This window comes from Cryptomeria japonica, chromosome 2 (assembly GCF_030272615.1).
Source record: "Cryptomeria japonica chromosome 2, Sugi_1.0, whole genome shotgun sequence".
In the NCBI taxonomy this organism is placed as follows: domain Eukaryota; kingdom Viridiplantae; phylum Streptophyta; class Pinopsida; order Cupressales; family Cupressaceae; genus Cryptomeria; species Cryptomeria japonica.
This window is the reverse complement of record NC_081406.1, coordinates 556,411,414-556,555,592: the sequence shown is the minus strand read 5'-3', so window position 1 is coordinate 556,555,592 and position 144,179 is coordinate 556,411,414. Positions and strand designations below refer to the sequence as shown.

Genomic DNA, 144,179 nt, shown 5'->3' with positions numbered 1-144,179 from the left:
GGTCAATGAGGTCCTAAACCACGTGTTTGAGCTTCATGCACTTGTTCATATCTTGATCATTAATGCGATGATAGGCACAATGTTTGTTATCCTTATACCAAACATGTTTAGGTTTGTACTTGTCAAATGGCTGAATTTGAGGATATACAACCATGTTATGCTTCTCCATGCATTTGAAAATTACATCTAATGGTTTTGTCATGGGCGTAAATTGGCACCCTGGGCCATTTTGACTGGTTTGGCAAGGAGCAACTTGAGATAGAGTAATTGCATTCGTCCTATTAACTTGCACATTTTGTGTTTGCACTTGTGGATGTTGATAAGCTAGAGGTGGTGAGTTGACATGGATGGTTGTGTTGTAATCAATGAACACTAAGAGGGGGGGGTGTGAATCGATGTTCTGTAATTAACAACTTTCTTGAATAGATTATTTAACCACCAAATACAAATGAATAAAAGTAAAGTGCAGAAAATGAATGCAAATAAGTGTTTTTCCTTACAACTGGAATGACAACTAGGTAATAAAACACAATTCGGAGATTGAATATCCTTGAATAGCTAACTTTTCCTTTGGAAAAGGCTCATATTGCACCATTCTATATTACTACAGGAAAGGAAATTCTTCTTAAATTAAACACACGGAATCTCAAATGAACTAACACTTAATCCTACAACTGGAAATTACTTCAAACAATTATTGTTAAATGATAAAGTTCTGGCAGGCAGCAGGAACAGACACATGAACTGTTTCCTATGGTTGTAGGAATAGACAACTGTAGAAACAACTACTACAAAAGTATAAAACTAACTGGAACATACGAAGGATTACTCACCAAGTGGGCCCCCTTGAGTGATTATTTCTAGAACTTCAGATTACGATTATCTAATCATTCAAAATCGCATTGATCTCTTTATTTCATCTTTACTGGAAAATACGTAAACAATACCAGAAGACTCTGTATTACAAAATACTATTGTCATTCTCTGCTATCCTCAAGAGGAGAGAGATTCCTTTATTTATAGGAAAACTTATAACAAACTTCTAACTGATCGACCACATCCCTACAGAATAGGTGACCAAGATTTATTAACAAGAGAAGAAGAAGTCAGCGCAAGACAACAAAACAACATTTGTCCTGCAGCTAAGAAAATATAGCATGACTCACTTCCTAGATCTAACCTCCACTAAGAACAACTATAAATGTTTCATAAATCAATCTGTTGAAGAACCGATCAAGTGGTTTTGATCATTACTGCATTTCTCTGACTGGGTCTGCATTGTGGTTATATACTTCATGCTTCTTTAAACTGCCATTTGTCTTTACTTCACCTTTGTTGACCCTGCATCATGATATTAATGTGCACAAAAAACATGTGTATATACTAATGCTAACATAATATAATGTAAACCATATTTATAATTGATTTTAGATATTTGCATAGATAGATCATTTAAAATCATTATATGACATTCTTAAGTATAAGTTAAACCAGTTTCAGAGACACTTAAAAGGTATCAACTTAGGAGAATATTATAATCCAAATGTCATCTAATCATAAGACCTAGGAAGGAGTATTATATCAAAAATCTATCAAAATAGAGCCATTATTTAGGCTCATCAATAAGCACAAAACCATAACACAAGAATTTTTACATGGAAACCTGGAAAGGGAAAAACCACAATGGGATTGGAACCCACAATATTATAATACTATGATCAAGAGTATGATAATATTACAAGAGGGGAATGCACATGCATTTAGACACACTACCTAGAACTCACTGCTCAATTACAAAAGAGGGCTACAACCCGGAGGAAGGCTCACTACCTTGCAAAGATTACAAATGATAACAAGAATGACTTACCTAAATAGTAACATCTATAAATGCCAAAAAGCAGTTCCGGCTAAGTGCAAGTAGTCTTCTTCCATTGTTCCTATCTCTCTACTATGTTTTGCTACTCTATCATATACCAGAGCATAAAAACCTTCAATCACACACACAAAACTTTGCACAATTGCACATACAACCTTCCCACTCTCACATCTCATCACACCACACACCAAAATTCTCAAATGAATCGGTCTTATATATCTGCATTAACAAATTAAATTAATTTCCATGTCACCTCAAAAGAAATCGCATAACGCACAACATGAAACATGTAACCATAAGTTGGCCTAATTGAATTACCAATCCATATGCGAACCCAAACAAATTGATAATAAGCTTCACACATGTCGGCTCAATCACCTCAAACTCGAAACCAATCACAAAAAATCATCCCAAAGATTTCGCACAACATGTTGCAATAGAATAACTCTGCTCTTCCTAAATTACTGGATACTGGATCTTCTATCATGCACAAGAATAAATACCAGAGGCTAGGATTGTGAAATAAGTTGCCTCTAACATCTAATCAACTAACTCTTTCACCAAAACCAAAACTATGCAACCGAAATGGAGATCTTCACAATGTACTCACACTCTTCTGCATATTGTATTCCACCTTCCAGACAAGAAAAATGAATAACAAGCTTCCCAAACTTTTGGTAGATTACTTTTGCATATACCAAATATAATTTTTGAGCTAAGTTACCATCAATGACAACCTCAAAACAATCTTCAGGCACAAATCTCTACCAATATAGTGTCTCTTTCCAACAGGTTGGAGAAGGATTGGCATACAATTGATATGGGGGATTAACATATGTCTGCAAGGGCGGTGGCTTCACAACTGTTCACCCCAATAATAAGAATAATAACTCTAATTGAAGTCTCAAAGTTTGGACATTCATTTGGTAAACTCACTATTTCCATAGCTAGTGTTCATTTGATTGTCAGCCCAGGGACGTAGTACTTGAAATGGGTCTGCACTATATATGCACTAAGTTCCTACAACAACTATTTTGCATTATTGCAGCAACTAACATTATGTGGAAAAAGGGGGGGTAAACAGAAATGAAAACTATGGAAAGGCTACATGAAGACTTCTGCATAAACTCATAAAAGTAATGTTGGATAAATTCAGTATGCATAAACAGAAATTACTTTGTTCTGGCTTGGCTGCAGAAACAGTCAGTGGATCTATTTCTAGTGGCTACAGGAACAGCCAACACAAGAACTTCTACTGCAGCTAAGGAAAGAACTAATTTTAACGAACACACAGGATCACTCACCAAGTGGGCCCCTTTGGATGAGTGATATCAGGCATCTCGAAAAATAACTCTTAACAGATCAGAATAACATAACTTTATTCATTGCTTTCTGAAAGTGATTACATAGTTTTTAATATGAAAAAGAAACTCAAGAATGATTATAAAAAATCCTCTACTCTATTCTTCTCCCCTCTGTCTAACTAACATTGAGAAGAAGAAGAGCTCTTATTAAAAAGAAATAAACTACAATAGACCACACAAATCACGCCCAGAAGAAGAGGCAGATGATTGACTAATAAAGAAGATAACTGGAGCTATGCTACAGGAAACATGGATCTAAACCGAACCACAATCTTTGCATGTTGTGGTGGTATTTGCAAATTCAATGCCCATTGAAGTTAGACATTGGTAGTGTTGCTTGAATAGTTTTCTTATGTCGTACCTTGCGCTTTTCTCAGGTCCTCTATAGTTTGATCTTCAGTTATCTCTTACGTATCTTTCCTCTCATCAGGCGCGATAGGAGAATATCCACCACGACATCATTTATTACCTGCACTACAACAAAGATAACATACGAGGACATACATATGTATTTTATTTAATTAACACATCTATTTAATATTCACGTATGATATTACCCTAAATAATCCGCATGGCAACAAGAATAAATCACATGGCTGTAGGAATAAATGGCATGGCTGCAGGAATACACTGGCAATGATAAAACATGGTTTAATAAGTTCAAGCTTAACATATGGAATACATATAGTCGACTTCCAATACATCACTACTACTATGCAAACCAAAAGATAACAAAAATTGAAGAGTTCTGAGGATAAAAATATGACAAAGTCTCAACTCATCATGCCCCCCAACTTTAAGAGCTTGTTGATCCTACAACAAAAGGAAAATTTCTAACTCTTCCACTAACTCTCAAATCACCAATGGTGCATTGACTTGTCCCTCCTGAAGCCAAATTCCAATAAAATCCCTTCATTTTTTTCCAACCTGGACCATTTGGATGATGCTTATGTGACTACATCATAGGGCTAATCCATAGACTGACATCCCAATAGTGGCCACATGAGAATAGGAGGCTGAAAAATCAGTGGTAGCCATTTGTTGGTTTTCTCTCTGCCTAGTTGTATATATCTGGGGGCTCTTTGCATAGCTGCTTGAAAATTTTGCAATGAATAAGGTTCCCCCTGCTTTAATTGATCTGGTAAGTTATTTCAGCATTGAGTTAACCCATCTATTGCAGCTGCACTGTCAATCTGAACTAGATGCTCATATGCCTGATAGATTTCTTCTCTCATTGGAAGCACTAGTTTTCTCACGTCATCCCTTACCAGTAATTTCTGCCCTTCATAATAAAGAACTCTTGGTTCTTTTGATTCTTTCCATAATGGTAATGGGCAGTCAAACTCTAAATCTTTATATGCTCTAGCTTGTGCCCCCATGCTGATCTCATTTTGAATCCATGACATTAAAGCTTTGATATGGATATCCCCAATATATAATAAAGGGTTCCACTCACTGTCTAGTTATGTAAATAGAATTCACATAGCAAATTCTTCACAGTTGATGGAGAGGTTTGGTAAGCATAAAAGAATTCTTCAGGAGTTTCTAAAGAGGGGCTAAGGTCCCTAACAATGCGGTTCAATTTTAAATTTAAATACCGCTCCTTCAAATGCACGGAATAAACCCTTGGAGGTGCCCTACATTGCATCAATTCGGGGACCATACTAGCAATTGTTTCAACCTTAGCCTCTAATTCCTCAATTTTGTTATCCCTCTTTTCAATTTCTTTTTGTTGTTTATCAATAATCCCTTGCAACCTAGCCCTCTCTATTTCACATTGTCTATAAAATGTTAAAGCAATGGATAAACTGCTTAGGGATGAAGGAGATCTAATAGGTGCTACCTTAGGCCATGGGATTTCTTCAATAAATTCCTCAATCTGTGCTAACATCTCTCCAACATTTTCCTCAAACTGATGTTAAGTGTCCTCAATTATTTCTTTAGGCTGCTATGAAATATCTCCAACAGTTTCCTCAAATTGATGTGAAGTGTCCCCAATTATTTCTTCAGGCTGTTGTGAAATATCTCCAACAGTTTCCTCAAGATGCTGTGGAATTTCTTCATTAACCTCCTCAAGTTGTTGTGCCACAAAAGCAAGATTTGATAATCTATCTTCATCAACTTCTACCTAGATTTCAGCATCCGCAAGGCTTCCTTCTTCTTGTATTTCAATATCTGTAGGGCTTCCTTCTTCTGATGTTTTCACTGCAATAACCTCTTTTGGATCACCTGTTGGATGAGTCTTTTGTGTCCTACTTCATGTTCTTCTCACATAAAATTTTGGAGTGGCTACAAGAATGGTTTCAGTTGCTGCAGGAGTTTTTCTTTTTGTCCTACGTCTCTTGGCTGCAGGAGAAATTTGAGTTGCCTGCGATTGGGCCATGGGTTCTTCATCTATTTCATTCCTTTCCAACTCCTTCCCTTTTCTCCTAGAAATTGGTGACTCTCTTTGAAGAGAAGTAGAGCGTTGTTCCACATTTGGTCCAGCCATCTCTTCCTTCACAATAATCGCAACTCCTTCAGCAACAAGCAAATCATCCTCTGCAGCAACTACGGGGGAGGAGGGTTCTGCAACATTTTCTTCTTCAACCGGTGGATTATTTGCAACAGGAGCATCTTCAACCCTAAACTGCAGTATATCCTCAAATACTCCCTGTATATGGTGAAAATGGATAACAATAATAACAATATTGAAAGGCTAAATGAATTCAACCACAAAACCCTAGCCTAACAATCAACAAAGATCCACCATAACATATGAAGATTACCTAAGACAATGCAAATCAAATGAAATCACAAAGATTATACCATCACATGTCCAATAGGGTTTTGATCTCCATTCTTCCTATCTCCATTGATCTTGCTTGATATATTTGCTCTCAGATTTTATATGCACAAGAGCTCAACAAAGAACGGAATGTGGTTGCAAGTAGGATCGTAGTGTAGTCAAGTCCTTAAGATGATTCATTAGGGTTTGATAATGAAGGAAGCATCTTCTTAAATAGAAGACACAATATGAAATGGAGGGATAAAATTGAGAGGTGTAAAAAAGAGGTCGGCTAGGATTAGAGGGTAGGTAGAAGAAATAATAAAATAATGAGAGGGGTAGGTAGTGTATGAATTAAGAGATGAATGACATGTGTCATGTGTAGAAAAAGCTAATGAATTAATTAAATAAATAAAGATTTATTTAATTAATAGAAGAAATGGGATCAATTAAATAAATAAGATATTTATTTAATTTAGGAAAAGGATAATTTAAATAAATAAATGTATTTATTTAAATGAGAAATAAGGCTAGAAGAGGATAAATGAATTAATTAAATAAATAAAGATTTATTTAATTAATAGAAGAATTAAGCTTAGATAATTAAATAAATAAAATATTTATTTAATTAGACTGGACAATTTTGGGTGTCTACATTTTGCCCCTCTTTGAGACAATGCGGCTTGTCGCGTTGTTTCAAAGAAGATAATATGAACTGATACAGAGTTGCCCCAAGATGGAAATGATATGCCCCCTCGAGAGATTGGATGAAAATGTCTGAAAAGATTGCAGACAATCTCTCGATAAGAAAGAAAGGCTAGAATGGACTGACTGAATAAAGTGACAGAGTCACGGGATGAGGAAGACTGACTCGGGAAATGAAGGCGAGGGCTAGGGTAGGCTATAAGATAGACCACGGGCAAAAGACATCCTCGTTATCATCTACACCATCACGAGATCAAAGTGCAGAGCGAGAAAAGAGCAGGAGTAGTCATCAGCGATGGCTTCCATGCATAGATTCGACCGTGTTCGCCGATTCCAGAGGCCAGCAGAGGCAGGAGAGCCGGTAAGTACCATCAAACCTCCTCGTACTTTGATGCATGTATTTTTGTCATTAATGCATGCTAGTTGGAGCAATAAATGTGCTTAGGAATAGGGTACCAAAAAAAGTCTGAAAACGTGTAACCGCGTCTGCGTCGGTGCCAGGCGCGTCTGTGTCCGACAGGCGCGTCTGTGTCGGTGCCAAGCACGTCTGTGTCTGGAACCGCGTTTGCGTTGATTGCGGGCGCGTCTGCGATGTGCAGGGGCTTTTGCGATGTATAGTCACGTTTATGAACCGCCTAGGCACGTCTATGTCCTACAGGCGCATCTGTGTTTTTCAGGCACGCTTGTGCAGTCTGTAGGCGCGTTTGTGTCAGTCAAGCGCGTTTGTGTTAAAAAAAATGTAAGTTTGGTCTTCTAGGTCAAATCGGCAGTTCTGTGATGAACATACGCTGTCGATTGGATAAGCTGCTGAGAGGATACACTCAAGCAGGTCCTCTAGGAAGACTAGGATAGATCAAGGCACTTTGTGATGAACAGTGAGTACCAAGATAGAGTACTTTGTGATGAACAGGGAGTACCCCAAAGTATGAGCAACACTTTGTGATGAACAGGGAGTGCAAATGTGAGTAACACTTTGTGATGAACAGGGAGTGTCACACACGTAGTACTTTGTGATGAACAGGGAGTACTACTAGAATAGAAGTAACACTTTGTGATGAACAGTGAGTGTCACTAGGATAGATAACCATATGCATTTAGATAAAAAGTAGCATTTTGTGATGAACAGTGAATGCCACCATGACTGACATGATTGAGTTGTTTGACTGCAGGAGTACTTGCCTATGCTGGAGTCACGGGAGAAATTCCTGTCGACGCAGAGATTGCGACCTGAGCTGACCTTCGAGGACAGAGCTGCTATTGAGGCTATGGGTCTGAGACATATTCTGTATGTGCCTGAGTTTCGGGCAAACATGGGTTTGCTGACTGCGCTTGCTGAGAGATGGCACTCGGAGACGTGCACTTTCCATTTGCTGATGGGTGAGATGACAGTCACCCTTGAGGATGTCTACAGGATTCTGCATATACCGATTGATGGAGACTTGATTCCATATGATCGAGATGGTGACAGAGAGGCATTGAGACGGGTGTTTCAGGATCCCAGCCTAGAGATGAGGGCTGGTCATGTGGCATGGGACACCATGACAGCCACAGGGTTAGCATTGCCAGTTGTGATTGGAGGAGTGATTAGTGGGTTCTTGTGTCCGGATAGGGCAACACGAGGATTGGCAGTGGGCTGGGGCAAAGCATTGGAGACACTGGTGACGCAGCACACCAGATATGCTTGGGGACCATGTGTGTTGGCCCGCTTATATTATGAGCTTCACCAGTTTGTATACTATGGGTCAGTTGGATTGGGTTGCGAGGTGACACTACTGCAGGTTTGGGCCTATGAGAATCTGCCAGTGACGAGGCCGATACACTTCCGAGGCAGGGGACATGGACGCAGCTTTGTTCATTTGTACGACATGATCACCTCACAGCCGTGGATTGGCAGGTTAGAGCATTGGCGGCGAGTGCTGGATGATATTGATGTAGTCATCTAGAGACCGTATCTAGGATGCGAGGAGTGGGAGGATGACGCATTGGAGTTGCCATACACCTTCCGGAGTAGGTATCTGATTAGGCGGACACCCTATGTGTTAGAGAGGCAGCTTGTGGACAGGGTTGGCCGACAGTTTGGCCGGATTCAGAGGATGCCACGAGGCTCGGGTATGTATGCCCGTACAGTTAGGGATCAGGCGCAATTTGGGCCTCTATTGTCATATGATCAGGCGCTGACACAGCTAGCAAAGATGATACCTCTACCCTGGGACATGTGGCCAGAGGTCGACGATGCTGGGATGGATGCTGAGTATTCAGCATATTGGGCGGAGCATCCATTCCCACGACTGACAGATCCAGGGGAGCTATTGGATGGAGATGGAGGAGGAGATGATGATGATGATGGCAGAGGTGATGGGGGTAGAGGCCGACGGAGGCGGAGGGGAGTAGTGGGAGAGAGGCAAGTTGCACCTCGGAGAGAGGGTGGAGAGGAGCGGCAGGCTCGGGTGGTGAGGGGTCGCGGTGGATTACCCCTACAGGTACCAGCAGCACAGGATCCCAGGCAGAGACAGGGACAGGGATAGGTGCAGGGACAGATGCAGGGACAGAGGCATGCACAGAGACAGGTACCCGTACAGGCACCAGTACAGGTACCGATACAGGGGCAGGCACCTGCAGAGGGAGAGCCACAGGCCGAGGCAGAGGGTGGGGATCCAGAGGAGGATGAGCTGATTGAGCTCAGGGAGATCTGCCAAGGTCAGGCAGATGAGATACAGGAGTTGGAGAGGGAGAGAGACCGACTCAGGACAAGGCTCAGGGATACTGAGCGGGAGAGAGATCAGGCGATTCAGCGCTACACAGAGGCTGAGACAGCGCTGAGGGCAGGGAGGCAGGCGGCGGAGGACACAGGGGCGGGCTATGCATATGTCCTGCGGGCAGGAGAGGAGATTGGATACTGGAGGGACCTCTACTACGGTGCAGTACCAGCAGATCAGCGGGCGAGGAGCTTCCATAGACCGTCGCGCATAGCGATAGCTACGGGAGGGAGTCGGAGGAGGCAGGCATCTAGCGGTGGGGTTATGGGTCCTCCACCACCACCAGATAGAGGGGGCAGGCGGGATGATCTTGGGGTGGGTCCTTTAGGGGCTCAGATTCCATCAAGGCCAGGCGGCTCCAAGGAAGGGAGTTCATCATAGCCTTAGAGGGCTCCCATTGTATCAAAGTTGTACCATTCTTTTGTATTGTAGACACCTGCGGGTGATTGTAGCCATATGATTTTGACATCATTGTATCATGACACTTTATATATATATATGAGATGATTCATCTTTGCGGTAGCTATATGCATGTGTACCTATGTGATGAGATGTTCTTATGTGATGCTTATGATATGGATGCAAATATGTATGTAATGCAATATTTTTGTTCTTTTATGTTTTTAAATGTTATGCCAATGCAAATGTAAATGTATGTAATGCATATGAATATGATAATGCAAATGTAAATTGTGCTAATAGGTATTGTGTGCAGGATGTGATGCAGTTGTGATATCTATATGTATGTATGAAATGCTTATATGTGGTAATGGAGGTGCAGCGACATGAAATGCAAATGTTTTTTGGTGTGTCATTATACTCAGTCATGTGATAGCAGGCTACGCGGACTCGAGAAGGACGATGGAAGTCAATCAAGAAAGGGGGATGAAAGACAGAATATATGAAAGTGAAAGAGCTTCTTGTGCGTTATCATCATTGAGCTTTATTATGGCAAAATAGGTTATGACAATCGAGGCATATGTTCGACCCAGAAAGTCATTGTGCCTGTTTGCATGGAGATAAGACAGTCACAAACAAGGAATGCCCCAGTTCATACTAGACTCACAGTGTCCTCATATCCTTGGACAAGTCATAGCATTACTAAGAGACAATCCACAGACAGCAAAAGAAAATGGGTGACGATACCCCATCCTCGCCTTTCTAGTCAAAGACATCCTGGAGATAGAATCTCTAGTCAAAGACATCCTGGAAAAGCTAAAAGACATGTCACCAGAAAGATAAAATCAAAAGAAAACTAAGACTCGACACCAACATCCACTGTAGTCCTCAAGTTTAGTGTCTCTTGTCACTTGTATAAGTCTTATTTGATTGTGGTCACAATGTTCACTTTCACAGAAATGATAGATAGCACTGAACCATATGTTGTTTGAGTCTGTTGAAAGATTTGATTTTGTTGAAGCCCAATGTTGCTGCTGTGTCTCATCTGAAACTGACTGAATCCATGAAACTGATACTTTATTGCGGAGAAGATGAAGCTTTATTGCGGATCTGTGATGCAAATGTTGCTTTATTGTGGATTGTGCGCGAATAGACTGAAAGAAGCTGGAAGAAACTGTACTCCTCGAAACATGTGATGTTCTCAGTTCCACACCCATCACTAGACGTAGGATTTGCCTTAGCCACAGATAGGATCTGATTTATTATGGATGGAAAGGGAGGTTTATTATGAATGGCTAACCAATCTTAGGTAGATCAATAACAAGCCATGATGGGACTGGGTAAGTTTATTATGAATGAACAGGTTGTGAGTGTGTGCAAAGTGAAATGATGAAAGAGAATCCTGAAGGAGGGAGGAGCAATGTCTCTACACATGGCGCCGGTGACCCAGTTTTCACCATGGTACTTGTCCAGGGCACCACCGAAGTGGTTTTCACCATTGGACGAAATTATTTCTCTTTACTTTTTTTGATTTTTCAATGTTTTTTATGTCACAAGGCGCCTGTTTGCCAGGTTTTCACCAAGTAACGATTTTTTTGTTTTATAATTTTTTTGTATTTTTGAATTTTTTGATTTTTTTGTATTTTTGAATTTAGGATATTCCGAAGAGCTATGTGTAGAACCTGTGAAGGTGCATGCTGTTGATAGGATCCTCCAAAGGTTCACCTTCTGTAGTTGAGAGCTGATATGCCCCAGAGCCATATACTGTTGTGATGATGTAAGGACCAAGCCAATTTGGTTCAAACTTGCCCTTCTTCTCTCTGTCTTGCTGATTCTTGGGGTTTTCTCTGAGAACCAAGTCACCTACCTCAAATGTGCGAGGCTTGACCTTGTGATTGTAGCTGTGACTCATTCGTTGTTGGTAAGCCTTGAGATGATTAAAAGCAGTTTGTCTCCGTTCATCCAGCAATTCTAGTTCTTGTAAGCGAGAGACCCTGTAATCTTCATCAGTAATGATGTTTTGCAAAGAGACTCGTAAAGAGGGTAACTCGACCTCAATAGGCAAGATGGCTTCAGAACCATAGACTAGTGAATAGGGTGTAGCTCCTGTAGGTGTACGGACGCTTGTGCGGTAGGCCCAAAGTGCAGGATTAAGTCGGATATGCCAATTACGACTAGCATCGTCGACTATCTTCTTGAGGATTTTAAGGATTGTTTTATTAGATGCCTCAGCTTGGCCATTACCTTGGGGGTAATATGGTGTGGAGAAACGATGAGAAATATGGAAGCGGTCACAGAGTTCACGAACATCTTGATTTTTGAAAGGACGCCCGTTATCAGTAATAATGGAAACCGGAATACCATATCGGCATATGATATAGTTAAGGATGAATGTAGCAATTTGCTTTCCCGTAACTTGTGTGAGAGGCACGGCTTCAATCCATTTTGTAAAATACTCTGTGGCAGTAATAATGAATTTATGACCATTAGAGAAAGGAGGGTGAATCTTGCCTATGAGATCGAGTCCCCACTGACAAAAGGGCCAAGGAGACGCAAGTGGTTGTAGTTCTTGTGCTGGCGCATGTATGAGGTCTCCATGAATTTGACATTGCTTACATTTCTTAACAAACTGATATGAGTCTTTTTCCATATTGGGCCAGTAATATCCAGTCCTAATGAGTTTCTTGGCCAAGGTAGGACCACTAGCATGTGGACCACATATCCCTTCATGTACTTCCCGTAACGCAATCTGAGCTTTGTCGCTTTCTAGACATCTAAGAAGAGTGCCATCTAGACCTCGCCGGTATAGGATATCAGCTAAAATGACATATCGAGAGGATTGGCGAATGAAAGTACGACATTGGTTATTTGATAGATCAGGGGGTAAAGTATTGTCTCGTAGGTATGTAAAAATGGAACCATATAACTGGGATTCGGGACCGACAACACATATCATCTCAGTAGGCATTATCTCATATGAAGGGACCAAAAGGTTATCCACCAAGAACTCATAGCGGGTCTCGTTTGGAGGTAAATCAATCAATGAAGCAATTGTAGCCATGGCATCTACGGCGCGATTCTGCTCTCTTGGTATCTGCTCAAAATCTATCTTTGTGAAGTGTTGTTTCAAATCATCCACCATTTGCTTGTAAGGCAGTAATTTTTCATCTTTTGTTTGGTAATCATCAGTTGCTTGATGGATGACAAGTTGGGAATCTCCAAAAACATGAAGTTCCTGGATCTTCCACTGAACTGCGATTCGTAATCCAGTTGTTAATGCCTCATATTCCGCTATATTGTTAGTGCAAGGAAATGATAAGCGGTATGATTTTGGTATAGAATCCCCTTGAGGAGTTATAAAGAGGATGCTAGCTCCTGCCCCATGCTGTGTGTATGAGCCATCGAAGTACAGTTGTCATGGCTTTACATGTGACACTGTTAAAATGGATTCATCTGGAAATTCTGAATTTAAAGGAACATCATCTATCATGGGAGCATCTGCTAATTGATCTATGATGGCTTGTCCTTTTATTGCTTTTCTGTCCACATACTCGATGTCGAATTCACTCAGTATCATTACCCATTTGGCCAGTCGCCCAGTAAGTGTTGCCTTATTGAGAAGGTATTTTAATGGATCAATTCTTGCAACCAACTTAGTCTTATGAGTGAGCATGTAATGTCATAATTTCTGTGAAGCAAAGACCACGGCGAGACATGCGCGCTCAATTGGTGTGTAGTTTAGCTCGTATCCCATCAATGTGCGACTGATATAGTATACTGCTTTTTCCTTGCCCCCAGCAATTTGTTGTGCTAAGAGTGCCCCCAGTGCTGTTGGAGTAGCTGAAATGTATAATAACAGTGGTTGATCTGGAACTGGTGGATTTAGGAGATAGTCTTTGAGCATCTGGAAAGCCTGTTGACAGTTGTCATCCCATTTGAATTTGATGTTTTTATGTAGCAGGTGCTGAAAAGGATTACACTTATCTACAAGTTGTGCTATGAATCTTCATATGGACTGGAGTCTGGCTTGTAAGGATCGAAGTTGACTGATATTTCTTGGTGGTTGCATTTCCAAGATAGCTTTGACTTTTGTTGGATCCGCTTCAATTCCTCTTTTGGACACGATGAATCCTAGGAGCTTCCCTGAGGTTACTCCAAAGACACATTTCTTGGGGTTTAATCTTACTTTGTATTTTTCCAACCGATCAAAAGCAACTGAAAGTATGTCCAAGTGTGTATTTCTGTCTATTAATTTGACCAAGAGGTCGTCCACATAATCTTCCACAGTTACATGCATGAGATCATGAAAGATAGTAGTCATAGCTCTTTGATATGTAGCACCTGTATTTTTTAGCCCAAAGGGCATGACATTCCAACAGAAAGTTCCCCAAGGACAAGTAAATGTTGTTTTGTGTTGATCCTCGGGTGCAATTCTTATCTGATTATAGCCAGAGAATCCATCCATTAATGATAGCATTTCATGACCTGCTGTGAGATCAACGATCAAGTCAATGTTTGGTAATGGGAAGTCATCCTTTGGACAAGCTTTGTTGATGTCTCTGAAATCTGTGCAAATTTTGATGCTGCGATCTGGTTTACTGACAGGTACCAAGTTAGAGATCCATTCCGGATAATCAATTGGGCGTATGAATCCGACATCCAATAACTTCTCCAGCTCTGCTTTGACTAGTAATGCCACTTGTGGATGCATTTTTCTTAATTTCTGTTTTACTGGTTTTGCCCCCGGTTTGACCGTCAGATGATGCATTACCAAATCCGGATCCAATCCAAGCATATCAGCGTATGACCATGCAAAGTTGATTTGTCGCTCTTTGAAGAAACTTATGAATTTTGACCTTTCGGACTCTGTCAATGATTGAGCTAGGAATATGTTGTGCGGAACCTCTTCTGTACCGATGTTTGTTTTGATAGTTTCTTCTACCAACATGGATGATTTTTCCTCATATGATGATGGGAGAATGTCGAGCCTTCCATCTTCGGGCGCCTCAGAGAGGTTTTCACCCTCAGATACGTCCTTTCTTTTTACTTTTTTGGGGTCAGATAGCGCCACAGTGTGGTTTTCGCCATAAGACCCTTGATTTGTTCTTATTTTCACATTTTTGCGACTGGAAGGTCCGACACCCTCACCAAAATATGCCACACTATTGAGTTCTATGGTGTATCCTGCTTTATGGTCTCCAGGGGGAAGATCGTTTCGTATGCCTAGATAATCAATAAAAGCTTCATCGTTTTGGAATGTATCCAACTGTGGAGGTCCTTCATTATCCCAGTCAATGAGTTGGTGATGAACAAGGGGAAGGTCGTTAATGTCTTCGAAGTTAGCGGGGCTAAGAGTGAAGATGTGGTTATATTCAGGTATGTCAAGGTAATTATCGAGGTCATCGATGGCACTCTCCTCATCAGTCTCGATCACGAGCGAGTCCAAATTATCATTACTAGTAGCGCATTCTGGAACAGGTGTTCTCATCCTATGTGATTTCAACTTAGAACCTTGAGACAAGGACTGTGTAGACTCCTCATGGGTTGTTTCTTGACCAACTCTAAATTTGTTATAAAATTCCTCCTCTTCTGTGGGTTCATCTGGCTCTCTGAATATCTCAGTGAGCTCATAGTCACTGGAGGATTTGTCTAAACCCCATTCCCATTCATTAGAGTCTGTGGAATAGCAATCCTCTTGTTGAATTTTGGCAATTTTGATTCGTGATGCCTCTTCTGTCCTTTTAGTGTGGATCTTGGAAGTCAGAAAACCAAGCCCCTTCGAGCGTTCCCTTTTTACAGTCAATTCAGGTTGTAAGGGCTCCATAACGCCTTCTTTTCGTAACCCAAGAGGGCTTTTTCCATCATACCCGAATTTTTGTAGAATCTTGAAGCCTTTGCCATATTTCTCACAGGGTATATTGATCTGATCTTGTGTGTCATCTTCAATGTCTTTGTAGAGCATTTTATATAAACCTTCCTCTTCCAATTCGCCCCATCTTTGAAAGGTAGTAGGGTCCCATTTGAGCGTCATGATGAATGTTTGCTTGTTAGGATGTGGCCTTCCATATTCTTTTGGAGAGTTCATGACTTGTCGTAAATACATGGTCTGATTTAAAGTGTATTCTCCCATGCCTTTTTCCTGAAATTTGCCTTTAAGTTCACCCTGTTTTGATGTCGAAGGTTTTAATGACTCAGGGTCAATGTATGTCGAAGAAGGAATAGCTTCACGATTACTGGGAATGATGGTTTCTGTATGTGATCTCAAGTTGTTGCAATATATGAACGGATTAGGATCGCCGTTAACTGTTACCTTGACTCCATTATGAGGAAACTTAATGCATTGGTGATATGTCGATGGAACTGCCCTCATTTCATGGATCCAAGGACGTCCTAGCAATATATTAGAAGTGAGATCTAAATCCAGGACTTGACAAACCACATCCTTTGTAACTGGCCCAATTCTTAGAGGTAAGGTGACCGTGCCCTTGGATGAGCGTTCTTCATCATCGTATGCCTTGATGGTGATTTGATTTTTTGAATTCACAGCTTTATCGGAATATCCCAATTGTTTAATGGTGCTCAATGTACAAATGTTTAGACCAGCTCCTCCATCTATCAGGACTCGCTTTATTCGATGCTTGTGTATGAAGGCTTCAATATGTAATGGTGCATTATGTGGCTGACTTACAGAGGCATCATCGGCTTCTGTGAATGTAAGGGAATGTGGAATGGAAAGGTATCCCACCATGGCTTGAAACTGGTCCACGTTCAGATCAGTAGGAATGGCGGTGTCTCTCAAGATTTTGTCAAGAATAGCTTTATGAGTGGGGGATATGCGTAAGAGCTCAAGGATGGAGATGAGCGCAGGTGTCTTCCCTAACTGTTCTACAAGGTCATACTCAGGTTTAGTAGATGAAGAAGCGGTGTTTTTAGTTGAAGCACCTGGCAAAGTAATTTTACCTCGATGAGTTATAACATGACACTCAGAAGTAGGCTCGGAAGAAGATCCAACACCTCTTAGGACAATCTTGGGTCGCTGAGGAGGATTCTCAGGGTTTTTGTTCTTGATGGTAATAGTAGAGATATGATTGTCCATCGAGATATGATTGATAGTTGAATCATAGTTGTAAGGTTCTCTAGTATAGTTGGCTTGATCATTTGTGACTTTAGCTTTTCCATTGTCGTGCTTTGGGAATGGTTCCTTAAACATCTCATGTTCTTGATTGGATGAGTGTCCCTCAATCTCAATGTCACCTCTATCAATGAGATCTTGCACAATGTTCTTCAGTCGATGACAATTACCTGTTTTATGACCCTTGCTTTTATGAAATTCACAATACTCATCATCATTCCACCAATTTGGTTTGACCTTTGGTTCATATGGCGGGAAATCTGGAATTGTGATCACCTTGTTTGCCACAAGCTTCTTGAAAACTGACTCAAGTGGTTCTCCCAACGGGGTATACTTCCTTCATGATCTAGAAGTTGTTTGAGTATTCACTTGATTGCTTGTAGAACTTGATCCTGAAAAGATGAATTTGGGTCGCACCATGTTGGCATCAACAACACCATCATTGACCGTGTTCTTGTTTTTATTCCAAAATCTTGGCTTGTCTTTTCCTTTAAAGTCATCTTTGTTTTCCTTCAATATTTTAATGACTCCTTGTTCAATTAGGACCTTTTCTATTGCTAAGCCTTTTTCGATAACGTCCTTGAAGGTAGACAAACAAGCTTTCCTTAGATCATAGCCAATGTCTTTGTTAACATTCTGGGTGAACATTTCTACCATTTGTTTTTGTGGGATTTCGCAAGAGCATCTGCTGGCTAGATTTCTCCATCTTTGTAAAAATGATGCAAAAGATTCTCCCTCTTTTTGCTTGGTGTTGCACAAAGTAGTGACTGATATGTCTGTCTCTATGTTGTAGGAGAAATGTTGAATAAATGTCTCTGCTAAGTCACCCCATGACTTAATTCTAGGTGGAAGTTGGGAGAACCATTCCATAGCTTGATCACCTAAGCTTTGTGGGAATAATCTCATCAAATATGTCTCTTCTGCTGCTACCTCAATGCAAACTGTGAAAAATTGTCTTATGTGTGCCTTAGGATCCCCTTTTCCTCTATACTTATCAAATTTAGGCATCACAAAGTGTGTAGGAAAAGGAGGCATTGGAATGCTCTTGTCAAATGGATAAGGACATATGTCTCTCATTGTGTATGTTGGCTTTGGTGCATTTATGTCCTCCATTTTCTTTTGTAAGTCCCTGATTTGTTGTTCCAAACTGCTCTTAGGTGGAGATCGACTTCTTGGACCATATCCTATGTTTGAGGTACCCATCGAAGCAGGTACATGTTGCATATATGGATGATATTGATCATACACATGTTCATATGGAGGAGGTCTATAATGATGCTACATATGTGAAGCACTTGGTATAGATTCATGTTGAGGAACACCATATCTATTTTGTGCATGTATACCATACTCTACAGGCATGTCATGTTCTATTGTGTTGCCCCCAAATTTGACATGAGGTTTCCTTGTGTCCAAATTTTGAGCATGCCTTGGAATATCCCATTGCTTTGGTGGTTGATCCTTAGCATTGATATGTGATTGAGCATATTTTTCTCCATAAGACTTCCATAATGGTATGCGAAGGTGAGTATCATATGTTTGACCATGCGTATGTGGGACCTCTGGTTTTTGAAGCAAAGCTGATGGTGATTCAGGTACCATGTGTGGTCCTCTATTTCCTCCACTATTAGGTCTCCTTTGATCCATATTGGAGTGAGGTTGTTGCAAAGGTCTATGTTCCATTATTTGAGACATGTCAAAATCATGAGGTATCTTGGCTCCACTTTGTGCCATCATTTGTAAGAAGTATTGTCTATCCCTCCTCATTATTTCCTCAACCAATCGATTGAAATGAGGATTCATAATGGATTCTTCCACATCTGCTGAATGTACTGAAAAGTTGTCCACATTGTCATTGTGTGTAGCATTCTTGTTTATAGTGTCCATGTTTTTAGCATTTGGAGTGTTTCTATAGACATCCATGTCAGGTAATGTAGTGTGATCAGTATTGAAAAATAAATCATTGTCATACTCATAAGAACTCATGTTTGCGGACTCTTGAGCTTCTTTAGTTTCTCTCCTAGATTTTTGAAGACGGGTTTCAACCATGAACTAGGTATTAACCAAGATGTGTGAGACTAGATGAAAATGGAAAAAGTATGGAAGACCAAGAGTTGGATGAAATGTAAATGAATCTGAAGTGTACTTGCAATGTCCAAAGTGTAAGACCAAGTATGTAGGTAGTAGAGGAGGTGTGACTTCCAAAGAGAGGATAGTTTCTCTTGATGAGGTAAGCTGACCTTGACCCTAAGTAAGACCAAATGAGACCCAAAGGTAAGAAACCTTGATGAGGGACCACTTAGCAAAGTGTTGTTGTATGTAGTGTATTGACAAAGTATGATGAGGACAAGCAAGTGACCTTTTGACTCAAGTTTAGACAAGTATGAATGTAAAATGAGATGTGAAGCAATGATGGACTATGTGAGACCCAAAGACAGGATGAATGCTAGATGAAACCTGAAGAAACAACCTAGGAAGCTCAAGTATTCCGAAACTGATTTCTTTTGTTTGTTGGACTCTGAAATTTTTTTGCAATTTTGAACACAGACGCGACTGTATACTTCACAAACACGGTTTCTAGACACAGACGCTACTCTGTTTAACCCAGACGCGCTTCTGCGATTTTCTTGTTTATGTTTGCTGGACTGTAAAGATTTTTGCAATTCTGGACACAAACGCGATTGTATACTGTACAGACGCTGTTATCCGACTCAGACGGGTTTATATTCAACACAGATGCTGTTATAAACACAGATGCTATTCTGCCCTTCACAGACGCACTTATATGACTCAGACGCGGTTAAAACAGACACAGACGCGTTTCTGTAAGTTTTGTGCAATTTTTCCAATCTGTGAAGTTGTTTTGTTGTGACCAAATCTGACTGTTTGACTATTTTTTTCGTGACAAGAGGACACAATGTTGATGAGGACCCAATGTTTGCAAGTGTTTAGACTCAAAATGACTCCAAGAAAAGTGTGTTGTTTGATGTAAAAATGTTTTGCATACACTTGAAGACACAAAAGACACAATGTTTTGCTGTTTGGTCTTGAATGTTTTGAATGTTTAACATAAGTCAAGCACAATTCTTATGGCTGGCCAAGACAATAGTTGTTGATCCCACATGGGGTTTTACCCCCGAGGCTACGCTGTTCAGAGCAGATACTTAGATGCTTGACCTCACTGGCTCCACCCTCGGCACTCACTTCTCGGGTCAGCCAAGCATCAGTCCCCATGAAAACTCCCCATGGCAAACTTTGTATCTCTACTAAGAACCGTATGTGTGTGGGCCGCTACCAGAGGTCTGACCTCCTGCCCCAACAACTAGAAGGATTTGGGCCTCTAAAACAAAATGGTGCTAGTAAGGGCATCCGCTCGTGTGGCCATACATGCGACACTTTCAGCTCTGTAAATACAGAAGACTCCCAGCCGGTAGGGGTTACGCCCTACAACTGATCAAATAAATTTGATCAAACGGGTTTATGGGGAGACATAGTGTCGGTATGAACTAATCAGCACACGTTATTCATAGTTTTCACCATGAATACATTTGATTATAGTGGTTCGGATGAGGTGGGTTTTCCTCGCTACCACTTGGGTCGTCCTCTTCTCACTAGTAGTCCTAATGACCACACGGGAAGACAGGCCCTCTAAAGATTAAACAAAAAGAGTCTATTGCTCAAGACACAAAAGACAATGATTCAATTTTAGTGCACCAATGGAAGTGTTTGCTAGTCTATGAAAACAAGGCACACAATAAAAATCCAAAAAAAACCTTGCCAAGGACCTGCACCAAAGATTTGTTAGTAGTTTGGGTTGTTTTCAAATGATCACCCCTCCTTGCAAGCACACAAGTTAGGTAAAATTTTAAAACCCAAAAGACTTTGTGAAAATAGGGGCCTTCAACCAAACGATTTAGCTTCCAAGGCAAACTGCACCAATTTTGTTAGCTAGATCTGAAAATGTTAGCTCAAAATAAACTGGATTTGAAACATTAAATGCAAAACAAAATGGCAAAAAATGAAAACCTAAATTTTATTTTATTTTATTTTATTTTATTTTATTTTATTTTTTTTACATAGACATGATTTTACCTTACATAAACGCGATTCTGCCCTACACAGACGCGATTCCACAACACAGACGCGATTTAACACCTCACAGACACGTTTCTGCAAAAAAAATGTAAAACAGAAAATCCTGCAAAGTACAGACGTGATTAAAATGATCACAGATGCGACTTCGTGACACAGACGCGGTTCTGTGATGCACAGACGCGCTTCCCAGACACAGACGCGGATAAAAATGACATAGATGCGTTTCTGTAACACAGACGCAGATCAAGTTGTCACAAACGCGCCTGAAAACCAAAAACGCGATCCGAAAGTGCGCAGACGCGAAAATACCGAAAATGCTGCCAAAAATGTCCGATCTGCAACTTCAAAAACACAAGACCTGCAACAAGGGGGTCAAATACAAAGGGACAAGAGTCCCACCGGGCGTGCCAAAATATATATGGTGAAAATGGATAACAATAATAACAATATTGAAAGGCTAAATGAATTCAACCACAAAACCCTAGCCTAACAATCAACAAAGATCCACCATAACATATGAAGATTACCTAAGACAATGCAAATCAAATGAAATCACAAAGATTATACCATCACATGTCCAATAGGGTTTTGATCTCCATTCTTCCTATCTCCATTGATCTTGCTTGATATATTTGCTCTCAGATTTTATATGCACAAGAGCTCAACAAAGAACGAAATGTGGTTGCAAGTAGAATCGTAGTGTAGTCAAATCCTTAAGATGATTCATTAGGGTTTGATAATGAAGGAAACATCTTCTTAAATAAAAGACACAATATGAAATGGAGGGATAAGATTGAGAGGTGTAAAAAGGAGGTCGGCTAGGATTAGAGGGTAGGTAGAAGAAATAATAAAATAATGAGAGGGGTAGGTAGTGTATGAATTAAGAGATGAATGACATGTGTCATGTGTAGAAAAAGCTAATGAATTAATTAAATAAATAAAGATTTATTTAATTAATAGAAGAAGTGGGATCAATTAAATAAATAAGATATTTATTTAATTTAGGAAAAGGATAATTTAAATAAATAAATGTATTTATTTAAATGAGAAATAAGGCTAGAAGAGGATAAATGAATTAATTAAATAAATAAAAATTTATTTAATTAATAGAAGAATTAAGCTTAGATAATTAAATAAATAAAATATTTATTTAATTAGACTGGACAATTTGGGGTGTCTACACTCCCCATTCCATCTGTGAAACGTCTTTAAGGGAACATTCTACAAGCAGTTTAACCAATCCATGATGGCTAACGGAATGATTTCCATTTTTCCATGTCTCCTTAGTGCTTGTAGAAATGAGGTGGTATAGAAAATTAGGAACATTCACCCTCCGGTCATGCCATAAATGACTAAGTAATTTAAAATAAGGTGAATGTAGATTTGAATATCTCCCTTCACAAGTAATGTATTTCATGACATACAAAGCTACCTGAGGCCACTCTGCTGGCAGAGAAACCCTTCTAGTTCCTTGCTTGTCCACCATTAGAGGTCCATCTGTGGGAATTGTGAACTCTGCTCTGGCACTCCTTGCGTCCTTTGAATCTGGAAATAGTTCCCCTTCCTGCAGCAACCCTATTACTTCTGCTATTCAATGCTCCGTAGCCATAATCGTTAAACCTTTCACCATAGCTTCTCCTTCATTGAAGGAATGCATAAATTCTGCAGCTATTTCTTCATTAAAGTCTCTGATTTTCAAGAAGTAATTGAGCTAGCCATGGTGTCTAAAATAATGCTCACAAAGAGCCTCTTGCAGCAACACCTCATGAACTATTGGCTCATGGCGGATTAGATCACCACCCATCTCTTACTCTGCTAGTATTGAACACTCTGCAACTGAGAAACAAAGGACCAAAACATCCGACAGACTTGCTAAATTGAAAATTCCATAAATATCTCAATTTTGGCGGCAGAATTTATTATTCCCTTGCATGAAATAATAACTTGTTAAACAATGATGACAAGAAATCAATTCTAAGTTCCAAAAATGATGGATAATCAATAACTTTGGAAACCGAACCATAAAGCACCCCCCCCTCAACTTAACCTAGCACGTGTCCACACAAGCTGACGAGATTTCGGGGAGTGTAGCGGATTTAAAAAGGCATAATCATAATGAAATAATAAATGCGTAATTAAGAGAAAACACAATATGTACATACTTGCAGTCGTACAAAAAATGACAGTGAAATGAGGTGAAATGACAGATAAGAAAGTAGGATGGAATGACGTGGATGGAATTTTATTTACAGAGAAGAATATTCCCATTAGATATGGAAATATTTATTATGAAAAGATGCGAGAAGAATTATGAAACGGTAAACATGTTCACTGCAGTGGCTGCAAGAACTTTACCTTTATTACTTTGCTCAATTGTAGCAGGAAGTTGATCAGTTGCTATAGGATCTTTATCAGTTGCTGCAGGAACCTCGGTAGTTGCTTTTGGAACCTTTGTTTCATCCTTTTGGTCGAATTGCTGCAGGAACTCCTCTTTAGTGGTCGGCTTATGATATAGACGTAGTTGGTGACTATTCACCAAAAGCTTAAACCGAACAGGATCAATTATGGTCAAACAAATAGCTCCATTATTAAAAACTTCTTCTATCTCATATGTTCTTTTTGTGTTGCAGATAATGTCATATTTAATTACAAAGTTGTCCTCAGAGTTTTATGCTCAAATTCAATAGGCATCATTATTTTTTTTCCATAAACCATCTCAAAAGGTGTAAAACCAATTGGTGTTTTCCAAGTTGTTCTGTATGCCCAAATTGCTTTTGAAAGCCTATGAGACCACTCTTTCTTATGAACAGATATTGTTTTGGTAAGAATAGCCTCAAGTTCCCTATTTGTAACTTCTACATGTCCATTAGCTTGTGGATGATATGGAGTATATTTCGTGTGCCTTATATTATATTCATTGACCAAAGTTGCTATCAATGTTGAAGTAAATTGAGGTCCCTGGTCTGAGACAATCTCCCTTGGTACTCCATATCTTGTAAATATCTCTTCATAAAGAAACTCAACCACCTACATACCAAAATGTAGGATTTTCCATTAGAAGGTGGATCGATTGGGCCAACAAAATCTAAACCCCATTTATCAAATGGTGCTACTGATATTTGTGGATATAATGGAATTTCATCAGATTTTGTAGGTCTTCCCATACGTTGGCATCTGTCATATTTCCTTGTATATTGTGTTGCATCCTTGTGTAATGTGGGCCAATAGTATCCTGTATTTAGTACTTTCAGTGTTGTTCTTTTGGCAGCAAAATGTCCTCCACAAGGCTCATCATGACATGCATGCAAGATATCATATGTTTCATCTTCTCTCACACATCTTCTCATGACTTGGTCAGGCCCAGTATAAAACAAACAATCAGCAATCCATGAGAAGTTAAAAATTTTTTCAACTAACAATCTTCTTTCTTTAGGAGAGAAATGAATTGGTATTTTAGCAATAGCTAAATAATTGGCAATATCAGCATACCAGGGAGTATGAGCTTGGATAAGAAATAAATTTTCATTTGGAAAATCATCATCTATCACTATAGAATCTTCTTGTAACTGAAGTCTTGAAACATAGTCTGCAACCACATTAGACTTCCCTGATTTATCAACAACTGTGATATCAAATTCTTGCATCAACAATAACCAGTGAGCCAATCTACCAATTATTGAAGGCTTATTCATGAGATATCTAATTGCAATATGATCTGTATGCACAATAGCTAACATTTCCTTTTCAGTGACTGTGTAATTTAACTCAGGTCCTTGTAAGTTCTTGCTAATACAATATATTGCATTTTCCAATTTGTCAATCTTCTGTCCTAACACTGCTTGCATAATCAGATGCATCTGTATGAATTTAAAATGGTAGAGACCAATTTGGACCTTTAAGAACTAGTGCTTGAGTCAAGGCATGCTTAAGCTTTATGAAAGCTTCATTGCATGCAGAGGTCCATTTAAATTATATGTCCTTGGTAAGCAATGAATATAATGGACTTGCAATTTTGCTGAAATCTTTGATAAACCGTCTATAGTATCCAGCATGACCAAGGAAATTTCTTACATCTTTTTGCTTCACAGGGGCATTGATATTTTAAATGACTTCAATCTTTGTTGGATCCACCTGTATTCCTTTTACAGAGATATGATGACCAAGGACTATTCCTTCCTGCATCATGATGAAGTATTTCTCACTATTTAATGACAAACTATAGTCTTCATATCACTGGAAAACTTTTTTTCAGGTTCCCCAATGCTTGGTTAAATTTAGAACCATAAGTTGTAAAGTCAGCCATATAAATTTCCATAATGTCTTGAGAAATATCAGAAAAAATACTGATCACTTCTCTTTGAAAAGTTGTTGGAGCATTACATAAACCAAAAGGAAGAACAAAATATGCATATGTGCCCCAAGGACAAGTGAATGTTGTCTTATCTTGATCCTCTGGGGCTATCTAAATCTGATTGTAGCCACTGAATCCATCAAGGAATAAAAAGCATTTTTTACCAGCCAAGGAATCCAATACCTGATCCACAAATGGTAATGGAAAATAATATTTTCTTGTTGCCAAATTCAGGGCTCTATAATCAACACATACCCTCCATTTTCCTCCTTTCTTAGGGACTATGACCAAAGGTGATATCCATTGGCTATCAGAGATAGGATAGATAAACCCGGCCTTTAACAACTTATGTAATTCTTCTTTAACTATCTCTTTTAAGGCAAGATTGATTCTTCTTTGAGATTGTTTGAGTGGGCAACACTCTTCTTTTATATAAATACAGTGGGTGCAAACTGTTGGATCTATCCCATGCATATCCTTGTAATCCCATGCAAAAGCATTTTTATGATAGTTCAACAAGTCCACAAGGGCCTCTTTTTGAGTATCTGAAAGATCTCTATTGATATTCAAACATTTATTCAAATCAACTTCTATCTTGATAGTAAGATCAATCTAAGTTCATATCAAAAAAAAAAAAAGAAGATACCTCATGCGGCAACAAAGTATGCAATATATCAGTGGCTGTAGGAAAGTCCAAACCTGCAATATTTGGAACTAACTCCGGCAATTGTTGTTCTTGTATCAATTCATTTATCATAATTTTATAAATAATTGAGTCTTCATCATGTAATTGCATGAATGGCCCTCGATTAATCATCATAAGATGATTAATAGAGTCAACTCCTTCAGATTCTTCCCCCAAAATAGGCCAAACGGCTTGATGTTGATCAAGTTGGGGTTGTGCAGGAGAATACAAGACTAATGTTTTTGTAGAATTCCCATCTGAAATAGTCATATCCCCTGACCTACATCCAATATATGCATCAGCTATGGCAAGCCAAGGTCTTCCCAAAATCACCGGATATCCTCCCAATGTTGCTTTTGGAGATAGAATCATAAAGTCTACAGGGTATTCCCATGAATCCAAAATAACCACTACATCTTCAATCATACCATCTGGTCTCACTGTAGATCTATTAGTAAGCTGTAGAATTGTGGGTGTAGGCCTTAGACCATTGATTTCAAGTTGTTTCATTACTTCTCTTGTCATCATGGCTGCCCCTAAATCAATTAAAAAATTTCTTATCTGGTTGCCATTAATGACTATACTTACAACAGGACTACCTGGATCAAAATATTTTGGAATTGCAACCTTGCCTAACATAATATCTGTCAGTTGACGCATAATAACATGCACTGTTTGTGGATCCTTCTTCTTCCTGCCAGGTTTTTTTAGACACGCTTCTCTCAGTGCCTTACCATATATGGGAACATCTTTTATTGCTTGCAACAATGGAATTTTAACACAAATATGCTTCAGTTGATCTCTAATATCAAAGCCTTGCTCTTGGTCTGTGTGAACTTCCTTTTCATGCAATCTCTGGGGAAATTTTGGTAATATCTGCTTCTAAGGTATTGCATTTGTTGGATCAGAGATTTCTTGTTCTTCTTGTACCTCAGTGATAACTGGAGGAGATGGATTAGGCAGAGTTATCCCAGATCGGAGGTGAATGTCAGTCAGAGATAAAGAATGGGCTAGGTATTGATTAAGATCTGTTGAATACGCTTGTTATTGGTGTTGAGGCTTAATATTAGGATTTGGCAGTGGTTGAGTAGGCAACTGTGTTGGCTTAGGTGGAACTACAGTGGCTGCAGGAGGAGGCATTATTGGAGGAGGTCGTGGCTGCTGAATAGGTTGTTGATAACCAGAAGATTGGGCATTCTATGGCTAACTCCCCCTCCATTGAGAAGTAGGTTACCAATTCCCTTGAAACTGACTTCCTTGGCTTTGAGTTGGATACCAATTCCCTTGTGGTTGCTGCCATTGTGGCATTTGATTACCAAAATGCTGCCCTTGGGCTTGAGAACCATACCAGTTTTGATAATTACCAATATTTTGAGCATAAGGTGGTTGCCATGGATTATTTGGCACATAAGAATTTCCACTATAACCAGAAAAAGAAAGTGGATCTAGAGGCATACCTTGTCTTTGGAAATTTGGTCTTCTTTGAGCAACGTAGAAGACTTTCTCATCCTCACCTTGTATTGGCTTGAAGTCAGGAACTTCCACATTTGCAACCATTTTGCATCGACAATCCTTCTTTCATTGTCGACAACGAGGGCAGAATTCTGCAAGAAATGCATCAGATTATTCATGCTTCTTCTTAGCTGCAAGTGTATCCAACTGGGTAGCCATATTATTTATAATGTCCTCCTTAAAGTCCTTCAATAAATGGCTAAGTTCCAATCTAGAAACTCCAGTACCAAATGCTGATGATGGTGCTCCTGGCTTGAAATGCATGTTCTTCTTAGAAGTAGATCTAGAATACTTCTTACAAATTTGTCCTATTTCAGCCCAAGTGGACTTTGTAATGTCACCTCCTCCCATAAGATCCAAAGAATCAGTGCATTCATCACTGATTCCCCTCAAAAATATCAACTTGAGGGAATCTTCATTGAGAGTACTATGTTTGGAATTTTTGACACTAAATAGGAACCTCTCCAGATAATCTTCAAGACTCTCATCTTCTTTATGTGTCATTCTAAACATATCATCCCCATGATGATCGGTGCCTCTACAATAATCTTTGTATTTTGCAAGAAACAATTGTTTCATCTCATCCCATGTATTGATTGTGCTACTACCCAAGCTCATAAACCATCTCAAGGATGACTCCTTCAAGGTGGCAGGAAAAAATTTGAGTCTATGGGCATCTGTAGTATAGTCAAAGCTCCTACAAAGAACATCAAACTCAAATAGAAATGTGTTTGGATCCTCTGTCACCAATCCATAGAATTTAGGGAGGGAAGAAGTTGGAATGTTCTTGAGATTGACATTATCATGCTGATCAAATATGGGGAACTCAAACGTTGGGTCTGGTTGTGGTGGTGGATTATTTCAACCGGGAGGTGGATTTCCTTGCATTGGACTTGTGAGGATTGTTACTATATGAAGTTCTTCTTCTTGAGGTCCAAAGAGAAAATTAAGACTACCTTTTGGGAATTCAGATTTAGGGTTATTCAAATTCTCTAGGGTTTGATAAAGTTCAGCAAAAGAATTTATATCTGAGGAATTATTTTCTGCATGATTAGGATGACTGGGTAGAAATCTACCTAGAACATCTCTTCTCTGTCTATGCATATAGATTCATGAATTTTTTTCAAACAGTCAAGTATGCCAAAAAAAACAATTAACTGAAAACTGAAAAGATAATAACCATAAAAGGTTCTTAGTTTGACACCATCCCCGACAACGACGCAAAAAATATTCACCCCAACAATAAGAATAATAACTCTAATTGATGTCTCAATCCAAAGTTTGGACATTCATTTGGTAAAGTCGTTATTTCCATAGCTAGTGTTCATTTATTGTCAACCCAGGGACGTAGTACTTGAAATGGATCTGCACTATATATGCACTAAGTTCTTGCAACAACTATTTTGCATTATTGCAGCAACTAACATTATGCATAAAAAGGGGGGTAAACAGGAATGAAAACTATGGAAAGGATACATGAAGACTTATGCATAAATTCATAAAAGCAATGCTGCATAAATTCAGTATAGATAAACAGAAATTACTTTGTTCTGGCTTGGCTGCAGGAACAGTCAGTGGATCTGTTTCCAGTGGTTGCAGGAACAGTCAACATAAGAACTTCTACTGCAGCTAAGGAAAGAAGTAATTTTAATGAACACATGAAATCACTCACCAAGTGGGCCCCCTTAAATGAGTGATACCAGGCTTCCCGAAAAACAACTCTTTACAAATCAGAATAACATAACTTTATTCATTTCTTTCTGAAAGTGATTACATAGTTTTTAATATGAAAAAGAAACTCAAGAATGATTATCAAAAATCCTCTACTCTATTCTTTTCCCCTCTATCTAACTAACATTGAGAAGAAGAAGAGCTCTTATTAAAAAGAAATCAAATACAATAGACCACATAAATCACGCCCAGAAGAAGAGGCAGATGATTGACCAATAAAGAAGATAACTGGAGCTATGCTGCAGGAAACATGAATCTAAACCGAACCACAATCTTTGCATGTTGTGGCGGTATTTGGAAATTCAATGCCCATTGAAGTTAGACATTGGTAGTGTCGCTTGACTGCTTTGCTTATGTCGTACCTTGCACTTTTCTCAGGTCCTCTATAGTTTGATCTTCAGTTATCTCTTACGTATCTTTCCTCTCACCAGGCGTGATAGGAGAATATCCACTGCGGCATCATTTATTACCTACACTACAACAAAGATAACATACAAGGACATACATACGCATTTTATTTAATTAACACATCTATTAATTCACATATGATATTATCCTAAATAATCCGCATGGCAACAGGAATAAATGGCATGGCTGTAGGATCAAATGGCATGGCTGCAGGAATAGACTGGCAACGATAAAACATGATTTAATAAGTTCAAGCTTAATATATGGAATATATATAGTCGACTTCCAATATGTCACTACTACTATGCAAACCAAAAGATAACAAAAACCGAAGAGTTCTGAGGATAAAAATATGACAAAGTCTCAACTCATCAACAACCATGGTCGTTTGCACTATCTTAGAATCAATGACCCCATTGCCTATAACATTCTTGTTCTTGTTCCAATACCTTTGTTTGTCATGACTAGGCTTATTGGAATATGTTAGAGATTGTTCGATATTACTGAGAAGTTTGTTGGAATGATGTGTTGTCATTGATGTCAACATATTCTTCTGTGTATTTCAGTGTTGCAGTCAGATCGAATGAGTTTTTTTAGCATGTGTGTTGCAAATGAGCTGATGTGGATTAATGGGTTTTGAGATACTTATCTCTAGTTGACTCAATATAAGTTTCAGTGACCTGCATGATGATTTGATCGAGTTATGAGGTCCGGTATTGTGATTGATATTCAGTTGTTCATGTTATTCAGTATTCTGGTTTGTGCTTTGCATTACTTCGATATTGAAATATGTTTGATTGTGGATGTGTGGGATGTATTCTATATGTTGATTTGTGTCCTTAGTTTGATTGGTTCATGATTTAAAAATCCACAAGTGAATCTTTCATATTGACAGTCAGTTATGTATTGGTATTTTGGTATGGTTTTGTCATTGATGTCAACACCTACTAAAACTCTAGCACTTTGGAGATCCAGCAACATTCACCGGCAAGCAAGTGACTTTTGCACAGTCACTGGTATATGGTACACCAGTAGGATACAATGATCACCGGCACTTGGAATGGCATGGAAAACACTTGGTAATGTTGAAGACATTGTTTGGACATCTTAACTTGGAGAATTGTTTATTGGCATATTCGTGTTTGCATATTTGCCATTGCCGGCAAATAGGTCTAGGTTATGAACTGGCAGGTTTATCTTTTCCAGATCAGCACGACACGCTATGGAGATGATTAATTGTTGTTGTAAATGCATTAAGCCGACATGTTGAATCGGTTATTGCATCGGATAATGTATTGTTTGTAAAATGATTTTTATTGTAATATCTTGTAGAGCCGACCTACTAAAATTGGTCTTAGGTTATGGTATAAATGTAAGATCTTATTTGTAAGATCATGTGTGGAATGCGAAAAAGATTTGTAAGAAGGTATATGCGAGATTAAGCAGAGCTATACACGTAGACATCATCTGAAGGTGAAGCTAGGTTTTTGTGAAAGTATATCAGAACTACACCGGTACTAAATCCAACATGTGAAGATGCTATTTTGTGCAGTACATTCTTATTGGATTTAACCATCCAATTGTAGTTAGTGTGACTCCCATTTGTGATTGAGCAGTGAGCTCTAAGCGCTTGGCCTTTCTGCATGTGCAGACCCCATTTATGTACACTTACTATCTACAGTAGTATCATCTAATTGTGGCTAAGGTTTCCCACCATGGTTTTTCCCCTTACAGGGTTTCCACGTACAAATATTGGTGTTATGTGTTGTGGATGAATTTTTCTTTTTGTTTCATGCATTAATCTTTACCGATATTGCAATTATCAATTAAATCTGTCCACCGGTATAACAGACTCGTTCACCGACATTAAGTGATTAATTGTTTAAGTTGTTTTAGTTTAAATATTATTAGACAACTGATTCACCCCTCCCCCTCTCAGTTTCCTCCAAGACCTAACAATTGGTATCAGAGCCTAGTCCTCTTTTGCAGAAAGTTTAACAGCTTGAGGAGATCCAATGGCTACTAACTATTTCAAGAAGGACAGTCCTAAACTTGATGGAACCAACTATGGCATATGGAAAATCAGAATGGAGACACATTTAAATTGCATTAGAAAGGACATCTGGGAAGTTACAAAGAATGGTTATACTGCTGCTACTCCCGGTTAGCCTAATCCACCTACCTTAGGAAGAGATGAAGACAATGATTGCAAAGCAAGAGAAGCACTTTTGAGCACATTAACAAATCAGAAAATTATGGGACTATCAGATAGATCAACTGCTAAAGCTAGTTGGGAACATTTGGAAACACTAAATGAAGGAGATTCTACAGTCAAAATTGCTAAACTTGAAAGCTTCTAGGTCAGGTATGAAAATCTGAAAATGGAAGAAGATGAAAGAATTTCTGCTTTTATGGAAAGAGTTAATGAAGTTGTCTTAGGTATTAAATGTTGTGGAGGAACCTTAAGTGAAGATGAAATTGTTTTAAAAATTTTAAGAGGATTGCCACTGGTATATAAAATGAAGATTACTGCTATAAATGAGTTAAGAACAATGCCTAATACATCAGTAACTAGGGATACATTGATTGGAAAACTTTCCGCCTTTGAAATTGAGGAATTTGGTCTTGTTGCTACTATAAAGACTGATTTAGCCTTTAAAGCATCAACATCATCTGCATCATCATTTGACAAAGCTGATTGGAAATCCTTTTATGCAAGAGAACTTGAGGAAAGTAGGAAAGAAAATGAAGAACTTGAAGAGCTTGAAGCACTATTTGCAAGAAAAATGCCTAAAGGTCCAGTTGGAAGTAAGTATGAAGGTAAAGCGCCTTTTAAATGTTTCAACTATAATAGGATTGGTCATATGGCTTCAAGATGCCCTGATAGACATGCTAGACTAAGAGAAGAAGCTAGAAGGACGTATAAGCCGAATCCTGAATATCAGAGATACAGATTTAAGAAGAACAAAGAAAAATCTTGTTATGTTGCTGATGAAGGAGTGACTGATGATTTTGATGAAGATTCGATAGACAATGGATGGGTTTTTGTTGCTATAACAGAAGATCAATCGGCACCTACCGTCCAACCGGTAGAGCAGGCCTTGGCAGCTAAATTTGAAGTAAAGGATGAATGGATCATTGATTCTAGATGCTCACATCACATGACAGGAGATAAAGGTAAATTCTTGAACTTTCAAGAATATAATGGAGGCTTAGTGAGATTTGGAGATGATAAAGCTTGCCTAATCAAAGGTAAGGGTTCAATATCTCTTGATGGTAAGCATAATACTGACAATGTCTACTATGTTGAAGGTTTAAAGCATAATCTTTTGAGTGTTGGTCAATTAGTTGAAAAAGGATTTCAGCTACAATTCAAAAATGGAAAATGCAAAATTATGAATAGAACTGGTTTAGAAATTACAACCGGTAATCAGACTAGAGGTAATATCTTTCATTTAAATAACAATGAAAAGACATGTTTGATTGCACATATTGATGAAAGTTGGCTATGGCATAAGAGACTCTGTCATGTAAACTTTGATTGCATGGTAAAAATCAGTACTACTAAGGCAGTTAGAGATTTACCTAAAATTGTCAAAGCTCACAATACAATATGTAAGGAATGTCAATTTGGAAAACAAGCTAGAGCTAGTTTCAAAAGTATTCCAGAAAAATCCAATAATGCTCTTGATTTAATTCATACTGATTTATGTGGTCCATCTAGAACTAAAAGCTTACAAGGTGATAGATATTTCATGCTAATCATTGATGACTATTCTAGAATGTGTTGAGTTACTTTTCTCAAAGAAAAATCAGGAGCACTTGGAAAGTTTAAATTATTCAAAGCAATGGTTGAAAATAAAACCGGTAAGAAAATCAAATGTCTAAGATCAGATCAAGGAGGTGAATTTACATCTAAGGAATTTAATGCATTCTGTGAAGTGAATGGAATCAGAAGACAACTATCAGCACCTCGAACACCACAACAGAATGGAGTTGTTGAAAGGAAAAATAGAACTATCTTGGATGCAGCTAGAAGTATGTTATCAGAAGAAAATCTACCACATGTATATTGGAGAGAGGCAGTAAGTACAACGGTCTATACATTCAACAAAGTTCACATCAAAGGTGAAACCGGTAAGACCCCTCATGAACTATGGTTTGGTATTACTCCTACACTGAAATATTTCAGAATATTTGGAAGTAAATGTTATATTAGAAGAGATGAGTATATTGGGAAATTTGATCCTAGAAGTGATGAAGGAATATTTTTAGGTTATTCATCTAAGAGTAAAGCATATAGATGTTTTAACAAAAGATTGCAGAAAATTGTTGAGAGTACAAATGTGAAGATTGATGAACAATTCAGAGGAACTTCAAGGTGCATAGATTTTGAACCGGCAACAAAAATTCTGACTAATGAATCTACACTAAATCCACCAGTATAGAATGAAGATCCAGATACACCGGTATCATCTGAAAATTCCACTATGACTGAGGATCAACAACAAACAAAGACACCCCGGTATGTAAGATTGAATCATTCTGAAGATCAAATAATTGGAAACAAATACAAAGGAGTTGTGACAAGAGGAAGATTAGAAAATGAAGAGGTATGTCTTATTTCTCAAATTGAACCATCATCAGTTAATGAGGCATGTGAAGACAAATATTGAACTAAAGCTATGGAAGAAGAATTAGAACAAATTGAGAAAAATAACACTTGGACATTAGTTCCCCAGCCTAAAGATAAAAATGTAATTGGAACCAAATGGGTATTCAGAAACAAACTTAATGAAGATGGTAAGGTTATCATAAATAAAGCAAGATTAGTGTGTAAGAGATATTCTTAGAAAGAAGGAGTTGACTACAATGAAACCTTTGCACCGGTAGCTAGAATTGAGGCAGTTAGATTATTTTTGGCTTTTGCAGCACATAAGAACTACAAAGTATATCAGATGGATATTAAATGTGCATTTTTGAATGGAGATTTTGAAGAAGAAGTTTACATTGAACAACCTGATGGATTTTCTTTGACAGATAACAAAGATATGGTTTGTAGGTTAAGGAAAGTTTTATATGGATTGAAGCAAGCTCCAAGAGCTTGGTATGCAAGATTGGATAAGTATCTTTTAAAGATTGGTTTTTCTAAAGGTAATGTTGATAGTAACTTATACTATAAAGTGACTAATGATGACTTCTTGGCTATAGAAGTTTTTGTTGATGATATAGTCTTTGGAGGAGAAGATGGATTGTGTAAAGACTTTTCTATCAAAATGCAGCAAGAATTTGAAATGTTTATGATTGGTGAAATAAGATTCTTTTTAGGATTGCAGATTTCACAGACTGACAAAGGTATATTCTTAAGTCAATCCAAATATTTAAAAGAGTTACTTAAGAAATTTGGGATGGAAAACTCTAAACCAGTAAGCACACCATGACTACAAATGATAAACTATCTTTAAGGGATGAATCTACACCTGTTAATCCAATAAGGTACAAATATATGATAGGAGGTTTATTGTATTTGACACAAACAAGACTTGATATTATGAATGCAGTATGTATTGTTTCAAGATTTCAGAGTAATCCTAGAGAAAATTATGAATCAACAGTAAAAAAGATTTTCCGGTACTTACAAGGCACTACAAAACTTGGATTATGGTATCCTAGAGATGAAAACTTTAATCTATGTGCATATACTGATGCAAATTGGGCAGGAGATGTCGATGATAGAAAAAGCACCACCGGCGAAGCATTTTTTCTTGGAAGAAGACTAGTTTCTTGGTTGAGTAAGAAACAAAGTTGCACATCTTTATCAAATGCAGAATCAGAATATGTTGCAGCAGCAACTGACTGTACACAGATACTATGGCTTAAACAAATGTTGAAAGATCTAAAGGTAAAATGCAAGGAACCTATAACTATCTATTGTGACAACACAGCAGCAATTGATATATCTAAGAATCCGCTACTACATTCTAAAACAAAACATGTTTCAATCAAACTGAATTTTCTAAGGGAAAATGTTGAAGCAAAAGAAATAAAACTGGTTTATGTGAATACTAAAGAGAAGCTTGCAGATATTTTCACTAAACCTTTGCCTAAAGAGACCTTTGAATATCTTAGAGAACAGCTTGGGGTCATACCCCCACCAGTCTATACTTACAAAATTGATACTTGTCATCAACCGACAGAATTCACAGAGAAATCTTTTACTCCGGCTTTGATGAGGAAGCTACTTCTCAGGGGGCGTAGTTGGTATATTGAAATTGGTTGGTATTTTATATATGAACTTGGCTTTGTGGTAACCTTGGCATTTGATGTCAAAGGGGGAGAGATTGGCATGGAAAAACAGGTATGGAATAACAGAAAAACAAATGTTACTCTCAAGGGGAGAGATTGTTACTTTTAGGAGATTGTTGGCTTTTTGTTGATACTTTGGTATTTGGCATTTTTGTTTTGGCACTTTGATGGTTTTTCCATCTTGTGTTGCCATCAATGCCAAAGGGGGAGATTGTTGGTATTTTGGTATGGTTTTGTCATTGATGTCAACACCTACTAAAACTCTAGCACTTTGGAGATCCAACAACATTCACCGGCAAGCAAGTGACTTTTGCACAGTCACTGTTATATGGTACACCAATAGGATACAATGATCATCGGCACTTGGAATGGCATGGAAAACACTTGGTAATGTTGAAGACATTGTTTGGACATCTTAACTTGGAGAATTGTTTATTGGCATATTCATATTTGCATATTTGTTGTTACTGGCAAATAGGTCCAGGTTATGCACCGGCGGGTTTATCTTTTCCAGATCAGCACGACACGCTATGGAGATGATTAATTATTGTTGTAAATGCATTAAGCCGACATGTTGAATTGGTTATTGCATCAGATAATGTATTGTTTGTAAAATGATTTTTATTGTAATATCTTGTAGAGTCAACCTACTAAAATTGGTCTTAGGTTATGGTATAAATGTAAGATCTTATTTGTAAGATCATGTGTGAATGCAAAAAAAAATTGTAAGAAGGTATATGTGAGATTAAGCAGAGCTATACACGCAGATATCATCTAAAGGTGAAGCTAGGTTTTTGTGAAAGCATATCAGAACTACACCGGTACTAAATCCAGCATGTGAAGATGTTGTTTTGTGCAGTACATTCTTATTGGATTTAACCATCCAATTGTAGTCAGTGTGACTCCCATTTGTGATTGAGCAGTGAGCTCTAGGCGCTCAGCCTTTCTGAATGTGCAGACCCCATTTATGTATACTTACTATCTACAGTAGTATCATCTGATTGTGGGTAAGGTTTCCCACCGTGGTTTTTCCCCTTACAGGGTTTCCACGTACAAATATTGGTGTTATGTGTTGTGGATGACTTTGTCTTTTTGTTTCATGCATTAATCTTTACCGGTATTGCAATTATCAGTTAAATCTATCCACCGGTATAACAGACTGGTTCACCGGTATTAAGTGATTAATTGTTTAAGTTGTTTTAGTTTAAATATTATTAGACAACTGATTCACACCCCCCCCCTCTCAGTTGCCTCCAGGACCTAACATTATGTTGGTGTTCTTGAGCTTCGATAGAGATATGATGATGATTCTAGTAATTCGAGTTGTTTTGGTGCAATTCACGTTGCTTGTGAATATTTCTACGTCACATTCTATGTGTATTGGTGGTTTGCATTGATTATTGTGTGCGTTATTAAAGATTTTCCTTGTTTGGTGATGTTCTTCATGTTATGCAACATTCATGATATTGTAGCGTGTTGCAGATGATCGAGGCATTTCTTGGAGGTGTTTCATATTTGCAGTGGTTGTTTAGGTCCATACTATGTCTTAGCCGACATTGTTTTGGTCTGCATGCATTGTTATAGTGTGTGTAATTATATTTTTATAATATGTAGCGTGTGGTGAGTGGACCTCTATTTCATGGGTTGATGACTTGTATAAATGAATGTAATAATCATTGTAAGGTATTATTCTATGTGTGAATATTGTATCAATCATTCAGTAGTAGGGAAGTTGTGTGAAGTTATGCAAAGAAGTGTGTTGCAAAGAAGATTTGACAGTGAGCTTAACCGAAATTGTACTCAAGCATGTGGAGATGATATTTCACCAGTTCATGATTCTCCATATGTAATATGAATGCTTTTGTAAGTCAATGAGACTTCCTGTAAGGCAATGAGCCTTCCCTAAGGGTTGTATCACTTATGGGTTTCTTGTTTGAGCAATGAGCTCTAGGCAATGTGCCTGAATGCATGTGCATTCCTCATTGTAATATTTACATTTACTCCTAGTAGGGTATTATCTCATTGTGGGTAGGTTCCCATCATAGTTTTTCCCTTAGTCGGGTTTTCCACATCAAAAATCTTGGTGTTATGTGTGTTATTGATGTTGTGTTGTTTCATACTTTAAACTGTTAATTATCATATTTGATTTGTGATTTAAGTTGTAGTAAGTTTTTGAGCAAACTGATTCACGCCTCCCCCCCTCTTAGTTTGTTGCATTGTTGCCAACAAATGGTTCAGAGCTAGATCCTCTAGAAGAAGCTTGACCGCTTAAGGAGGTCCAGGATGGCAACCTTTTCTTTCCAAAAGGATAGTTCAAGATTTGATGGAATGAACTACACCCTCTGGAAAATCCGTATGCAATGTTATTTGAGATGCATTGGAGAAGAATACTGGAAGATTAATAAGAATGTATATAATGTTCCTCACAATGGTCTTATTACTCCGGATGAGATAAAGGAAGCATTTTTGAGTGCCTTGACAGACTCTGAAATGACTAATGTGATGGACTTAGAGACTACTCATGAAATCTGGATAAAATTGGAGACCTTGCATGAAGGTGATAGTCATGTGAAGATTGCTAAGTTGCAGAACTTGAAGTGCAAATATGAGAACTTGAAGATGGGTGAAGATGAGAATATTATTTCTTGTATATAGAAAGTGAATGAGCTTGTGTGTGGAATCAGATGTGTCGGTGGAGTATTAGAAGAATATGAGATTGATGCTAAAGTATTGATATCCTTGCCTCATGCTTACAAACATAAAGTTGTTGCTATTGATGAGATCCAAACTATGACAAATGTGAGACGTGCTGATTGGTAAACTTGTTGCTTTTGAGTTGAGTGAGTTTGGAGACTCTCTTCCCAACACTGAATCTGCATTCAAAGCTACTGTTTCTGGGAAGTAGAGATTTGATTTGGGAGAAAGTTCTACAAGAGTATATAGATATGAGAAAGAGATGGAAGAGATGGAAGATGAAGAAAGAGAGCTTGAGGAGCTTGAAGCACTTATTGCTAGAAGATTACCTAAAGGTGTTGGTAAGTGTGAAGGAAAGTTACCTCTTAAATGTTTTTCATGTAGTAAGATAGGACATTTTGCATCAAGGTGTCTGGAAAGAGATAGAAACCCTAAGAAGCCATTGAAGCCATATAAGACATAATATCAGAAGAAGTGTTATGTCGCTAATGAAGGTGTGATAGATGATGAGTCGAATAAGAGAAATTCAGGAGATGAATTTGTGTTCATTGCTATCAAGGAAGATGATCATGTAACTACAGATTCTACAAGCTGCATTAATGAGGAGAAATATTTTGTTGCTAAAGTTGAACAAAATGATGAATGGGCAATTGACAGTGGTTGCTCTCATCATATGACAGGTGATAAGAGTGAATTTGTAAATTTAGAAAAATATGATGGTGGTATAGTGAGATTTGGTGATAACAAAGCTAGTGTAATCCGTGGTAGAGGTTCTATTTCTCTTGATGGTAAACACAATACTGATGATGTGTTGTATGTTGAAGGTTTAAAGCATAATCTTTTGAGTGTTGATCAGGTGGCTGATAAAGGGTATAGCTTACAATTTAAGAATGACAAATGTGAGATCTTGAGTAGCTCTGGAACTAAGATTGCATTAGGTACAAATACTAAAGGTAATATCTTTCACTTGAATGCTGGTGGTAAAAGTTGTTTGATTGCTCAAATTGATGAAAGTTGGTTATGACATAGAAGAATGTGTCATGTAAATTTTGACTACATGGTTAAGATAAGTTCTACTCAAGCAGTGAAAGATCTACCAAAGCTAATAAAGCCTTCTAATCTGGTATGTAAGGAATGTTAATTAGGGAAGTAGACAAGAGTTACTTATAAGAGAAAAAAGTATAATTCTAATGGATCGTTGGATCTTATACATACTAATTTGTGTGGTCCTTCTAGAGTGAGAAGCTTGTAGGGTGATAGGTATTTCATGTTGTTGATTATTTAAGAATGATGTGGGTTACCTTCTTAAGTGAGAAGTTTGAAGCATTGGAGAAGTTCAAGATTTTCAAAGCTATGATTGAAACTAAGACTGTATTGAAGCTAAAGTGTCAGAGATCTAATAGGGGTGGAGAATTCACTTCCAATGAGTTTAATGCATATCGTGAAGCGCATGGAGTTAAGAGACAGTTATCTGCTCCTAAGACACCATAGAAAAATGGTGTTGTAGAGAGAAAGAATAGAACAATTCAAGAAGTTTCTAGAACCAAGATGATTGAAGGAAATGTTTCGCATGTGTATTGGAGAGAAGTTGTGAGTACTGCACTATACACTCTTAATCGAGTAAATGTTAAAAGTGATACTGGTAAGACTCTTGATGAGTTATGGTTTGGTCATGCCCCTACTGTTAGATATTTCATAATTTTTGAAAGTAGATGCTATATCAAAAGAGATGAATATCTTCGAAAGTTTGATGCTAGATATGATGAAGGAATTTTTCTTGGTTATTCTACTAGAAGGCCTACCGATATTATAATAAAATATTGAGAAAGATAGTTGAAAGTACTAATGTGAAGGTTGATGAAGGTACTGTAAGACATATCAGATCTTGTGGATATGATTCCAATGATTAGGATGATAGTCCAGATAAATGAAATTAAGTGCAGACTCAAAGTCAAGTTCAAGTTGATCTGAAAAAGTTAGAAAATAAAGAGAAAGGTGCATATGCTTGTGCAAAAGAAAGAGTTCAAGAGCTTTAAATTCAAGAAAATCCTAAAAATCTCAGGTATGTGAGGTTGAATCATTCAAAAAATTAGATTATTGGTGATAATAATAAAGGTGTGATGGCTATGAGAAGACTTGATGAAGAAATTTGTTTGATTTCTAAGATTGAACCTAAAAAAAATTATGAAGCATGTAAAGATGAAAACTGAATTAAAGCTATGGAAAAAGAACTGAATCAGATTGAGAAAAATGATACATGGATTCTTGTTCCTAGACCTAAGGATAAAAATGTAATTGGAACTAAATGGGTATTATGGAATAAGTTGAATGAATAGGGTGAAGTTGTTCGAAATAAAGCTAGAATTGTTTGTAAGGGTTATTCACAGGTGGAAGGGATTGATTATGAGGAGACTTTTGTTCTGGTAGCTAGAATTGAAGTTGTTAGATTATTTCTTCTCTATGTTGCTCACAAAGATTTCAAGATTTATCAGATGGATGTCAAATAAGCCTTTCTTAATGGTGAGTTGGAAATATAAGTCTACATTTAGAAACCAGATGGATTCCAACTAACAGATGAAAAGGACAAGGTTTGTAGGTTGAAGAAAGCACTATAAGGATTGAAGCAAGCCCCTAGATCCTAGTATGCCAGATTGGATAAGTATTTGACGAAGCTTGGATTCAATAAAGGTATTGTTGATAGTAATTTTTACTTCAAGATTGATCAGAATAACATTTTGATTGTTGAATTTTTTGTTGAGGACATTATCTTTGGAGGAAATGATTGCCTATGTAAGAAATTTGTTGAAGAGATGTGGAATGAATTTGAGATGTCTATGATTGGTGAAATGAAATTCTTTCTGGGATTGAAAATTACTCAATTGGATAAAGGTATTTTCATATCTCAATCCAAATATGTGAAGGAATTGTTGAAGAAATTTTATTTTGAGGACTCTAAACCAGTTGGTAAACCTATAGTGACTAGATGTAAGTTGACAAAGGATGACGATTCTCTGAAAGCTAATCAAACCAGATATCTATGATTGGTGGATTGTTGTATTTGACTCGGACTAGACCTAATCTATGAATGATGTGTGTCATGTTTCTAGATTTCAAGCTGATCCTAAGGAATCTCATGTTATTACTGTAAAAAGGATATTCAAATATTTGAAAGGGATAGTTGATTTTGGTTTGTAGTATCCTAAGAATGATGACTTTACCTTGAGTGATTTTACAGATGCTAATTAGGCAAGTGATGTTGATGACCAAAAGAGTACTACTGGTAGTGCACTCTTTTTGGGTAAGAAGTTTCTCTCTTGGGCAAGTAAGAAGAAAAATGTTATTTCTTTATCTACTGCAGAGGTTGAATACATTGTTGCTGCTAGCAATTGTACTTGGGTAATTTGGATGCAGCAGATGTTGAAGAATACAGGAATTATTTATGATGAGCCTATTGCTATATACTGTGATAATTAAAGTACTATCAATATTTCAAATAATCTGGTGTTGCATTCCAAAACAAAGCATATCAATCAAGTTTCATTTCTTGAGAGAGAAGGTGGATGAGAAAGAAGTCAGATTGGAGCATGTATCTACAAAGTAACAGATTGCAAACATCTTTACGAAGCCTTTACCTAAAAATACTTTTGAGTATCTTAAAGAGAAGTTAGGGGTGATTTCCCCTCCCGATGAGAACTAAGATGCATGGATTTGCATCAGTCCGATGAACTTCACAGAGATATTTTGTAATCTAGATTGATGAGTGCGACTGCTACTCAGGGGGAGTAGTCAATGTTAGTGTTCAGTGGTTCAGATATACAGATTTGTGAAGTTGATTCAAAGGGGGGAGAATCCTGATTCCTGAGCCTTTGTCATTGATGTCAAAGGGGGAGAGAAGGGCATGTGAAAAACCCTGTAGCATTTTGGGGTAAGAAATCAAAGATTTGTAATTTGAGTTGTTTGTCAAAAGAGGAGTCGATCCTTGTGATTTTGAGGTATATTGTTGTGAGTTGATTTATTTCTTTGCATTGATTGTGTTTTCACATTCATATGTTTCCATCAATGCCAAAGTGGGAGATTGTTGGATATTGCTAAGAAGTTTACTAGAATGATGTGTTGCCTTTTACATAAACATATTCTTTTGTGTATTACAATGTTGCAATTAGATTGAATGAGTTTTTTTAGCATGTGTGTTGTAGATGAGTTGATGCGGATTAATACATTTTGAGATACTTATCTCTAGTTGATTCAACAAAAGTTTCAGTGATCTGCATGATGATTTGATAGAGTTATGAGGTTCGGTATTATGGTTGATATTCAGTTATTCATGCTATTCAATATTCTAGTTTGTGCTCCGCATTGCTCCAGAATTGTAATATCTTTAGTTGCAGATGTGTGAGATGTATTATAGACATTGATGTGTGTCCTCAGTTCAATTGGTTCATGATGTAGAAATCCACAAGCGAATATTTCAGGTTGGTAGTCAGTTATGTTGGTGTTCTTGAGCTCTAATAGAGAGATGATGACGATTCTAGTAATCTGAGTTGTTGCGGTTGTTGTGGTGAAATTCATGTTGCTTGTGAATTTTTGTAGATCACGTTCTATGTGTATCGGTGGTCTGCATTGATTATTGTGCACGTTATTAAATATTTTCCTTGTTTGATAACGTTCTTCATGTTATACGACATTCATGATGTGGTAGTGAGTTGCAGATGATCGAGGCATAATTCTTGAAGGTGTTTCATATTTGTGGTGGTTGTTTAGGTCCATACAATATCTTAGCTGACATTGTTTTGATCTGCATGCATTTTTATAGTGTGTGATTATATTTCTGTAATATGTAGCGTGTGTTGAGCTTACCTCTATTTCATGGGTTGACGACTTGTATAAATGAATGTAATAATCATTGTAAGATATTATGCTATGTGTGAATATTGTATCTATCATTCAGTAGTAGGGAAGTTGTGCGATGTTATGTGAAGAAGTGTGTTGCAGAGAAGATTTGACACTGAGCTTAACTAAAACTGTACTTAGGCATGTGGAGATGTTATTTTATTAGTTCATGATTCTCTAGATGTAATATGAATACTTTTGTAAGTCAGTGAGATTTCTTGTAAGGTAGTGAGCCTTCTCTAAGGGTTGTAGCCCTTTTGGGTTTCTTGTTTGAGCAGTGAGCTCTAGGTAGTGTGTATTTTAATATTTACATTTACTCCTAACAGGGTATTATCTCATTATGGGTAGGTTCCCACCATGGTTTTTCCCTTAACCGGTTTTTCCACATAAAAAATATCGGTGTTATGTGTGCTATTGATGTGGTGTCGTTTCATGCTTTAAATTGTTAATTATCATATCTGATTTGTTTTTCAAGTTGCAGTAATTTTTTTAGCAAACTGATCCACCCCCCCCCCCCCCCCCCCAGTTTGCTGCATTGTTGCCAACAAAATATTATTTGTAGAGTTTGATGATTCCTTCGTCAATCAAAGCATGTTCTATTGACATCCATATAGACATGATGTCTTTGAAGGTGCTCGCGTAATTTATTTGTAGTGATATGTGAGCTTTGGGTGGAGATTGTTGATAAAAAACGAGACCAATTGAGTGTCCAACATGGTGTATGGGAGGCAGCTAGAAAGGGATCTCTATCTTTGAATATAGTCTAAAAAGATTCCACCTCCTTTCTGCTTGGTTTGACACAAGTCAAGCATAGAGATATTGTTCTCTATATTGTATTAATAATGGGCAACAAAATGCTCTAATAAGTCTACGAACATGGTGATAGTGACGAATGGCAACTTAGAAAACTATTCTAAAGAAGGTTCGCAGAGAATTTCAAGGAACAATCATAATAGTTGTCGCACCATGACACCTCCTGACAAGCCATAAAGAAATCCTTGGCATGATGGCATGGATCACCTTTCCCCTTGTATTTATGAATTTTTGGTGTCTCAAAGTGTTCGGGGAAAGGCATTGCCATTATGGACTTGTCAAATGGATAAGGACAAAGCTTATCGAATTTGAAAACTCATTTAGAGTTGTTATCTTGTAAGGTTTTAGGATGTGCCTTCATTTCTTCCCATTCAGTACTCACTAAAAAAGGATTAAGAGATGACGTAGCCGATTGATAATGTAGTACCTGATATGCCACTTGATGTGAACGAAGATAATTCGATTGTTGTGGCTGGTTTTGATAGCTTATTGTGTTTTGATAGATAGGAACATGTTGTTGGACAAGTGATTGTTGTTGATATTGGAGTGGTTGTGTGTACGTCACAACATTTTGTTGTGGAGTGATAGGTTGTTGGTAGTACTACACATTTAGGAATTGTTGAACCTAAGGAGTTCCACCTTGAAGATGATTTTCCCCAGTGTAGTTAGGATGCACATTGAATTAGGCATTGTATGAAAGGGGATTCAAATTATCACCATGTGGTAACTAATGAATATTCATTATGACATAGGAGGAAGGTGGTGCTTGCAAGTAATTGAATCGTGGTTGTGAAGTCACTTGCGGTTAATATTGTAGGGCACTGATGACTTGTGGCATTGACTGAACGGGTGGGGGTATGGATGATGATGGCATTGTGTAACTGATGCCCCAAATCATAGTTTGCATGACAGATGACGGTGGATAGCTTGGCATTCTCATGGTCCAAGTTGGTGCTTGTACATAAGACACATTTATACGTTGAGTGATCGAATTAATGAAATGTATAACATGCACTACACTAGAGGTCATGGGCATCTAAGCCTATAAGGAAGTTAAGTAGCAGCACAACTTCCTACACTAACCTTGAGAGGAGGATAATGCAAAAACTTTTACAAATCATTACAATAATTACAAAAACTTAATATAAATAGACATAATAGCATGCATACCACAACATAGTGATTTACATGGGGAAAACCCTTTCAGGATAAAAACCCCACTCCAAAATCTGCCCAATATATTATTCATAAATCAATAACATATTACAATATACTTATAGAGAAATCTCCTCACATGAGTACCACCAACCAAAGATTCAGATGTAACTTAATAGCCATAAGACTCTTACACACAACCTCTATCTCACACACTTCATATATAGGAGATACAATACAAGAAATCATCAAATTATATTACAAAACTATGTGTTGAAACCACCCAATAAAGTAATGTCGGTCCCTTATCTCCAATCTAGATGCCCTATGATGTGTTAAAACACACATCAACATGCGTACCTCCCTTTTACAACTTATTTATGTGTTCGATGCATTTTTTATATTTCCTATTTTAGGAGTCCAAACTTTTGGAGGCCATAACTTGTGAACCAGGTGTCTGATTGATGAACCATTTGAAGCATGGGAGCCTCTAAAGTCCTCAAAATTAAATTGAAACTTTTCATTGCACACTTCAAAAATGAAAACTTTAATATCTTTAAAACTAGGTATGATCTTGCGACGAAAATTTGCCGGCATGCTTATCTAGCCAACCTGAAGCTTTGGGGAACATTTTTCACCATTTCATTCTCAAATGAGAACTTACTATAAATATTAACCTCATGTAAATGCAAGGTTGAGACACCATTTTCCCAAAAGAGTCGTCAAAGGGAGCGATGTGATAAGATGTGTAGACGACACATTGACCAATGCATTGTAGATACCCCAATCCCGAGAGTGGATTTAGCACAAGTGTGGATGAATTAACATAAAATAATTGATAGTGTTGTCCAAGGGTACCCAAAGGTGGTAATCTGATCGATGTAGGTTGGGCAGTTTGCAGTGTTGGTGTCGCTAGTAATTGGGTTTGTTGTTGGATTGGAAATGATGACGAAGGTTGTTGTAAGGGCATTTGTTGTTGATGAGGTTCCTCTGGACCAGGAGTAGAAGGCACATCAGGTGATGGAATAGTCATGCCTTGGGAAACTATGTTAGCGAAGATGAGACTCTTACGACTCTTTATGATTTCATCTACCATTTGGGAATTATCCAAATTCAAAAGGAATTGGTCGACCAAATTGATTTGGGAGTTTGTCTCATCAGGTTGATTGACTGGATTGTATCGTTAGGGACAATCAAATTAAGTGGATCATAGGTGATGGGAAGATTCCCTAACATGATAGGGTTGACACCTGAATCAGGATTTGATTATGGGTTTGGGAATCCGAATCCAAACTGAGAGGGTTGTTCAATAGATTTCCATGATCAAGGTCGAGTAGTAATGAGCATGAATCGCGAAATGAAATGAAGTGGCGATGAAAATACAACTCTAATGTAAAGGATTGGATTGATTGTTTGATTAGATCTAGCTGATAAGAAGAAGGAATGGGGACAAAAGTGATGACTGACTTGGAGACAAAATGACTGGAAGACCAACACTCAAATTGTAATTGGATGACGTCTGAATGAAGAAATATGATACTAAAGTTACTCAAGAGGACGCACTCAAGCAAGAAGATAAATCAATATGAGTTAGACCTCTGGCTCGAGGTGATAAGATCACAATGAATGGAAAGATTAAACTCCAGACATGATATAATCAAAGAGCTTATAAATGAATGTCGCATAAAAGATGTAGGCTATATTGCAATTTGAGATGACTGAGACCAAAAAGATTGGATAGATTTAGACTAGTGAATCAAACATGAAAAGAAGCGAGAGATGAGGGAATTAAATGATTAATGGGGTTGATGAAAATGGTGAACTAATGACACGATTCAGCTGGAAAAGAAAGATTGATTTTGACTAAATAGTTATCCTTGACTTTAGAAAGATCATGCAAAAAGATGATGAAATCTAAGTGACATGAGATAAATGATGACAAGGGTACAAAAAATGGTGTTGCGAGATGCAGAATGATGAACAAGACAACTACTAGCAGAAACTGGGTGACGAACTGACAAACCAACAAAGTCAAGCCTGCGAAACTAAAAGTGAACCCGATGGACTAAACTTTAATTCCGCTACAGACAAATTTTGGCAACATAACAAGACCAAAAGAGCGAACCCATTGGAGAAAGGGGTAGACCTACCTAAGTAAGAGTCAAACCTGCTAGACCTAGGTGCAAACCTGCCACAGTAGACAACTAAGACTAGGTAAAACACATCACAAACCCACCAGAGTAAAGAGAAAACCCATGAGAGTTGGAAAGACAATGACTACTCTAAGTATGTCAATTTAACTCAAAAACATAGGCATTCTCGTTATACCAAGAAGCAAACCTACTGAGGGAGAGTAATGACTAAGAACAAGTGAAATGTGATGTTTGACAACTTAAACTGACTTTGGCAAAAGATTCTTTATGACACAAGCACATCAAGCATGAAAAATATAATGTCTGAAACAATTAAGATAAAGGGGGCCTAGATTAGCCCAAAATGTTTTGGACTAGTATAAACAAGACAAAATGCAGAATCAAACATACATTCTAGGCTAGAAATATTATACTACCTACTGAATCCCCACTTGGATTTCTCCAAATGCTGAAATACAGTGGATAGATAGAGACTTTAGTGGTGTTGGCTCCCCCACTACAACACACACTTCTCAAACACATCGAAATCTCATACTTTAAAGATTCAAAGATCTTATGAACCGGGGGACATCTATCTCAACTATGAACAATACGAATCGGGGCAGATTCGAAGGTCCGAACTCCTGCACCAACAAGCAAAAAGGATTGGGGCTACTAAAAAATGGTTCATAGTGGGGGAACTTTCAGCGTAGTCTAGTGGCTATACATATAGAGGCTAGCTCATTTAAGAGATATCTCATCCCGTAGAACACAGGTTTTTAAGCATCTGCCACCCAAGCACCAGGGAAATTTGACTTTCGTCAAGATCACAAAGATATTTGCGTGTAGATACTGTGGGAAATTGTTGATATAACACATCAACACTAGTTGAATATGTCTTTTTCCAAAATCATGAATATTTATATAGCAAACCAAAAGAGTTCCGCTTGGTTCGTTCCCTCTCATCAAGCCTTATCGACTACTCAGCAAGCATGCCCTTCTACCTAAAAAGGTAAAATCGAGTGTCAATAACACTTTTCTCTTGCACTCAGGACCATGAGATCTAGGGGAGAAGATTGTGTGTGTTAGTAATAGGTGCACTCAACAAATGCACAAGCGTGCCAAACATGGAGAACGAGTGTTCTTTTCCTATACAAAATTGAAGTGTGTCACTAGATTAAGCAATGTAACATAATGAAAAATTATAAAGCATTCAAGGAAAAGATGTTTTCAAAAAGTCACCCCTCTTTGGTGGTCCTGCAATAAATTGTTATTGTTAACAAGCATGGGATCTTCAATAAGCGTGATTAACTGCACAAACTTTAGTGAACATCCAACCAAACACCAAAAAGTTAGTGAGTTAGCAACAAACTAGTCAAATAAAGATTCTGGAAAAATGATAGTAAAAATAGAAACCTCAATTCCGCTAAAACATAGTTCAAACCCATTGGACTACACAGATAGATTGCAAACCCGCCATAGTAAACCGCAAACCTGCTATACTAGGCCGCAAACCCGCTATAGTAGGCAACAAACCTGCTATAGTTAATGACAACTTCACAGACCCGACAACAAAAAGAATTAACATAGGTCTAACAGAGCAAACCCACCATAGTTAACTTCAAACCTGCTATGGCGGGAAGCAAACCTGCTATAGTATGCTTCAAATCCGCTATGGTATGAAATGAGCTTGTAAAGAGGAAATTAGGTGACTTGGCAATTTGCAAGATAGAAGGAGAAATCACCAAATCACCTATTTTTTCTTGGATGCGGAGATGCCTTTGCATTCAAAATAGGGGGGGAATCCACTAGATTCAGTCACTAATTAGATCAAGGCTAAATACTAAGTAGATTGATAGAAATGGAATGTGTTTGACCCTCTTTTGTAAGTTGACTAGTTGAATTAAGACTAAGTGCAAGAAATGAAGAGAAATGTGAGAAAATAATGAGTTGTAAATTCAAGATTTTGTCATGCACCTGGATCTGAGAAGTATGAGATGATTCGTAGCTGCTTTGAGAAAACTACCAAAACTAGTAGGGACCATGTGTAAGGACTGGGATGCCCCCTCCTGGTCCTCCGAGAATTTCGATCGCCGAAAAGGGTTTAATCATCTCTGTGTCTGAAGCTTATCCCAAGAGTTACTGTTGTGCACTTGTTTTTCTGCACACAAAAAGAAAGGAAAATGTGTTGGGGATAGGGGCTTTCCTTTAGGTCAAACCCCAATTTTGGAATTAACTAAGTGGTTGAAATAATATAATTGAAATGATTGAAAGTGAAATCCCCCTCTTTGAGGGGATGTTGAATTGACTAAAAATGAAATGCTTATACCTCCTTGTGAATTTTTGCTTGCCTCCACATGGAATTAGGACTTCATGAATAAGGATGATGATCTCCTCTTCAATGCTTGAAATCTTGACTCTATTGCTGCTCCAAAGCTTTGAAAATGCTCAATTGCTCTTGAATGCTTGAATTCTTGATCTCTTGAATGTAATCGATTCTTGTGGATGCTTCATAGATATCTTAGATGTTCAAATGAGAGAGGAAATCCTCTTTATATACTTGGAAGGGAAAATGAATTAATTTTCTGACATGAGCCGACATGGAGGGGTTTTTGAGATAGGTCAGGGGTTCCAAAATAGGTCCCCATTAGGGAGGACCAAGGCGCCATGCCTTGGTGCTACCCTATTTTTGGGCAGGATCAAGGTGGCAATGAGGTGCATCTTTGAGTTAGATGGTGTTTATGACATGTATGAGAATAATTAGGTCTCTCATCAGACCAAGGGGTGCAAACACTAAGGCAAAGACCCAAATGCGATCAAAAATTGCAGGGGGTGCAATTTTAGGACACTATACAGCTAGGTAATTTTAAATGCCTAACAGAGACAGAATGCCTAAATAGAAAACCCGTTGTACTTAACCACAAAACCCGCTATACTACTAAAAATTATAGAATGATAAATGACCGACTCGAGAGAAAAAAACCCAAAAATTAAATCATCAATTCAAACCCGCATTAGTTGCATTCAAACCCGCAGGAGTACAAAAAATAGCAAAAATTTTATACCCGTAGATAAAATGGTGGGAATGCGTTTCCACTGGAGTTGGTAGCGAACTTGTTGTAGTTGACCACAAACCTGCTTAACTGCAAAAATGTCTTGGTGACAAAATGACCTCTATCGAATAGAAGTCTACCTCTGAAAACATGTTTTTGCCACTAAGTATCGAAATGTGCAATAAAAAATCACTCAAACAACAAAAAAACATTAAAATGATCCATCAAGTGGGTCCCATCAGGCATGCAAAAAATGTGTGAGTAAAATCTGGGTGCTAAAAGAGATTAAAAGCTTAAATAATTAATCAAAACGAAAACAAAATTTCATCAAACGCTTGAGATAAGAACACTAAAAAGGAAACAAAGTTAGAAATAACAAATGAAATGAACCAAAATCCACTTTAATTTGATAATTCTTCGATTTGATGTGTGTTCATGATGTTGTGAATGCTTGATTTTGCTCCATGATTGACAATGCAAAGATGTGATTGGCGAAAATGATGTGCAAGGTGAGTGATTACTTCAACATTGTGATGCTATGGATGTGAAAAAGTAGATGAAATGCATAGAAAATGGGGGATTAAATAGGATTTGGTGAGGAGAGGGAGAGGCATGAAAATATGCCACTTGTTCCTCTTGAGTGATGCTATGATGAAAGAATAAGTATCTAGTAGATTACTAAGAGTGGGGGGGGTGAATCAGTAAATAGAAAAGCTAATACAAACTTCCCAAACTCAAACTTAATCACACAAATTAAACTTATCAATAAAATACCACTTTCAAGATCAATACTCATAAGATTATCAATTGACTGTTATAGCAACTTAATAGTAAACAACATTCAACTTGTAAACAACCAAATGCTTCATTTCTCAACACTTTTGGTTATCATACTTATCAGAAATAGTTAGGTAGTTAATCAAATCAACAATAAGATCATAACCACAAAAACATTCTCCACATGACACAAGTATTTATACATGGAAAACCCAAATAGGCAAAAACCATGGTGAGATGGGACTCACAAGAAAATAATTGAACTTTCTGAAGTTCACCCTGTTAGGAGCCTAACCTGTTAAAGCTTTTACAAAAAGTCCGGTTAAGAACTGATCCTGTTAGGAATCACCTGGTTAAGGGATTGACTACAAATGCCTTGTTAAAAGAAAATATCCTATAAGGACTAACCTCAGTAGAGGATTTGAGAATCCAATCTAATGGACCACCTTGTTAGAGGATTTAATAATTAACCAAGCTTCTTAGAGCTTACCCAGTTAGGGGATTTCAGTTCTGCCATAATTGTCAGAAAACAACAAGAGTTTCTTGATCTGTCTGAATAACACTACAATTGCTTGATCAGATCCATTTAAGCTTCTATCTGCCTTTACACAAATTGCAGACTCATTCTCCGGTTAGGTAAACACACACTCAACTGATATCTGCCAACTCCTCAAACAAAACAACTTCATCGACCTTAAATACAAATCAACTAGGTCGGTAACATAACAAAGATCTAATCTTCTCATCATCAAGATTACAAACAAGTCGGTACAAGCATGACCATTGGATTTCATAGCAATCTCATCACATCAATCAAGAAATCCTCAACCGCTCCTTGATTACCGCTTCATCGAGCTTTGTAAATCATCACGCGCTTTGCATTAGATGCAATACACTTTGCTCCTTCCCTAGACAAATAAACGCACCAAAACATTTTGAACTTGTCTTCATACAATGACCTTACATGTCACCATCATTACCTCTCAAATCATAAACCAACATAACCAATTCAACAACCTTAATCGGTTAGGGTTTAACAAAAACAACTTCAGGGTTTTACCAGTTACATAACATAGAAAGGGTTTAACCTTATACTCCAGTTCACCGGTTCAACTCACAAACTTACATACCGGTTTACAATAACCTTTACAAAGTTCTTCCTATCAAGTTCTTCTTACCGGTTACAAGACAATATCAACAATAACAACAATATCAATAACAATATCAATATTACCAGTTCAATTGACATCAATGACAACATAACATATCTTTAATGCAATCTTCATGCAAATGTCAACATTGAGGAAAAGTGGCAAGGGAAGGATTGACAAGTGTCCTTGGGATGGGAAAGAGTCATGAAAGAAAATGACAAGTATCCCCAAGGACACATGTCAATTTTGGGAGACGGCCACCCAAAATTTGTTTTAATTTCCTAAATATTAGGAAATTAGAGGTGTGCACACACATGTGAGGGAGGAGGTTAGAAAGGATAAGGTTAGTTAGATGGATAAGGTTGGTTAGAACTCATGGGTTAGGCTTAGGACAAGGGTTAGATAGGGATTTAGGTTAGGAGACATGTGACCAAATTAGATTATTTGAATTAATCAAATTCAAATAAAAGAAGAAAAAGGCGGCATGAACTAAATAAAATAAAATAATTATTTTATTTATTCGAAGAAGGGTTTACATGAAAATTAATTAATTAAGAGATTAATCAATTAGTTGGCTATGGCATATGGATTTATTAATTAAATTAATTTGGCCAGACAGGGTGCTATATTTAATTAAATAATATGAATTATTTACTTAATACAAGAGACTTAGGAAATTCGATCTAATTAAAATAATCAATCGAATTTAAGTGTCTATAATTAGATAAGATAAATTACGATTATTCTTCCATTCAACCCGATCCTCTTTGTGTTCATGGCTTTGATAATGTTCTTGTAAAGTCACTTGGTATAGTCATATTACCTATCAAAGTAGGACTTGTGACTTTACCTATTCCTATTCATGTCATGCCCAATAATCTTAATTATAACCTTTTTCTAGGTAGACCATGGATTCATGCTATGAAGGAAGTCCCTTCTACTCTTAATTGTACAATCAAATTCATATATAAAAATGACCTCCACACAATCAAGGTTGAACCTAATCTGTTTTATTTTATTCACGATGAAGTAGGATTCATTTCTCCCTTTAATACTATGATTCCTTCAACAACACAATCTCCTATCAATGATGCTTCCTTAGCAAGGAATTGGTGTACATTATACTTTACACCCTCCTTCAATGGGTATAAGAACCTTCAATCTAAGAATAAAATTTGAACGAGCCTCCAAGATTCTTCTAAATTAATTCCTACCTCTCCTTCCAACAAATGTCTTGATGATGATGGGGGATCTTTAGACTTTGACACTAAAATTGGATTCTCTCCTTTAGACATTTCAATATTGTTAGTCTGCTCTTTTGAATTTTCCGCATCCAAAGAAAGTTTTCGTTTTGTGGTCTTTCTTGAACTTGAACCTTGAACCTTTCAAAAAAGTGGTTCAAAGTTCAAAGTTCAAAGTCGGTTTATAAAGTAATGGTTGTGTTCAATAGGGCGTCAATAGACTTTGTGATAATTGTCGTTGAACTTGAACCTTTGAACCTTCTTTTTAGTTGTTCAAGGTTCAAGGTTCAAACATGTTGTATTAAGTCTTTTGTGAGTCACGTTCGTAAAGTGTGAGTCCTTGTTTAGCTGAATGTTTTGTTCTCTAGTGCAGTCTTGAACTTGAACCTCCGAACTACTTTTTAGTGGTTCAGGGTTCAAGGTTCGAGGATAGATAATTTTGAAGACAAAGTAATGAAGTATCGACATATAAAGGAATATTTCTGATTTGAATGATGAACCTCAAAGGAAATGAATGATAATGACATCCGTACTAGAGATAATCATGTTGAGAAAAGATATGAAAGGAGAAGGCACGCGGGAATTAATAAGGTGTCAGGATCAAATCCTTTTGGCACAATTGGCATGGATAATCTCACAGGCGGGAGTCATAAAGAGTCATGGAGCTGACATTTCAGGTTATGTTATAAGTCTGTTTCTTTGAAAGTAAATTATTGGCCTCTGTTGTTTGTTCAAATCAGTCAGTAGGGAAGTAGCGGCGGTGGTAGTTTCTTTTCTCAGCTTTGTGTGAATTTTCGGTTTTGCAAGAAAGGTGAGCTCAAAGTTCTTCTTTCTTCCTTGTTAAATTGCATAAATTGAAAAGTGTTGTTCAGTATTTCAGTTAGTTCGGTCCATTCTTCTTGTTGTGCACTTTTCTTGATTATTGAGTAAAGATGAGACCAAAACCACCTCAGTCGGACCCAAAATCTGGTTTAGTCTATTCCCTGCCAGACATAGGAGACACCTTCTTGTCGTCAATGAATTTAGAGGAATTTCATGAAAGAACACGTGATTCTACCAATACCCCATTAATGCAGAAGATTCTAGATAGTGGGTTAATTGAAGCTGCAGCATTTCCCCCTGCCGTATCATGTCCAGAGTTAGTTTTAGAATGTATGAGCAGATATACCCTGTCGAGAGGTGTATTAGGGATGTAAAGGGGAAAAGTTTGCTAGTAATTAGTTGGCAGACCATTGCCACAGTAATGAGAATTCCTGAGAAAGAACAATATGAGGACTGGACGGTTTGCAAGTCACAAGGGCTTTTCTCAGAAGAAAAAAAGGCCTATTACTGAAGTGTTATTGCTAGGAATTGGCTATTGAAATTCCAAAAAGGAGGTTCTAGGTTGCCCAGCCCATTAACCCATGATCACATGATTCAAGAAGTAAGGGATATGATCATTCTCTTACATAGGGTGCGGGGAAATTAGATTGCCTATTACTGGGAGGATTGTATGTATTTCTTTGTTCAGGTTATCTTTGGTGAGAAAAGATATATAGACTAGGCCGAGTTAATTGTAGAAAGAATGCATGAGGGCTTAAGCTGCTTTGGAAACAAGAATTTTTATATGTCTTCCTATCTTATATATTGCTTAGCTTGTATATGACAATGGACAGGTTTATTCCATGAAGTTTGGCAGAATAATATGAGAATCTATGAGTACCATCCACATTTACAGCAACACAGGGTAGCAGAAAATTATTATATAGTTCAAAATATTTTCCTAGGCAGGATAGTATTTGAATTGAGGGGAGATATGCATAAAAGATTGACCGAGGAAGCTATGCAATTTATAAGTACCTACGGCAGTGTCTATATTCAGTTTTCTAGATTCACTTATCTGAGGGTTGGTGGCTTTGAAGGAGAACCCTATAAATTGTCGAGGTATGTCTTCGATAGACAGGTGCTAATGGAAGTAAGTAGACAGCTTGCCCATATAGAAAAGAAATACAGAGAAAAGCATCAAACAGGGGTATCTTTCCCTATTGAACTAACACATTACACTTGCAATAGTGTTTCAGATGCCTTGAACCTAGAACTAGAGTTCAAACAGTTCAATTTCAAACTGTATATTCCCCGGACTAACTTTGATATTAAAGGCTTTGCAATGGCTCATCTTACAATTAGGGAACATTTTCAGCATATGCCGAGTCTAGAAGATTTTTGGGTAAACTATGAGGATGAGTATGAGGTCCGAAGAAGAGCCCACCTAAGATTCACTGTGCAACAAGTAAGAGAATATGGCCTGGAAAAGAACACTGCTCATATTGAGGATAATGGAAAAGATTTAATTGATTCACAGTTTGTTGAAGATAAGCAGCCAGAGGTAATCTTGGAGATAGATTGGGAGAAAAATGAGGAGGAAGATATTCAGACTAGAACCCTCGTGGTCATACGAAGAATGGAGAAATGGCTTAAGCAACACTGATTGAGGCAAAGTCGGCAGAAGGGTTCAACTTCATCCTCTAAGAGCCTGGTTTCTAATACATTTATTCAATCTTGTGATGCAGGTCATTCTCACAAAAGGGATGAAGGTGAGCAGAAGAGCAGGGCATTACAAAGCAAAGGGCAATTGACTCCTGTTAGAGTTACCCGCTCTAAAACCAGGAGTAAAAGAAAATCCTCTCCTCCAGACACAGCAGTGGTTGATCTTGAAATGGATGCCCTTCAAGATAATCCAGGTTCAGAGCAACAAAATCTAGATGATGAGGAAACCAGCCAGCAAGAACAGGAAACCTTTCAAGTAGACTCTATCATGGTAATAAGAAATGAAAAAGATGCAGGAACTGATTTTGGAAAGACTCCAGTTTCCACAGGCCCAGTCTAGTTGGATAATATGCTTGGCAGCAAGAAGAGAAACATAGTCCCTACCTCTATTCCGATAGAAGATATGGTGAGTAAGTGCCTGGGAAAGACTCCCAAAGCCAAGAAATCAAAGACTGTGTCAAAAATTGATTTTGACGTTGACAATGGAAATTGGGTGGCATAGATTGCACATCCATTGACAGATGCTAAGATAGAAAATCCTATAGTTCAAGATTTTATTGTTGAAAAAGTGAACATAGGGACTGCTACTCATGCCACAGACGTCCTTCATCTCGAAGCTTCAACTAAGAAGATTATCACAAGGACTTGGAAAGATGAAAGGGACAAACATCGAATGAAGGAGATGTTGCGCAGAATGGCAGAGTACATTGAGGCAATAAATAGTCTGAATCCTCAACCCTTGTCACAATTGCCTACATCATTTGATCCAAAGTCCCTAGCCAATCAGAAAACCTTGGAACAAATACAGAAATGTAGACTGATAACAGAGACCGTAATGGAGTGGTTGGAGTAGATGCAGAAATCTGGAGCTGAGTATTTTGGGAACCTGAGTAAAGTCCATAATGGGGCAATACAAGTAATGAAAGAATTGGAGACTGAAATAAGTAATTGGAAAAATGAAGAGGTGGAATGGGCAACAAGGACTACACAGATGCGAGAAGTACAGACTTACGAAGTTATGAAATTCCTGGTTGAGAAACCAGTGCCAGGACTGGATGATAGCATCTTGTATGTCTGCCAAAAGAACATTGAATGGAGGAATTCACTGATAAAACAAGCATATGAAGAATTCACAAAATTGGCAGACCAACTTGCAGAGTTAACCACTTCCATGCGAAATGAGCTCTTATGCATTGGAATTAAGTGCCTAAAAAGTGATGGGACACTAGAAACCGTCGAAGTAATAACAGAATCTTTTGAGAAAAAGATTAACTATGTGAAGGAGGCTAAAGGCTTGGTCTTAGATGACCTAACTACTATCGCTAAAATTGAGTCGCTTCTCTTCCTATGCATTGGACATATGGATAGCCACTCCGATAAGGTTGCACAGGTTCACAAGGAAAAGGAGGTGTGGAAACAGCATATAGCACACGTGGGGCTTCCACATAAGCCTGTTATCCAACACTTCATTACGACATATTCTGATTGGAAGAAAGAATCTATTTCTCACAACTGTTTCATGTTTTCTAGACAATAGGCTCTGTTTTCTGGTAATGGGAAAAGACAGTTTCATTTGGTAAATTTTGTTGAACTTCACGGGGCGGAAAGTTAGTTTTTCCGTGTTTCCCGCTTTTACTGTAAGCCCTGTTGTGTCTATATAAGGGATGAAAAAGACTCTGTTAGGGTCTGAAAGATTTGGGGGGGGGGGAAGGAATGCAATAGATAAAAATATGTTTTTCATGATGTTTTGAGAAAGAAAAGAACAGTTTTTATGAATAAAATTGTTGCAAGTTTTGTAGTATTAAATCTGTGAGTTTAATAGATTCGGATGATAATCTTTGTGTGGATTTAGTTTGAATCAGGAGTTTGTTACTTTTCTTCTCATTATATGTGAATGCACATAGAATGTGTTTTCCTCTGAAAAACAAATTCTTGAAGTCTGTGAACTTCATGACAGAATTGGTGTTATTAATTGAGAATATATTCATTGTGTGCTGACAAGTGAATATAAATCTGCCTTTTAGTACTTTCGGGTAAAAAGTATGCAAACTAAATTACTATAAATTAGAGCTGATTGAAAATCATTCTTTGTTGTGGAGTTGTACCCGTATGCAGAGGATAATTATTCCTAGAATTATCCAACTGTTAGTTGCTTTTGTCTTTTAATTAATGGGCATACAGAGATTTAAGAATACAATGTATAAAAGACAAATCTGTTAACTAACAAATACATATATATTTGCGCTCCTAATTTAGCATGTCTTATCTCTATTCCTCCTAGGTGTGTTTTGGTAGTCTTTACTCCAGCTCTAATGTCACTTGTTGACATTGCTGAGTGGGCCCCATCTTGGAGCTTCCTTCTCCCATTTTTTATTTGATGGTACTAGTTTTGGAGGACCAGGGTGTGGGGCACCTTGGTCCTAGATCAAGGTGCCCTCATTGTCATGGTCCCCCTTCAACGAGACCTAATTTAAATTTGGGTGGGCTCTCTCCCTCATTGATGGATTTTGGTTCTTGTGGCTACACTTGACCATTGGAGGTCGGCATAATCAGTAATTTACCTAGGGAACCCTATATAAACATGTCCTATCAATTCTCTTATAGATCATTCTCATACCCTTATACGAGGTACGAATTGTAGCAGTTACAATTTACTACACTACAAATAGTTTAAAGGTTGTTAGTCACTCTAATTCCCTCCAAATAACCATTGGATGACGCTTGTCTAATCATCTTTCCCATTGCCTCTACCATTAATTATTATAAAGAGGGAAGGGGAGAGAAGATCCCCTTGTTGTAAGTCTTTAGATAATTCAAGGAATCCCTTCAAAGATTCATTATGAGGTCCAAATACCTTGGAGTTGTTATGCAGGAGAATACCTAATCCAATCACCTCTTGTTGAATCCAAAGGCTTCCATCACCTTCAGAAGAAACCTCCAATCCACCTAATCATAATCCTTTTTTATATACAATTTGATCATCATACTCTACATTCTTGTCTCTTGAATGGAATGAAGCAATTCTTGAGAAACGATAACCCCTTTTAGGATGGATCTACATAGGACAAAGATAGTTTGTACATCCAAAATGATGTTGGGCAATACTTTATTTAGCTTGTTAGCCATTGCCTTTGCCATGATCTTGTATATGGCGTTGCAAAAATATATTGGCCAAAAGTCTTGTAAAGCAAAGGCATCTTATTTTTTGGGGATGAATGTTAGAAAAGTATTAGGGATCTCTTTAAGCAATTTCTGTGAATTCCTCTAAGCTTTAATTGCTTCAATTACCTCTGTAGGCACTTAGATTTGATTAATTTGATTAATTTATTCGCCTTTTGTTGCATTGTTAATTAAATAATTGTATTATTTAATTGATTAATGTTAGTCCTTTGGTAAAATTAATTTAATTAATTAAGCTACATCCAATTAATTAATGAGTGTATCCTTTGATCACTTAAATGATTAATTTCCCCTTTGCTTTATTAAAATAAATAAATACCCCCATTTATTTTATTTTATTCATGTTGACCCTTTCTTCTTAGCCCTCTTAAATTTGAATTAAATAATTTAGATTTATTCTATTTAGAGCATATGGCTCATGTTAACCCTTTCTTCTTAACCCTCTTAAATTTGAATTAAATAATTCAAATTTATTCCATTTGGAGCACATGGGTCCTAACTATAACTCTACTCTAACCCACCCTAACCCACTAACTAACCCTTGGTTGCTAACCAACCTTATTGTTCTAACCAACCCTATCCCATGTGTGCACATTCCTTATTTTTTTAATATTTTGGAAAAAAAATCTAATTTAGGTATTTCACTCCCAAATGGGCATGTGGCCTCTCTTCCACTTGTCATCATGTGCACTGATACTTGGCCTCCAAGAGGGAATTTTTCATCATTTTCTCTGTCATTTGGCTTCACAAGAGACAAGTGGCACATTTTGTGGCATCCTCATCCCTTCTTCCATTTCTATTTAATCCCTCTATTTCCTTCACAAATCATCCACTTTCATATGAACACGTCGTTATACCACCATTTTACATTTGCATCTAGCATCCATCTTGCATCCAATTTAGTTTAGGTTTCATATTTGCACAAATATGGACCGATTTCAAGTACCCTTGCCGAAGTGAGCACAAAGAACAATCAAACCAAAATGACCTTATTGAGTGTGCATTTTCCCACTCTTTTTATAAATTTAGCTTATTTTCTTAGTGTCCTATTCATGAGTGTTTGTTTGGTGTGTTGTGTAGTTTAGGTTGTTTATCTTATTTTCAATTTGTTTTTCTCACTCACAATTTCCAACGCACATTTTTGGAACGCCTGGTGGGACCCACTTCACTGGTCATTTTCATGTTTTTTGTTGTTTTAGTGTGTTTCTCACAATTTTCGAGATCTTGAGGACAGGGAATGTGATCTAATAGACCAATTTCCGCTTTCACATAAGTCAGTTCGACCCTAGAAGCACTTTCAAAAAACCACGACTTTGTACTAGGAAATCACAAGAACAAGACAAAAAGACACGAGAATGCATTCTCACCATTATGCTCGCAGGTATAAAAATTTTCTGTGTTTTAGCATATGCAAAGGGTTTGGGATGAGAAGTAGCAAGTTTTCTTTAGTTTCATGATTTTTGTGTTTTTAGCTCTCAGGTTTTTGTATTTTTTGGGTTTTCCAGAAATGGCAGGTTCATACTGAGAAGTAGTGGATTTGTGTTAGTTGCGTGTCTTTCTAATTTTGGGGTTTTGGGTTTTTTTTTATGTTTTTCATGAAGCAGCGGGTTCATACTATTAAATAGTAGGCTTGCTAGTATATTTGCTAAATGGCGGGTTAGGACTGACAAATAGCGAGAATGGGAGTTCCTATTTTTCTATGTATTTTTTCAGATTTTTTTATTTCATTAGATTTTTACTAATCCAATAATCTATCTCTATCTATTGTTTCTACTAGTGTTTGTGTAGGTTCAATTTGTAGAAGGCCCCTAAAAACCTAAATTCTAACTTGTGTGTTTGTAGGACCATCGAAGAAGTTGTGCTTTAAAAACAAAACTCGAGATTTAAAATGAACCATGTGTCTTTTTGTTAGTTTAGAGCACATTTCATTTTATTAAGGTAATTAATCTTGTTTGCCATGTTTGGAAAGATTGCAATTGGTGTATGCTCTCCCCTCACCTTTTACGAAACTTGGGTGATTAAAAACCTTGCAATTTATCAATTTTGTGTTAGATTAGATCTCTCAAAAGGTAGTATACAAGTATCCTCTCCCCTTGCGCTTCCACGCGACCTTGGTTGTAAGAAAACGTGTACTATTTTTTCTAGAGAACCTGGCTTGGTGGGAAAAAGTACTCACCCCAAGAGTGACTCAAAGTGGTGCTTTCATTTGGTCGTTATGCTGCCAAATTTTTGAGTGTCGGGCAATGAGTTTTCCCTTTTGTCCAAGAAATACTTTATCCCATTGTGTCATCATTATTGTCCGCCTAAGTCCCAATTTGTATCCCCAAAATTATCATCCTAGTCCTAAGTTGCGATCAACATTCTTGTCATCATAGTCTAAAATTAGATCGCTAAAAATTGTGTCCTTGTTCAATGTTCTCATCATCAAAGTCACATCAATTAATCCAAATTTCAAACATCTCAAATCAACTATCAAACTTCAATCGAGTTAATCAATCATTCATCAAAGAAATCAAATCAATCATATAATCCAGCCAATCAATTGAAACCAAATCAAATCAATCCTTCGTCTTCATTTGGTCTCACATCATAGATTTGGTACTTTGCCCACATCCTAACAACTGCCATTGCTTTCTCTTCAACTACATCGTGTCTAGAGTTAGCCACTATTGCCTTACCACCTCAAGCCAGAGGTTTAGCTTTTATTGATCTTATTGCTTGAGTGCATCCTCTTAAGTAACCCTTTTTTCACATACTCCATTGAGCTTGCCAATCTCCCAAATCAATCATTTCATTCAAATTAGTCTTTTCATCCCATCAATCCTTCATAAAATCAAATCAAATCAAACATTCAATCTAATCTTTGACGTGAGTGTTGAATTTCCTCATCCTACATCTTCATTTCATAGTTCATGCCCATTGTAAATTGATCAAGGTTTAAACACGTAATGAAACAACAACCTCCATAGTTTGGAACAAGATTTCTTGACCCTAAATTAAATCCCAATTTGGGTATTATGTCTATTGTGACACGAAAATCCCCCATCAATTATGACCCACTCAACCAAGTTGGATCTAACGATAACATGGTAAACTAACCAGATGCAACTAATTTGCAAGTTGATCCTATCGATCTGATAGACGATTTCCTCAAAAACCCTGACAATGCTCAAATCGTAGAGGAAATTATTGAGAGTTGTAAAGACATTATCTTCATGAACATGGTTGTTCAAGGCATGACCATCGCCTCTCCAATTATGCCTGTGACTACCAGTCCTCAAGAGCCACCTCAACAAAAAGCCTCTTTAAACATCATCACAACCACCTCAACAACGAACATCACTCTCGCCATCTCAGTAGCAAGTCAAGACATCATCAGTTTCATCCCTATCACAAGTTCAATCATTTGTGGTACCACCAAAACAAAGTATCCAACTTTCATTAATAGGATTACTACCTCTTGGAACTCTTGGGTGACATTACCAACCTTTTTATGTTGATTCATCAAGATTTGTACCACCTACATCCCTAGGAGGAGTTATCCAAATAGTCTCACCATCCACCTATCTTGCTATTTCAATTCTCTTGATGATGCAAATACCCATGACTTCTAAGATGGATCACACCACACCATTTTATAATCCCTTCGTAGTCATGCAATCTATGGGCTTGTCTTCTGTAAAATGTAGGCTATAACTATTGGAATGTTTGGCTATCTACTGCTAATACCTAATACAAAATTTATGACTGGGGGCATTATTATTATCACACCAACATCATTTGTGCCCCCACTTGTGCAACCCATGCCATAAACTACCAATGTGCCACAATATCAACTACTAGTGATTGTGCAACCCATGCCATAAACTACCAATGTGCCACAATATCAACCACCAATGATTGTGCAACCCATTGTATCATTCCAACATGTTATTTACTTGCAAGTGTCACCCTCTTCCTACGTTGCAATGAATACATATCAATTCTCAGGTGGCGTTGATCCAAATCCCCCATCTTATAATCAACAAGGTAGAACTTATCATTCTACCTATGTCAGGGGAAATCTTCTTCATAGTGGGAATCATCAAAATCCACCACAAAATCTGCAATACCAACAACAACACATCACTCTACAACAAAATGCTACCTCTTACCTGCAACCCCCATAGTGCCAACAGGGTGCACCTAGGTCTATCAACAACCACCATTCATCCAACAACACACATCCAACTATCAACAACCCCCCATATATCAAAATGTGGTAGGTTGCCAACATACCCAACAACAAAACAACTACATCCCTTTGCATCAAGTCACATATCAAACATTGCATTATAAGTTTGTTATGCCATCACCAAATCCATTTCTAATTAATAGCGAATTGGAAGAAATGTCCAGGCAACTCTCAAAACACTACAAGAAAATAAATCTAAGTGAGTTTTGAAATTTGAAGAGCTTTGCCCATATCCTTTTGATAAGTCCATAATCGCAATGTCGTTCCCCAAACAATTTGAAATGTCGAAATTCGATAAATATGAGGGGAAAGGTGATCCATGACATCGTATCAAAGAATTTAATATGGTTTGTCAGGAAGTGGTGTATTGCTACAATTACTTATTGCAGTTATTGCTTAAGAGTCTTAGTGAGCCCACCTTAGAATGGTTTTCCAAGCTACCATTTGGTTCAATCACTATATTTGTGGACTTTTCTGAGAAATTTTTCGTGTAAAACGATATCTCCATGCTCGATCTCTATCAAGCTAAACAAAAAGGAGGAGAAAGTATACTTGATTATATCTAGAGATAGAGAGCTCTTGTTGGTTGTCTCCCATGTAAAGTTCTTGATTCCTAATTGGTCCTTGCTTACATCAGTAATCTCCATCCAAATCTTTCATGTTATATTCGATTAAACTGTGCAAGTACATTGATGACATCATGTCCAAGGGACCATCAGTTGAAAATGCCTTAATTGACGATGGGGTCATCAAAATTTACAAAGATCATTTAGATAAACAAAACAATGATAAGCAAAAATACTGGAACAAGAATAAGAATGTTGTTGAAGATGGAGTGACTAATTCCAAAACTATTCAAATGATTATCGGCAACCAAGCCACCACCTCAACCAACTTACATTACTCCCCCTCAAAAAACATATGTCAATCCTTCCCTCAAGGGCATGCCAATCCATCATCGTAAATATATCAAAATCCTCAACAATAGGCACAATATGCTCAAACAAATCGGACCAATGCTATCACAGTATCTCAAGCTCCACCTAGACACGTGAGTGACAACAACCAAAGCATGATTTCACACATTTGGGAGAACCACAAGATATATTTTTTTAAACAAATGGATCAACATAACCTAGTCGCATATCCACAAACATAGCCATTTGATGAATCAAAACACAAACCTGATTGGTTTAAGGAGAATGAGTATTGTGCTTATCATCATATCAAGGGACATTCCACAAACAAGTGCATGAAACTTAAACATTTAGTCCAGGACCTTATTAATGCGAGGAAAATTGATGTTGACCCCACTACGGGAAAGTCTCTAACTGCCCATCTAGTTATGTATAAAGATGCTCTTCCCAAAGATCAAGGAGAAGCTAGTACACCTAGTTTTGGTCTATCCTATGCAACCAATCACATCAACTATAACATGGTTTCATTTGATCACAACAACATGATTGGTTGTATTACCTATTCAGAAGATCATGTTAACATGATTTGTGTCTAAGAGGTAGATCCATAATATGTAGTAACTACTAGAAGATCATGTATGTCAATTCTTAATCTTGTGGTTCCTACCCCTCCTCAAGCTCAATTATCCCTGCAATATGACATTTTGGAGCACTTAGGGAATACTCAAACATAGATTTCCATCTTGGACTTTCTCAAGTCATCACATGTCCACTAGGAGATTCTTACTCATACTTTGCAAGAAGCTTGCATCCCAAGTAACATTTATGTCATGCAATTCCAGACTGTGGTAATGCATTTATCCTCTACCTATCACCTCAACTTTACCCAATCTGATGTTATGGTTCCCAATCCTGATCACATCCACTCGCTTAATATTGAGGCTATTGTAAAAAAGTACAAGGTAAAATGAGTCCTAATCGACAATGGTTCTACCCTAAATCTTTGTACACTTAAGTTTGTTACTCAAGTGGGGTATACTATTGTAGATACACATAATTAGACTATCACAATCAATGAATATGATTTTTTTGAAAGGAGTTCAGTTGGCATGATAAATCTTCCTATCCATGTGGGTCCAGTAATACAAAATACATTGTGACACGTCATTGAACTTGACCTTCCATTCAATATTCTCCTTGGTCACCCTTGGATTCATGCCATACAATTCATCCCATCAACCTTCCATAAGTGCCTTAAAATCCCATATTAAGGGTGCAAAATCACTATTAGTTGAGATTCCTAACTATTTGAGATATGTTGTGCTCTCGAGGCCTCATCACCCTATTCACATCATTTCCTTGGGATTAACATTGGAACCCCTCACACCACTTCATCATCCTTGTATATTGACCCCAATTCCATACTCACTACTGCAAAAGAGAAAACCTCCATCTCATCACCCTTCTCCCAACTCATGATCAACGATGTTGGTTGTGGAGAATATGCTCTATAAGGCACTTTCATAGTGGGTGCTCTATTAATAGATCCTCATGCCTATGGAAACCCACCAAAGATCAGAAGAAGAAGGAACTCACTATTAGAGAATTTGGTCCTACCACATTTCAATCTCATAGAGAATTTAATCATGAAGTTATAGAAGGGGATATTAATCAGTGGATCTATAAAGATCCCCTTGAATATAACGAGGCTCAACTTGGTTACTTCAAAGGCAAATATCCAACATATCTGTGAGAATTTGTCGAGATCAAGAGGCAATGGAAAGCACAAATAAGAGAGACAAAATATATGATAGGAATAAACTGTATTCTATCAAGATGAAAATACTGATCAATTGGATCATCAATCGATCGTTACAATGAATATGAGTCTGCTTATATAGGCAAGGCTATATGGATATGTGAGCACACAAACATGACATGCGACTCAATAAGAAACAAGGGTAGGTAGGAAATAGGTGTGGGTAGGTAGGAGATACAATATAATAGTCCACATGAGGTGGATCACCCACTAAATGTGGAGTGTAACAACAAGATCAACACCATAAAAGGTGGAAATTCTCCTACACACACTATCCCAATGTGGCACAAACACCCAAGTGTCTCATACCCAAACTACTATGAAATGCATTTCCTAAGTAAACTTAAGTAAGGTGTAATAATATCCAAGATGAATAATTATTTACACCAACAACCCCCCTTAAGTGCTACTTAGGGGAATGCACTTAAGTCTACAATGCAACTAAGCAATGAAAGATGGGTCCCGGCTACAAGGCCATGTTAGGTACCCATGTACAAATGAAAATGTATGAAAACCAATGCAAGGAAATCTCTCACAAAGAGGGGAAAGAGAGAAAAACCCAATGGGAAAAAACCCTCCCCCAAAAGAGAGATGAAAACTAGATACAAAGAACTCTCATAGAAGTATGTGAAGGACAAAACCCCATGTGAGGAAAAAGTCCCCCCCATATGAGAGAAGAAGAAGAGAGTCTAGGAAGCCTCCCCTCAATATGGAATCTGCACCAATGATAGAAGCTAGTTGTATGAAGAAACTGCTCTACGAACGTCGAACAACATTCCTCCCCTTAGGAAGAAACAAAACCAAAGGTGGATCCAAAAATTCTCCCCAATCATGAAGGGAAGATGTATAAAAGAAACTCATGATGAAAGGAATCTCTGAAAACTGCTCAAGTGTCCCCATGTCGATGCTGAAAGATACCCCCTCCAAAGGTGGTAAACTGTGCCACACTGCTGAAAAAGGCACTCCAAGATCTAGTGGAGATGGATGTAGAACATGTCCCAAAGACTCACATGTCTCCTCTAAAGATAAAGAGACCTTCTCCAAGTTTTGTACAAAAGTATCCACAATCATGTCAACCTCTAAAGATTGATCATGTAGAGAATGCACAAGAGGGTCAGAGTGATCCCTTGCAACAATCAAAGAAGGATCATCTTCATCAAAGAGAAGATGAATGTCATCAATGGTATCTCCCAAATCTATAATGTAGGGCTCCACAAACAAACCTGCAATGTCTGTCAAGTAGGCATCCCAATCAACTGAAGCTGGAAGACATGAAATATCCTGCTGCACTGAATCATAAGAAGGCAAAACTGTCACACTAGCTGCATCATCAGGTGCAATAGGTGGTGTGATATCAAGAGAAGGAGATGAAATGCAAGGCTCAAGAACGGGGTGACATGTGAGAATCCCCAAGTTCAAATGCCCAAAGTTCTCCTCAAAATCTGAATCATCAACATAGGAAGAACCAACCTTATCAATAGGACCAAAATCTGAAAAAGAGTACAACCGAGATACATGATCAACCACCCCAATCGCAATGATAGCTCCACTCTCCAAGTCTCTAATGATAACTGAATCAAGTGTGAACTCCACAGTTTTCCTAGTTGCCCCATGTGTGATTTGATAGATGGAAAGAAGATTGTTTGTCAAGTGGGGTACACACAACACATCATTGAAGGAGTTATCCCCAATGGCAATAGATCCTTTCCCAATCACATCCATGTATGTATGATTGCCCATCAAAATCTGCAGCATGTGGCAAGGCTCAAATGTAGAAAACATAAATTGCGAAGATGCCATATGATGAGAAGCCCCTGAATCTAGAAGCCATCTCCCTGAATCATGACTTGTAGTAGCACAAAGAGCTTGTCCCTTTCCTTTATCTATCCCAAAAGAGTGATCCTTTCCTTTATTTTTGGAAGAAGAAGCCGATGTAGACATTCTAAAAGGTAGGTTGATTCTATTCTTCTCAAGAAGATTCTTCAACTCATCAATATCCTTCTTATAACAATGATGTTCATCATGTCCTGACTTCTTGCAATATCCACAAAAAAGATTATCCTTATATGATTTCCTCTTAGGTAAGAATGGTGAATTACCTTGTTGTGGAGAGGAAGATTGTGCTCCATATTGTTGTGGTTTAGACTTAGGTTGCTTTTGATTCTTGCCCTTTCCTTGATTACTTTGATTCCCTTTGTTAGCCACCAAAGCTTGTGACTTTGAAGATTTTAGAATCCCCATCATGGTCAACTTAGATTGCTCAAGTATCAACATCTCCATGAATGAATCAAATGAGGGAGAAGTGTATGAGGAACCTTGATCTAACTTATGGGTGTGAAAGCTAGATACAAAGGTTGCATACTCTAAAGGAAGCTTGTCCAACAAGTTATAAACCAATTGAGCATCCTTTTTGTCAATTCCACAATCCTTTAGATTTGATCTTAGCTTAGTTGCTTTTGTGACATAATCTTGGATTATATCAAAATCCTTAGGATCCAAAGTTGTGAGTTCACTATCAAGCTTGTAGCCCTTAATCTCATCAACTTGACCATACAATTTCTTAAAAATATCCCAAGCCTCTTTAATTGTTGTACACTTATCAATGTGAAAAATGAAGTCATCTGATACATACTTTCTAAGTGTTCCAAGTGCCATAGCATTCTTAGTAAGCCATTCAATTTGAGCATTAGGATCAGCCTTAGGATCAAGTGGTGCTATAATAGTTTCATTTACATAATGAATGAGTCCTTTTTCCATTAGTTTACTCCATGCCTTAATTTTCCATGATGCATAATTATGAGGAGTTAAAAGTGGAAATTTAGGAGAACCCATAGCACCAAAATGAAAAAACACAAGATAGAGAGAGGCACAATCACACAAGACACCCCCCCAAAATACTCAATCAAGAAATCCCCCCAAAATGGTAATTTTGGCACTTTATACTTAGTGCGTATACAATGGGCCACTTGCAAAACAAGGCAAAGTGGACTTTTGATTTCAATTTAAAACTTCTCAAAATGAGATCTAAGAGACTTCAACAAATACTACTAGTGATCTAAACTGAGATCCAAGAAAAATGCAAGTACCAAATATGCCAAAAATGGCCAAATACAGAAAGTACAATGTCTACTTAAAATCATTGCAAACAGATGGCAGATTATGAAAGTAGATGAAAAAATATGCACTTTCATAAAAAAATGGCACCTGAAAAGGAGTCCATATGAACCCAAATGAAGCCTCCAAAGTTGTAAAAATTAGGATTTCACGATTTCTGAAAAACCTGTATTTGAAAATCAGAAAACTCCTGCACCACTATACAGATCATGAAATTCTACCCCAAAACAAAAAAAATTACTCAAAAAAATGAGTTCGGATGAGTGAGATATCGCTATTTGAAAAATGCCTGCAAAATTATAATTTCTGAAAAATTTCCGCCGCAACGTCAAACTTCAAATGCCTCTAGATTTGGCCTCCGAAGTCCGATTTGGATGAAAGAAAAGGCAAAACTGACTTTCTTGGACCTCCTCAATCCAATGGTAACCTCAATTTTGACTCATCAAGCTTCAATAAAAACCTGCAATAGAAAGATCCAAAATGCAAACCCCAAATAGCATCAAATTTCTCTCAATTAGCAAACCAATGACACTCTAATGGCTTTGATACCATGTGAGATTTTGCCAAGATCAAGAGGCAATGGAAAGCACAAATAAGAGATACAAAATATATGATAGGAATAAACTGTATTCTATCAAGATGAAAATACTGATCAATTGGATCATCAATCGATCGTTATAATGAATATGAGCCTGCTTATATAGGTAAGGCTATATGGATATGTGAGCACACAAACATGACATTCGACTCAATAAGAAACAAGGGTACGTAGGAAATAGGTGTGGGTAGGTAGGAGAAACAATATAATAGTCCACATGAGGTGGATCACCCACTGAATGTGGAGTGTAACAACAAGATCAACACCATAAAAGGTGGAAATTCTCCTACACACACTATCCCAATGTGGCACAGACACCCAAGTGTCTCATACCCAAACTACTATGAAATGCATTTCCTAAGTAAACTTAAGTAAGGTGTAATAATATCCAAGATGAATAATTATTTACACCAACAATATCAAAAATTAGCTACAAAATAATGGGATTATCAAGGTGGAGGACTAGGACAAGAAGAGTAAGAAATCAAAAGACCTTTGAATATTGTTTCTAATGTTAATCATTAGTGGCTTGGCATTGGACATCCATCGAATGAAGCCTCGACTTCAACAAGTACTTCTTGAAATGGTGAGAGTGGTCTCTTTGACATTGAAGACATACTTGAGGAGGTTGTCAAACACATGTATGAAAATAGAGATAACTCCTCCACATTCGACACTTCTAACCTTTTTGACACTTCCATCCTCCTAATTGACCTCCCACTTCGCCACCCTAAACTCATCAATTGGGACCAAATTGTTACACACCTAGACACATTCCAAAGTGATGATGTGCTCCTTAAATTCCTTGGTGCAAATGAATGTGTGCCATACCTTGACCCGACCCCCAATACAGTGTACAAGTTGGATCCTCAAGGTTACTTCGAGGAAGAGGGAATCCTAAATTGCAAAAATGAAAATGAAATAAAAAAATAAGTCTAATGGTGGAAACCTCTTTGAGGTACCTATAGACCATAAAATCGTAAAAAGAAAGGATGTATATTCTGTTGAAAACCTCTCTGAGGTGTCAAAAGATGAGGATTACCCTCTTCCCCTCATAGACACATAGCGCCTTGACAAATGTCCCATACTTATTGATGAAACACAAGTAGTCAACCTGGGTACCACAAAAAATACTTATGTGGTTGCCTCTTTGTTGGGCGACGAGCTCCAAGTGTTTACTCAGATTCTTCATAGATGGCCCATCAATTTCAAATGGTCTTATGCTAACATGCCAAGCCTTCATCCAGATCTTGTAGTGCATCACCTTGTTGCCAAACTAGATGCTAAACATGTTAAGAAAAAGCTAAGAAAGATGCATCCTCGAGTATTATTGTTGGTCAATACAAAGCTACAAAATTTATTGGAGGTCAAGTCCATCTAACTGATTGATTATTCTGAGTGTATCTCCAATATGGTACCTGTCTCCAAATTCAATGGGGATATCAAAATTTGTACATATTTTTTAGGATATTAACAAGGCTTGCTCGAAGGATGATTTCCCACTTCCCAACATTGACATCCTCGTTGATTTGACAATAAGACATGAAATGTTATCTTCCATGGATGGTTTTTCTAGCTATAAACAAATCAAGATTTTAGAGGAAGATCTATATAAAATAATTTTCACAACTCTATGGGGAGCTTCCTGTTATTAGGTCATGCCATTTGACCTAAAGAATGTAGGTGCCACCTATAAACACACCATGAATTTGGTTTTCCATGGCCTCATGCATAAGATATTGGAAGATTTTGTGGATGATACATTAGAAAAATCCAAGACAAAAGTAGAATATTTGGCCATACTGAAATACATATCTGAATAAATACATGTTGCACTTAGATCCCAAGAAATGTGTTTTTGGAGTTACATCAAGTAAACTCTTAGTTTTAAAATGTCTAGACATTGAATTGAAGTTGACCCCAAAAAGGTCAAAGCCATATTAGAAATGCCTCCCCCAAAAACACTAAAATATTTACAAAGCTAGCATGAAAAACTCCAGTCCATCAAATGCTTCATTTCCCAACTTGTAGATAAATTCTAGCCTCTCACACATCTCCTAAAAAAGGGTATAGTGTTCAAGTGGGATGTTCTGTGTCAACTAGGTTTTGACAAGATAAAAAGTATCTAAATCACCTTGTCGCCTATACGTAATGTGGTGCTTGTGTTAGTCCTTTGTATATGTGTTGGTTTAGTCTTGAGAGTCCCTGGTGTGCTTTGTAGTTGCCATGGTCCTTATACATTTGTGTCTCTTATACACATGTGCTAGTGAGCCTCATATTTTTGTGTTGGTCGCTCGCATGTCATCAAGATCGTGTCTCTTTAGTTGGTCCTTCAATAATTATCTTGGTGCGTATTTGCCATCTTCATTGTCTCAAGTGTCTTTTGTCATCAAGTATTGTTCATCTTTTATCCAATCATCAATCTACATAGGATGTATCCTTCCTCAAGTCAAACAACATCAAATCTATTATGTCGGTTATTCTTTTGGAAAAAGATATTTGAAGTACTTGTGTTGCCATTGATTCTTTTTTATCTTTTTTTATCTCTATTTGAGCTCCTGTGTTTTATCTCCTCATGGTCACCACAATCCTTTATATCATGGTGTGCTATGAGTGATGAAACTAGGGGAATGGTCTTCCTTTCTTGACATGTCCCATGTTGTTCCCCCATGAGGTCTTGGCTATCCCATGTTACATCGGGGAAAATCTTATGCCTGTGTTTTTTCTAGTATCGGTTCCCTCAGAGTCCTCTGTGACTCTGTGTGATGCTAGACTAACCTTTTTGTATGTTTTTTTGTTGTGTTAGTCCATGCATTGGTTATGAAATCACCTTGGTTCCTTAAACCCTAGTGCCTCATATGCAATGCTAAATCAAAATTAGTTAGTGTTCACTACATGGCGACCCATTTTCAAGGGTACTCACACTCCATGATAATTTCATGCACATCATTTGTTGCATTACATTCATCTAATTCTTTTTCCTTAATCAACCATGTTTTAGAATGTGCACATGTTCTTGTGTCTCCCCTATGAGTAGTGTCTTCAACAAGTGGTCTTGGAAGCATCTGCATTCATGATAGTCTTGCGTGTAGAATATCTGCACCACATTTGCATCCATTTGGTATTGCATTACAACCATACATATACATTATAATATGTAGAAATCCACATACTTAATATGCACATAGCCATCAATCATAGGCATCCATTCATAATCATTGTGTATATATCCATATAGTCATAAATCTTCAAAAGCATACATAAATAAATCACATCTCACATCATCAATGGGTCAATACATATCATATAGGCCATCACATAAACATCACATCCTACATCATAACTAGGTTAGTGCATCTCATTTAAACATAATCACACCAACGTATATAGTCATCTCATGCAATCATATACATATCTCATCCTTCATCACAAACATGTCAGTCCATCACATCATCTGCATCCATACATACACATGCATTTGTACATACATCATAATCTTTACATGCAACATAAAAACATAAAAGGTACACATAAACATGGTGCATTTCTGAACTCTCCATCATATACATATCATCATATGTGTCCAAAAAACATGTAAACTCCATCAAATGTCTATCATACATAATAGGGTACATCAATATGTCAAAGAATAAAGTACATCAAGGAATCACGATGCATCAAAGAATGGAGTACATCACTAATGTTGAATCATTGCATAGTGTACAAGGAATCAATGAATCATATATTACAACGTGTATGGTACATAAAAAAGAATCCGCATCTCATCATATAGTACATAGGATGGTGCTCCAGGGGTCATTCAGTTGGGCTCTAGCCTACCCCTTGTCATGTGGACCCTTGTCTGCTAGCCTCACTCTATCCCTATGTGGGTCCCATGGCTAATCCTATAGAGTGCCCATTTTTTCGGGAGTGTGTGCTCCCACTCGAGATTTATATCTTGTTGGATTCCCCTATACTCATGCTGGATCCCCCAATATGTGTGGAGCTAGCTCGTCTGACCGAAGGAGGTGTCATGTATAGCTCTCTCTGTGCTATAGGGACTACGACCTTGTATCTAGATCAGTACCATTATGCCACATGTGATATCTCTCTGATGTCATCAAGATGTCTTTATATCACTGCAACTAGGGCCCCCTTTCCTCCTCCTCCACCTATTGTCCTCCTAACCTCATCTCTCTCCCGCTGGTAGGGGAAGGCCCTCTACTCTATCCTCTATTGTGCATTCTCCATGACATCCCTAGATGCAACTATTGCATCCCTCTCCTTTTTGAGGTTGTCCCTCTCCCCCTGCAATTGTACCCTCTCTTGTGCAAGTTGATCTCACTCCTATCACAACTGGTAATTCTGGGCCATACTATCCCTCAATCACTGATTTTCCTAAGCCAGTACCTCCTATAGGGATTGAATCCATGGAGTTGAGTTTGTTAGTGTTGCAAATCCTTCTCCCCTCTCCTACCTTCGTCACCTACCATCTATCTTGGCGACTTGTCCCCCTATCCCTAATGGCTATGTAGGTACTTGTGCACCCTCACCAATATCCATCACCTATGGGGCATCTTGTCCCCCTGTCCCATCTCCTCCCACTGCCTGCTTGATATCCCTCACCCTCCTCTATGGTACCCTCCTAGCCAATATTATTGATGCTCCCCTAGTCCTCTAAACTATTGTTGAACATTATTTCTCTTTGTATCCTCTGAGTTGGCTAGTATGCGTCCACTCTCCCACCTCTCGCCTGTGCCTCCCTCCTCCTCACCACCAATGGTGGTAGCCCTGCCCTGCTAATTGGCTGTGGTATCCTTAGAGCCCACCATATAAGCGTCGGTAACCTCAAGATCAACTTGTCCTACCCTTGGATCCCATGCCATGGGAGCCAACCGAGTCCACTCTTCTATTAGCCCCTCCCTCGCCAATGAGGGTCCAAACTCTATTGTAAGAATTTGTGCTCGGGCTTAGACACATCTTGTATAAAGCCAAACTGTCATCTAACCTTGTCCAACTTGTATCGCTCGATGACATACTCCCATCTACCTATGATATAAATTGGTGTTATCACATAGGGAATATACTTGTCATCCTTTACCCATCCTACCATGCCCATATAGGGCCTCCATGTAATGATGTCGGTATTTACTCGGTCTAAGATCTCTCTCCTATTAGCCACATCATCTACCTCCTCATAGTGGAGCCTATCCCTCCAGCTGTAGACTACAAGTTCCTCGACCCTCCTATCTGTCATGCTTGTTGGTTATGTGACCACGATGTGCTCTCAAATAAACACCTGTAGCAAGGTGATGTATTTGAAGCTACGAATCATATGATAATAGATATCATGCAACTCCTTGTATAGCTTGACCAACACCAATGTACCCCACGCCATGGTCTAACCTACATCAACTACCTCAATGACCACTCAGATTATCCCCAATACAACATACCTGCCTCCTCTATTCGACAAGATGTAACTACTAACCAATGCACACACATAGAAGTGGACTTATCTATATGGAACTATTTATGCCAATGCTAGCTCAAGCGATATCTATCCATGGTGGAGAGCTACATCGAGTCCTACTAAGGTATCCTCTTTGCAATCATGTGTACATTGTGAATGGGCAGCCTTAGGATCCTATAAACGTCCTCTCCTATCACTGTGATCTCTCCAGCCGGTAGGTGGAAGGTAGTTGTGTCACTCTTCCATCGCTCTACCAATGCAGTAACCATAGCCATGTGTGCCCTAATGTGGGGCATCCTCACGAAGTGTCCTAGGCTAATCGCGTCAATCCACGCCCACTCCATTACACTGAACTGCTCTGGGACCTGTAATATAATATATCTCCTCTTCTTGCTCACTAGCATATCCACACTCCATTGCATCAAATCCACAAGACATGTCAACCTTTTTGCTTGGCTAAATTTTCTTTCAAGTCTCTCCCCTTTCGCTTTAAGTGGCATTCTCGCCACTGTTGGTGGTGTTCTCGCTATTCCCATTTCTTCATGCCATTTCCACCACTTGTTCCCACGATCCCACAGTCATTTTCTCGACTGTATGACCATCACCTTCTTCCCCCTCCCAAATTGGTGGGATCACATTCCCACCACACTTACTAACCTATCCCTTTCTCCTCTCACAAAAAACATGTTCTTGCAATTTATTGAGCCGCAAGAGAGCATTCTCAATGCCCTTGTGTGCGATCTCACATTTATAGGAAAACATTCCCGCAACCCTACTAATTATTCATCTATTTCCTAGCCCAACCCATTCCCCTTACATGAGCGACATGAACATGTTCTCGCCGCTTTAGCGTGCATTCTCGTAGAACACCAAATCATGAGAATGCTCTTTTTGCACCTTATCTAGCTAAGAAGTGCACAAAATCAAATGCAAGAATCAAGTTTTTTCGGACTCACCTGTCGATCGGGTTGTCGGGTTCGTTAGATGCTTGCTACGACATCCACGAAGCACCTCTGTCTGCCTCGGTGTCATGTCACCCAAGTGCAAGAAAGCTCTAGAATGCACTAAATGTGCTCTGGATCTCTCATTTTCTCTCTCATGCACGATAAAAGTTAACAATAAATTTTTATCGTCCGGGTCTATTCGAAACTACTTTTCGTGTTGTTTCTTCCCACCAACTCCTTTTTGAGTGTCATTTTCGCCTATCCACTTTATTTTGAGATGTCTTTCCTTCTGTTCCTTGGGGCAATGTTCCTTTCAAGATGTTGCCTAGTCCTTTGTTCCTGTGCACCCTCTCAAGGGGGCATTACTATTTTTTTTTCTCCATTGTCGGCTCTACTCAACTATCTGATTATCCCTTTATTTGGGGCAATTTGTTGCTCCATTTTCTTGGAGTCATTTGTGTCTTGTTTTTTTTTTACATTGATGCTATTCTAGCGCCACCACAAAGAGGGGCAAAATATAGACACTTAGATTTGATTAATTTCATTAATCGAATTTAATCATCTTTTGTCGCATTATTGAGTAAAAGCATAAAGTCGTGTCACACTTTTATAAAGGAAATGATCAATGTTGATTCAACTTTTTAAATTAAATCAATAGAAAGTGAATTATACGTTTTGAATTTTTTAATGAAGTAAACTAATAAAATGTATTTTTTTTTTTGTGTATTTTAGTTTGTAATTTTAAAAAAAATTTAAAAAATTATTTGAATATACTTTCTTATAAAGTAAACAATATAATTTAGTTGTTGATAAAATGCTGAAAATGAAGTTACACAAGGCGTCCCGCTTTATATAGTAAATTTTATCTATTTTTCTTCAATTTTTTTGTGTATATTGATAACTTGAAACTTTAGTGCAAAAATATATTTTTAACTATTTTTTATGTATATATATTTTTCAATAAATTTAAAAAGTTGCGTGTACTGAAATATAAATCTTTCCATTTGGTGTCACCTTTTTTATTAATTATTTATCCAAATTAGAAAAAAATTATATCATCTTGACATATAATATTTTCTCTAGTGCATTTATTTTTTTCAAAATTTTAAAATAAATTTTAGTATTTTTCCTTTACAAGATAATCAACATTATATTTTAGTGCTAATGATCTACTTTCAATAAAAATAAAATATTAAATACCAATTAAAATATTAAAAGATATATATTTTTGAAAATTCACTTATAGATCTATAAAAGGGTATTTTTATATTTTAAAAAAAATGTTATTTATAAAAGTAGGAGTTGTTGAAACATCAAGTTTTTCCATTTTTTATTTTTTTGGGGTAATTACACCCAAAGTGGTATGAAATATACATTTAGTAGACAATTCCAATTGGAAAAGTTGTGGCCCATATATAAGATAGCTATAATGAATCTCTATAGAGCATATGTTTGACTAAAATTAATTTTTAGTTAGAATTACTTAAATTCACTTGTGCTGATAAGTTGGCGTGAAACGTGACACAATTTTGTGCTTTTACCCTATTAATTAAATAATTATATTATTTAATTGATTAATGTTAGTCCTTTGGCTAAAATAATTTAATTAATTAAGCCACATTCAATTAATTAATTAATGTATCCTTTGATCACTTAATTGATTAATTCCCCCTTTCCTCTATTAAATAAAATAAATACCCAGGCCATTTATTTAATTTAATTCATGTTAACTCTTTCTTCTTAGCCCTCTTAAATTTAAATTAAATAGTTCAAATTTATTCCATTTGGACTACATGGCTCCTGACTCTAACTCCACTCTAACCCATCCTAACTTACTAACTAACCCTTGGTTGTTAACCAACCTTATCCTCCTAACCAACCCTATCCCATGCGTGCACATTCCTTATTTTCTAAATAATTTAGAAAAAGAATCTAATTTAGGTGTTTCACTCCCAAATTGACATGTGGCCTCTCTTCCATTTGTCATCATGTGCATTGACGCTTGGCCTCCAAGAGGACATTTGTCATCATTTGCTTTGCCACTTGGCTTCATAGGAGACAAGTGGCACATTTTGTGGCCTCCTCATCCCTTGTTCTGTTTCTATTTAACCCTCAATTTCCTTCACTAATCATCCACTTTCATATGAACACATTGTTATACTGCCATTTTACATTTGCATCTAGCATCCATCTTGCATCCAATTGAGTTTAGGTTTCATATAATGATTTTAAGCACCCTTGCCAAAGTGAGCACACATCGTCAAAGGACAATCAAACCAAAAGGATCTTATTGAGTTTGCATTTTTCTAGTCTTTTTATCAATTGAGAATTTTCTCTTAGCATCCTAATCATGAGTGTTTATTCGATAGGTTGTGTATTTTAGGTTGTTTATCTTATTTTCAATTTGTTTCTCTCACTCACAATTTCTAGCACACAACCTCCTACCTCACAGTACCCCAACAACTATGAAAGAAGCTAATAGGGAATCAATTTTCCCCAACATGGTCTAAATCTCCTATGAAGAAAATGGAGCATTAAGCATTTTATTTTGTTCTTCCATAATTAGCCTTAGAATGTTAACAAGAAGCTTCTATGGTGCCACTAGATCAAAACCTTCCTTGTTATTAAGAGGATCACTAAAGATCAATTATAGATATCTTGCTTGCCTCGAGATCTTCTAGAATGATCCAATTTCCCAAATTAATTCTTGAGATTCTACTAACGTTCTAATATTGTTTAGTCACATTATGGAAATACTTCAAATTCTTATGGACCCTTTGTTGATTCACATCTCCCTAGATATTTGTCTCCGAAATACCTCTTACTTTGCTAAAATCTCCTCATTTTCTTTTAGAAGGTCTTTCTCCTTTACAAACCTCTCTTGGTTCATTCTATTCAATAAAAACTCCTCATTAAGGAAGGTAAGATCTACTTCTAGAGTTCTCTTAGCCTCAAGAATACCTTTGAAGTTCATTATATTCTAGTGTTTGAGATTTTGATTCACTAGCTTTAATTTGGTCACAAGGCTAAACATTTTAGAGATCGATGAGTGTGCTTGGCTCCACCAACTTTCAATGGATATTGAGGAATTTTGGGTCTTTCATACACATGTTCTCAATTTTGAATGGACATGTGGCAAACCTCTTATCCCCTACTATGTCTAACTTAATTAGGTAATGATGTGAGCTTGAACATAGGATTATAGTGCTCTTAAACCCATAGGGAAAAGACCCAAATCACCACACTAGAGAAATCTATAAAGTTTCACATTTATATTGATAAAACCAAGCCTTTTGTTGGTCCAAGTATGGGTACCATTGGACATATTAATCTCCAGAAGATGATTCCTTTTGACCCACTCAATAAAGTCTACTTGGGATTGACTCCTTGGAACCTTTCCCTTCTTCTCAAAATTATGCAAGATCATATTGAAGTACCCATATATGATATAATACTCATTTGGATAAGTAGAAATGACCAAATCTAGATATACCCATGACTCTCACACTTTGATGCAAGCAATTGGACCATAGACATTGGTAAGAATGAATTGCAGATTTGATCACATGCTCTCACTTTGTAACTCAACTAATTATTACCCTTCGTGACTTTCTCCACTACAATTGATTAAGGGCTCCAAAAGATGTCTAAGCCTCCTAAACTGCCCACTAATTGCACTAAATCCACTTGCCAAAACTTCACTCTTTTCCTAAAAAGGTCTACTTCTACACTAGTCAACATAGAACTATTCCTAAATCATTAATATGCTATTATAAAAAATATTTAGATGACGGTTGACTAAAGCATTGTTTGTTAGGGGCATTTAGGTCCCTAACACTCCATGATAGGATCCTCATGGCTCTTTGGGAAGGGGGACACCCTTCCCTGATCTTAGCATCCCAATAATCTTCACTTGCCCTTCTACATTCCCATCAATGCAACACTTCTCTTGGTTCATCTTTCCACCCTTATTGTTGCCTCTCCCACGATTTGAAGAAGATATTTTTTATTTCTTTTAACTAGCTCCTAGCTTTTCCAACACCTTTATTAGATCCTCCAATTCAATTTGTTCCTCAGTGCCATCAGGCATAAGATACTCTTTCTCCTCTCCTATCTCCCTATCTTCCATGAACTTAGGAGGATACCCCAAGACTTGATTTCATGAAGGGGTTATGTCATGATCTAACAAAGTATATGTTGGCAAATGCACACTCCAATGAGAAATTGTAGGTGATTGAAGGTTTTTTCATTGATGGAAACCTTGCAATCATATGATACCAGCACTGGCAACGACAGATTTTACACCAGCACATAGAACACCGATAGAGAAAGGAAGGATACCGGCACCCTGGCTGACAGGAATTTTGTTGATAATATATTTTGTAAATTAATTGTAAAATCATTGTAAGCCGACATGGCGAGTTGTAATATGACTCATATATGTATGAGATCATTGTAGAACATTTTAAAATAAGGATATAGGTGAAATTAGGCAGACCTAATATGCAAATTATAGGTTAAGGGTTTATGTATGAAGTAGAGCTAAAACCGGTACTGGATCTGGCATAGCAGATGTTATTTTGAAGCAGTACAAGACATTGGATTATTATAATCCATTTTTGTAAGTCAGTGTGACTTCCTTTTGTAATTGAGCAGTGAGCTCTAGGCACTTGGCCTTCCTACATGTGCAGGCCCCTATTGTAGCAGTAATATTCCCTTATTGGCCAGTAAGTGAATATTGTGGGTCACAAATCCCACCAAGGTTTTTCCCACACCGGGTTTCCTCGTTAAACTATTGTGATATGGTGTGCTCTTCATGTGGTTATTGTTTTTCTTGTTTACTGCATTACTTTTGATTTACTGGTACACTATATTGACATGCTTTACATATTTTAATTCAAGTAAATTAATAAACCAGTTAGATATTGATTCACCCCCCCCCGCCCTCTCAGTATCTTTGGGAATCCTAACAATTGGTATTAGAGCCCGATCCTCTATTTTCAGAAGCCTAACAACTTGAGGAAGATCTTGACATCGGTAGAGATGGATAACTTAAGAGAACAATTGAAAACAACTCTTTCAAACTATGATGCAGAAAAATTGAAGAATATCAAACTTGAAGATGATCTAAAAGCTGCTCAGGATGTCATTCAAGCACTTCAAGAGAATTACACTATAGCAAGGAATAAAAGAAGAGAAATTTGTGAGAAGATGTAGAAAGAGGGAGATGAAAAGGAAACTCTTAATGATCTGGTAAACAAACTAAGACAAGAGATAAGTACAACACAGAATGAGATGCGTGATATGACTATGAGATTTTGCAAAGAAATTGAAGATAGGAAGAAAAATGAAGAAGATCCGACTAGAAGACTGAATGATGCTGCAAACAAAAACACAAGACTTAGTTATGAAAATGATATGTTGAAGACAGATCTGATGCATACACAAAATGACTCAAATGAACTTATGAGACAAAAAGAAATCTTGGAAAGAGAACTGGCTATTGCAAATCAGCACAAGGAAAATTCAAGAAAAGCTTAGAAGAACTTGGTGACATGCTGAAGAATTAGAAACCTAATGGTGACACTAATGGCCTTGGCTTTGAAGCTGGTGAAAGCTTCGGTACTGCAAACACACATGATCATAGCAAACCAGTAAGGCAACCAACTGCTTATAATTTTAATGGCAAATACTTTAATTGTAACAAGTATGGGCATAGAGCAAATCAATGTAGATCTAGAAATTATCAGAACAACAATACACCCACCGGTCAATGTTCTAAATGCAACAAAGTTGGTCATAATTCAGAGAATTGCAAAATGAATGTAAGATGTTATGTTTGTGGAAGATTTGGACATTTATCTAATCAATGTAAAACACATACCGGCATAGGATATGGGAAAGCTATTCATAAAAATAATGTGACTTGTTATGCCTGTAACAAGATTGGACACATTGCTAAATTTTGTAGAAGCAAGTCCTCACCGACAAATAACAAAGGTCCTAGTTTGAAAGGTAAAGAAAAGGTTGAAGAGGTAAAGCAAGAATTCTCAAAACAATGGATCAGAAAATCAGAACAAAATGTTGATGGGAATACTCCTCCACTGACAGAACAAAGTAACACTCCACTGACAGGAGACTCTTCATCTAACTGAAGGAAAATCCTTTGAGGGTTTAGCAACTAAATGAGAAACATGCTATTATTCCCTCGGTTGATGGTGAGAAGTTGAGATTACTTCTTTACCGACAGATAAGTTAAGTTGTGACTTAATCGACAAGCATTAAATGTGGCAGGTGAATAAAATAACATTATAAAACAAGTGTTTTGGCTCCATTTTCATTTCACCGAGCATTCAAATCTTTGAGAGCGCGAAAATCCCGAGCAAAGGCATTCCAAGCAAAGTAGTGAAGCAATTCATCAAGCAATCATTCCTTAAGGCAGATAAAGGTATTTATATCCATGGCTTCTTCATCTACTCCTGAATTCATTGCAAACCCTACTGTTGTTGAGGTAGTTAAGCGCCCTAGACCCGTCTTCAAATTGGTTCCCAAAATTGCTAAGAAAGATGATGACATAGGTGCATTCTCCCAAATCCCTAAAGGAGTAGTTTATGCTGAAGACCCTAGAATGTATATACATTGTCATATAGAGGAATTGGGCGATGATGAAATCAAAAACATGTATAAATCTGTAATTTGTGATGAATCCAGAAATGTCAAAATTGAACACAAGATAATAGAAACCCTAGGTTTTACAGAAATTCTTAGTATCCCAAAATTTCCAAAGAATATCATAAGAATTGTGCTAAGCAGGGTTCATGGTGAATTCTTTTGGTTGGACTCTATTCACAAGATTACTAAGGAAGTTGTCAAAGCAGTAACAGGGTTACCTTCCACTGATAACAGACCTGACAAAACCAAGAGAGTCTCAAATGACACAATGATAGATCTAATTGGTGCAACATTCGACAAGAGATCACTGAGGGTAAATGATGTAATGGATATCAATGTCAAATTTATCAGTATGATCTTAGGCTACAAAACTACACATGCAAATAGGTTAAACTCAGTCTCTAGCCTATGCATTAAAAGTGCCTATGATATGGTAAATAATAATGCAAGGATAGACATATGTGAATGGCTTAAAGATGAACTAATTGATAATTTGGGAAAGATAAAGAAAGACAAAAAGGGAACATTTAGATTTGGAAATCTACTTGTTTGTCTGATGCTGTACATAACCAAACAAGTACCCAGTATTGGTATTAGAAATTTTGGTTTTGATCTACCGGTAGGCAAACAATTGTTAGATTTACTGAACAACATGGGAGAGAACAGGGAAAAGAACTTAAATGAGTATTTTCAGGCAGTGAAGGCCCGAATAAAAACTAGAGTCAGATTGTCACAAGCTATTGTGGACAAGTACCAAAAGGAAATTTGTTTTGTAATAAAGAAAGATGAAATTTGGATGGAGGCAGTTGTTCCTAGAACCATCTAGGTCACTGAAATGGGGTATGAAACAAATGTCAACATAATAGAAACTTATGCAAAAGCCCTCCTAGAAGCTCCAAAGGAACTTGAAGAAAAAGTTTTTGGCAGTGCTGAAACAATAGAAAGCCAAATTCAATCAAGGAAAAGGGTTAAGAAGGTTAAGGCAACTGTTAGAAAAGGAACCCGACAGGAACAAGCTATCAAGGAAGATGTATTAAGACAAACCGGTATTAAGGAGAGTGAACTAGAAGAACTCCAACTGGAAATTCATCTGTCACCGGTTGCAACTTCTTCTGAGAGTGATATACCGGCTAAATTCAAAAGAGTTTAAAGGAAGAGAAAAACCTCACTGGTACCCTCACCTTCCCCTAGAAAAACAAGACAAAAGCAACAAGCAATGAGGCCTCCAGCAAAGAAACTGACTCCAAAGAAAAAGAAGTTGACCCCTAAGAAAAAGACTCAACAAACTATTGCTCCCATTGATAAACTTCTCAATGAAATAACAGAGGATGGCAAGTTGAAGAATATCAGCAAACTGTATAACACACTATCAGCTGATGACAAAGAAAGGGTAGAGAACAGTGTAATACTACACTTAGACATTTTCAAGAAATTTTTTATGCAAGTTGTTGATGAAATACCGACAGATCTATACAACAGACTAGAAGCTAGAAGAGTAGCTATTATTGATCTAGATAAGAAAATAAAGATAGAAAAACTACTTGCTGTATATCCTGTTAACTCACCTAATGAGATAGATCAATTGATCTCTGAGGCTAACCGGTCAGTATTTTCAACTGCTCACCGACATTTAGCACTAATGGCAAGAAGAGTGAATCAGCTAACAGAGGAAACAACATATGCATGGGATATATTCCTGGTAGAAAAAGAAAAACAGGAAGAGTCTCAAAAACCTAAACCCATCAAGGTATATCAAAAGGATAAGGGAAAAGGTAAGGTTGGTGGACCACCCAGTATAAAAATAACAAACAACTTATCCCCACCACCTTTAGATACTCCACCGGTAGTTACTACTGACAATCAACCGACTACTGAGAGTATGGACACACCACATGAGGATATAAATCCTGATTCCGAGGTGTTATATACAATGAACATTGACACTCAAAAATTCAATATTGTGGTGGATAAAGAATCAACTGGGAAATCAAATGTGGCAACAAATCCACCGACAAAAAACATTACAGTGACCCCGACCACTGGAAAGACAAAGACCACAGATGTACATAATGATTCATCTACTGAGCCACCGGCAACAAGCAACACAGAAGAAAAACCGACAATGGACAACACTGAGAAACAGGCAGAGCAACAGGCTCCCTCACAGGAATAGGTTCATGCAGAGATAATGCCACCGACAACAGCTGAGAAACCCAAACCTTTTCTTAGAGAAATGCAAACACAAACTGACCTACTAGAGGTCACCACAAGCAAAGAAGTTACTCACACTGACGGAATACAGATTGTTGGTTCTTCCATGACAGAATTCAGACCAACAAATGTGACAAAAGTTCTACTGGATTCAATCAAAAAAATAACAGAGTGCAGTGCACAAGCATACAAAGCTATTGATGATACAATCCCAATTTTGAAAATGATAGCACCCAAGTGTAATGTGGATAATAAAGATTCTTTAAATCAACTTGACACATTGTCCAAGTATATTACTGACAACATTGTGACAGTTGAACAAATAAATGAGGAAGCATTCAAAGAGAAAATTGAGAAAGAAAAACATAAATTCTTTGAAGAGGAAATAAAGAAGTGTATGAGACAATGTGACACTCTTTTACCGGCACTATGTAAAACACTAAAAGAATTTAAAAAGTTGTACAAAGATACATGTAAAACAAACTTTTTGACAGTAGATATAGACAAGAAGATCATTATGGTACAAGAAGAAATAAATAAATTAGCTGACAATTTCATTAATTCATTTGAACCATTGTCAGTTTTTGAGCAGAAAATAACAGGTTTTGAGGAAGAACTTCAGAAATTTGAAAAAGAGAAGGAAAGAATAAAAGGAAAGGCAAAAGATCTGAAATGGAGACAGTCCAAAATTGGACTACCTCACCTCCTTAAGAAAAGAGATATCTGAGGCATTGGTTCAAGGACATAAGACACCGGAACAACAATTGCAACACCTCACTAGTACAATTCAGAGGACAGAGGCCGCAATAAAGGACAGTGAACAGTTCATTGAGAGTCTGAATCTGGTATTGGCAGACCTTTTTCAGATTGTGACCAACCGGTTATAGGGATGAAGCTGGAAACCACACTCAGTTGACACTTTGACAACCTTTGTCATTGATGCCAAAGGGGGAGTAGTGGTAATGAGAAAAATGATTAGTAGAAGACACCATCAGCTCAGGGGGAGCACATATGATTTGACACATTTTTTTTGGTAAGACAATTTTGGCAGATTCTTTTTGGACGACACTTTTTGGATTTTTCTCATGAGTGTTGCCATCAATGCCAAAGGGGGAGATTGTTGGCAAATGCACACTCCAATGAGAAATTGTAGGTGATTGAAGGTTTTGTCATTGATGGCAACCTTGCAATCATATGATACCGGCAAGACAATATACCGACACCGACAACGACAAACTTTACACCAACACACATAACACCGACAGAGAAAGGAAGGATACCGACACCCTGGCCGACAAGAATTTTGTTGATAATATATTTTGTAAATTAATTGTAAAATCATTGTAAGCCGACATGGCGAGTTGTAAAATGACTTATATATATATGAGATCATTGTAGAACATTTTAAAATAAGGATATAGGTGAAATTAGACAGACCTAATATGCGAATTATAGGTTAAGGGTTTATGTATGAAGCAAAGCTAAAACCGATACTGGATCTGGCATAATAGATGCTATTTTGAAGCAGTACAAGACATTGGATTATTATAATCCATTTTTGTAAGTCATTGTGACTTCCTTTTGTAATTGAGCAGTGAGCTCTAGGCACTTGGCCTTCCTGTAGGTGCAGGCCCCTATTGTAGCAGTAATATTCCCTTATTGGCCAGTAAGTGAATATTGTGGACCACAAATCCCACCGAGGTTTTTTCCACACCGGGTTTCCTTGTTAAACTATTGTGTTATGGTGTGCTCTTCCTGTGGTTATTGTTTTTCTTGTTTACTGCATTACTTTTGATTTACCGGTACACTGCATTGACATGCTTTACATGTTTTAATTCAAGTAAATTAATAAACCGGTTAGATACTGATTCACCCCCCCTCTCAATATCTTTGGGAATCCTAACAGTATCCACATAGATATCTCATTGTTTATTAGTGATACCAAACAATTTGCAAGCTACTTCTAGGATCGAGGCTTCATTGTTGATGGGATAGTTGTTGGTATTTTGGATATGTTGGTATGGTTTTGTCATTGATGTCAACACCTATCAACACCTATCAACACTTATCAGCACTTCGAGTTTCTTGGTTATGTTCACCGACATGTTCAGTGACTTATGCACAGTCACCGGTATCTGGTTCACTGACAGGTTATATTGTTCACCGAAACTTGGAATGACTTGGAGATTACTTGGTTATGTCGAAGACATTGTTTGGACACTTTGTTTGGGTAATTTGGTCACTGGTCTAATCAAGTTTGCATATTTGCTGTTACCGACAAATAGGTCCAGGTTATGCACCGACAAGCATGTCTATTCCAGATCAACACGACACATCATGGAGATGATTTGTTATTATTGTAAATGCATTGAGCCGACATGATGCATCACATATTGATTCATTTATAATTGATTTTATTGTAATATCTTTAGTGAGCCAACCTACTCATTTAGTCTTAGGTTATGGTATAAATGTAAGATCTCATTTGTGAGATTAATGTAAGTAAGAGGAAGATGAATATAATAAGGTATATGCGAATATAAGAAGAGCTATACATGCACACATCATTCAAGATTGAAGGAAGGTTTGAAGAAGGTAAATCAGAGCTAAACCGATACTGAATCTAGCATATGAAGATGCTATTTTGAGAAGTACATTATCATTGGATTTAACCATCCAATTGTAGTCAGTGTGACTCCCATTTTGTGATTGAGCAGTGAGCTCTAGGTAGTTGGCCTTTCTGCATGTACAGACTCCATATTGTACACACATACTATCTGCAGTAGTATCATCTGATTGTGGGTAAGATTTCCCACCGTGGTTTCTCCCCTTACAGGGTTTCCACATACAAATATCTATGTTGTGTTGTGGATGTTATTGTTTTTCTGTTTCATGCATTAAACTTTACCGGTACTGCAATTAACTGTTAAGATTGTCTACCGACATAAAGTTTGGTTTCCCGGTATAAAGTATTAAGTTTGGATAAGTTATATTTGGTTTGAAATTTATGGACAACTGATTCACCCCCCCCTCTCAGTTGTCTCTGGGACCTAACAATAGTTGCAAATCCTCTCTTTTGTAACATTGATTAAGATATCATCTTTCTTTAAGACTTCTACTACCCTGCTCCCTCGCATGACCATTAGAGGGGGATCTTCAGCCATACCCTTGATATCTTTGTGTAGTCCTCTTCAGGTGAAGGAGCTTGATAAAGAGTGGTTGACATATTAGGATGATCTCTCATGTCATTACCTTTCACTTTCCCTAGGCTTGGAGACCAAACGACATCTTTTATCTTAGAAGAAAAGTTTGGGGTCTTATTGCTTTTGGATGTTACTTGAAACGTTTCCACCTCAACTTTTTTCTTCCATATACCATTCTTCATGACGATCTCCAATTCCTCCCAACAACTAGTTTCTAAATAGATCTCTATGCAAAGTCTCACATATGAATTGAGCTCTTCTTTGATGCGGCTTTCATCAATTGTGATGAAGCTTCCCAATTCTTCACCTATTAATCTAAGGGAGTCTTCATTCCAATATTCAGAGGGAAGATTGGATAATCTGATCCACATTGGTGGCTTTCCCAACTTATGTGTGAGTGGATCAAAGTTCAACTTCTAATCCTTAATGTAATAGCCCATCCCATCTATCATTAAGGGTCATCCTTCCATGATTTATTTTTTCATAGGAGAAGAGTTGCCTTTAATCAAGAAATAATCATTCAGTAGTGATTTGACCATCACCTTTCCCCCCGACATATTTGACCACCATTTGCTAATTCGTGATCTTGGAAGCCTCAGGCTAACCCATTTGGCAAAAAAGCCCTCTCTTTTAGGCATGACATGGATGGGTTCACAAGTTCCATTGGGATAACAACCGCTTTGTATTTTCAAAATCTCCCTAGATCATGATCCTTTCTATTAGTCCAAGCCCTTCCATTCCTTTGATACCTCATCCTTCCATGACCAACTTTATCAGAAACCCTAGTTTTCCTAGGGTTCATAGCATGACCCCTTCTTTTCCCATAAAGTGAGGATCCATGCCTCCTTCCTAAAGGGATTGCATTGACACTAGTGGTGAAAGGAGGAATTTCTTCTGCAAGGCCTAAAGCCCCTAAGAAGGGTCTTCTCGTGTACTCTCCTTTATGCTTGCCTTCCTAATTTTAAGTGCGAATCATTTTTAAATTTTTTCTTGTCTTACATATTTTTTTATCATTGTTTATTAGTAATTATAAATAAAATATGATAAGTTTGTAAAAAATAAATAAAATGAACCTAAAAAAATTATGTAAGAAAACAAGTCATTTCTTTTTGCCCCTACAAAAATAAATACATCAAAAAATAATCTTATAAACAATTTGATAGTTTACTCACAATCTCTGAATTATTTGATAATTATAAACAACAATTCCATTCAAGCTCTTATACGGCCCATCAAAATTCAAATCCTCATAAATATGATCAAACTAAAATAAAACCATCTTTCCGATTTAAATGAAGATTCAATTATAAAAGAATATATTATCAAATTGTACAGTTGAAGATCCCCGAAAATGACAGGAAAAATATGCTTACCTGTTTTAGTAATATTAAAAAACTTTGATTCTCATTCTTTTTCTAGATATCATATTACATACTTCTCTGTAATTCAACTGCTTCCGTTTAAAGAGGAAATCCTTTTTACCGACCTGGATTGTGTCCAAGCGAGAAAAGGTGCCTTCGAAGATTGGACACTCTATATTTGTCGCGTACTTAGAATCATTATTCGTACCAGTACCATCCACAGCTATCGCCATGGCCATCGTCATTGCCATAGCCTTGACGGTAGAAAGGGTTTATACTCCAAGCTGCGATCCTGTAAAATTTACATGTTTGCAATTAAACCATCTGTAAGTATTCTTCCAATATTTCTTTATCCATTTATAATTCATTGCATTCTGTGTTCTAAGACGTTTTAAGTGACAATTGGTACCATTGATATAACTATGGTAACGGCTGAGGAAATGAATCATCATGTATTGCAAATTATTAGAAGGAAAAAAATTGAAGTTTCTTGAGTGTAATAAAATTCTAGCCGAAACATTCTGTCGCCAAAAGTCAATTCAGTAATCCATGGGTCCGTTTTTACTAATATAAAAAAAATATAATGTGTAAATTCAACTGGTAGCAACTCTATTCTTGGGGTTTATGAGATGAGTGTTATCCTAAAGCGGTTTGAATTTAGTGATGTTGCAGTCTAAGTTGTTATCTTTTTCTTTTGTCTTCGCTAAATTATTCATTAAATCTTATTTTTTTCAGTATAGTGTGAGGTAATGGGTTTCCTTGGGTGCAGGGTGTGGCATACTTGTACTGTATTATTAGAACTTGTATACCCTAGTGATGCTCGGACTATTGCTCTCCATTAGCTTTACATTTACAACCCTTTGGACTGACTTTGCTTTTTGTCTTTTAGTTGGTGAATTCCCTATTTTTTTGGGGCAACATTTAGAATAGATGCCTTGATCAACAATATTTCTTCCACCGAAGTCATCTTGAACCTATGCCTGGCCTCCTCCACGGGTATGCTACATTCACTGTATTGGATATGGTATTTTGTCCAATATAAATACTGAGCATGTTACTTGGTAATACTGAGTATGTTACCACCACCTTGTTAGATGTGGTATTTTATCCAATTTAAATGTCGAGTATATTACTCCCAGCTTATTGGATGTAGTATTCTACCTAATCTAAACACTTATACTGTCTTCTTGGATTTGAATCCCGGGCGTAGCTTGCGAAGCTCATTTGCTTCTGCCACTTGAGCTAGAGTTTTGCTCCATTTATTTTTATTAACTTTTTCTTATACTGTCATGTCGTTTTGTTTGTTATGTGCGTTTACTTGAAGACTTGAAGTTTGTCTGATTATTGATTTATTTGTCCGTTTTGTTCTGAATTGGAGACATTGACTGTAATATGTATATCTTTGAAACAGGTAAAAACATAAAAAATTGTTTTTTTGAGTTCATATTAAACTCTCAGTCACCTCTTATTTCCATTGGAAGGTAATTCCATTATTGGTTAAATGACCGGTACTAAAAAGGGAAAAAAGGGAAAGCATGGAAATAAAGAAAAAGTTCCTGGAGAGTGGGCGGTGAGAACTCTTGCTTCCTCTCCTAGGAGCATGGGCACTGCAGAAAATGACAGTTCTCTGGAAAAGGAATTGACTTCAGATTCAGAGGACAAGCCACAATTGCAGAAGGAGATTTATCCTGGGGAAAAATCCACATCACTGTTATTGACAGAGTTTATAGATAGAGGTCTAGAGCAAGCAGGAGGGCTGGCATTAAAGAGAACATCAAGAAATAAAGCTGTGAATGGAGTGAGAAGTCCACGTAGCTCATCTCTCTCAAGCAATGATGCCCACTCTTTTGGATGTAATACAGTCAAGCAGGATCCACTAGCAAGCAACATTTCAGGACAGTCTAGTTCTTTTTCAAGGGAAGGTAAAAAATGCGATATTCCTGAAAGTTCTCTAGCAGCTTCATCAAGGAGTGTTCCAGAGAATGATCAAGCTAAAGTTATGTCTGATATTGAAGTTTCAGTTGAGGATAGTTCAGAGATTGACAAAAATTGCAATTCAAGTATTTCCAAAGAAGATGAATGCAAGCAAAGAGATATATCTTCTGTTGTAAAACAATTGAAGAATCTTTCTTTGGCTGAACCTGAGCTAACTGAAACACAAATTGAGATAAATTATCAAGAACAAGAAGATGAGGTATGTGCTTCAAAATACCCACTGAACAATATCCATGCAATGAATGCTTTCCTGGAAATTAAAAAGAAGTCAATTTTTTTTATGGATCTCAGAGTCTAATCGTTAGACTTCAATGTAAAAAACACTTACACTGTTTTTTATCAGAATCTTTCTTGATTACTACATGGACTGTGGAAACACCATATCTATCAATATGTCTGGACCCTTTCAATACAGGGCCATTCAAAGACCATGTTATGGCCATCTTCTAACTTCTGCTTCTCTCTAGTCTTATATTTACAAGACTCTCACTTGTTTTAACTCTACTCTAATATGTACATGGCTGTGGACTAACTTTTCTCAACTGCAGTCTGTATGGCTTCACTTCAACTTTTCATAAAGTCCAGCGTACATTTAAATTGTTTCTTCTTCAAAATCAGTCCATATTTCTTATATCACTGGTGTAAATGTATTAACATCTTACTGAATTCTGTTTTGTTCTGGTCATATTCAACTATTGCTTAATTTTTTTTAGCTTGAAAATTTATCTTTTGGAGATATTGGCAAAATTTTTGTATGTGTTCAGATGCCAATATCAGGCACCCTTTTAAAATTGTGAGTGTGTTCAGATGTTAGGCACCATGTTAAAGTTGCATTTGATGTATTGTGTACAGCCATATGATTTGATTCTATGTGCTTTGCAGAGATTCATTGACTTATTTTAACATTAGATTTTCATCTTCAGAAGTTTTGTGCAGAGGAGAAATGTTGTGCCCCACTTATATGGTTTGGTCACTTTGGCACATACTTCTTTGTCTAATCATTTCAGGGAGCTAAAGTACCATTGTAAATAGTCTGCAAAATTATGTGGAACCATTTTCAATTGTTCTTGACTCACTTGTTGCATGCAGTCACTTTCAGCTAGCATATGAATAAGCTAACCCTACAGTTTGTACACAAATTAATTCCTCTTTGTGACTTTCATCAACATTTTCCTAGTTTATTGGCAATGCTTAAATTACATTGCAAATTGAAGGACCTACCTTTCATCTAAAGTAGATTTACTATTTACATGGTTTTTCTAGGCTCCTAGCATCTTCAAGTTTTAAATTAAAAAGTAATCTGCAGAAGCTTTTCTATTTTTTTTTTGTTCCATTGAATTGTAGAAACATTTGTATAATAATTTATCTTCTCAGATGTGTTGTTGTTTTGTATTTTCTTTCACTGTGCTTCTTCACAACAGTTACTAGCCTTGAAAGCGATTTATGGGGATGACATAATGGTATTTGATAGGGAAGATGACAGCCCGCGTGCACTCAAGGTTAGCTGATTTTGCAAATGTGTAAGTTTCTGCTGTATGATTGAGGTAATGGAGGAATTTTAATAATTTTTACCACTGTTTTGCAGATATCTATTCATATTGAGATTCCTGAGAAAATTTTAATTACTGTAAGCCTTGCACCATTTTCTAATAGATGTGAGCCTAGTGAGAGCAATGATGGATCTTCCTTAAGAGAAAATCCTTTTGTTGAAAACAAGTACACGTTTAGTGTTCAACATCTTCCTCCCATCGTATTGGTGTGTGTTCTTCCTAAATCATACCCATGTGATATGCCTCCACAATATGCAATTTTGGCTTACTGGTTGGATTCTGTTAGTATTGCAAAGCTTTGTAAGTGCTTGGACAATATCTGGTTTGAAGATTCAGGCCAAGTAGTATTATATAAATGGGCAGAGTGGCTACACAGCCTGTCTCTTTCAGAACTTGGATTTAATCATGAGGTATTATTAGATCCATATGGCATGAAGACCAGGGTAGATTGGAGAGCAATTTCAGGATGTTCCACTCCAGATGTCGATATTCCTCGACTAATGCAATACAATGATGAAAAAAATAATGAAGTATTCCGGAACGCTTTGCATGTGTGTAATATATGCTTCAATCAATATCCAGGTGTGCATTTACTTTCATGTGATCCATATTTTGTAGTCTAAGTTACATAAATATGTTGGCTTGCTTGAGCTTATGGTTATATGCTTATGCAGGTACAGAGTTTGTGAAATTACTATGTCAACATATCTTTTGTTGGAAGTGCATGGAAACGTACTCACATGTTCATGTCAAAGATGGCACTGTCAATAAGCTGATTTGTCCAGATCCTAAGTGTGGAGTTTCTATTTCACCTGCTTTATTGAAGCGCCTTCTTGGGGATGAGGCTTTTGAAAGGTGGGAATCCTTGCTTTTACAGAAGACATTAGATTCAATGGAAGATGTTGTATACTGCCCTCGTTGTGAGGCAGCATGCTTGGAGGATGAAGACAATCATGCACAATGTGCCAAATGTTTCTATAGTTTTTGCAGTCTCTGCCGAGACCGTCGACATGTAGGCCAAATTTGTATGAGCCCAGAAATGCGGCTTCGCATATTACAGGTACTTTTCTCAATTCTGGCAAATGTAGTAGACTCCTTTTGTTTTCTTGAGGTGAAAGCTGTAACAAGGCGACACTTCTTTCAGAATATGTGTTTACTAGATGATGCTCGGTAAGTTTTAGATTGTTCGGATTTTAGATTTTAGGACTATTGGTGGGTATCTAATGCAACATGATGGTCTGAGTGTATAGAATGACATATCATCAATCAATGCATGTGAACATTATATACATTCAATAAAATTTAGTATGCTGATTTAATTTCTAAATTATTGTTGAAATGTTTTTGCCTTGTGTTATTGTGCTTTTATATGTGAAAATTTAATGATTACTTAAAGATTTGTATTGCAATATGTGTTAGGTTGATACTGGTAGCTTTCAATGCAATTGTCATGTTTAATTTATAAGTCTTGTGTATGCATTTTAGTGTATTTGATCCTTATGTTGTACTTGCATGATTTAGTCTTTGTTTTTAGTAAAATAGTGTAAGTGTCTAGTCTAGAATTTTTTTCAATCATAAAACATAAAATGTTGTGCATTTTGTTGAAAGTGTGTCTCACTGTTTTACCATAGGCAAACCTGAGAAGATACACATTTAAAGTTCTTTCAGTCTAAACATGAAATACTTAGTAGAACATTGTAAAGATTGTAAATTGCAAGTACATATTGTTTATAGTTGATTAGTTTTTTATTTTACTAGTAGCTTTCTCTTTTAATTCAAAGAGCAATTCTATTGCACATCTATTTTGTTTTGCGTTGCATATATAGGTGCAAATTAAAACACTAACACCTATCAACAAAGATGCTAATAGAAAGAAGACCCAACCTAGTCTCAAGGCATAGTGGATGGGTAGCAAATTTGGCCTGAATAACATTATAATACACTAAGAAATTTTCCATTTGCAATGGTTCATGTGCTACAGCATGAGAGTCTGGACCCTTTCAATACAGGGCCATTCAAAGACCAAGTTAGGTCTCCAAACCTTTGTACCATCTAAAATTATAAGCTTGATGATAGTATCGAAAAGGTGCAATTTGGAGGAGATCTTCTGGGATTTAGATTGACATACCAGTAAGGTATTCTGAGCCTGAGCTGGAAATCAAACTGACATACCAGTAAGATACAATCTTCTTATAATGGGAACTATTAACTAACCCAACAAAACCCATAGATGAAAGGAAGATGAGAGAAACTAACTTGTAATCAGGGATTAACCAAGGCCAAGAAAATCATTACAATCATTTGAACAGTGAACTTGTTCCTATGTTGCTTCATATACATCTCTCCATTCCACCACCTCTAGTGATTTTTGCAATGGCAGCTTCACCAGTTCCTGAAGTAGTATTTAATGGATGAATATGCGTGTCAAGAGTCCAGGCCATAACATTAAGCAAAAGAGATCTTTTTTAGAGGGGAGAAAAAATGGTAGTTTCATTGTGTGATAAGCAGAAACTTGGTAACTCCTCTATAGAGATTTTAGTTTTCAAGGCTTTGCAGTTCTGTTAAGTTTCATCATGCATTTATATCTGTTTCTGTTCTAATGTTGTATAATATTTCCATATAGTCTTCTCAGCTTCTTGCTTGGGAAAATATACTCATAATTGATTGTTCATGATTTTTGATAGTCAACTGGCAAGAATTAGGACTCAAATGCTAACCAGGCTTATTACAGTATTAAAATTTATGAGTTTAAAGCTTGTCTGTGGAGGAAGTCTCCAGAAGAAAATAGTAATACTGATGTTGCTGGGGACGGTTGATCATGGTAATCGGGGGTCACATCTAACTGCAGGAGGAATCACCTGAGGTCTGTGAATATTAAAGCCATATGTTTTCACCTCTTTGTGGCTGACAGGAAAGTTTGCCTTATCCCATTGGGCATTGGTGTTGGGCCAGCTGTTATTGGTGAAATGCTGCACTATTTGTTGTCCTGCAGTACTAGTATAACTACATATTTTCAATGGTATCAGGAAAAGGGTTAGAATGTATTATATGTTATGCCAAAACTGAAATTGAATTCGAGATCGTGTTCCCTCTCAATTACCAAATAAGATTTGTTACTTAAAAAGAGTTCAATCTTATACGGACAGCAATTTTATGTACCTTTCATTGCTTTAGTAGCAATTCAATCAAAGACTGCAGTTTTGTGTTTGACCAACATTCTATTTTTGCAGGAGCGCCAAAGTTCAGGCCGGCTGCGTACTGACCAGAAGAAAAAGGAGCAGGAACTTATAAATGAATTGCTTAGCAGAAGGAAGATATTATCTGATGCAAAACAATGTCCAAGATGCAAGATGGCCATATCTAAAACAGAAGGCTGCAACAAGATGACTTGCTCTAATTGTGGTCAATATTTTTGTTATATGTGTAGCAAAGCAATAAGTGGGTATGAACATTTCAGGTAATTAACTTCAATAACTAGTTTCTAGTTTGGTTTGGCTCAATTTTTTTTTCATATTACTAAACGTTTTTTGCAATCTTTATATGTTGGCAGTGGTGGGGGCTGCATCTTATTTGTGCAAGAAGAAATTCAAGCCTGGGAGAGAGCGGGTAGGGATGACCGCCAATATCAACATCTTGTGCAGGTGGAGCTTTGGCCTCATCTTGCTCGTTCCTGTCCTAGTTGTGGTCAAATGAATGCAAAGGTGAGGGAAATTTATAAAGATCTTTTTTGGATGAATCAATTTAGAGTTGCTTTTGTTAAGATGTCTTGTAGCATGGGAATATCAAGGTGTGTAATTTTGATGAGTTTAAAAATTGTACTCATCCTTTTTTGTCCTAACTTCTGATGCATTTTGAGTATTCTGGTTTGGATGAATTTGGAACTTTTTTGTTGGGCAGTATAACACACATTTTTTGTGCATATAACATTATTGTGTAGAATCAGACTAATTTGTTCAACATACAAATAGTTAATTGGTTTGGTCTTCAGGGTATACATGATCTTTGTATATGGTTGATGTTGGCCCTATGTTGAAGTTCTCATGCATCTATAGTGCTTATTTAATGCTAAATCTTTTCCAAAACTCTGTATGTATATTTTAGTTGGATATATTTGTCGATTGCCTATCAAATGAGCTACAATCTAATGTTACAGTTGAAGAGACTTGACCTACAAAATTACTTAAAGACTGAAGTCCCAGCCATGACATCAGTATTATCAATTATGAGCCTTGCTGTAGCTGCTGCTGTAAGCTCTCATGTAGAAACCCTTGACAGGAAACAAAAATCTTTAGTTTGAAAATGGAAAATACCGACTTAAGAAATTTTTGTTGTAAAATTCCAACTCTAGATGAGAATTTTCTGAAATTGCAGTAAAAATATGGAAACTGGATTTTAATACAAAATTTGTAAATTTCAAGACTGGAAAAACCTAAAATCTTAAAAATACTGGAAGAAACCTGAAAGTTAAGGCTCAATTTTTTATGTGGAAAACTAGAAAAAGAATGGAACTTTTACTGCTGGTGGAAAATTACATCTTACTAGTGTAGAATAGTGAGAGTTTTGCTTGCAAAGGTATGAATGCCATCTCGTGGCTAAATATCCAAGATAGTGTGGATGCTTTACCCAAAATACAGTTGCTGTAAACTTTTACGGCCTGATTACTTTCTTGTTGTTACTTGTGCATTTGAGGTGCGTGTGATAATTATTTTTACATACCCTATAAAATCCTTCCAAACAATCTAGATACTTTGGACCTAGACACATTGACCAAAAGGTAGAATATCAAAACCACTTTCTTAAACAGTGTGTTGATCTATTAACCCCTAAAAGTGATGTGCTTGCTTCCATAAAAATGGTTGGATGAGCCAGCTATTCAATATTGCCCATATTCTCATCAAAAAACCAAAAAGAGGTCCATAGTAGTCTGTAACAGTGGCAACTTGTCCTTAGACAACTTAAGATGCTTGTTATGTTTGAAAAATTATTGGTAATGAGCTAACTCTCAACTCAAAATTTTCTACTATAAATCCTCTCAGAAGATACTGAATTTTTTTTACAAATCTGGAAACAGAAAAACTATTGCAAACTGAAAAATCTAAAATGGGGAAAATCCAAAATTCTGAAAAAATAGAAATATTTGATGAAACCTGTATATTCTTTGGTGTTATAACAGTCCCCGTTCAATTGTAATGTTGCTGGTTGTAGTATTCCTGGACTTGACATGTTACTTCTTCCAATATATGAGGTGCCATGCTAGTATTTTAATCTTCAATTTTCTTTCCTTTAGTACCCAACCTTTTTCGAACGATGATAACATGGTCTTGCATTATCTAGAGGTGGCAAGGCATCTGAAAGTTTTAACATAATCTCTGATTACCTTCTTCAAATGAAATTTATAAGGAATTGTACTCTTGAGTTCGTGTTGGTAGTTCAAATTTGAATGTGACCTTTCCGTCTTAGGCTCATATCTTATAAGGCTAATGGTATTGAGGCCCAAGTTTCTCTACCTCTTTTCCTTTGATAGACTTCTGCCCATAAGGCTGTAACTTCTTGAAAACCTAATCACTATCTCACAGTATGATCGTGGTCTGATTGAGTTTTCTGTTTTGCTTATAGGGCCAATCAATGTCCTTTATATTTTCAATATTTGTTGGTTCTCTCCAGGTAGGTCACAGATAACTGTGACTTGAGTGTCTTCAATGAACTAGTCAATCTTTAAGGGATGATTGCCATTCAAGTCCTTGGTGACATGATAATTTTATGTTGTGTTTTGCTAGACCAAATCTCTGAATAATACATTTGTTCTGGGCATGAAATTTATTTAAATATCATTTGTGAGTTACCCTTCTAAATAATGTGACATTCGTTGTATGTCCATTTGTTAACAAGAGCTTGTGGAAGATGGTTCCAACACATTTTAACAACTCTTTATATGAATTAGTCATATATGTTGGATTGCAATCAACAGTCACTAACAATGTTATTTTGAAGTCTCTGCATTTTTATGTAAGCATTTTGTGAAGCTCTGCCAGACCTGCAACAATAATGCAATTTGTATGTTATACATAATTAACTGATCAGGAACTATTTAAATACACTTCTTACTTCCAACCAGCAGTAGGCCTGTTGTGTAATGGATTTCCATTTTTGATTTGTAATGGTAGAAATCTCAATAGACCTCAACTTTTATGTTGTTTAGTTGTGTGTATTTGCCAAATTTCTTATGAATACAGAAAGCGTTTTTCCCTATTTTGTTCTCTTCAATAAAAAATTATGCTGAGGCTGTATTTGTTCACAAAGAAGCCAATGTCACCAAAAACAGATGAGGAATGCCATGATTGTGGTACCTTTTTATATTTTAATTTGGTACATTATATGTCATTTTAATGGAAAACAGATCACCTGAAAAGTTATACCTTCACATCAATCTCATCTTTTGCATATCGAGCCAGTTTTATTATTCCCATTTCATTTCTACCACAAATATTGCATGCAACTCAGTAGCATTATTTATGCACCTTAAAACCTTGGAGTTTGCTTCTTTTTATTTGAAATTTGGCTGGGATTATGATTTTTTTTATATGGTCACATTCTCTCACTTCTAATTGGTGATAGTCCAGACCTCAAATCAATCTTTTATGAATATGGCTTCCCATGTTAACTTAGCTGATAATTCATCTATATATGGAATAGGGAATACATATTTGACATTCCTCTTGTTCAATTCCCTTCAGTCTATTTACATATCAAAAGAGTCATCCTTTCTTCTTCATTAACTTCGCTGCTCTATCAGTCTACAATTAGTATTCTAACTCATGGACTTCTATGGGACTACCTATAAGTATAAATCGTTATTTTTTGCCCATCCATTAGTTGATGACTTTCTCAAAATTTAGAATCCATGGGTAAATAGTCTGGGCGATACACATAATCCAAAAACTTGGACTCAACAAACCCAAAATTTATCAAAAATTTGGACTTGGTAAACTCTCTAAACTATAAAAAACACATGATTTGTAAAAATATTCATATTACTGAATTTAGAGAACACATTACTGATTCCTTCATATATAGATCAAAATCAGAGTTCAATACATATCAACTTCAAGTTTTAAAATAAATAAAAATTACAAATTACAAATTTAATGTTCATAATTTGTAAATACTAATGGGTATCCTTGAACTGGATGGTAGTGATGTAGATTTTTGTTGAGGAACAATATCATCTTTAATAGGAGCCTCAGGGATAGGAACTTGATGTGATTACGATGAATGATGGCTTGCTTCTTGCCCCCTCATATGCATCCACATTTGCTTCCCATTTGGTTGTCACCATTTCTAAATCAGCTATATCATCAGCACTAAACATTGGATCTATATCCTTAACAAACCTAAACTGAAAATGGATCAATGCCATTGAGGTCAGGTGCTTAATGTGTTTCTGTACCTCTACTTTTGCTGCATGCAATCAAAGGTTGTATTGCACAAAAAAAAGTCATTCAAGCACTTCTGAGTCAACTTGTTGCACTTCTTTGTGTGAATGGCCTAAAGACACTCCAAGTGTGTTCACAACTGGAAGTGCTATAAGATTGGGACAAAATGTGGATGGCGAGATTTGAAAATTAGGTGTTGTTGCATTAAAATCTTCCCACCACAAATCTATGAGGACAATATTTATAACTTTGTAAGGATTTTAGTAAACTTAAAAGTTAAAGTAAAACAATAAACTAAAATTAAACTTGTTATTTGAATGTAGAGTGGCTTTTCCTTCAAATACATATAGGTGAAGCTAACTTCCCCTTTGCACCTTAGAAACTTTTAACTCATCATATATGATGTCTCTCTAGTTTTCAGTAGGGACCATCATCTGTAGATGTGTTGAGATCGTCCATAACCTCATCTAGTTTGAATGAGCGAAGAGAAGAAAATTTTAGAGTTCAAATAGGAGTTAATAACATGAATATGTTGGTGTTCTTGGATTCCTCTAATTGATAATGCGCTAGATGGATTCATATTTGCTTTTAATAGACTCGTATAAATGTTGAATCGCCTTGTTGGCCTTGTTCGTGGCTTCATATTTGTGCTCCTCAAGGATTTGTCCTCTGCCAAATGTGACCTTGTTCTCCATAGGGGACGTTTCAGGGATGCAAGGATGTTTAGGAAACATCCACACTGTCCTTATTTGCCAAAATTTAGGGAAACATCCTAGGTAAACAATTTTTGTAAGGGATGGTGAGCCATTCCCTATGCCCCAAGTAGATTTTTGTCACTTCAAAAAAAAACACAATATAAAGAAAAAAGGATAGGAAGGCCCACAAGGATGGCCACATCCTTTTAAATCAAACCTAAACTTAAAACAGCCTCAAAAACAAAAGCAAAAAACAAACTCATTTTGACATTTTTTGACTAGTGAAGAAAAAGACAGGCAGTAGTGAGAAGAGAACAACAATGGGAGAAAGCAAAAGAGCATCAAATTCACGTTATTTGAGATAAGTTTCCCATCCATTATCTATTTTCTCAAATTCTTTGGCATTTGTTTTTATTTTTTGTTTTAAACTTATAACCACTCAAGGAGAAGTTTTTGCTTTTCTTGTTCTATGTGCACACTTAAAGCTATGTTTTGAATTTCAACAAAGGAAGCAATTAGCAGCAGTGAGGGCAGTGAAAGTGAAAAGGTTGAAATTCAACAAAGAAGTCATAGAAGTATTGCTAGGGGTTCTTCTAGAAGTGGGAGTGTTGTAGGGATCATGAGTTTAAGAAATGCATTTGAATGTCCTTCCAAATTCCTCAAAACCTATGCAAAAGGCCCTTTTAATCTACAAAAGCCTCTTTTACAATTTGCAACATGCATAAACAAAGATATGAAAAAAGATTTAATGTGGAGTAGGGTATGGCTTTGTCATTTGTGCGAAAAATACTACAGGGGCAGCTACATGATTTTATTCTTATTTTTTATGCATAAGTGGACTACGGGTAAAAGATTGTGAGAAAATACCCCTAGTTGAGAAAGGTGAGGTACTAGGTTGCACATGGAGGTGGAGGCAAGAAATAAGAGAATTCTGAAGGAGACTATGTATCTTAGTTTGTACTCGCCTACTCAAACCATAGATGTTGGAAGTCAAAGGGGAGAGGGTTTTTTTACTAGGGGAAGAATAAAAACTTCTACTGTTGCAGGGTTGTTTTATGCAGAATCATGAGACTTGGCCCAAGTCTTCCATTGCCAAATTTTTTCAAGCATTTCATGTGGCACATTCTTCCTATTTCAAACAAATGTTCAAAGATGTAATTGTTGTTGGTCTCTCATTTACCCCTAGAGAACATAAGCTATGCACCACCCTCGTTGATAGAGAATATTTTAAGTTGATAGTGTTGATGGAAGAAATGGGACAAACTTAGATAAGGGATGGTTGTTTTATAGATTGAACAATGCATTGAAAGACATTGGGAAGATAGATTGGGCAAAAAGTGGTGATTAAAGCTAGAGACATACATATGTTCAATTGAAACCATCATAGTTCACTTGCTTTATTCAAGACTTTTTCAAGGAAGAAGTTCTTTAAACCCATGGATATTAGAAATCTTAGCTACTTCGTTTTATTAGAGAGGATGTGTTGACGTGTCTAAAGTCACGAAACTACGACTCCATCTGGCCAACGTAGAATAGAATGCTAAGTATCCTATCCTCTCTTGAGATAGGAAATCCCTAATGCTGTTTTAAATTGATCAATGGGGGATGACCTCAAGGTTTCAGTTGTCAGGTCTTGACTGCAGGATAACTCAGTGATTGATGTGATTTGTTGGGAGCACAAGGGGACTTACGTTTTGCAACAAGTTGGTCTGCTGTGATTTTCGGACTGTGAAATAAAATCAAAAGGGAAGGGTTCAGGAAGCCTAAGGACAAGGAAGATAACAGTTGATGCAGCGGGTAGACAGATTTCGATAAACCAGTTCTTGTTTCGCCAGAGACACCCTCACAACTAGACAAGAACGGTGCAAGCTCCAAGGGATGAAGGATTTTCAGACTGGAGGCACTCGTTTAGGCACCCAGTTCTGGCGCAACCTAAGACGAACACCTGCAATTGAACTAAGCGTTCAGACTAACCATGCACGGTGACCTACAATCAACAGATCCCCAATGGTATGAACTAGAAATGCATCAAATACCCCTCTACACTTCACCATTAAAATTCTTGCACTTTAAAATTAACTAGCTGAAAGAAACCATGCAAACAAAATGAAAACAAGATGATAAACATCAAATCAATGTCTATATATTGATTTTAGCTGCCTATTACAACAATTTCTGCAGCATCTCTATGCTATGCTATTCCTAAAATTTAACCTTCTAACTTCTAGTCTATTCTAACTTCTAAAATCTAACTACAAAATTCTAACCCTTTAAAAAAGAAAGGCTTCTGCCTTTTATAGATTTTACAATATGAATCAGAGGCTAGGATGGACTGCATCCAACGGTCCTGATCTGCCTTCCAGAAGCATGGCAGCTTTAACCCATGCCCATTAAACTCCTAGTCATCCACCCAACCACTATCTCAACTGCCTATCACTGTTTGGGTTCAATTTGGATCTATTTGGTAGTTGAACATAACTGCCATGTGCCCCCTTTGTTTCAAAATATCTTAAGTGGGGCCCACAAGCAGTTTTACATTTAAACAATTTCAGTTTTCCAAACTAAATTTCTGGAATTAAATCCAGCTGTGCATTTCTGAAGCATACACTTGCAACATTTGGAGTGTTCTTCGGTCTTGGGTCCCGGTGGTGGACTTTAGCTTGTTCAGTGGCACGCTTCCCAATGCTCGGTTCAGATCTCGCGCTCCTACAGTGCGTTCCTACATCTTCTTCAGCTTTCAGCGCTTGGCTTTGTTGTTTCAGGCTTTCACTTGGTTCTTCTGGACGATGCCTTTGACCTGCGAACAATCAATTTCACCTTAATAAATCAATTTGAAAAATTAATTAAATTAATTTGACAAACATTAAATTTTAACGTCTGGCTTCGTCTTGGTGGAGTTTGGGCTCGAGAAGGTCTTTGTGAGATGTATCTTTTAAATATTTTCGCCTCTTACTTGACAAAGTTCGACCCTTTGATCCAAAATGAGAGTTAAGCGAACTTTATTTTGTCCTACAAAGCAATATGAAACGCCGAACTTTGTTTTTTAAATGTTCCCCTAGATGGAATTCGGGATTTTGTTTTTGTAATTTTAGTGAAATCACCGAATTTTAAAACGCCCCTTGTTCTTTCATGATTTTCGGGTCTATTGGGCGGTTTAAGAGGTCCTCGTGTTTAAAAACTCTCTTATGCATTTCTTGCCTTTTGGACGAAATGTGCGATTTTGCCCTATTGTTCAATTTCGGCCTACAAGCCAATTTTGCGAGCTTACTCCTTTTAGAGTTTTTGGCCCTTTATGTCCTTTTCGGCCAAATGAGCCTAAATTCTGAAGATTTTCGGGCACCTAAGAGCTTTTTGCAAATTTAAATGCTTTTCTCATATTGGCCATCTAGGCCGATTTTGTGAAATTGAACCCCTTAGGCAAATCAAAAGACTCTACGTATTTTGGGAAGTTTGAATGATTTTGGCTCTTGGTCAAATTGCATGACTAAGTCCAAATTTTGGGTGCTCAGGATAAAATGCAAACTCGACCCTTGGATCATTTTGCAAGACTTGGCCTCATTTTCGGGTTACTTGATCAATTTGCAAACTTTGGCATCCTCTTGCGAAATGCACGAAACTCGCGATTTCCATTTTGACACACGATTTTGGTTTCTCCGGGTTGCCTTCTATCATTTTCGTTTTGAGAGCTTAAGTCATTCTTGGTCTGAAAGGCATTATTGCGCGAGTTTGACTACTTAGTTTTATTTCTTGCAAAATCCAACAGAGGGCCGACTTTTGGTTTATATGCCCATTTCCTCTCTCGCATTTCGGGCTATAAGCCGACTTTGTAAACTTTGGCGTCCATCTCTCGGCTTAATGGCGCGATTTGAACTTGTTGAAGTTTTCGGCTTGTGAGGCGAAATTGCACGATTTTGAACACCATTTTCGGCTTATTAACTCATTTTGTAAGTTTAAGGTTGCTCCTTCATTTTTGGGCCAAAAGAACATTTTGAGTTTTACCTTGTATTTTGGCTCATAAGACTGTTTTGAGAGCTATAACCATTTTCGCGATTCTGGCTCCTAAGCCGATTTTGGTCAACTGAGACCTTTTTCGGCCTGGATCATGACTTTGCGAATTTCGCCCTGAAAAGGTGAATTGCGAGCTTAGATGATTTTCGTCATTTCATTGGCTTTTGAGAGTTCGATAGGAAGACAATGTTTGCCTTTCAGAGCAAACGCCCAAAATTCCTCCTCCGATGTCGACTTAGGATTCCGGGTAATTGGTTAAAATTGCACTATTTGAAATTAGGGAGACATATGGCGAACTTGTGTGATTTTGAACTTCACGTTTTGATTTGTTTGGATTGTCAATTTCGGCTTGTGAGGCGATTTTCCCTTCAAACGACCTCTCACCTTTTGGGCTTGGAAGGCGGTTTGGAGGTTTGACAGATTTTTAGCTTAAAGCCTGTATTGCGCGTTTAATCTTCCTCTTCTCCTTTCGGCAGATTGCAAAAAACTCGGGGGTCCCTTGAAGCAGGGGTGTGTGTGCGAGCACAACAGGATTGTTGAGGTGTATGAGACTTCACAATTGATGATGGTTAATTCAAAGTGGGGTAGATGGCCAGAGACGAGCATGATTGAGGGAAAAAGTGTGAAATGAAAGATCTTTGATGATGATTGGTGGTCTACATTGAGGTAAGAAATTGCTGAATTTATCATAAATTTTTTTAAATTAGTTTATTAATGTTTCTAATTCATAAGTTATTTTATTCTTTGTAATAGTATTCACTCTATCATTTGAGTCTTAATATTTTATGATTTTTTTTTGTAACTTGTTTGTACTTGCAAATATATTTGGTCCTTCATCTCTCTTGTTGTGCAAGCCATAATATATAATGATATAGACTTGCTTAGCCTTGAAGAGATTTATGAGACATTTGATAGCATGCTTGGGTAGATGTAGGAAGCCATTCATAGTAGTGATCCTACTTTGGGATTTTAATGAGGAGCACGTTAGGTCCATTGTGATGTGGTGGTGGAACACTATGAACACTTTGCTTTGTATGGTAATCTATGCCCTATATTCTGAACGGTATGTATTTAGGCCAATGAGAAAGCCTCCATCTCATGATGAAGTTGTGAAAGAAGGGCTTGAAGGCCCTTTGAAAAATGTTTATTGATGAGGAGTCTACCATACTTCACATACAGTGGCTAGTCTTTGTCAATCTTTCTGGTCCAATCTTTAGAAAACTAGAGGCGAGAACAGATAAAACTAACATTTGCTTAAATTGATCCCATTGGATAGTGTATGTGGCATTGCTAGGATGCAATAGAGTTGAGAATACTTGCAATTCACCTCTTTTCATAGGCTTCTTAGTTTTTTTGTTGTAGAGAGGAAGTGGTCTATATGTAATTTCATTCATTTAGTCAAGAGGAATGGTGTTATGTCTAGACTATCAAAGAAGTTGATGGTTGTGCATAGAGTCTTGTGGCTACACAATCAACATACTTTTAATTATTGTTAGACTTGGGTTGTTCGATGGGGTGATAATCTTGAAGATGCTATATAGGTTGGGGTTCCATTCGAAGAGGCAACCCCCCATAGTTGCAGTGACTTAGACTTTGATGTTGGTGCAACGCTATTTTTTTTTTGATCGTTGAATAGTAGGGAATTTTTAGCCTGGCTTGCACTAGGTGAGGCCACCAACAAGGGACCTCATCCTTGACATTAATGCAACAACAACAACCAAGACCTCCGAGCGCCAAACAGGGGTCTTGGCACAAGCCTTAACATCTGTCAATCAGCATTAATGCTGCTACGGTTCACAATCAGCCTAGAGGGGATTTGAACCTTGGTGACACCATTAACAATGCCACAACTTAACCAACACATTGTGGGATCAACCTCATTTTGGTACAACGTTATTGATTATAAATGGTTGCATATTTTTTATGTTTTTTGTCATTTTGTATTTGAAAGTTGCAGCCATTGAGCATTTTGTTGTAATTTTTATATAATATATATTATATATGTATATTGACAATAAAAGCAATTAAATTAATGTTAATTTGTTTGTCAACTCTCATGTGAAACCTCAATTCAAGTCAAATGTTACATATTAAGTTTCTATAATATCTATGATGAATGCTTGATAAATTTTATCATATGGATATTTGAAATTTATTTATATTCTAAAATTCTTCCTATATGTCCAATAAAAAATGGCTTAAAAAAACCCTTCTTGGAAACATGTAATAGGGAATCTTCACACTGCATTCGTGAGATGGGTCCTAAGGCTCTTTGCAATGAAAATAAAATTTCTTCCTCCTTAGGTCATTTAGCTGCTCACTATCCAACCTTCTGGATTCATTTTGTGACTGATTTGATTCCCTATGAATTGGTTTTTTGTCTTTATCCTTCTTATAAGGGAATCCCTTAGATTGACATTTTTCTTCTAGAAGTAGAAGGTTCCTTATCTCTAGCTTTCTTGATAGCTTCTTGCAAAGTAGGTGGATTGAGTGCCTTAATCCAACCTCTCAAAGGATCTGACAAGCCATCCATGAAAAGTACCATGAGTCTCCTCGATGAAATATCAGTGACTAATACTACAAGTTTGTGGAAATTAGCCACATATGCATCTATAAAGCCCGATTGTTTGAGTTGAGCTAACTCCTTGAAATGCAATCTCTCTAATAGTCTCTTTGTTAACTCTACGTAAGAAGTGATCTGATCGCGATCCATGGTGATAATTCCATGGTGCCACCACTCATGTGCAATGCCATCTAGATTTATTGCTGCATATTTGATTGCTTCTTCCTCAAGCATGGGATTAAGCTGAAAATATTTGTCCACTTTCTGTACCCAAGCTTTAGCTGAAGTCTTCCCTGAGCCATCAAAGTAGGGAATAGTTAGCTTCCCAACCTTTTTCTGCAAATCATAGTGTTGTGCTCTATCTCAAGCATGGGGTGTATGTTTCATTTTGACATCAATATAATCCCTTAATGATATAGCAGCCCGAAACTTAGGTCCTCCATTTGTCCAATATTTCATGAACTGATTCTGCAAATCCATTACTTGAGGTTCATTATCAATTCGTGGTTGATCCCTAAGTGGAAAGGTAGGCATAAGAGGTCTAGAAGTTATTGTTCTTGTTATTGATTTGCATTCCCACTATGAACTGAGTTTTCTCCTTGACCATTATTACCTCTAGGTGGATCATTATTGCCTCCATTATTTGCATTATTTGCTCTCACATTTACTCCAAACTGTCAAGCCATTAATTCTGTCAACAATTGAAGGGGCTGATTTGTTTGTTGTGCTCTCAACTCTGCAGCCTAAGCTCTTTTCTATGCGGCATGTTGCCCTCTAACAAGAGGGTCCACCAAGTTTAGAAAATGCTCTTCTACAGGATATCTTTCACTCACGTGACTTGTTCTTTGCCCTTCTATTGCCCTCTATTCTTCTACTGCCAAATTTGTATTAGTTTTGTTCCTGCGAATGTTACGGTGTGTTGACGGGTCTAAAATCGCTGAACTTGCAACTTCATCTGGCCAACGCAGAATAGAATGTACTCGCTGAGTATCCTATCCTCTCTTGAGATAAGGAAATCCCTAATGCTGTTTTTTGTTTGATCAAAGGGGATGACCTCAAGGTTTCGATTGTTAGGTCTTGACCGCGGGATTGCTTAGTGGTTTGATGTGTTTTGCTGGGAACACAAAGGGGACTTACGGTGATATGGATAAATTGCTGGATGAGTTCCCTAGAATTCTGACATTCTCGTTATCGATTGGTTCCAGTTAGATGATACTATTTCAGCAGGACTGTGGGTTCTTCTTGGTAAAAGAAGGGAAAAAAGGGGGATAGGGAAAGAGAGGTACAAAAAGTCTAAATTATTAAGAAAGTATATTCAAGAAAAGCAGATAGACACCTCCAAATAACTAGATTAAACATTATCAGCCATTCAAGCACAATATTTGTATGAATCTAATGCGATCTTTAATGGAAAATTGAGTTTTTCATGCTATTAAACACAACTTCAGAACTCTAAGATTCATTCAATGAGTATTCAATAACCAAACTAAGCATGTGAAAGGGTTCAGATTAACCATGCAGAAGGAACGACAATCAGTCAGTCCCTAATGGTATGACCAACGAGGATTCTATCAGATGTTTATCTAGAAAATGCTATAGAAATGAAAGAAACATAACAGAATAATTCAAATTGGTGAAGAAGGAGACCATGCACTCACAATGAAATTGAAACAGTCTTAACTTTGCATTAAATCCTGTAAATTTCGCCAGAGCTTCAGCAACAATCCATGAACTTCTTACAAAATGAGGGAAAACTAGTCCCTTTTAAATAGGCTTCAAAAAACAGATGAATGGCCAAGATCTAATCTAAACAAGTGGCCTAGATTCATCCTTACAAAAGGTACCCATACCCATAAATGGAGGCTAAATATCAGCAACTACCCCAAAGGGAGTAATAACTACCTAAAAAGGTAATTAAAACTAATCCAAAATAATTCAAAAAGTGTACATACACAAAGTTTTAAGTTTACAGTTGACTTGGAAGTCAAATATGACCCTTTGGCCAAAAAGTGCACTTTTCAAAATTTAAAAGCAAAAAGCACTTTAGGAAAGCACTTTCTCTTTTCCAACTCTAGATTCCTCGGTGATGAACTTGACCTCGTCGTGCAGATACTCTCCCCAGATATCCCGATCAGCTGCACGTTCTACCCGGACGTAGTCCTGAAATCTCAGGCATAAGTTGAGTAATTCGGTCGTCGGTGGCATAGGTGGATTGAACATCTTGTAATGGATACCTTGTAGGAGGCTATCCAAATTCTCCAGCTCCTCTCTCCAGTATGACTTGTGATTTTCAAAACATGATATGTCTTCTTGAAGCTCAGAAGCAAAATCTAGATCCTCTACAGAGTAAGTGACTCTGGGATTGAGTCGGTCCTCCCACTGCGGTTGCACCTCACTATCCTCCATACTATTTTTCCAACCGGGAACCATGGATTTGAGGATCCTTTCACCAAAATCCTTCACATTTGATAAAGTGTCATCGCACTTATCATGCATTTTATTGATATTATCCCTCACGTCCTCCTTCATGCTGAGAGTCCAATACCATTCTTTGAAGGTATTGACACTATAAGGATTTACGATAGTATCAGCAACAGGGATCTGAGAGCAGGTCCAAAATAGAGCCCTAATGAGGGGCAGTGCCTTGGCAATCGCCTCATGAGTGTTGTAGCATTCTTTCTTCAGCTTACACATTTTGATAATAATGGCTTCCCTATGGAGGGCCATTTCGCTCAGATCCTTGAAGATTTGCTCTCCTCTTTCTTTAATGCCTCACATCCATTCTTTGACAACCTTTGCCGTATCCCATACTCCTTCAAATTTTTTCGTGGTCCTCTGTGCCAATGTTGTCGGGGGAATGTGGGATTCGGAAGCATTATGCAATGGTCTCAGGAGTTGGTCAATGTACCCCTCGGCTTGTTCAACACGAGCTCTATACATGTTCTTTTCAGCTGTTATTTCTTCGAGTTGTCTGAGCATGTTTTGTACGGAATCCTTGAATTCCTCCCTTGCCTGCTCCTTAGTGGCTTGTCCGATGGGGACAGTCGTGATGCTATAATCAGCCAGTGCAATCTGATCTGCTGGCTTGTCTACAGGCGGGGTAGCGATATGAAGGGTACGGTTCCTTTGCTCATCTTTGGTTATCCGGGAATATGCCTTGGGCTTTTTCTTCCCCTTGGCCTTGGTTTGGTCTATACGTGAGAAGATGTCCTCCAAATTGATGGGTGGCTTGGTGGCGGCCTTGCGCCGAGCTTGAGCAATTAACCATTCTTGAGGTACAGTCTGGGCTGATGCTATGGTTAAATTGGCACTCTGTTCTTTAATGTTTTTAGCCGGCTCATCGCATATTTGCAGCTGCTCGATTACAAGAGGAGTAGAGGAAGTGTCAAGTTCCTTGCTTGCAGCCGAATTCTCTCCCACTTCAGTGAACAACTGCCTAGTATTTTTGTGTGATGGTTGTTCTTCAATCTTTTGAGGCTCACAGGTATCATTTGTCCTTTGCTCTCCTTCAACAGTGGAATCATCCTTGGTAGTATAATGGAGCAGCAATTCATGGCGGCTCTGCTGGGTGGGTTCATGCAATTCAATCCCCTGGGTGGATGGAATCTCTCCTTCTTCAACTTGATTATTAGGTTCGGCTGATTCAATGGCCCTTAGCTCAACATCCAGCATGTCGGGTGCAGGAGGATCATCAACTCCAAATGTGTCAATATCACTCTGGGAAGGTGACGCAGGTATATAATCTAGTTCAACTACATCATCAGACGAGCTAGGGTCCTTGAATGATGAAGTGACCTCTGGTCTCCTAATAGGGATCTTTTCCCTTCTTGTTCTTTTGGATGTCCGAGTTCCTCTGCTGGCCTTAGCCTTCTTCCTTTTTTCAGGCTTTTCAACCTCTTCCTTTGGTGCACTGGATGCTCCCTCATCTTCGGAGGACTGAGATTCAAGGTTACCCATCAAGTGGTAGGTGAATTGGACTCCCTCATGTATCAGTCGCTCAATTTGCTGGTGTAACCACTGGTCAGTATACCTTCCTGGGGCTGCCATAACCGCCTCAAAATCAGTGATTGGATCTTGCGACCAATCGATGCCTGGCAAAAGATGTCTTACCGCCTCAAATTCTCGGACTTGTAGGCAATTTCCTGAATCTGTTAGTTGATTTGGGACCTGACGGTATTCATAGAGTCGCATTTGCTGCACACTCAGCCTTGAATATTCGTGCCTTCGGACCTCATAGTCGTCAGAGCAGTTCTTCCAATAATCTTCAACTGATTCTTTTGCTCTGTATCGCCTGCCATAGGCTCTCTTTGCCAGATTGTCGTGATCAAAGCATTTCCTTGGAAAATGCTCCTGTAGGTCGTAGGAGGCTAGTTCTACAAAGGATTCCTCTGCCTGGGATGGGTTCTTTAGATGGACATCAAGGTTACCTATAATCATAGGGAATGCGAATCCAGACTGCTTCCTGTCCCTGAGTAAGTTGTTCACCGAACGTGACTGCCTTGCGACTTCCAGGAGAACTATCTTGTCGGTTGGGTATCGCGTAAGTCGGAAAGGAGCACCCTCAAAGCCAACTATCCAGATGTAGGAGAACCTTGGGGACTGGATGAACCAGGCCCCATACCTCTGTACTAGAATAGTAGCTTGTTCTGAGAGTCTTATGTGTAGTCCTCCCTGCACCAGCTTGACCAAGCGCATTGTGAAGGCGTCATTGACGCGCTCATACTGACCAACTGCATAGGTAGGGCTATTCTTTTCCCTTTGAGCTATGTCTTGATAGTGTAGCTGTGGCTAACAATCATATACCTTCACCTGATCAGGCCCATTCCCAATTTCACCTTTCATGATTAAACCCGGCAGTGGCTGGTTTCTGGCGAACATGTAGACTAAATAGGATGTCATAGTGAAGTACTTCTTTGCCTCAAGTTCGATCAGTTGGGTGTGGATGTTGTCGCTTATGATCTGGGCCCAGTCAAACTTGGATTTCCCAGCGAAGACCTGTTTTGTGAAGTAGAACATCCATTCTTCAAAGTAGTTGGATTGGGGAAGTCCCATAATCTTGCTGAGCAATGTGACCATGTCCCCATGCTCGTTGTGAAAGTCGCTTCTAGGGGTCTTTTTCCCAATCCTGACACTTGGAGGTCTTCTCTCCTTGTACCACTCTTCATTTATCAGTGTTCTGCATTTGGCAGAGTTTACATCATACGCCTCCTGCGCTTCATCTATAGTTGTTGCTATGGGGTTGTTCGGGAAGGGGATGTCAAATGCGTCGCCAATGGCTTCAGGAGTGAAGTTAGCGAGGACCATGTTCTCGAGGAGCACCAATCTGGAGTTTGGTTGGTAATGTCGGGCAACCTTTACTACTAGCTCATAGTTTTGCACTGCCGGGGGAAATCTTGCTGCCTGGGCAATGCCACTTTCCATCATCCGCCTAGGCCTGCCATAGGCATTAGGGGAGAAAACTCGGTTCTTGAAATCTTGAATATCAATATGGCCCAGGTCAGTATCATCGACATTCTCCCACACACTTTGAACTTTTGATTACCTCAGTCCCCCTCTCTGATACTGATACTTCATCTTTTCGACTTTGCGAGGGATATTTGATTTGGATGCTCGTGATGTCTCGGCTACAGCAGGTGTCTTTGATGATTCTATTGCTGATTCAGGCATTTATCCTGCATAGCCGGATGCGGATTACAAGGCAATATAAAGGAAACGAAGCGAGTTAGATAAAGGATATGCCAGCATACAAGGATCAATTTGAAAACCAAATTTAATGAACAACATGACACTTTTAGCTAAAAAAGCTTAATTAATTTAAACATGAATGTTTATGAAGCTTTTCGATTGCGAATTTATACTTGGGCATTTTAGGATCAATTTTCAAAATGGACGATGCTTTAAAATTTTCCTAAGTCTGAAAATGCGTTTTCTAGCTGATTCCTAGGAATAGACTCTGATTTCAATTGCTCTCGACATCTTATAAACGGAAAAAGATGCGGTTTTAAGACTTAATCAATTCAATTCATTTTGCACATACATCTATCCGATTTTGCATATATTTCGAATGATTTCAAGAGAGGTGAAGCACACTTACCTGGGCGTGAATTTGCACAACTTGCGACTTTGAATGGGAGAGTTCTGCAATTTGAATTTTTAAACGGTTAACTCCCTATTTCAAATTTTTGCGCCTAAAATTTGGAGAGAGAAATGCAGTTTTAGGAACCTAGATTTTAGCAACTTACCTTGGTTGGATTTTTCGGTGATTTACTTGAGCGTGATTTTACGTTGGGCGTTTTTCCAAATTCTAACTTCGTGATTTTAATCCTATGCAAACTTCAGCGAATGAAGGGGGGTTTTACAAACTTTGAACTTCACGATTTTGCCCTATGGCGAGCTATTTCGGGGTTTTGAAGAGCCTTGCAAGGTTTGTAAACAAATCACGATTCTCCTCTCACACGAACTTTGGCGGAAAAGAGCACTTCGAAAACTCCTTTAAAAACACTTCTCAATTTACCCTTTGGCAGCGAAAATCAAGATTTGGAAGGTTTACACAAACACTAAAACTTCCGCGATTTCCCTATGGTGCGAAATTCGGAGAATGAGGGAGTTTTTAAAAATTTCAAACGTTGTGATTTTGCCTCAGATCAAACTTCGGCGATTTGGGGGGGGTTTTCGCAAGTTTGCAAGCCCACGATACATTGCGGTTTTGCCTAACTTTGGGACCTGAGGATGGTTTTAAACTTACAACCTTTATATTTGCTCTGTTAGTTGCCGAACTTCGGCATTTTGGAGTGTTTTGAAAACCCTTTTACACTTTTCGCACTTCACCCTCTAAATGCGAACTTCGGTGCTTTGATTTACTTTTCAAACTTTTAACTTTCATCGCTTATCCTCTAAATTGCGATTTTCGGCATTTCAAGTGTGTTTGCAAACTTTTAAAAAAAAACTTTCGGCGTTTTGATAGTTTTTGCCAATTTCGGCATTTTGGGGCACTTTGCTAACTTTTAACCTTTTACACTTGCCCTCCAAATCGCGATTTTTCGAGCTTTTGAGTGTGTTTTCAAACTTCGGCGATTTGGGCCATTTTGCTAACTTCGGCAATCTGGGCCATTTTGCCAATTTCGGCACTTGATGGCACTTTTCAAACTTTCAAACTTTTACCGTTTTCACCTAAAAGTGCGAATTTTGGGGTTTTGGGGCATTTTGCCAACTTTTACTTTTTACATTTGCCCTTAAAAGTGCGCATTTCGGGGTTTTGGGTGTGTTTGCCAACTATATAAAAAATCTTCTACTTACCCCTTTATGCGATTTTCGGGCTTTATGCGCCCTTTGCAAACTTAAAAAAAAACTTTCACTTACCCCCTTATGCGCATTTTCGACGATTGGACTCACTTTGAAAACTTCGGCTTTTTGAAGCCATTTTGCCAATTTCGGCACTTTTGGGTGCTTTTGCCAACTTTTTAAATTTTTTTTATGTAATTTCTCCCCCTTAGTGCGAATTTTAGGATCTTGGGAGGTTTTGAAACTTTGACATTTGCATCCTTTTATCTCTCCTATATCCTTTGACGAAAATCGGCACTTTGGGTCCTCATGTGACCTTCAGACACTTTATCCCTTTACTTGGCGGATTTTGCCAGTTTCTATCATTCTACGCCTATCTCAGGCGATTTTCAGGGTTAAACTGTCTCTTGGAATTTCATGCCCGAAGGCTCAATTGATCATACGGATTCACAGGCTCCTCCGTTCATAACATCATCATCTCATGGACTGACTACGGGCTCGCTCAAAAGGACGCGAGACACTCTGCGCGAAACTCAACAGGGCGAAGGTGAAAAGGCCCAAAAAAAGGAAAGGGGACCCTGTCGGCGACAGGGAGCGTGTGCAACGCACAACACAGTGTTGTGTGAAAGGTTGCTGGTCATATCTTGACATATCACTACTCTATCATGCTGAACCCTTTAGGTTGGCAGGATACACAGTTTTGATACCACTGTAGCATACACCCTATTTCCTTACTTTGTTTTTAGTTTGTGTGTTTAGAGAAACAGATAGAAGATGCATAAGGGTTTTGTTTTTGTTTTCACAACAGATACATGTATATTGCAATGATATTTGAATTGAAATAACAATATATGGAAATACCCACAACCAACAAATAATTGTAAGTACAATATCGTAGCAAACTAGAGATACTTAGAAGTCTTCATTTCATTTCAAACAATTATTTGGCATACCCATTTGCTGATCATACAAAATAATGAACAGCAGTAGCAGTAATCAGCAATCTGGATGTCTTAAAACCAAAGTTCCCAGGCTCGGACTCGGCAAGGTCGACTCGACTCATGACTCGGCTATGACTCGGCAACGACTCGACAATGTCTCGGCAAAATAAAAAAACCCTTGAAATTTAGAGATTTTTAACGATTTAAAACTTGTTTCATGCACCCATTATTGAATAAAGCTTAAATACACTATAACATCATCAAATAGAAGCTAATTTGATCACATACATAAACATACATCCATCACATGCGTAGAAATGTAAATTGTAGCTAAAGGAAATAGAAAACATAGATATATAGAGTTATCAATGTTGTCAAATGTATATAAAATCCATGACATCAAATGTTCCCAAACATATATGTAACTGTAAACAAAAACAAGTCTATGGCTCAGGCTCTAGCTCATCCTTAGCCTCAGCTTCAGAGTAGTCTGTCTGCCTCCTACAAAGGTGTCTAAGGTACGTCCTGGAAGACTGAGTGGCCATAGTCTCCGCCTGTGTGGTGCCACAATGATCAACATCAGCTGTGCCTATGCTGGATCGTGCTCTATGTTGGTGTTGGAAATAAGCCACACCCGGACTAACGATGGACTGGTCCAAGAGGGGCCAGTAGCTCAGTGGTAGAGCACTCCAATAGCGTATGGAAGGTCCTAGGTTCGAGTCCTAGCTGGTCCATGTCTCAACATGGTATGAGAGCCAGGTTCAGGCTAGGAGCCCCAAGCACTCGGGAGGTGTGGCTTAAGGGGGGGTTTTGGTGTTGGAAATAAGCCACACCCGGACCAACGATGGACTGGTCCAAGAGGGGCCAATAGCTTAGTGGTAGAGCACTCTAGTAGCGTATGGAAGGTCCTAGGTTCGAGTCCTAGCTGGTCAATGTCTCAACACTCTATCCTCCTCCTCTGCCATAGACACAACCTCAGCCTCTTTGTCTGCCTAGTCAACCCACTCGTGGTCCTCCTCAGTGAAGACAGGATCGGTAGACTCAGTGATCCACTTAGACTTTAGATCGATCTCCACTAGAGTGATCGGAGAAGAGTCAATGTCCAAAATTTGTCTGGTCGAGTCAAAATGTGACCTGCCGCGGCGCGAGTCTTGGAGCTCGGACTTGGCGAGTTTGTCCATAACTCGCCTGACTCGCAAGTCATGCGAAAAACTCACCGAGTTTGAGTCACGAGCTACCAAAACTCGTCGAGCTTCACTCGACTCGCCAACTCAGGAAACTCACCTGACTCGCGGTAAGTTTTGATACTCTGCTTAAAACCCTAGGCGCTACTAAGAAGCACCTCCAAATGGTACGACTTGATACAAAGCTCATGTAGCAAGATGGTACGGCTTGATGCAAAGCTCATGTAGCAAGGTTTGGACACAAAAAAACCCAAAAGTCTATCCAAACCCTAATCACCCTCCTCTAGAAAGCTTATGTCCTCCTAGCCAAGAACTACGACCAATAGAGGATGGTACAACCAGCACAAGCAAGGATGAATTGCTAAAACCTGCTACAAAATTCCATGTCCTTCCTCTTTCATATTTTGTGAATAATCTCTATTAAACAAGCTCTGAAATTTGAAGGAGAAATTTGAACCAATAACAACTGCTAAAGCACCATGTGATTCCTAAGATGAAACCACCAAAGATCTTCTAGATTGGATTTCTCAACAATGTGGAAGATGTTCCTTGCAAGCGATTTTGTCCTCACAAATCCATAGGATGAACAAATTCAACCAGCAAAGAAGAATTCCAAAATATGAAACCGTGCATATCAAAAGAGCTCCAAAAATTTGCTTGTATAGTCTCCCAAAAAGCTATGCCTCCTTAGGTATTTGCTTTTTAATTTAATTTTAAATCTCCTTATGTCTCCAAAGTGGCTCTTGTTGTGATGTTTTCACACATTGCCCCATTGCAAATGGGGACCCCCACTTTTCACTTTTAAGTGTAGTCATTCTCTTAGTTTGCTTTGCTTGGCAGTAGTTGCTAGTCGTTAACCTTTGCTAGTGAGGGAGAGGTGTGTAGGTTGAGGTAAAGTTGTCAAGATGCAAAGAATTATTTAAAATGTCACAATTGTCAAACGTTGTCATGTTGCAAAATTGTCAAGAAAAATGTCAAAGTGAGTGAAAATTGGAAATTTTCTTGTGGATATCAATTTTCCACTCTTGGGGAAAATTTATGAGGCAAAATATGGTGTGAAGTTGAAAATTTTCCTTGAAAAACAAGGAAATCAAAATCTTCTTTCTACCTTGTGATTTTCCACTCTTCCTTCTAAGAGTCGATTTTCCACTCTCAAGCAAATGATGAGCAATGCAAGTTAAAAAATGGATGAAGAAGGATCAAAAACAAGGAAATCAAAACCTTCCTTCTAAGTGGCGTTTTTCCACTCCTTGTGGAGATTGATTTTCCACTCTTGAAAAAAATTATTAAGGCAATGGAATGGAACGAACTTTCTTGTAAAACAAAGAAATTAAACAAGCATAACTTGACTTCCTTGTAATACAAGGAAATTTAAGTATTCCTTCTACATGTTATTTTTCCACTCCTCATTGGCAATTAGAGGATGACTAGAAGTTAATTTTGAAAAAACAAAACTTTATTATAATACAAGGAAAATGCAGACCTTCCTTGTCTTGTGTGATCAAGCTTCCTTGTAAAACAAGGAAATCAAAGCCTTCCTTGTATGATGCGAATTTCCACTTTTCCTTCTAATCAATCATTTGAGTAAAATTGAACAATCTTCTTTGTAAAACAAGGAAATAAAAAACTTCCTTGTCTTGAGCGATTGACCTGCCTTGTAATACAAGGAAATTTAAAAATTGCCTTGAGCTAACTTCCTTGTAATACAAGGAAATTAAAACCAAAATTAAAACAAAGTCAAGAAAAACGTGGAAGACTCATTAAGCGCTTCACCTTCCATGATCATTTAAATGCAAATTCACAAGAGGAAGAAGCTGACTTGACAAGGAGGTCAATCGAATTTCATTAGCAAACAAAACGTTTTAAATGTAAAGTCGGCTTGATAAGAGTGGAAGAGGTGCGCCTTCTTAGTTTCAATGCCTATAAAGCAAAGGGAAGTGCGCCATTCATTGCAATTCAAATTCAAATTCGCCGAGCAAGTTCATACCAAGAATAAATTCGCATTAAGGAGGTCTTCCTAAAATCTCAATCAGCCAGCAAGGTTAAAATTGAAACTTAAATCAGATCTTTCCAGCATTAAAGAGCAATTTAGAAGCAAATATCGAGTTCTTGGAAAGAAAAAAAAGAAGGCTGATTGAAGATTAAAGCCTAAATTGCTTCTTGCCAAGGAGGTCAATTGAATTCTAAGGCATACTTTCAGCATTCAGACTTAAAATCAGATCCGGGATGCCAAATTTTGGTTTAATTTGTGGGAAATTTCATATTCAAATAGTGTAAAAATTTCATGATATCATTCCTAGAAATATTTCAAGTGTGAAGTTCTGATTTTAGGATTTAAATTGAAGATTTACAAGCAGAAATCAAAACTTAAATAATTCTGGAATTGGTAACTTGGAGGCATTTTTTAGTCATTAGTCATTTTCAAACTGTAGCGTCCTAAATTGTACTCTCTACAATTTTGTCCTCGCCTAGACCTCACTTTAGCGCTTTGGCTTCTGAGGCCTGATTGAAGTGCTGATTCTACTCACACCACCTATCAAACCTACTTTTCCACTACCTTCACAGTCTCCCCCCAAACCTTGATTTCCAAGACCATGGCGCTGTGTGCTTTGGTCCTAAATCAAGACCATGGTGCCCAACTCCACGGTCCTCTCAAAAGGGGCCCAATTTGGGGCCTTATAATGGTCACATAATTTGGGCGGGGACCTAGATCCAGTGTCAGCCTACTCCGAAAAATTAATTTGATTTTCGAATAGACATGTATAAAAGGAGGTTCAAGATCTCAATTACACTCTAGCAATCAATCTTTTATCAAGCATTGGAGCAGAAGTGAAGTCAAGTTTTAAACATTGAAGATGACATCCATGATCTATGATTTATGAAGACAACATACATGAAACCCTAATTCCTTTGTGAAGGTCAAACAAAACTTCATTGAGGTATATCATTAGTGTTCAAAGCATTTTCAGCCTTTCCCTCAAAAGGAAAGTATTTTACTGCAGTCTTTCATCACAATTATCAATTCAATTTCGTGGTTAATTCCAAAATCAGGGTTTGAGTTAGGTCAAACCCCTATTCCCAACATATTTCCCTTTCTCTCTATGTGTAGGAATAGGTACAAGTTGCACTCAGGAGGATTGGCAGAGTTCTTAGCGATGAACAAGTTCAGCTTTCGACGATGGAAAATTCAGAGGACCATGGTGAATTGATACTACTTGGTCTCGAAAAATCAGGCGGAAGTTCTGAGAACAGATTCCAAATAGCTTATTTTGCCCAGATTTAGGTCAGTGGCTCCATGGGACATTTGTAGCTTACTATTTCTATTAGGATATTTCAATTATCGCCTATTTTGCCCTAATCATCGGCAATAAAATCAATGGAATCTTAGAAGCAGAAAGGCCTTACCCAAAGAGCTTGAATCTGATCAGAATCTTAGTCTTTTGAGGCTAGATCTATTAGATTTATTCTCCTCCCAAAATGTGTTGGTTAATTAGGTCATTTAGTGGTTCTATAATCTTAATTTAACCCTAACCCTAATTTTTCACCAATACACATTCAAGTTTTTGATTTCAAGTTTCATACAGGTCATGCAAGGAGGAAGGATGAAAGTCATCGAGATGGAGGCTAGCAATCAAGCACCCGAGGCATGCAAGAAGAGAACTTCACAAGATTCAACAAAGAGAAGCACTTCATTTTATCAAGATCCATGAGTTTGAGGATCAATATTCAAAGGGATCAACATCATGATGAAGGACTCAAAACATTGCAATTACTACAAGGAGGTACATTTCAACATTAAGATCCATGGGTTCATGTTGTCAATGTGAAGAAGGTCAAGATGAGAATTATTTCAAGAATACAAGGGGGAAGCGAACCAACATCATGAAAGGGATCTCAATGTGAGATCACACTTGCAACCTCAGGGTTTTAGGCGTTACAATGAAGAAGGAGAACAACACTTGCACCTTGTATTTTCAAACATTGCAATATAAAGGATGATAAATTCGAGCATCAAATTATTCAAATCAAGGGAATTTTGCAATCACCTTGAATTTCCTTTGGAAATCCAAGGATATTACAAGCATAGGGGATAGATTCCCAGATGAGGATTGTTTCATAAGGAGAGACTCTACATGCAAACACATCACCTATACATGGAACTGCCCTACATCAATGCAAAATCGTCAAGAATTCAAGATAGTATCGTAAGAGGATCAAGGTCAAGTATATTGTGAGTTAGTGATTCTACATCAGGCATCAATATCACCCAGTCTACACCAAATTTCCAAACATGAAGATGAAAAGTGAAATGTGATAAGGAAGAAGATAGTTTCAGAAGAGTTAATCAAAGCTAGAAAGTTCACTCGATCACTTGGATGATACAATTTGGAAATATGTCCCGCTATCATCGTCACATTGGGCAATTGGAAATGTTGTTTATCAAGAGATATTGCCTCAATCACAAATACTTTGTGATGATCTACAAGGCAAGTTGAGGTGGCATTCTATTCATCATCAACCACTCAAGTTGTGCCACATCAAGACGCCCAAGTTCATTGAACCCGACTCATCCAAAGGTGGAGCAAGTGACACATGGCACTTCATCGAAGTTTGTTCACATACCTAACCTATTTTCTCATTGGTTAGATCTCAAACTTGGACATGTGTCCAAATATTGTAATCATTTCATTGGCCGAATGGAGTTTGTTGTAACAAACCCTTATTTGGGTTTTATCTTGTAATCCTAACCGTTGATTTGAGAATCAATCTAAGCCTTTGAATTGTAAAGAGACCTCTATAAAAGGCTCAATCTTCTCATTGTAAAGGTTAATAGTTAGTAGCAAAAGTGACTAGGAGTTAGAAGTAGAGTAGGAGGAGGAAACTTGAAATTGTTGCCAGATTATGTTGAAATCAATTCAATACTTTCATTGAAGTTGTGGTGGATGTATGTGTTGTGTTTCTACATTTTGTATGGTTCCTTGTTACTTCTCAAGATTAATTAGAGTTCATTGATTATGGTGGATGCTTATGAAGATATTGTGATGAATTCCTTGGTTCATACTTTTTGTAGTTTGCTGATTGTAAGCTACAATGTAAAGTCATCTTGAGCCTAATCATTGTGCTAAGTTCGATTGTGGATACTTGTTCAAGTTATGTCAGCATTGGGTATTTGAGTGATGTATTTACAATGTGAAAATCTTCCATTTCCATAAATCTTGTGTAATTGTTGTCATCATGACGAAGCAGGACTTGATTTGAGGGAATTTGTCTATCTAAGTTTCATCCATCATTATCATTGTTCTTAGGATTAGAATAAATCTCTTAGCCCTTTCCTTTTGCCTTTTATTTTCCAAGTTTAGTTAGAGTCTAAGTTCCAACAGAGTTCAAGCAAAATGTAAGTCCCCTTGTGATTCCAGCAAAATCACATCAATTCATTGAGTCTATCCCAAACATAAAGTCGCATTGTTTGCATTGTAAACCTTGGAGTCATCTCATTTGATCATGTTGTATAGCATATGAGGTTTCTTTGTTGAAGAGAGGATAGAATACTTAGTATTTTATTCTATGTTTGAGGTGCATAAAAAACATATCAACAACGCCCATTCCAAAAGATCCCTTTTGAAATATTTTGCACTTTAATATATTGGGTGCCCAAATAGTCCTTTATTAAATATATTAAAATAAAGATAATGTTAAATCTTTAATTTAACACAATTTAATAACTTGTTAGTTAATTTAAAATCATTGGACTATATCAAATATCAAGATATCATCATTAATTACATCCACTGACCATTCTAAAAATAGCAATAATGACAACTAGCTTACTAAAAATAGTATGGGAAAACCATCCAAATCGACTCCAGAGAAGGGCATTGTGCACATCTCAACAACTTGAGCTCAAAGAAACACCTTTCATTGCTAAACAAAACTATCATCATGAATTCCATAACCCCACTTATTAGCTTACGGAAACTAGTTGAATGGGCAAATGTCTACCAATTGAAGTGCTGAGGAAGGGGACATTACATACAGGTTGATGAGGAGAGATTGGTTGGGGTTCCATTGGATGAGGCAACCCCTCACAGTTGCAGTGACTTAGACATTGATTTTGATGCACCGTTATTGATTAGAGATGGTTGCATATTTTTTATGTTTTTGTCATTTTGTAGTTGAAAATTGCAGTCATTAAGCATTTTTTCGTAATTTTTTATATAATATATATGTATATTAACAATGAAAGCAATTAAATTAATGTCAATTTGTTTGTCAACTCATGTGCAATCCCAATTCAAGTCTAATGTTAACGCATTAAGGTTCTATAATATCTATGAATGCTTAATAAATGTTATCATATGGATATTTGAAATTTCTTTATATTTTAAAATTCTTCCTATCCTTTAACAGCCCTCCCTTGTTGTCCCACAAAAAATGGCTTTTAAAAAGCCCTTCCTCAAAACATGTCCCCTCATCCCTTGTTGTCTTTGTCTTGAAAACTTGGGGGAGTATAGCTTCATATAGATATTCTATTGGGTTTTTATTCCTATCCAATTGTAGAACCCTAACTAATGATTTTGACTCTTAAAACAAATCAAAAGAGCATATATAAATGAACATTAAAAATTTAAGTAAATTAGAACAAAATTAATTAAAAATTAGCAAATTCAAATATAAAAAAATTACAAAACAAACAAATTTTAACGTTATAATTTTTTTTGAATGAGAAATTACCATGATGATCTTCTCCATGTACTTGGCAAGTTAATGTATAAGCATTCTAAGGTGTAAGAGCAACATCGCATTGACCAAAAATATTTTCTATACTTGTTTGTCTTGTTTGCAGGTTTTTAAAAAAAATCTAATAGTCATTGAATATTTCACTACATTTTATTGCAACTACATATTTTACCTTGTGATTGGAAACATGTGTTTGTATTGGATCCTTAAATCAGCATAAAAGCATAAACAGGCGCAACAAAATAATAGATCGACATCTACTATTCAAGGTTCTGTGCCAATTTCTCAAAGCTTGCAACAACTAAGGAATGCATTCCAAGTTACATTGGACCTAGGAAATTTATTGTGTGCATTGAGATCCATTGATCCTTCATGATCGTATTCACCTAGAAGATGCACTGATGTGTTTCATAGCGCATATTGATATTTGCACCACCTTGTGTTTGACTAAGATCACTCCCATGACTTGAAGCTGATATGTAAACACTCTTGGTTATAGTAGTGAAGAAAGTAGAATCAAGTTGGGCATGGCTTTGTATTGCAATATCCTTTGAATCATATAATTTGAACATATTAGTCAAATGGCTAATGCCTAGGAAGCCCTTCTTGACCAATCGTAATGTTGTTGTGACTATAATGAAATAAGGATATATTGCTTGTTGTTCCATTGGGTTGTTGTGAGCTTGCTTGGTTGCATGATTGAATAATCCTTCACTGCACACTCCAACCATGATTGCATTAGATTGTATCAGTGTCTAGTCAATGTAATTTCTTTGAATGAATTTGGGACAAAGAAGATCAACAAGGGGAGTGTTGACTTATTTGGTGAATAATAAAAGGATTGCATCGTGTACATATTGTTAAAGTTGAGGCAGTGCACATCAAAAGATCTATGTTTTGTTTGTACTTTGTAGGAGTTATAAAATGTATCTCTAGTAGGAAGCTGTTGGTTGTAAATGGATTGGCTAATTTAGGCAACCTACAAGAAGCTTGTAAACAAAGTGTTGGCTCTGAGGCAGGTTATAGGAGTTATTGTGGACAGGTTGCCAACCTGAGTTAGTTTACACCAAACTCAAGGTGCCAACATAGAGAGGACATCATATTGTTAATGTTGCTAAGAGGATGGAATAGATGCTTGAGATGGTGAAAGCTGTTAAGATTCAGATGGATGCTTTTGACGAGGACTGCAGAAGAAACCCTTACCCTAGAAATGATGAAAGTGATGAAGATCAAGAAGTCAGCCTTGTTGAGCAGGGTGAAAGCGAAGTGGAAGATTAGGAAGAAAGAATGTTGAAAGCTATATTAAGCATTGGTAAGAAAACTAGAGTAGATGTCCCTAATTTTTCTAGTAGTCAACATCTTAAAGAATCGATAGATTGGATAACTAATTTGGAAGAGTATTTTGGGTATGAAAAGATTGATGATCCAAGTAGAGTAAAATTTGCTAAGACTATGTTGAAGGGTCATGCTGCCATTTGGTGGAAGGAAGTCCAACTAGAAAGAAATAGAATAGGTAAAGCTAGTTCTGGAAGATAAGACAAAATGGTGAGGGAACTATAATCTAAGTTCATTCTTACAAATTATCAATTAGAGCTACTCAAAGAGTTGCACAATTTGAAACAATAAAACTTGACTGTGAAGGACTGCACAGATGAATACTATAGACCAACCACTTGATTTGGACACCATGATAAAGGAGTAGAGAAAGTGGCAATATACATGAATGGTTTGAGAGAATCAACTCAGGAAGAGCTAAGTTTGTTAAACATCTAGATAATAGAGGAAGTGTATTAGATGGCCTTAGTTGTAGAAAGGAAATTGAACCAAAGATTTGTAAACAGAGGTAGAGTCGAAGTGCAAGAATAGGGAGCTCCTAGGAGATAGGTCACACTAAAGCAATAGGGGACTGTATGAGAAGGATCCCATAGTAATAACTTATACCACAAGGAAGGGGGAAGCAGCAGTTCTTACTATAAAGACAAACATGATAGAAATTCATACTACAATGGCAAAATTGATGGATATTAGAGAGGTGAAGGGATTATGGAAGAGGTGATGGGAGACCCTTTAGGGGAACATGCTTTAGGTCTAGAGGACATTGAGCATTTGAATGCCACCAAAGTCAAGGAAGCCATAGTAGAGGGCTAGAAGAGAGAGTGAGAGTTGTACATGTTGATAAAGGGACTGAAAGATCATAAAACTTCAGGGATGACCCAGAAAAGGGCAAGTCACTTGCCATGAGGAGAGCTTTGTTGAGACATGACTATGATTAACCAATATAGAGGAAATTTTGTTTCAAATATGCAAATATGAAGGTACGTGTTGTAAGGTTGTTGTAGATAGTGGTGGCACAAATGATTCAGTATTTAAAGAGATTGTTGATAAGCTAAAATTGGAAAGGCTAGAAGATCCCGGAATGTAGAGGATTGCTTCATTGCAAAAGCAACATAGGGTGCAAGTGAAGGAGCAATGTTAGGTAAAATTTAATATACACACCTACTATGATGAAGTTTTTTGTGACATAATACTAATGGATGTGTGCCATTTTTTATTGGGGATCCCATGACAATATGATAGAAGTGCTACATATGATGGAAGAGCTAATACTTGTAGTCTAACAGTAAATGGTAAGAGGCATAGGTTGATTCTATTGAAAGAAAGAGGATGAGTTTGCAGCAGCACCAAAAGCCGTTTGATGGATGAAAGAAAGCTTTTAAATGGCTTGAGGCATGTGAATATGTGTTTTGCATTGATTCCACCACAAATATAGAAGAGGCACCTTAGAAATTTTTTTCAAAACTATTGGCCAAATACCAAAATATCATATCAAATAGTATGTTTGATGGATCACCACTAGTAAAGAGTATTAACCATACGGATCTAGTCCTAGGACTGAGTTTGCCAAATAAGGTGGCACATGGGATGACATGAGTAGAAAATGAAGAGTTGAACCAACAAGTCTAGGAATAAAGATTGATTAGAGAGAGTTTGAGTCCATGTGCAATACTTGCTATACTAATGTTCAAGAAGGAGGGTGAATGAGTATGTGTTCAAATTCTAAAGCAATAAATAAGATCACCATAAAGTCTAGGTTCCCATTGCCAATGATGGATGCCATAAAGGATTGTTTGACAAGAGGAAGGTAATTTACCAAGATTGATTTGAAGAGTGTCTACCATCAAATAAGAATTAGAGAGGGAGATGAATGGAAGATAACATTGAAAATAAACGAAGGATTATATTAGTGGTTGGTTATGTCTTTTGGGCTGACTGAGGCAAACATGCTTATGATGTTTATGGATTGTTGATTTTATGGCAGTGCTCGTTAACCACAAGCAAACATCAGATCTATTGCCTTCCCAACCATAGACGATAAGCTCTTATCGTCACCCCTGAGCACACTACATTTCCTTCATGTTAGTGAATTCATATCTATTGATGCAATCATGACCTTGCATATATATGATTCAATACCTCCTAATAGACCTCAAGTTGGCCATATACTTTTGGCGCCAAGGATAGGGTCAGACCTATATATTACAAGTTACATATGAGTCTCCCTTAGTTGCAAGTTACATTTAACTTAATCACAAGTTACACACAAGTGGTTCACCCAAATAGGGCCTGCCCAAAATTAGACTCATACAACTGAGATATCCAAATGCCAAGGCCAACAGGCCACTTGGCATTTTGTGTACTAGGTGGGCCCTAGAAGGGATCCGACCTAGCTACACAACAACATGGATGAGACAATTTTTATTTTTTTTGGGTAAATTTGTAATTGTTTATTAGATGACATTTTGAATTTTAGTAGAAGTAAAGAACACCTAGAGCATATCATAATGGTATTGTAGAGATTGTGGGAAAAAAAGTTGTTTATAATTATCAAGAAATGTAGTTCTATGAAGAAAGAAATGGTGTATTTGGGATTTGTAAGCTGAACTAAAGGATTGAAGATGGATTTGGAAAAGGTAAGAGAAGTTGTTGAATGGCCTATACCAACTAACATTGGAGAGGTAAGACTTTCCATGTGTTGAGACATGGACCAGCTAGGACTCGAACCTAGGACCTTCCGTACGCTGCTGGAGTGCTCTACCACTAAGCTACTGGCCCCTCTTGGATCAGTCCATCGTTGGTTCGGGTGTGGCTTATTTCCAACACCAACACCCCCCCTTAAGCCACACCTCTCGTGTGCTTGGGGCTCCTAGCCTGGACCTGGCTCTGATACCATGTTGAGACATGGACTAGCTAGGACTCGAACCTAGGACCTTCCATACGCTGCTGGAGTGCTCTACCACTGAGCTACTGGCCCCTCTTGGACCAGTCCATCGTCGGTTCGGGTGTGGCTTATTTCCAACACCAACACCATGGATTGACAAGTTTCTATAGGAAGTTCATTAGAAATTTCAGTGGTATTTGTGCATTGCTAGTTGAAATAATGAGTGGAGATGAGGACTTTAAGTAGACATCAAGAGAAAATAAGAGCTTCAAATTTCTAAAGAAGGTAACAAAACAACTGGTTTAAGCACTATTGGATTTCAACAAAGTATTCCAAGTTGATTGTGACACAAGTGAATGTAATGCCCCCTTTTCCAGTCACTTTAGCATTGTAGTTAGCTTCAACTTTCTTGGTGATTGTGAGCCTTGGTAGAAGGTATGCTTGATGTTGGCAATGAGCTTAGTTGGTCTAGAGGATTCCTATGACACTCTATGAAGTGAATTCCGTTTTTTGGTGTGTTCTCCAAGATTCTTGGAGAGCATCTATTTATAGTAAGTCACCCTATCAGCCTTGATTTTCATTATTCATCATCGGTAACATTCCAATATGGTCAATTTTTGATTATGATACTTTTTGGAAGTTTCTGCAACTCGGGTGTGTTATTGGCTTTAATTTGATTGTTGTACTAAGGTTGCTTAATTTAATTAAAATAATTTGAAAAATACCTTAGTGTGATATCTTGTTGGAAAGGGGATAACAATTTCAAATCATGGACACATAAAATAAGCACCTTGTATATCAAATATTATGGTTATTTTTATAAAAGGGTCTTTTGGAGTAAAGGAGCATTTAAATCAAAAGTGAATAAAATTAAGTCTCTTGGAAAGTATAAACAAGGTTTTCTGAGCTCATTTGGATTATGTAGATTATTTCTAGTGTTCCACGGGGACGCGTCCCCCCCCCCAAAGCCCACATCCCCCCGTCCTCGAAACTTAAGCCCTTTGTCCCCTTTGTCCCCCGTCCCCGACACCCGTGGAACATTAATATATTTCATTATCTTCTAGTGAAACCCTTGTGGTTCAGTGGAATTGAACTTGGTTCATCTCAGCTTTCTTGAGGGCAAAAACCTTCTCGGAAAAGATTAATCATGGTGGTGAAAAATTCCTCCTTGGTTAATTCAGTGTGGCTCATTCATAGTTACATGTTGTGCAGAAAGGTTGGCGTTTAGATTAATTTGTGCTCGACAAGACAAATTGATAGAATTGTAGAAAATTGCAAGAGAGACAAAGTTAACAGTTGGAAATCTACTTTAGTTTGTGAGGTCGATTGAAGTTTCTAGATAGAGTTTTTTATCCGAGTGAATTAATTTTTCATCTTTACTTGGGTGAAAATCAGTGGTTATTAGTGTTTGTTGGGCACGTTTGAGTTGTTGAGTATGCTGAAGGGTCGTGGGTCAAAGTGAAGAAGGCAAATAGTCTTTTGAAATTGCAACTGTGAAAAGGAGACGTGGGTCAAAGTGAAGAAGGCAAATAGTCTTTTGAAATTGCAACTGTGAAAAGGAGACGTGGGTCAAAGTGAAGAAGGCAAATAGTCTTTTGAAATTGCAACTGTGAAAAGGAGACGTGGGCCCATTTTCACACCCGCCTTATTACCAAGGGAAGTTGAGCCTTATGTTTTTTTGGGAAATCGCCAGTCACAAATTGTGGTGCTAGCAGACAGAAATAAATTAAATAAATTGCCGCCTTCTAAAGATTGGGAGCCATTTGGAGGTTATGTGAAATTTTGGAAGAAATCAAAGGTGATGGAAATTAACAATTCGTAATCCACTACCATTTAGAACTGAAGAAAGGTGGTCAACTTGATACTTTCCAAATTGTTGGGAGCTTACTCATCTAAGATTGGCGTGTCAAGGTGAGAGGAACCAAGCTAGTCGTGAGACTATGAATGCTGGTTAATTGAAGGTGGACAGCTATTTGTGACATTTTTTGGAGAGTCGCCATCCTTAATCTGGTGGTTGCTTGTTTATGGTGGGGTCAAGTCATGTGCTGGGGGTGATTATCGTGTTCATGTTGGGTAACTGAGTTGATGAGTAGCATGGAGTTCTCTTTAGTTGAAGTAAAGCGCCTAACGCTGGAGTTTGGACACCTGTGGGGATAGAATCCTCTATGAAAGCCAGTACAAACATTGGGATATCTCCGTGTGCCACAGAAATTCATTGCATACCTGAGCAGGATTTTTGGACCTGTTTAAAGACAGGAGTGAGGCCTACGAAAAACAGAGTTTCCAGTTGGCTGATTGAATGGAGTGTCTTTGAAGCCTTTTCCATTGGCAAATCTGCAAGTTTGAACATTATAAAGAGGTCAGAAATCTATTTCTATGAACTTTTCATCTGCTGTTACAGCAGCTTGTCAATACTTCCAGAAAATTTATATTATTTTGTTAAAGCTGTATGTGGATTTCTTTTTTGTTTAGAACATGTTAAATTTGATTATGATGTTATGTGTGACCATAAGTTTATGAAAGCTTCAAATTTCAACTCTCAAATACATTGCGAATCGGGAAATTCTCTCCTTAATCTCAGACATGAAACTGTTTCTCATAATGCTTAGTGGATAGAAATGCAAAAAAATTGGGTAAAAATCAGGGTGGGTCTTTACAGTGGAAATGCAGTAGGAGTGGTGTTGAATCAAGAAGGAAGACCAATAGCTTATTTTAGTGAGAAATTGAATGATGCAAGAAGAAGATGCTATTAATAATAAATGAATGCAGAAATAAACATATTACTGTGCTCAGAAAATTGTTTAAAATATCAAGACTTCACAATTTTCTACTTAGAACCAACATGATCAGTCAGTAACAAGACAACAATTCATGCACAGTGATGATTACCTCAGGGAACACAGCAGTATATTATAAGCCGCGATTCTATTAGAAGGGGTGATGATTGGTGTAAGGAAGACACAACATTCAAGTTATTCGAAACAGTGATTAAAGGATGGGTAACGATTAAAAGCATCTAGAGCAGCAATCAATTTAAGGAGGTATTAGCGATCCAATGTGGTTAGCAGCGATTAATCATTTAGATTACCACCCATATTAGGTAGCGATTCACTTAAGGATAGTTGAATATTAATTAAACTATTATCGACAGCAATCCTTATGCAGCATGAATACAGGTTATTAATGTGAATTAATTACGAAGAGTCACGACCTTTGCAAGGATGGTGACTACTAAGAGAGACATAACTTCGCATTAGTTTGAAGGTATATATATGCAGCACGGGGACCATGAAGGAGGAAAAGAAGGAAGGAAGGGAGATGTATATAGAGATCTGAATAAATGTACATTAAATAAGTAATTGACATAGAAGAGAAACAAAAACAGAAACGAGTATTTAATCAGGCAAGCAGGTGAACATCATTGAATGCATACATTACTAGCAGCAAACATCAGCAAATAGAGTTGATTGCCATAGTCGAACAAGAAGATAGCCTGCAGCCCTGGTGTGAATAGCAGCAGATTTATAATCATTCCCAAACTGTTATACAAGCATTTAATAATCTTAATATTTGTCCTTGTGGTATATATCTACCTTTGCATTATTGTCAGTGTTTATCTCTATCTATATATACATATATATGATTGGCTATCGAATATATTTGTCTGCAATAATTCTGTCTGAAATCTCCATCATGTATGGAAGGAAGGAGGTGTAGAAAAGAGGGGAATTAGAAGGTTGCCATCTAAATAGGCCACCCTAGGGATGTCCATGTTGCCTGCCCATAGGGCCAAGAGGGCAAAGATCCTCTCTTGGGCTTAGATAGGATAATCAAGAAACCTCCACTATGATCTTCTCTCCAATGCTAAATTGATGGCTATTGTCCTTAGGGGGATGAGACATAGATGGGGAAAGAGGGTACAAGCACCCCACTAAGTAGGCCACCTAGGTGGATGTCCATGTTGCCTGCCCACCAAGGCCAAGAGGGTGAGTGTCCACTCTTGGGCTTAATGTGGAGATTGCTTCGGGCAGACCTATCATGTCTCTTCCTCCAAAACCGTAATGTGTTTGAATAATATATATACATATATATAATGGTTGTAGGATTCAAATCCAAGATCACATTGTTTAAGGAAATCTCTTTCTTAGTAAAGGTGTAACTCTAACTTGTTGCAAATGTGATTTTAGGGCAAATTTGGAAGAAGACATTATAGATGTACAGTCTATAATCAAGCATGTTATGTCATAATTCAAGCATTTAAGAATAAAGGCTTTACTTGTTGCTAAAGAGTTTATATTGTACATTGATCATGAGTTTTGCAATATATGATCAGACAAGTTAGTTGAACCAAGGACACACAAGATGGATAGAATTTATGTGAAGTTATACTTTTGTGTTGAAGTATAGTTGTGGAAAATCAAACAAGGTCGTAGATGCATTGAGTAGGAGATCAAATTTTCTAATAGAAATGAGTGTAGAGGTAGTTTTTGATTGAGGAAAAAATAGGTTTTGAGGGGACCTGAAACCCCTTACAACAAGTTTTGAAGGGACCTGAAACCCTCGTATTTTTCACGGATCCGGAATCCACAATAGAACGGTGTAGCAAGATACAACATAGACATTCAGTAGCCCAACCACAACCTAACAATACAGATTAAGCATTAAAGGACTAGTGGCAAAAGAAGAAGGCCAAAGCCGCCCCTAAAGAGTTTAGACCAAGGATGTAAAAATCGTCAAAAAATCGAAAAAATCGCGATTTTTCGCGATTCATTTGCCTAGACAATTTAATCTCCATTTAAATCGCGCCCGATTTATTCGGAAAAAATCTTGATTTGCAGTCGTCAAAAATCGCGATTAAATCACGATTAAAATGTAGAAACTCGGCATTAAAAAAAAAGGTCACGAACCCTAAAATGTAAAAAGGGTTGCGCGAAATGAAAAAAAAGGGTTTTCTTTTTTAGTGATTTCCCTAATACGTTACTGCGGCTCTGTGACAGTCGACATTCCCAACTTCTCTCCTCCCCGATGGATGACACCCGACTCCCCTCCTCCTCGACTCTTCCATGTTTGGCTTGATATTACATTGTAACCAAATTTTCCAATGATGCCCTATCTTTTGAACAATATTCAAATTTTAACAAGCCGATCTCAGTATCCAAATTTTCTGATGATGCCCTATCTTTTGAACAATGGTCACTAAGTTTTGCATCTTCTCTTCCTAAGCAAAAAGAAGTCAATAAAGTTAGACAACATAGTATATATACTTCGATAAAGCAATTGAACTTTGAAGTTTAGAGATAATAAATGCATATAAAGGAACTTGCCTTCTTTTTTAGTCTCTTTTCTTCCTTCTGTCGTTGTTTCTCCTCTTCTTTTTCTCACTTGTGTCTTGCAATCTCTTCTTGTTTTTTGGTATATTACTATATAGTATGTATTTGACTCAAACTATGATTTATATATGACGGATACCAGTAATATGTTATTGTGCTCTATAAATTTGGTGTATGTGTGTTTCTGAAAAATATTTTAAAAAATTATATATTTTCAAATGTTCGATAATTTTGCCAATTTATTGCTGATTTTTTCCTGATTTTTTCCCGATTCCCGATTTAAAAAAAAAATTTGCCCAAAAGATTTATTGCCGATTAAGATTTTTACATCTTTGGTTTAGACAAACATGAACATAGGGACTAAGGCTCCCTCAACCATAACCATGGGTTTTATCCAAGCTCCCATAATCTTATCCTTGTGAGTGATCCTCACTGTGAGCAGCTTGCCTTTCAATATCTCCACCTCCATAGGAGATAAAGGAAAGAAGACAACATAAAGGCCACTATCAGCTCCCTTGCAGCCAAAAAACAGGGCTTCATCAGCCCCCCAACAACACTTCGAAGCACGTCCAGTAGCATCCAACTCCACCTCCATAGGAGAAAGGTCACCTCCAGCCACATCCATCTCCCCCTCCATAGAAGATAGGATCGCCTCTATAGGAAAAACTAGAGTAACCCCAAGATGTAGAAAATGAAGCACAATGAGCAAAGCCATGGAACCAAGAAGGAGAGAGACAATATAACCCTCATCACAAAGAGACCCAGGAGTCAAAAGATATAAACATAGAAAACCAAACCCCATCATTAGGAGCACCACATACCAAAGAGATTCCATAGGAATCCATAACAAAAAACCTCTCCCAAAATATCAATATAAACATAGGAGTGCAAGGAGAGAAGAGAAACAAAGAAACCACCATATTTCAGCCACAAGGGCCAAGAAGAAGGTGAGACATCCAAAGAAGCCCACAAAGACACAAACATGAAGCTCTCCCAGTCAAGGCATAAACAACTTCCACATAGCCCCTCAGAAATATGAACAACAACAAAACCCCATAACAAAAAAATGGATCTAGAAAAGAGCAAGGGCCAAAGATCAGGCAAACAAAAAACCCTTATGAGGTCCAAGACCTCCATCCTGCAATCAAATAGGAGCCAAGCCCCATAAGAGCATTTTTCGCAGTCATAAACTGAATGGGGGCAGAAAGCACCAATGAAATCTCCCATCAAAAGCACACACACCCGAGGAAAGGAGTCCTTAAACCAAACTAAAGACGAAGACGAAGACCTCCATCCAGAGAAAGAAAAGCTTTGGGGAAATGGGCTTTCATGAGAAATCAACATGATGAGCACCCCACACAAGAGCCTTCTCTAGAAAGTGAAATAGAGGAACAACAACCCACTCTGGAAAACCCAACACATACTGCAAACCATAAGGAGTAGGGTAAGGGGAGCCTGACAGAGCCAAGGAACCACCTCACAACACCACCGCAATCCTCTCCATCACCAAAATTGACCTCAATGCCGATGCCCTCCGAAACCTTAGACAGAGCCCTCGAGCCACTCTTTCGCCCGCTCCAACAAGCTAGCCGTGAAACAAGGCCGAAAAAAGGAAGGAATAAGGCGAGGCAGCCCACACCATCTCCCTCACCATTGAGATCTCCCTCATCTTTGCCGCTTGCATCTTCCCCTGCAGCCCTAGCCGTTCCCGCTCCACGTTGTCATTGATGGAAACCTTGCAAAGAAATAATCTGCGAATGCAGCAAGAACATAATTCTCCCCCTTTTTGTAAATCTCCCCATTTTTCTGATTCTCGTTCTTTACATCAATGGTGAAGGGATACTCATTACCCTCAAAAAGAGTATTTATCAGGTGATCTAAATCTGAGTCGTCTTCTCCACGAAGCTGAAAGATAATGCAAGGATCAGCTCCCCTTGAATTCGTCGTTCTCCTTAAGAATTTGGTGACTAGATGAGAAGGATATTACTCCCACTGTCTACCTGAGATACTTGAAAGTCTCTTTTGAAAGGGGCTTTGTGAAAATATTTGTGATTTGTTCTTTTGTGGCAATGTACTCCAACTTGACATTTTGTTTTGCTACTTGTTCTCTTAAGAAATGATACTTGATAGGAATATGCTTTGTTCTAGAGTGCATAACATGATCCTTTGAGATATTTCTTGCACTAGTGTTGTCACAAAGTATTGAGATTGGATGATTATCTTCTACCTTAATGTACCTCAATGTTTGCTTCATCCAAAGAACTTGTATGCAACATGATGTCGCTGCAATGTCTTCAGCCTCTACTGTGGATAAAAAATGAAGGTTGGTTCTTGCTTAACCAAGAGACTAGACTGTTGCCAAGAAAGAATGCTCCTTTGCTTGTACTTTTCCTATCATCAACACTACTTGCCCAATCTGCATCTATATGTGCTGCTAGAGTGAAATATTCACCTCTTAGATACCATACAACCAAAGTCCAAAGTGCACTTTAGATATATAAATATTCTTTTGACTGCTTGCATATGAGTTTCTTTTGGTGCTACTTGAAAATGAACAACCATCCCTACTGCTTGCATAATATCTAGCCTTGATGCTATCACATATAGTAGGTTGCCAATCATTGACCTGTACAACATTTGATTTGGTTCAAGGTATTCATCATCCTTCCTTAATTTACTACTTGTGACCATGGGTGTGTGAAGTGGTGCACAATCTTCAATTATAAATTTGTTTAATATCTCTTTGGTGTATTTGGTTTGTGAGATTAATATGTCTTTGTCAGATTGAGAAATATGTAAACCAAGAAAGAATGATAACTCACCAAGTATAGACATTTCAAACTCCTTTTGCATTTCCATTGCAAAGTCTTGGCACATTTTGTTGGTAATGTCTTCAAAAATGATGTCATCTACATAAACCACAACAATCAACTGATTTTCATCTTCAGTTTTGATGTAGAGATTATTGTCAGCAATTCCTCTTTTGTAGTCTTCTTGTTGTTGATATTTGTCAAATCAGGAGTGCCCCGGGGGCTTCCTTTAGCTCATACACTGCTTTTTCCAATCTGCACACATAATCTGATGATAGGAACTCTTCTAGCTGTTTAATGTATATCTCGTCCTCTAATTTGCCATTGAGAAAGGCTGAGTTAAAATCCATTTGATAGACTTTTAAAATTCTTGAAACAAGCGATTGCCAAAAACATTCTAATGGCTTCTAGTCTTGCAACAGGGGCAAAGGTTTCTTCAAAATCAATACCTTCAACTTGAGCTCAACCCTTATAAACTAAGCTTGCTTTATTTCTCTTCACTTGACCATCTTCATTCAGTTTATTACTAAAAGCCCACTTGGTTCCAATCACATTCTTATCTCTTGGTCTTGGAACGAGTTCTCATGTCTCATTCTTTTCAATTTGATTTAACTCTTCTTCCATACAGATATTCCTTCAGAAAAGTTCTTAGGCTCTATTTTAGATAGCAAGGAGAAGTTTGCATGTTTTGATGCACTTTCTAATCTTCTTCTAGTTTGTACTCTAGTATCTTTATCATCAAGAATTAGATTTTCTGAATGATTTTTTAGGACAAATTTAAATAGTGCCTTTGTATATTTTCATTCTATTTCTTCTTTTTCATCTTCTTATTCTTCTTCCTTGTAGCTTGATTCCTCTAGGTGATCATTTTCTTGTGCTTTCTCTTTTTGAAGTCTTGATTCATCCACTTTTACATTGGCACTCTCTACAATCTTGTGCAATATATTATTGTAACATCTATAAGCCTTGCTTCTTGAGGAATAACCAAGGAAGATACCTTCATCAGATTTGGAGTCAAATATGCCTAAATCCTCATTATCTCTTCTTATATAGCACTTACTCCCAAAAAATTTGAAGTATTTTACTGTTGCTTGTCTACCCTTCCATAATTCATAAGGTGTTTTGTTGTTGTTGACTCTGATTTGCCCTTTGTTCAGAATATAGATTATTGCATTAATGACTTATCTCCAAAATATGTATGATAGCTTAGGTTCATTCAACATTGTTCTAGCCATATCTTGCACCATTCGATTCTTCTTTTCTACAACTCTATTTTGCTATGGAGTCCTTGTAGCTGAAAAATGTCTTTTTATTCCACGATGCTCACAATAGTCTTCAAATTCATTTGAGGTAAACTCAACTCCTCAATTTGATCGCAAGAACTTGATTTTCAAACCACTTTCATTTCTAAACAAGGCTTTTAAAAGCTTTAAACTTCTCAAATGCTTCAGATTTTTCATGTAGGAAATTAACTCATGCATTCTAGAGTAATCATCAATAATCAATATAAAGTAACTTTTACCTTGCAAACTTGTGTTCTTGTAGGCCCACGAAGGTTTGTATGGACAAGTTCTAATGGCTTTGTTGTTGAGCACTCCTCGGACTTGAAGCTTGCTCTTGTTTGTTTCCCATGCTGACATTTTTTGCAAGGAGTGTTTGACGGTTTAGCAATATTTGGCATATCTCCCATGGCTTGTTTGGTGCTGATTTTCACTAGATTATCAAAGTTCACATTGTTGATTTTAGTCCTTTAGATTAATACAATACTCAAAAAATAGAATTTATCTTTAATTTCCAGATTACTATTAATTGCTGTTGGTGTTTTTAGGAGTTTCCAGAATTAAACAAAAGTAGAGAAATAGCAAAATAAACACACAACACACAAGTACCCTGGGAAAACCTCCGAGGAGGAAAAACCCAGCCAGAAAAGATCGTCAGATCTGATTATGGATTATGAGTAGTAGTCTGATTACAATACTTATCTCAGTTTGCCCTTAGGGTTACTGGCATCTTCAAGTGATTTCGGATCTGCCCCTTAATCAGTTTCAGATCTGCCTTTTGTTGTATCAATCAGCAACCAAGGTTTTGATCTTGAAATGTTCGTATGTCTCCAGCTAATGATTCAGAACAGCGGGTGCTTCAAATGGTAGTTTGCTTGACAAAGGTAGCTCCCTTCGCAGCAGAAATGGATCGCTTTATGCCCAGCAGATGAAAGACTAAGTTCGCTGTCCTTCAGATCAGCTTCAAGTTCGCTATCCTTCAGGTCAGATTCGCATGCATGAGAAAGTAGATGTGTTAAGTGATAAATGAAGTGAAGTTGACCTTTATTTATATGAGGTGAAAGATCTAGTTAAGTCGGCTTTTACATTTTTAATAACTTTTAATTATTAATATCTCCTTGAGCGAATTGCCTTATAAGTATAGGGTCGGCCCCATTTATGGGAGCACGTTTCCTTAAGTGTGACGTGAGGATTTAGGGAGTGCCGTGAGAGAGGGCCCAGCCCTACACGTTGAAAGGGGGGCCAGCCCTTTGGGTGGATTCCAATGTTGCCTAAGGCAATTGGAATCCGCCACTACTACCTAATTACAATCAACACACATGGCCCATTCCTCTATTCTATAACCAGCTTTCATTTGTTTGTCCCATATAGCATTTTTATCCCTTGATCTCATCGAGGATGTATAGGTTGTTTGCTGTTCTATTTTCATCTGCAACTATATGTCCTATACTTGCCTTCCTTATCTCACAACCTTGAGCATGAAATGCGAGAGTGTATCCTTGATCACACATTTGCTAACACAGAGAAGATTATTCTTCCAACTTTCAACATACAAGACGTTTTCTTGTTTTTTTCTTTCCATTATCTAGACTAAGAGTACCTTTTCTAGCAATCCTTGCTATAGCATTATCTCCAAATTTTATCGTGCCTCCATTTACTTTCTTCAAAGTGAGAAACTTGCTCTTGTACCTTGTCATGTGGTTTGAGCATCCACTGTCCATGTACCATTATTTTCTTCATTTTGGGCATGAAAAGTTGTTTGGGTAAGCATGGATTTCTCCTTTTGTTTTTCTTGCTCTTGCTTCCCCATCCAAACTTTTGTAGGTTCTTCCTTTTGCTTGCCAAGGGTATTGACCTTGTTTTGTTTAGGAGGTTCTACAAAATCACTTATACAAAAAGTGTGTTGTATGACCATAGTTGTTGCAGTTATAGCAAATGAACTGTAGTTTCTATTTAAGAACCCAAGATGTGCCTTACAATTCGTTGCTTTAAAACCAAATTGATTACAGGAAAAACAATAACCAAAGAATTGAGGGTCCTGGTCATGTGAGACTGCCTTGAAGGAAAAGATCTTCTGAATTTGTTCTTTTTGTCTTTGTGAGGAATGCTTGTTTTCTGCGAGACATCTTTTTCTTTCTTCTTGTTGCTTTCATTATTGATGGAGCTCTTGAGTGCATATGCAGAGTCTTTAGGCTTTTCTTCATTTATTTTCTTCGGTGATTCTGTGGCATTAGAATTTGGATCCTCTTTGGTAGTCATTTGATTTTCCTCATAACCCTTTTGAGAGAAAACCACAAATGATTTATAAGACAATCTATAACTTATTAAAATTCAACAACCACAATAAAACAATCACATAAGATCTAACAATTAGGAAACATAAGTTTTAATGGAAACCCTTTCGAGAGAAAACCACGAATAATTGTTTGGATCCACAAAATCACTTATACATGAAGTGTGTTGTATGACCATAGTTGTTGCAGTTATAGCAAATGAAGTGTAGTTTCTATTTAAGAACCGAAGATGTGCCCTACAATTCGCTGTTTTTAAAACCAAATTGATTACAGGAAAAACAATAACCAAAGAATTGTGGGTCCCGGTCATGTGAGACTGCCTTGAAGGAAAAGATCTTCTGAATTTGTTCTTTTTGTCTTTGTGAGGTGCGAGACATCTTTTTCTTTCTTCTTGTTGCTTTCATTATTGATGGAGCTCTTGAGTGCATATGCAGAGTCTTTAGGCTTTTCTTCATTTATTTTCTTCGGTGATTCTGTAGCATTAGAATCTGGATCCTCTTTGGTAGTCATTTGATTTTCCTCATAACCCTTTCAAGAGAAAACTGCAAATGATTTATAAGACAATCTATAACTTATTAAATTCAGCAACCACAATAAAACAATTACATAAGATTTAACAATTAGGAAACATAAGATTTACGTGGAAACCCTTTCGAGAGAAAACCACAAATGATTGTTTGGATCTGCCAAATTACTTATACATAAAGTGTGTTGTATGACCATAGTTGTTGCAGTTATAGCAATTGAACTGTAGTAACCCAAGATGTGCCCTACAATTCGTTGCTTTAAAACCAAATTGATTACAGGAAAAACAATAACCAAAGAATTGTGGGTCCCGGTCATGTGAGACTGCCTTGAAGGAAAAGATCTTCTGAATTTGTTCTTTTTGTCTTTGTGAGGAATGCTTGTTTTCTGCGAGACACCTTTTTTTTTTTTTTTTTTTTGTCTTGTTGTTGCTTTCATTATTGATGGAGCTCGTGAGTGCATATGCAGAGTCTTTATGCTTTTCTTCATTTATTTTCTTCGGTGATTCTGTAGCATTAGAATTTGGATCCTCTTTGGTAGTCATTTGATTTTCCTCATAACCCTTTTGAGAGAAAACCGCAAATGATTTATAAGACAATCTATAACTTTTAAAATTCAACAACCACAATAAAACAATCATATAAGATCTAACAATTTGGAAACATAAGATTTAGGTGTAAACCCTTTCGAGAGAAAACCACAAATGAATGTTTGGATCTACTGTCCAAATTCAGCCACAAAAATAAAATTCTTTTACAAATATTTGTGGGCAGCCAGAGACATCAATATCTTCTATTAAGAGGCACCAGCATCCAAATGGACAAAATTTTTACCTTCTTGAATATTGCTTCTTCAATGGATGATGATCATCTGCATCTCCTTCATAAAATCTGCTTGCAACTTCTTCACAAATACTGCTTAAATTTGCATCGCCCTTGTGCCTCTCCTTGCAACTTCACATATATTCTCTTCTTCAAAAATCTGCTTAAATTGGAATGATATTACATTTATTGCTTACTTTCTTTTTCTGCCACTCATCTTCCTTTTATATCCCCCTTGTGCCTCTTTAACCAAGAGAGATGATCCTTCCAAGGGAGGCATCTACTTCAAGAGGCACAATTCCGGTCAGCCGCAATAACAATGATTTTATTTCAAGGGGGTCAGCCACATTAAACAGTAATGTTAATTTAATTTAATTTCATTGCTGCCTTAATGTAAAGTCGGCCATCTTTTAAGAGTTTTGATGATCTAAATCATTTCATTGGAATGATGCAATTAGTGGCCTTTGGCCTTCACACATTTAAACTCCCGTCGTTACATATTAAGGCATACAATTTCCTTCTTTGACAGCAGCGATTTGCTCTCCTCTTCTTTGACATCAATAACAACAATATTTCCAACCGTAACTTAGTTACTTATTTTCTGCATGGCAAAATTGGTGATTTCTGGTATAACCACATGGCTAGCCTCTTAATTTCTAGCAGTAGATTATCCTAAAGACTGATGATTTCAGTGTACCCAGTTAGTTCTTGATTATATCTTGACTCTTGGCCAATATTTTCTTGAAATTTCCTTATGGGAGAGGATTCAGTTGTTGGACTCGTCTGGATGCATAATTGGAACTTGGTTGAGAAGCAAAATTGTCTTCACAGAGCCAACTAATGTTGAGACAGCTTAGGATGGATGCAGTTAGTCCCTTATTTCTCATCTAAAGTAGCAACATAAACACAAGATCAGATCGGATTGGACACTTGGTCCAGCAAGCAAAGGAAAGATTGTAGGATGTTGATTTGCTTAAATGTTGTGGGTCTTTCTTCTGTCAGGAGATATATGGTCATTTACTCGTTATATTAACAATCTTTTCCTGCTTGCATGAAATTTTGAAAACAGAAATGAAGGGCAGATATTTATTGGTTGAAATAAAAGTTGGTATTCTTTATTGGAATAGACTTCTTGTATTTTCAGCATACACGGTTATAACATATGACAATTACATTAATGAAAGTGTTGCTATTTACCTGGTATTTTTGGTGTTCGGCAGCAAGTAAATAACAATCACATATTTTGCTGGTCTTGCCAAAATGATCTTTATTTTCAGCGAACATGGTTATAATATGCGACAAATACATTAATGAAAGTGTTTCTTATTATCTGGTATTTTTGGTGTTTGGCAGCAAGGAAATAACAATCACATATTTTGCTGGTCTTGCCAAAATCATTTCTGTGCACTGTGTCGAAAGGTCGTAAGACGCAGCTCTGACCATTATGGACCAAAGGGATGCAAACAGCATACAGCAGATTAATATGTAATGTACTCAGATGGAAAGACTTTAACACCTTCAAAATGGCGTAAGATTATCCAAAGGATATGCCTCATTTTTACAAATGGCTTCACAAGAATTTGCCCCTAAGCCGTTCAGCTTTCAGCTGTACAGGTCAATGTTTCAGTAAAGATTTAATTGTATTTTATAATTGAACATGCACATGATTATCCTCTTTGTTTTACATTGTTCCAGTGTTTATATTCATAAATCAGCTCTTTTACATGATTCGTTTCCTGTTCCTTTGAAGGAGAATAATGAATGTATGGCATTTAGTTGTGAAGAAATATTGATCAAGGTAGATTGCTTCCTATTATTGTTCAAGGTAGATTGCTTCCTGTAGGTTATATGCTACTCGTGACTGGAGTATAAGTGTAACGGTATCCTTCTCAGAGAGCAGTGCTGCTGCTCCAAATAATACCGGAGTTTGTTTAGCAACAGAATTGAGGCACTTAATAAAGAAAATGACATTTTAATGATTATATTTTTTCATTATCTAAGCATTCCCGTTAGAGGGAATGGATTGTTAGATTTGTGTTTGTAGCTCTGAATTATGATTTGTCACAAAATTTAAACATTTTTGCATTGCATATAAATGATGTTTCTTCTTAAATTTCCACTCAATGTTTTTGGGGTTCTTGATGCATTATTTATCAATATCTTAAAAAGCATCAAGCAAATGTCATTGTTAGATTCAACGTTGTAGCTCTGAAATGACCTGATAAATAATAAACTGAATGTTTTTGCATTGCACATAAATTTTGTTT

At 37.4% G+C, this 144,179-nt stretch overlaps 1 protein-coding gene across 1 annotated transcript; it reads left to right on the top strand.

Moving 5' to 3' along the window:
* The first annotated feature begins 90,294 nt into the window (after positions 1-90,294).
* Positions 90,295-143,865, top strand: LOC131038047 (uncharacterized). Its single transcript, XM_057970330.2, has 8 exons — positions 90,295-90,571; positions 91,657-92,439; positions 93,662-93,739; positions 93,826-94,372; positions 94,465-94,850; positions 97,021-97,247; positions 97,341-97,491; positions 143,266-143,865. The coding sequence occupies exons 2-8, from the start codon at positions 91,747-91,749 to the stop codon at positions 143,392-143,394; spliced, it is 2,211 nt and encodes a 736-aa protein (XP_057826313.2). The 5' UTR covers positions 90,295-90,571; positions 91,657-91,746; the 3' UTR covers positions 143,395-143,865.
* Positions 143,866-144,179: the final 314 nt, after the last annotated feature.

Bases quoted from the DNA above. Each gene is read 5' to 3' on its own strand.
- LOC131038047 (XM_057970330.2), top strand. From the start codon at position 91,747: ATGACCGGTACTAAAAAGGGAAAAAAGGGAAAGCATGGAAATAAAGAA. The intron at 94,373-94,464 runs GTGTGCATTTAC...ATGCTTATGCAG, and splicing joins ATGCTTCAATCAATATCCAG to GTACAGAGTTTGTGAAATTA. The intron at 97,248-97,340 runs GTAATTAACTTC...ATATGTTGGCAG, and splicing joins AGTGGGTATGAACATTTCAG to TGGTGGGGGCTGCATCTTAT.